Here is a 126,003-nt window from a genome sequence, read left to right as displayed (position 1 = left end):
TACTTTATACCCTGATCGTGACTGCAAGCAAAGCTTGCCTGACACAAAGCTGGGGAGTCTATTCTGCTTGGAAAACCACAAGTTGCTCCTCAAGGCTTCAGGAAGGCACTGTTCTGTGACCACCTCATCTGCTGGTCCCAGACCTGTTTCCATCAGGGCCATCAGCCACCAGCACCAAGCACTACTTGATGCACACAGACACTGGTAAGGGTGTGCTTGAGCAGGGCTGACAGCAGCAATGTGCAGACATTCCACAGTGTATTTTGCTGGACTGCCTGTAATCCTCACCTTGGCATTCTGATTTCTTTTTCTTCCGCCCTCCCCCTGCTGCCCCCCCCAACCATAAGGAAAGAATGCATTTCTTGGTTTATTTTCTTCAGTCTCTGAATAGTTTTGTCTGTTAATGCCAGCTTTTTCTTATCACTAGAGGCAAGATCCCCTCTGCTCCCACCTCCTCCCCAGACCAATGCTATGCTTCACTCCCTTGCCTTTAAAAAAGCCTAGCGCCAATTGGTGCTAAGAAGCCCTCAATTTTCTGCTCACTTAATCACATTTTTCAAAACACAACCTGCTCAAGTAGTCACTTCTCATTTTTTAGTGTGCAACAAATCTATTTGTTTGAGCCTTAGTATTCAGACCAGCACGTGCACTAATCACGTGCATTCCACTTCTCTCATAATCCCAGGCATTTGAGACCCTGCCAACTTCTTTCTTTGGGAACCTGCCTTCTCCACACCCCCTTTCTAAACTTTGCATTTGTTTTGCTTTATAGCGATCACTGAAGTTCTCACTCCAGCTGGGAGGACAGTCAGGCACCTTCAAGAACAAGGGAATGATTGACAATATTAGGCGGAAAATTTTCTACCAGATGCTGCTTGAAAGGAGAGGTGGCAACCTTCTGACCCCCTTTTCAATGAGCACAATCATCGCTTCTGTGACATCCCTCTGCCCCAATCATCAATTGAGTGGGGAGCACAAGGTCACTTCTGTGTCTGGCTGTTGTGCAGTAAAATTCCACCCTGCAGACAGGGCTATGCTTTTTGCTTGAAGGAGGTTCCAATGCCAGCCATGCATTGGAATGAAGCAGCAAAATCCATCAGCTATTAAGCATCGCTCCTCTCGGTTACTGCTCTGAAACATTTATGAGTTCTGAATAAATCTTACCGGTCTGGAAAGGAATTCTGGATGTTCCATCCTTGGACTGTGAGGGAATGAATATTGATGAGAAAGGTATGGCTTCTTTAAACCCCCTCACCAATGTTTTTGTAATTAACTATTCCAACAAGTAATTTCACAAAACTTACACTTTTATATCTCTCAAAAGGCTTTGTTTCCCAGAAAACAAACAAACAAACAAACAAACAAACAAAAACAAAAAAAACAGGGCAGCCACCAAGCTGAAAAAAAATTATAAGACTAATGTTTTCCTTCTTAACTAGTCCAGAGAGACCATCAAAGGAAAGGGAAAAAAAAAAAAAAAAAAAAAAGAAAACACTTTCTTAACAAAATCAGCACAGGACAAAAGCAATAAAAAAAAACCTATCCACAATGAGAATAGAAACATGGAAAATATAGGCCTTGCATGCAAATGTCTGTGACATACAAGAAAGAAATGTCTCTATCTGGATATGCATTTTACACAAAAATCTTTTGGGGGAGTTTAAAGTGGTCTGTGCTCACCCAAGCACAACAGCAACGTGTGAATGATGATTCCTAAAACTGCACCAGAATATAAAGGATGCATATAGAAAAGGAATGATGGTAGTATTCAAATGTTATTTTAATTAAGTGTTGTCATTGTCGTAATCTAGTTGGAACTTCACAGGTAGGTTAAATTAAACATGTTAAAAATTGCAAGATTGGGACGTCAACTTCCTCCTTCTCAGTGAAGTGTCAAAGAAGTTAGCTTGATCCTCAGTCAACGCTGAATTTGCAGAGGTAGCAATCACAAAGAAAATAACTAGCTGCTCCTTTCAGAATGAACAAATGAGATTGAGCACTCATGAAAATATGACTAGAATCATAGAATTGCTCAGGTTGGAAAAGACCTTCAAGATTATCAAGTCCATCCACAACCTAACCATACTACCCTAACTCTAACAACTCTCTGCTAAATCATGTCCCTGAGCACCATCCAAATGGTTTTTAAACACATCCAGGGATGGTGACTCAACCACCTCCCTGGAGAGCCTATTCCAGTGCTCAACAACCCCTTCTGTAAAGAAGTTTTCCCTGATATCCAACCTAAAATATTACAGGACGGCACAAAGCAGTACTTACAGACTCACTTTTTACATGGAAACTCCACAGTGAATCTGGTGGAACCAAGGAAAGTATGTCATTATATAGCTGTCACTTGATGTCACCAATGACAATACTCCACCCCACACATTAAGCAACAGACACATTTTAATTTTGATTGCATTGCTTACTATATTAAGATAGTATCGTTTTATTCACATCAATGTTTAATTTTGAAGATGGACCCTTTTCTTTGATAGCGGCACTCCAGATTTTTGGCTTTGGATTTCCCTGCCCCTCTCCTCCATTCAGAACCCACCCACCCCCCCTCACGGGGCTGCGAGGCGCGGACGCAGCCGCCTCGCTCGGCCATCAGCCCGCAGCCTCCCGCCACCGCACGCTCCGCGTCGAGGCGCAGCCTTTCCCACGCGTGTCACCTCCCCGCCGCCCGTACCGCTGTCCCTGGCCGCCCGACGGCCCGGCGAGCCCCCGCAGCCCTCGATCCATGCTCCCGCCCGCGATCCTGTTCGGCTTTTGCCTCAGATTCCTCCTCCCGCCGGCAGAGCGCGGCCCGTCAACTTGTGCGGCCCTGTCAGCGCGCTCCGCCATTCCCGCCCGCCGCGCGCGCTGTGTGGGACGCGCTGAGGGCAGGCGGCGGCGCCGCGGGATGGCGGCGGCTGCCGGGCAGACCCCTGCCGCGGGCAGAGACGGCTGCCGGGCATCCGGAGCGGGTGTGCCCGCCTTGGAGCCGGGCCCTGGGCTCCCTCAGAGGCGGCTGTGCCCGCCCTACCCCCCTCCCTCGGTGCAGGCCCCCGCGACGTATCTGCGCATTTCCTACGCTATGGCGGCGGTGAGGGCCGAGATGCGCCCTGGCCCCAACGCACCGCGCCTCGGCAAACCGCTGCTCAGTTGTTGGCCGGAGTCGGTTTTATAATTGGTTATAAATAAACATCTGAAAGCCCCAGTTAATGGAGCCAGGGTTGTGTAAGACTTTCAGCTTCCTTCAGTAAACCACCCAAATAGAACCTTTGTAACCCTTCTCTGCGAGGAAAAAAAAAAAAAAAAGAAAAGTTTGGGAAGTCGATATAAACAAACAGTTCAGCAGTCAGCAAATACAAACAATGACCAAGGCTCGGCTCGCGCACATCTTGTGATTTTCAAGCTAAAAATGGGAAGCTCAGCTTACGATCTCATTTAGATTGGGGCATTTTGTAGCCTCGTAGTGAGGTGCTTTATGGACATAACACGCATGTAAACACATGACATGGAACATGCTGTGGGTTTGGGGGAGATAGACTTCCTGAGAGCACGGCATGGCCACAGCTGTGGCAAGTTCAGCTCCCACAGTGCTGCAGTCCAACACAGCCGTGCTGCGTCTCACTGATTTCCCTGGCTGCTGGGGGCTTTGGCTTAGTCCTGGGAGGGTCAATCTCATACAATGAAAACATTGAATTCTGAAGCATTTGTGTAGAGTTTTTCTGATTACATTTTCAAGTGCAACATTCTGTTTAGAAGCATCAGAAGGATCCTGCTTTGCTGGCTTCCTCTGTTAGTGGTGTGTTGCATTGTAATGAGTGATTTGTGTGGGCAAGAAGGAAACCTTGCGGGTACGGAAAGTGTTATAGATACAAAGAGTTCTTTTTCAGTGTTTACAGTACAAACTTATTTGTGTATAAACTTTTTTTTTTTTTTTTTTTTTTTTGTTAGAATTTGAATGAGCTGCTGCTGCAGGCTCTGCTGTGGGAGGCACAGAGGGAGGTTGGGCTGGAGGAAAGGCTGTGCCCAGCAGCCCCGCAGGCCACCTGCCTCTGGTGGGTCAGAAAGTGGAAACAAGTCTGATGTAGATGGAGAGATAATGAGTCTTTCTTGAGCTACAACTTAATGAAGCATCTACTGCTTTGACTGAGTTAATCATTTGGAACACGTTACTTAGATAAACAATCTCAAAGCAGAAAAAAAGAATAAAATACAATGTAGAGATGGAGGACACAGAAAGGAAAGATGTCTGTCTATAGTCACAGAGGAAGGACAGCAAAAGAGGAAGCCTCAAAGGAGGCTAAGAGGGGTCAAGCAGTTGGAAAGAGAGGAGCTGTAAGGCACTTAGGGAAAGCAGAGCTGATGAAACAAAAAATTTCATTTCTAATGTTTATTTTCTGCTATATTTTTCCCTTGAACACAACTCTTTGGTAGAGTTTACTGGGACAGAGGAGAAGTAGGTAACCAAATGGGCATCATACCCCTCAATGGGAGGCCGCAAGTTACTCATGACATAGCTAAATATCCTGAAGATGTCTGGATACAGCTTCTGATAAAATATTTGGATCCTTTTTATTCTGTACTTCTATGTCTGTGGTCACACCGCCCTTCTGCTCGGAAATTTGGTTGGCTGCAAACCCAGACTTTAATGTTTGGGATCTAGATTACCTCTTTTTTTACAGTATCAGAAAGTTCACCTTGCAGAAAAAGATATTTTGCTTTTGGCAGAGAATTAACCTCTTCTACCACAGAGCATTAGGTGCCATATGAATTATTATTTGAGTATTTTAAGTTTAATGACAAAAGCGCTGCACAGTTGTTTAAAAAAGATTAGTTAACCAACACCATCTATCCCTACTAGTTTTCTGCAACTAGATTACAGAGAATGATACTGCATTTGCCACATGCATTTTGCAAACTTACTCCTCTGTTGTATTCTTTATTTTGCAAATTGCAGGCATTGAGATGAAAGGTCTATAATTTCCTAGCTTGCCTTTCTCTTGGAACACTGGTCTTGCACTGGCACGCATCCACTTTGCTGTAACTTCATTTGAATACAGCAAATTCTTTATTATGATTAACAAAGGGTTGCTCTCTGGTTTGCTTTGAATCTCAGTCTGTTCATGGAGATTAGTAGGTTTTGAGCAGTGCCAACTCACTAAATATCTTCGCTTCACTGATCTCAAAGACATTTGTGACAATGGATTTAGTAGTCATTTTCATGCACGTTCTTGCCTTTGAATGGGTAATACCTTGGTAGTTCTGCTTTCCATTGCTGCCTGATTCTCCATCCCTTTCAAAAATATTTTAATTCAAAAGTCTTCCTTCATATGTTGCTTCTTTGAGATACACAAACACATTTGTTCATGTGTTTAATCCTTGAATGCAGCTTTCCTTTACCTCTTTGATTTTCTTTTAGGCAAATACATTGCAAATATCTGTATGTTACCTCCCTCTTCTGGGTAGAAGCAAATTGAGCTTTCTTTCTCGAGGAATGACTGACAGAAGTTGTTCTTTGATTGAACAGGAAGAGGCAAGTGGTATTAAAGGAGGGAGATCCCAGTTATGTGCCCTGTTGTAGCCATATCTCCCATTTGGTTTCAGTGCTTAAGATGTATCAGATCAGCCACACCATTTATTTTTTCAAACCAATTTTTCAATTAACCTCTTCAGCTTCTGGCAGGCAACACTCACAGACCTCACCGAGCTGTTAAGTCTGACTGACGTATGTGTGACAAGAACACTTTCTCAACTTGGATCATTTCTCTTCAAATCATTTTTTCAGTATTGTTTTATGTAAAGGTTTCTCTCAATTCTGCTGTAACATAAAAAAAAGTGCGTTTCTGCTTACCCCTGACATGTAGCTCAACATTTTCTGAGCTACTCAGAGGGATAACTGAAGGAGATAACCAAAGGAGATGGGAATTTATTTGTGATGATGTAATCACAAAGAACATTCAGTGAAATCTATAAACAGAGCAGCCATCATCATAATTTCTAATTTTCCAGTTACAGTCATGGGTATGAACAACAGCAGATGCTGCCACTTCCAGCAACTTTTGTTTATACCTCTCGTCTCTGATGTTCTCCAGAAGCTCTTGACCATTGGAACATTTGGGTTTTAAAGCCCTCCTTGTCCCCAGTTCTAGAATGTCTTTCTTTTTTTGAAATGAAGATACTTTAAAGTGCTGGTCTGTAGTTAGAGCTCAATGGTTCTGGATGGCTTGCATTTGAAAATAAAGCAGTGACAGGTAAACTCATCCCAACTTTAAACTGTTTGTTGCAAAACACTCATACACATAAGGTTTTCTAATGGGTAGCAATGGTGCAGGTCAGTGCATTTTGCATTTGTGCATTTCCCTTTCTCCAGCTGGAGCAGGGCACCACTCTTACCATCTACTTTAGGAGGACAGTTTTCTTTGTGGAAAGGCTTTATGTTGCTCATTTATTTCCATTGGAGAGATCTAGAAAATTTAGAAGAAAATTTAGAGATGTAGAACCAGGAATAATGCTTTTTCAAAGAGGGAATATTTGCAATTTCAGGTTTATTTTCGTTTCTGCTAGTAAGAAATACCATGTGGCTTCACAATATCTTGTATTTAGGTTTATCACGAGTTCTGTCAATCATTGAACACAAATCTCTGTAATAAAACAGGATTCTGGCAAGAAAAATTTAAATTTTCTCTACGAAAGGTGATCAGCATCTTTCTCCTTTCCAAAATTCCCTAAGACAAGGTGTATCATTTTATCTCAAAGTTCTAGAGAGAAAATTGTAAACCTCTCAAAAACACTCAGATCTCTGTAAACAGGCAGACCTCTAAAGCCTTGTGTTCCTGCCAGGTGGAACTGTTGGCTTCTCTTTTGATTGCTCCAGGAGAACAGCAGTCTGTGGATTCAGAAAATGAATAAGCACAGTGAATCCTATATTAAAGTAACAAAGTGAACTAAAATAACTTGCTCAGAAACTAAAAGCAGAAGTGTTCAGAGCTCTTAGTTCACAGAAAACCTAGATCCACCGAAACAAATATAAGAGAAGTTATTAAGTCATGCTGAGGAAAAAAATAAGTGTTCATAGTTTTCTAGAGGGAAATTGTTCGGGATTTGGCTGCTTTACTCCCAATCAATACAGGGCAAAGGATATAATTTATTCATGGCATTTCAGACCCTTCTTTGAGGCAAATCTTTGTAGATCTACTCACTATCTTTACCTGCATTCCCAAGGCCAGCTGGGCAGCCTGGTCTAGTATTAGATATGGAGCCATTCTATGATTCTAGACATGCACCAAAGGGCTGGTCTTGTTGAAATTATTCTGTTGATTTAATTCCATACAGAACTACAATCAGGGATGAGGCACAAAACATTTTACTGATAATGCCACATTGAAAAACCTGTCGGTGCAACTTGATAGCACTAGATGAAGGCAGAAGGATTGTTACAGAGTCTGCCTGAAATTCTCACTGTTGAGGGAGAGTAAGATGATTGAGTAAAAGGTTTTCCAGTTTGCCTGTCAGCAATTAGAAGGAAAAGGAGATAATGAGGAAGAAACTAATGGCATTATTTTGGGGAAGGCGGAAAAAAAAAAAGAAAAAAAAAAAGCACTTGGTTCATCACAGGGCTAATACTGTATAATAATTGATGATTCTGTAATCAGAGCCCACATGGAGAGATACAAGCTGTAAACTAAATGATGGAATATTTCATAAATGGCTCAGAATTGTAATGCGATGATCAAGAATTTACAGAGAAGGACTTTTCTGCCCCTTTCTTAACAAGCTGCAGCGTTTCTAACAGAAATAATTAGGGTTCTGACAACATATTCATTTAAATGAAGGATTGAGTTTGACAGTAAAAAATAGCCTATAATCTGCACGTCACATGCAGCTTTCTACTGACACCCAACCTCATGGTCTAGTGCACCAGCATTCACAGCAAATTAGTCTCGGTTCTACTGTATTCTTCGACCACCCCAAGTGTTAAGTACCTGGAGAAATAAAGTTCTTTTGCTATGTCACTGCTAGTTAAGCAGCTCTTACAGCTGAAAACACTGGAAAATGATTCAGTGACAGACCTTTAAAATCAACGTCTCACCGTGGTTAGAAATTTCTCTTTTTTAGACTTAGTAGTAAAGAAGAAAGAAGGGGAGGAATCTATTTCTCTTTCCCATTTGATATTGTCAGGTTGGCAAGCCAGTCGCTTCCTCGAGCAATTTACTGCAGTTCCCTCTTGGAAAGTTTCATCCTCTCTCAAAGCAAAGCATTTTCTTTAGCTTTGCATGGAAGTGGAAAATGTACGTGGAAAGTTAATCACAGCACAAATAGAAAGGGATATTCCCTTCTGTGACCACTTTCCTGATCACAGTTTACCAAAATGCCATTTGAGTTACTCCACCATTTTTAGGGCCAGCCAAAACATTTCAGATACAGACGGGAGGCCATTCTGGCAGCAGTGGCTTCCAAGCATTCAGCAACTGCTCTGGAAGAAGCCTGTGTGTCGATCCGAGGGGCAGCTCTTACCTTAAAGACAACGGTGTCCATCCCAGTAGGAAACTTGCAAGCCACATGAAAACCTTCATCCTATAGAGCTGTAGTCATGGAACAGGTAGAAAACAGAAGCTTAAGATGTGTGTATCTACACGATATGCCCTGTTCAGTCCCTGGAGACCACCTGTGGGATACACAGGAGTTCCATCACCACAAGCAACTGGTTTACTGATGCCTGTGCTGGTAGCCCTGGCAGATTCTTATCTTCTGCACCTGCATTGTTCTCTTTTGTGGAACTGGGAAACCTTGTAGAAATGCACTTTCTTTTTTTCCTTCAGATAATGGTTCTTAAATCTTGTTTTTCTTGCAGAAGTGCTGTCAGATGAGGAGACCGCTGGGCCAGTGGGAGTGCCTGAGGTGTGTGATGGATTACACTGCTGAGGAGAGGCTCTGGTGCTGTGCTGTCTGCACCTACTGAGCCTTCACTGAGGATGACATAGGGCACTCCCCGTTACTTAACTTTTCCCTTGTTTCTCTGGTGGACCCCTGTCACCATGAGACAATGTGCCGTTTAATAATCTCCCACTAAAGTTCAACAAAAAAACGTCAGCAAGTTCCAGGTGTACATCAAATGAGCCAGACAGACCATTTGTAGGGCACGTGAAAATACAATGGAACAAAGCACTTCCATCCACTCTTAGTTCACAGATTTGACCAGAAAATCAATGTTTTTTGCTATTGCAACCAGTCTCCTTCGGCCCTACAGGCAGCACTCTTAGTCATCTCAGTGGCAGCAGCAGCTGTGACCACAGTGAGCTCAGCAGAGCCAGAGTGAGATCTGGCCAACCACCAGATCCTACCCAGCAACACTGAAATGAGATAAATCTTTTCAATTCCAGATTTTCTCAAATAACACAATAAATCTTTAAACATCGAATGCCAGTAGATACTGAAGTTTTTGAATCCAACCTGAAGTTTGTTATGTTTCCTGTTCTCGTGATGGCGTTAGAGCTAGAGATGAGATCTGAGGGGTACTGAGCCAACACTTTGCACACATGTTTCTTTTATTTATGTTGTGGCTTGTTTCTTTAAATTTGGCTGTAAAATTGTGCTTCATGGAAGAAAAGCCTGGCAATGCAAGGAAAATTGTTGTAAACAACCAGAGTGTGCTCTTCAGCCTGCATACAATAGATGTGCTAGAACTCAAAATAGCACCACAGAAGACAAAAAAACCCACCACCACCAAAAAAAAAACAACCCTCAAACTTCAACAAACAATCAGAACAGTGTTTATTTTTAACAGACACCAAGTGTTCTCACTTTCTAGATTAAGACCATCTCCAAAAAGCCTTTGTTATTGCCCAAACCAAATTCAAGTTGGGAAATATGGTGAATACTTACTTCAATTATAAGTATACCACCAAAAACCTAGGGATGGGAACGCAAGAAGTTGTTCAAGGTTAAGTGCCTCATCTCCCTTTCGTTTGTCTCTGCTTTTCCAGGTGTAGGAATAGCAGCTTTAATAAACAGCAATAGAAACAAAGTTTCAAAGAGAAATTGAGTGTGAAACTTAAAGCTTTTGGCGGCAGTTCTTTCCCCGCTTTTTGAGTTCCTTAACCTTATGCCAAAGTCTTCCTCTTAACACTTGCCAAGGCTATTGAATACTGAAGTCAGTGTTCTGCACTTCATACCCAAACACCCAGAGCTCGGAGATGTGAAGAGCGCCCTGCCTATCTGCCAGAACACAGCAAGACTGAAGTTTTAATCATGGATTCAGCTCTAGAATCTTAGAAATAAGAATGAATCATGCCCATGTTCTGTTATCCTTCCTTTCTCCTCCCCTCCTAGCTTTTCATCCTATCAGGCACAAACAATAATGTCTTATATCCTGCAGCACCCACCTTCTTCCCCTTTGGGTCAGGAGACACGGCAGTCTCCCTGCATGACCATGCTGGTCCAGAATGATCTCTGGGACCTGTGCTATCTCTTATGCTTGGTGGACTGAGGGGTACATCCCTGCAGCATAAATACTGCTCACAATAATATGGGTAGGACCATAAGTTGTTCACTAGCTCTGTTACTAAATGAAAAGGTGCACAGGTGCATGTGGTGTAAACATAAAGTACACTAAAGCCACCTAAACTCATGGCAGTTAATGAGTTAGCCATCTAAGCTACCTATCCAACATATGAGGAAAGCTACCTGGAGACCCTGAAACCAACATGACAAGGAAAATTCCACCTTCAGGGTGCACTTGGGAAGAGCATCTGAAGATCTGGACCCTGTGGAGGGCTTTTTAGAGCTACCCAGGAGCTGCTAAGGAGCAGTAGATCTGGATTACACTTCCAAATTCTGTGTGATTTTCTGATATGCTGATAGTCCTTACTTTGCTTTAGCCTCCAGCCTGACATGCCCCAGATCTACCAAACTGGATCTCTCAAGCAGGAGCAGTCAAGTTAGCAGCCCCACCCAGTATATGTGCGCTTAAGAAAACATAAATGAATACATACACAAAAATCAAGCAGATGTAGGGAAATTCTGGCTGAAGAAAATTCCTGTTGCTCACTCACCTGCCCCAAACTGTGATGAATCAGTGTAGCAGTAGCAAGAACCCCTGTGTGGTATGATAGCATCCTCATTCCTTTTCCTTTTTTGACAAGGTTTTTTACAGAGGAACAGGTGAATTAACTGCACTTCAGATGGCATTATTTGTCTTGCCTGGCTTTCAGTGCTATTCAAAGTGAAAGGTACATAAGGAGAGCTTTGAAAAGGAATGCTACATGATATCAAATGTGTGATTCTCTGGACTCTCCCCATTGACACGCACACAAACACACACTTACATAAACAAATAAAACCACATAATTATCTCCTTTGTGTGTGGTAATTACCTAATTTGTGGCCTAACCACAGTGCTGGTCCAGAAACACACTAACTCCTTCTGCACAGGCTTGCTTGGCTCCAAGGATGTTTCCTGAGTGGGGCTTGGTGCTGGCCAAGGCCAGGGCAGCTCAGAGCACATTACGCTGTGTCAGTGTCAACGTGTGGGAAAGGCAGGCTGAGCTAGGAGGCTCTGACACCAAATCCATTGGAAAGCCCTGTACATGAACCCAAGAAGACCTAGCTGAGATTTGGAAACTGTGCAAACAAACCCTGGGCATTGTCCCATGAGAGACTTTTTCCACTCAATTGCCCAAAGAATATTTTAGTTGCAGATTACTAAGGATAGGATCCTTGTCTTCCCCCTTTTCCATTTAGTGCTCCTTGCACTGTCCCCTAAAGACATGTCACAGACATGAAGCAATTACCATCTTCTAGTCATGTAGCAAACCTTTAAGTGGTATCTAGGCTGCAAAATTTGGAGGGAAAGACATCTCAGATTTACAGCTACCTTCACCTACTTCATACCATTTCTTGCTATTTTTATGCTCAAAACTCACTGAATCTGTTTTTATGGAAAAAAAAAAAAACAAACCAAAAACAAAGACAACCTAAAACTAAAACAAAAAATACCCCAATGAAACAAACAAACAAACAAACAAACTCAACAAACCTGATCATGCAATTAAGGACGCTGGCAGGAAAATCACAGTACCGCTTTTCCACAGGAATCCCCTTATTTGGTGAGGTGGCTGAACGGGATCTGCTTGATAGATGCCATGGGATAAGGGCCTGCAGGGAAGATGGGTCTGAGAAAGCTGATTAGTGTTCTAGAATCACCTGCTCCAAGCTGTGCTTCTCAAGCACAAGAAATTAGGCACAACTGCCAGGAGGCCTGCCTAGTGAACAAGGTGCTCCTGGCCAAACTCAAACACAAGAAGGAACCCTGCAGAAAGCGGAAGCAGAGACAGGTAGCCTGGTAGGGACAGTGAGACATTGTGCATGCAAAGACAAAGCTCAACTGGAATTTAATCTAAATGACTCTAATGGAATCAATGGCAACAGGAACAGCTTCTGTCAGTTTAATTAGGGAAAAGATGGGCCTGCTGCTAAAGGTGACATGGCAAAAGCTGAGGTACTGGATGCCACCTTGGCTCAATCTTTGCCAATAAGACTGTCCTTCAGAAACCACAGGACCTGGAGGCAGCTCCTTTCTATTTTGTCCTTTGCTGCTAGAAATAAGCTGCAGGCGAGAGAGGAAAAAGAGCTCTGAATGCTAGCTGGAGTGCTTGCCTTGGAGTGTGTGCTAGAGAAATCTTGGTGCTCTGCTGCTTGACTTGGGATACAAGGTAGACACTTCATGTCTCATCATTTCCCAGTATGGGAAATATGGCTTTTGCAGTTCAGACAAACCCTTACAGAATTTGTATGACAAGTGAAAAATACAATGCTAGCCTGAGGGCTTTGTCCTTGCCAGATTTCAAAGATTAGCTACATAAATGTGGAGCTTGTATATGCGGCTCAAAGCAAATCACACAAACTTGTACATGATAGAAATTGTCAAGCACTCTATACACACTGCTGCTAGATCTTTAATTTTTCTTCCTCTCATGGCATTCCTTTGATAATAACGCTCCTTACCATTGCTATGATCTTATTTTATCCTAATAATCCTGAATTATGGGCCATGAAGATGGTGAAGGGCCTGGAGCATCTCCCCTATGAGGAAAGGCTGAGTGAACTGGGTCTGTTCAGCCTTGAGAAAAGGAGACTGAGAGGGGACCTGATCCAGGTCTATAAATATCTAAGGTGTGGGGGGCAGAATGGCGAGGCCGGACTCTTTTCAGTGGTGAGTGGAGACAGGACAAGGGGAAATGGCCAGAAACTGCAGCATAGGAAGTTCTGCACAAACGTGCGCAAGAACTTCTTTACAGTGAGGTGACGGAGCACTGGAACAGGCTGCCCAGGGAGGTGGTGGAGTCTCCTTCTCTGGAGACGTTCAAGACCTGCCTGGATGCCTACCTGTGCGACCTACTGTAGGGAACCTGCTTTAGCAGGGGGGTTGGACTCGATGATCTCTGGAGGTCCCTTCCAACCCCTACAATTCTGTGATTCTGTGATTCTGTGATTCTGTGAATTACCTTAACTGTTGATGTGATTTGCATTCCACATCAGTCGCATCTGTAAATGCACAGGTCTCCACTACTTTGGTCAGTGAGCTCTTTGGCAGGACTACTTCAGAAGCATCTGTCGTGGCTCTGATACCCTTTCTGGCATTGCAACAGATGCGGAGTTCCCGGTTTCAGTCTGAACTGGCAGTTCTCTGTTCTTGTCTATCAGCCCTTCCACAAAGGCTGCATGGAAATTCCAGTTGTGTGAGTTATAGTAAGGGTCAGCCCCTTTTGTGAAATAATCAGCTGAGAAGGAGTGATAAAGTACGTCGTCAGCTGAAGTGCTAGGAAGAACAGCCATTCAAGAAAGATCATGCTCCTGCAATTTTTGGCTTTTGAAACAAATCTGTCAGATGCTTTTTATATGAAGTAATGTCAAGTCACTCTTCAGCTCCAACATTTTCTAGTTCAATACAGGAACACGGGGTGAACTATGAGTGTTTGAGTGTATCCAATTAAAAGCAAATTGACTGTCACACTTCACAGGGAATAATTCTATTTTAAACACCAGGTGTCACTGCAGTATACTCCTGCTTGGTTTCAGCAATGTCAAAGATGAGTGGAGAACAAAGACGGCTCCTACTTTCCTTTCCCAAATGTTTGCATAGCTACACGGTTAGCTGGAATTGCTCAGCATTTAAACCAGACACATTTAAAGTTTTACACAGTTGTCTTCAAACCTGAAGCTAGCCATTGTAATGTAGCTATTTTATAGCTGAGAGCAATTGGAATTTATATATATACACGTGTGTGTATACATATATGCACTCATACAGATATATATTATATATACATGTTAATTCTTGTCAAGAGAAATACATGTATGTAATACAGTTCTCTTTACAGAATCATGTATGCATTCTTTAGGTATCAGGTGTTCAGCAAGTTATTTCATCAAAGGATTGCATCAGATTATGTATTCTGCAGCTTCTTGGTTCATGAAAAAAACGTTCACTAAAAAGCAGCTTATTAAACTCTCAGATACTGAATTTTTCACATTTTCCTGATTTTCACAAGTCTTCTATTTAACCTACAAGCTCTATCTTTCAATATTAAGATATATCAACACAGGTTAAAGAACCATTATCTTGACAGTGATCAGACACTTTTCCTGTGTGAGTGCAATTTTTCAGCCTCCCATCTCAGTATGACTAACCATTGGCTGCACGGTGAATCTTCCTGGAGCTCACTCATCAGTATTGGGTGGCATTAATTGGGTAAAGCTGCTCTTCTCTCATCTGTAATTGAAGATACTGAGGGTAAGGGCCCAACCTGTAGGGGACATTGAGTCCCAGCAGGCTGTGCACCACTTGAACCTCATTCTGGAGTGTATGAAGAAGCCTCGCTCCAGTGAAATACTTCAACAAAGATACTTCCTTGTGTTGTTTAGGTGCAGAACACAGACTTGTGTTATGTATCCAGCTGCAGACTTGGTTCAGCTGTCTCTGAAATGGTTCAGGATGCTCTGCAAGTATTTCTGCACAAAGGAGAGTATTGCTATTGACGGAGCAGCACTGCTAATGGCTGGAATGTTACCTGGAGAGCCAAGAAAAAGGAACTGAAGGCCATAGCTAGTTCAGAAAATAACCCATTAAGCTGGTAATTGCTGCTCTTTGAAAATGCTGAGAGCTATGTAACTTTCACAGGCTCAAGACCAATGTTTTAACCTTCATTAAAGAGCACAGTACCACCTTATTTGAAGGAGCTTCTGCTTCATTCTAAAGGCAATTTAAAATTTGCACAGTGCCTGCTTGAATCTTGACAGGATTGTGGCTTTGGGGGCAGGATGGTGCTGCATAATACAAAGAACACTTAAAAGTTCTCCTGAGATAATGAAATGAGAACAAGCGACAGTCTATCAAATAATGCAGACTTTGGGAGGCAGAAAAGCAAGTGTCTGCAAGGACTAAATAAAGCATTTGTTAAGAATACAGACAAACGAACAACAGCAAAAAAAGAGGCACAGAATAATAATAATAAAAAAAGACAAATCTTATTTATTGTGTTTTATTCCATCTGGTGACTGGATTTTTATATAGATTTCAGTCCAATCTGTTTTCCCAGGATTTTTTAATTCAACTGATTTCACTGCAATGTAGCATTTCTCATTCAACATAATCGACACGGATTTCCAATCCATTCAAAAGGCATTTGTAAATACATTAACCGGAGAAAATAGCAGAGCCAATTTGAAATGCTTTCAGAGTACACAGGCCAGAATCTTAAATTTCTTTTTCCCCCCATGTAAAGAAGCAAATATTAGGATACTGCTGTACATAAATGAAAGCTGCATTTTATATCATTGACCTATGTTCTGACTTTTAGATAACGGCCTCATACGTTTCAGTAACATATTTTTTTCTCCTGACATATTTACATAAAACTCATCTACGTTTACTGTAAATAACCATAATAACCTACTGTGCTTTCGGCAGCCAAAAGCTGGGTTGGCTAGAAGTATCAGATGAAGATTCTTTGAATAAGGGTATGACTAAATTACATCAACTTGTGTGTACTCCTACAAAACATCGAAGGGAACGTCATGGCATTTATCACTTTACAGAATGCAACTTAGTGCTGCCTCTGAGCTGCTCTGACAGTAGCATAAGCCCTGCAATTACGGTCAAGCTGCAATTTATGGAGCACACATTCTGCAATACTACAGCATTTTGGTGTCTGCAGTGCAGTTAATAAAACCATATTGATTTCAAAAAGGTAGCAAGCCAAATAACCAATCGTGTAGCAAACAAGGCTCAGCAGTGCCAGCTTGGAAGTCTGCATGCACTGACTCCAGGTTTATATATTACAGTCATTTCATTGAACTGCTCTTGCTACCTTCAGAGCTGAACTGCACAGCTTATTTAACCGTATCCGCTCTGTGAGAGCCAGAGCCAGATCTAATCCTCTCTGTTCAGAAGGTCATGCTGGTTAGAGGATGTCTGAAGTTCTTCTCCAGTGACCAGAAAATCAAATAGCTGTCCTGAAAGCACAATCTGCTGCTAGAACTTTCCTTGAGAGAATATTGCTAGAAAACCACTCTGCTAATAAATACTTTTTCCATTATAAAACAATGGTTAAAATAAACAAGTGCCTGTAATTGAAAATACTTATCCACTATCTTCTAAGTAGGCAATGTTCCATACATTGTGTGCTGAAGCTCCTATAGCATCCAATTTGAAGTGAATTCTACTGAGGCGGGCTTTTAGTAACAGCTATTGGAGATAAATACCTGCAGACCAAAACTCTGTGTTTTCTGTTGTTCCTATGGAGGTCGTGTCAGTCCACAAAGAAAATTCATTTCACTGAAAATACAAAGAAAAGTACCTAGCACCAAACCAAACATCTCCTAAACTTTTAGGTTCTAATCCTGCACCCTCATTTCATATAAATTATTTTTCAGTGAAATCATTCAGTTTTCACTTTTTTTTTTTTTTTTTTTTGGCTGAGAAAGCATCTGTGGAAGTCCAAATCTGCACATGGTTGATGGTACTTAGATGAGTGCCACCTACATTTGCCCACTGGGGATTATCATGGGACAAAAGCACATGCATATACAGTTTATTTTCATTTCGTTTATGCTGCCTGGAGGCTTGCTAAAAGATCCTCTGTGCTCCTGACACTGCCTCTGAGTTGGGGAAATAGTGAGAGAGCAATTCCACCCATCCCTTATGTGACTCTTGGCAACTTCACTGCAATCTCTTCTACTTTTATGAATAGGTTGTCTGCAAGATGGATGCAGCACAAATGATGCTCAGCTATTTTTCCTTTGACCTCTTCCATGCTGCTACAGTAGGAAATACCTGCCCTGCCCTGCCACTAAATGCTCTTCCCTGGGTTTGCAGGCTCACTCTGAGCACACGTTCAGCTCCAAGGCTCCAAGGCTCAGGCCTGTCAAGCCAAGGACCATTCCTCCTTGTCATCACCACAGAGTTGTCATCACTCTTCAGGTGTCATCACCACAGGCCTACTGGAAAGCATGAAGGTGGTACATGGGGAGCCACAGGTGATCCAAATGCTCATTCACAGTCAGCAATAGCTGCATGGAACTGCCTGCTGGTAGGATATCCAGAGGAGCTTTGTTCTGTGGCCATTCTCCAGTAGAGTCAGAGGTAAAGACCAAGTTATGTTGTCCTCACACAGGTGAGAAAGGAGGTTATTGTGCTCTTAGGTGTTTTTTACTAATGCATTTAAATGCTGCAGTAATTCACCTCTTACTGTACATCTTTACCCATCAGATGAGTGCTTGCAAGCTGCACAACTTCGGCTGAACTTGAAAGAAAGTGAAGACCTCCACAGAAGTCTGCAAAACAGGATGTGGTTGCCCCAAAATGCATGACTTCAGAGCGCGAGTCCGGGCTTCTACATCCCAGCAGCACATCAGGAAGATCCCACGCAGCACTGCGAAGCAACGCAGCCTCTGTGCCCACTGGACAGTGGCCAGGTACCATATTTTGTCAAGGACAAAAGAGAAAACTGACAGAGACAGCTAAGCAAGGCAGGGAGGAGCAGTTATGTAAATAAAATGCAAACTACGCTCAAAGTTAAATTCAGAGCGCCTCTTCATAACATTCAGAAGGCTGAACACCAGTGCTTTTTTTCCTTTTTAAAGTAACAAGATTTGTAAGCTTTTAAAACACTTCTCCAGTGTTACGAGGTTAAAATTACAAAGTTGGTAACATTATCATGAAGTGAAAGGGAGGCATTCTGAAATCCAAAACAAAGCATTTTAAAGTCACATCTTACTTATGTACTTTGTAAATACATTAAGCATGTTGATTCATTGTCATAAACTATAAGAAATTACACAGCTGCCTTTTAGACCGAACAAAGATCTCATTTTATATTCTGTATAACAAATATTCTAGTTAAAATTAGATGATGAAAATCTATCAGACTGTTTTTATAACAATGAACAAACATCACAAATGAAAGCTGATATTTAGAAATGCGTGCAGCAAAGGAGTAGCACATATAGTTGACAAGCTGCTATGCAGTTAACAGTGAGCATGTTTACCTTTACACAAACATCTTTATTTTTCAGCACTTTGCTATCACAGAATGACAGAATGTTTGGTTTGGAAGGGCCCTTAAAGACCACCTCATTCCAAGCCCCTGCTGTGGGCAGAGACACCATCCATGAGAATAGGTTGCCCAAAGCCCCATTGTGTCACTGTCCTTCTGGCCAGTTTGAAACTGAAGACTTCCAGAAACCAAACCTCACAGCTTGGCAAATCAGAATGGTAAGATTTATGTCGTCCAAACATCAGGCAAGCTAATGGATACATAATATAGTGATAACTCATACTTGTGCTAAGCAAACTGCAGCGCTCAAGCTAGATATGTGAGCAGGTCAAAGCAAGTGTAGACCCTGAAGATGTTGTAGTGATTCTGCCTACAACTAATCATATAGAGTTAGGTGAAATGTATCTATGTTGTGAAGGCTCTCTCTTGCTGATCTATGGCTTACACATAAAGTAAGTTTAATCAAGTCAACTATAAGAACTTTGCATCAGAAAAAAGCTTTCATCCTTCTGTTGTCCCTATGGAAGAGCAGTGTAGGGTACATGATATCCTAATGCAACTGATGGGAAGTAGGCAACTGATTTGTTTAATGCTTTTTGTTGAGGGTATAAGAATGCTGAGCATGGGATCTTTCATATTCACTCAACAAAATGGGGTTCTCTCTCCTTGAAGAAAAGGAACTCACTGCTTTCATCTCTGTGATGCTCCATCCACAGCACTTGTTCTCAGCATAATCCTCAACAAGTTGGTATCTGGCTGAGTAGCAAGGGATAGAAAAATACTCTTCTGTTGTTTGTTTATTTGATGTAATTTTTGAGGCTGAGATAATTTCTGGCATTGTCTTCAGCCTGGATCATCTCAGAAGATACGCTGCAAATCAACTTCAGCACAAGCGCATTAAGACATATTAATAGCAATTGTGCACCCTGCTCCCGGGAAGAGATTTGCTTTTGGAAGTCTTCAGCATGTCACCCCAGAAGCAGCCATCAGATTGAATACCTTTCAGCATTCTAATTCTCCATAGGCTACACACTCACCAAGTTACTTGTGAAGCATACAGCAGCCTTATTAAGGCATGTCCCAACCTAAATAAATAACACTGTTCTGAAATACCTGCTATTAAGTACCAAAGAGCAGAAATCCCTGTTTGGCATTTGGTCCAAATTAAATTGATTGTTGCTGAAATAGAATTCTTATAGTTATTGTGCAAACACATTTATATACATGCTGAGAGAATAAAGCCCTTCAGCTGGGATCCATGCTGTTTCCAGCTTCACACTGCACACTGCCACATATCTAACTGCTCTCAGGCCAAGGTGCTCCACCTGAGTGGCTGCTTTTGAACTCTACCACCCAACCTGGGCTTGCTATGCATGACAGTTCTGCGCAAGGTGAGCGAGAAACAGGGAAGCACTGACAGCCATTTGCAAAGCAACACAGCTAACACTAAGTTCTGTGAAGTAGAAAATGCTAGAGAGAACACTCTGTGTCACAGCTTTACATGTCAGCTTTCAGAAAGCACATTGAACCTATTTATCCAGCATTGTATAAAAGCACCATTGAAAGGTTGAACAGAGAGCACCGTGTATACAGAATTTTGATCAAGACAAGCGAGAGGAGCTGTTCAGGGAGCCATGGAGAAGGACAGAGCCCAGAGGAATCCTGGCAAGATGGGTTCCCTGGAGGCACAGTACACGAGGGCCTATGGAACAAGGCGGCTGACCCTCAGCCAGCTGCTTTGTGGGATGGCCCAGCTTTGTGTGACTGATGGACCCGAGCCCCAGCACCCGTTCCTCTCTGCAGTTCCCCCACCCTGCAAGGCCTGCTGCATACCAGCAAGCCTGTAATTGATGCCAGTACAAAGACTGAAGCTGCCAATTGTTCACAGTTGATATGGACACAGACCACATCTCCCTGAATACTTACTGTTGAACAACATCGCTTCTTCAAAAGAAGACTGATCATTCTTATTGCAAAGTTAATTATCGTAGCTACATTGCTGGGCTTTCTAGAGGAAGTTTGTGAGAGGCTATTGCTAAACTGAGGCTAATTGAGGTCCAGTGCATTTGATGTGACTGTAAAGCTGTTTCCAACTGTTTCCAAAGCTGTTTCCCCCACAAAAAAATGGAGGAAACACTCTTTTTGGTTTTGTGTCAGACACAGTGTGGAAAAAGAGTATGGAAGTACTCGGTAAAAAAGGCACTATAGCTGATCTAACTGCTGCAATTATGTTCGTGCCCGTGCACAGGTATCCTTAAACAAATGTTTCACTGTGACTGAGAAAGCAATTCTGAACTCGTTGTTGTAGAGAGGGACTGCTGGCTTCAGCATGTGGCTGGAAGTCCCACAGGAGACAGGTTCAGGGAAGTTCATCCAAACTGCACGTCTTATTTCTACCTGTCCCCAGAAGGGAATCAGAAGTGATCTTTTCAGTAGTGTAAGTACACTGACATTGCGGCTTTACTTGGCTTTACTACAGAAAAGTTGAGTTTCTTGAACAGTTATGCTAACAAATGGAGGTAAAGAAATCACCTGTGAAGCTGTCCCAGAAAAGATCATCACGTAACAAATACTTCATTCGGCATGTTGACTTTATTTGGGAATATGACGAAAGTGAAACAAATGGCAATGAAGAGATAAGTAGAAGAAACTCCCCTTTCTTTCCAGTAAAATTCACGTATTTGAAGACTGCTGCTAGGAAAATCTTTCCATGCACTATACTAGTGAAAAAGAAATATGGCAACAGCAGCCAAAGAGCAGATCTTACTTCTGGCGAGAGGAAACGAAAACAAGGGTTTTTTTTGTCAAGTGATGTAACTATTCATTTCAGAACCTTGAACTAAATTCTAAAATAATTTTTCTTTAGCATTAGACTACATAATGGAGATTGCAGGGATGTAAGTCCTTACTTGCCCTTGTTCAGGAGGTGAACAACCCTTCATGGCTCATTGGGTCTGGGGGTGAGGGCAGCCATGCATGCAGCAGCCCAGAGCCCGAGCCTGAGCGGGCTGAGGGTCTGCGGGGCTGTAAGCAAGTCCTCCTGTGGGGAGTTCAGAGGAAACTGACCTGGCCAGAGCCTGAAACCTGATCACGAACAGATCAGGGATGGCAGCTGGGACTGAATGCTGTAAGGAACAGTGGTTGTATTATCATGTCACCTGCTTGAAGTTGGAGGCTGAGTGGGGAAGCAGACAAAGCATTTCCCAACAGGGGAAAGAAAGGAAAGAACAGGCTGAGCCTCACTGCCCTTCTTCCCATCCAGCAGTCCTGGTTCTGCTTGGAAAGAGAATGAATATGAGCAGGCAGGCCCTTTTTCCTTGGACTCACTGATATTGGTGAGGCTTACTTTAAGGGTGATGCTTTATTCTCTCTTTTGCAGCTTAAAATTTTGCAAGCAAGACCTCCAAGTTTTTCTTTGCTACTGTTAATTGCTATTATTTTTTTATCTTTGAACTGCTGATGAAATTGCATCTGTGAACCTGACAAACCTCACGTTGCTACTATTTCTTCAAAAGCAGTAATCCATATAACAAGTACGATAGTCCTTAAAGGATAACTGCATCCTGAGATGCGTGTGGAAACCACAGAGTGGGGTATGGCTCCCACTATGCTGTAGGTGTCAGACTGAGGACAACATACAGAGAGCATGGAGCAAAGAGCAAACACGGAGCCAAGTCTCCAAAGAGTCTCCAAACTTGGCACAGATCTTCTGAAATGCGAGGCATTTTCTCTTTAGCCTGAAACAATGTGAAGCAGAAGGACAGAACAGTCAAAGGTGAACTTCACAAATTCACATTCAAGGGAACATTGACAGGAAAGGAAGACCAAAGTCAGCTTTAAAAAGCACTGCAGTGAGGTGAAAGCAAAGGCTGCAGCTGTGGAAGCACAGCAGCACAACCAAGAACAAGTCAGATGCAGACTGGACTGCATGGCCTCACTCTAAAGAAAAGCCTGGCCCAGGTGTGTCACCTCACTGTGTGTGAGGATGGGCTCCATGATGTCCGTGTTTTTCTGTGGGCATCCAACTGCACTGCTCCTCAAAGCCATGCTCAGTACAGTCAGTGTTCATAAACCACTGCACCTCATCCAGCTGTAAGCTTACTTCTAGGAAGCGTGTGTACCTAGAGCTGTGTTTGCCCTTTATAGTACCAAGCACTGTGCACTGGCCAGTGGTCTGAGAAGGACTCAATCTCATGCATCAAACCTCAGTACCAACTGAACCCATGCTAAACACATGCTAGGCTGATACAGAATGAGACAATCCCTGTTTAAATACTGTTTATCTGGCATTAAAATAAACTACCCTTCAAGCACATGCCAATAGTACCTATGTGAACGTTATGTGAAGGCTACCCAGTCTGGACCACAGTTTATGCCTGTTTACAAAGCACCTGTGTATGTGAGCATACACAGGGACACACAAAAATGTACACATAACTGTGTACAGATGCATATAATATAATGTACATTCTCTACTGTTGGGCTATTCTTGTACTACTGTACCGTTCATTGTACTATTCTTGAAGAAAACAAGAGTATCAGTCCAGTACCTGCTTATTTCATCTCAGCACCGTACTTTGTTTTCAGCAGTTACAGAGAAACTTCATATCTCTGGAAAGACTGTGGCTTTCCAACTGCTTGTCAGAACCCCAAGAAGTTCTTGGTCCCACCAGTTCTGACTCTCCTGCTCCTCCTAGTGAGGAACAAGGATGACCAGTGGCTAACCCACACAAAATACACTCTCCTGCCTTCTTTTTGGCCTTCTGTCAGTGTTCTTTTATACAGACTCCATTATTTTGAGCTTAAAAATAGCAAGGCGTGCTCCACAACCCTGCTTAAGAAGATGTAAAAAAAAAATAAAATAGGATTTGTTCTTTTAAGTACTTCTAAAATAGGAAAAAGATATAAAGCAAAAACAAATAAAACCCAAAGAAAGAACAGGATTCCTCTCATTATATAAAGCAGTAAGTTAACCTACAAAAGCTTTGAAGATGAAAATGTGCTGTAAAAATGAAGAACATCATCCACTCAACACTGTACAGAAATTTTCCTATATAATGCACTAGTCAAACATACTAAAATACTTTAAGTCTTTAAAAAAAGGGCAAAATTCTTCAAAAGATGAGTCAACACTATTAAGGCGAGACTAAACATTATGGTAATATTCATTTGTACAACCTTCTGCAACATGACCAATGCCCTGCATGTGTATGTGCAGGTACATGTTTGCATGTTGGGGGGATAGAGCGAGAATGCTAAGGGTGCTGCTTGCCATTTTAAAACAGTATTTCACAAATAATTAAACAGGAAATCCTAAAAATACCAGTACACATCTCAAATACTGCAAGTACACATTCTACAGCCCCTGATGTGAAAAAAGGAAGGAAGGAAGGAAAGAAGGGAGGAAGGAAGGAAGTGAGGAAGGGAGGAAGGGAAGAAGGAAGGAAGGGAGGAAGGCAGGGAGGGGGAAAAAGTCTATGGAATTAATTCAAGTCCATTTGCATTATGTCCCTTGTGGCTTGGAGTTACTACTGTTACACTTTAGTTGCAATGACAATGGAATGGGAATTCTGACCCCACCTCAACCCTCACGGTCCTACCAGGCTGAATTAGAGCTCCCCAAGAGATGCTGACACACCTTTCCCAGCCCTCAGAGTCCACCTGACTGAGGCATGGCGGTCTGCAAGTTGCTCAGTGGATTCCCGAACGTGGATGAAAAACGATTCTTGAAGAACACATTGAAGCAACTGACACAAAATAAAATGAAAAGCTAGCTTTGCGTAAAGGCAGTCTTTTTGGTATGTAACCCTATCAGGATGACAAACACAGCGCCCCTTCCTGAATTCTGGCCGTCTAGGAACTAACAATAAAAAGCCAACAATAAAAATTAACCTTCCTGTAAGCTTCTGTCCACCGCCCAGAATCACCCACAGATATCACTCGCTGGCTTGAAACGTACACGGCTTCTTCACACCTTCTGTTCTGCACTTAGCTTTGCTCCTCAAAATGAGAAGCCCTTCCCTCTCCTTGTTTCGCATGCTCCTTTGAAACACCAGCAGACAACACAAAGGCTGAAACCCAGATGCCGGAGTAGTTAAAGTCTGGTGACATCCCTGTGGTGCTGCAAGTCCCCTATGCTCTCATAGTCATTCTCTCCCGACAGAGCAATGTGGTTTGTGTGAGGCACAGACAAGGTCCTGTCTTCGTCTTGGCTCACTGCCTGGATAGCTTCGTAGTCGGGCTCCAGCTCCCCGTTGGGCCTGCCCGCCGACTGAGGCACACTGGTAGTACTGAGGGTGTTCTCAAAGTCCTTCACGCTCGCATAGAGGCCGCTGCAAACAGACGGGGACCTCTGAGATGTGATTTCTTGAATACAGGTGTAAGGAGAATCCATTGCCCTGATGGCCTGTCCTGGCTTGCTCACTGAAGAGTACATGGCTGAGATCTGGGAAAAGGAGATGCCCGCTGAGTACTTACACGTTGTAAAACCTGTGTGTCAGTCTGACCCCTCCCACCACCAGCATGTTGACTATTTACTAGACCTGCCAATAGAAACATATCCTTTCTTACAAAACTGCTCATCTTGCATGCGTTTATGCAGCGATTTTTTCCTTCCAGAAATGAAGGCAAATCAGATCCAAGACAAAAAGGACCGGCTTTGTCAGCTCCTGAAAGCCCTCCTATGGTCCTGGAACCAACTTTGGCTAAATGAGGAGACAGCATCAGATGGCTGATCAGCGTTAGCTGCTGGAACGCAGAAGGATGCTCTCAGATCTTGCCTCTTGTATTTTAATAGTAGCAGCTAGCTAACCAAACTCAAAACAGTACTTTTCTGCCCATTTGTATTTCATCCCCTTTTCAGCACTGAATGGCATGAAGCCAGAAGGAGCAGTGTGCTCATCCCTGTGTGGGAGTGCCTCCCCAGCAACAAGCACCAGATCGCCCAGCTCACCGCCGGGGCCGTGTTTGCTTTATGTCCAGAGAACACACTTGTAAACTGTAAGGGAGCACTGGACATGATTACATATTACGCAATTTTTGTTTCATTTTTTCATCTTTGTTTCAATCTCTTCAATTAATTTGACCAATAAACACTTAAAATAATATATGTGCTTCAGAGCCCTGAACACTCTGCAGGAGAAAGGTGGGGCACATGTCAAACTCGGAATCCAAACCAAATTGCTGCCCTAACCATCAGCGAGTTGGGACTCCTATTATTTTCTGATTCTTTTTATCAACCTATTGGCCTGATAAAACCACAGGCTACAATGCTTCTGATTTCAGGAATGTGGCAGTGTGAATTCTATACAGAAAAACTTAGGCTTCCATTTTCCCTTTAGACAATTTTCACCACAGATTCTGCTTAATCATGCAGAGCTTATGCTAATTTTTGCCTGAAAAAAGGTCTGTAGCTCATTATTGAATTTTATCCAAGAAACCTACTTCGTCTTCTGTAAGAGATGGATCTTCCTCTCGAGACTTATAAGACATCGAACTAAGCCTCTGTAAAAAAAAAGGAGAAAGAAAAAAAGGCTCATTACCAGTCAACAGTGTGATACCTACAATAAAACCCTCACACTACAATCAATACATTGTATTTTATGGTCATTTGCTCACTAGTTCCATTTCACGGAGCTAATTTCCAGCGTACATCTCTGGAGATAACAGCCCTGAGGTTAGTAGAGCTTTTTAATGTATCTGCTCTTACGCTGACCTGAAAAGAGCAAATATAATGTAATGCTTAAAACAAACTCTGCTGCGCTGTGTCCCTGCCTTCAGACTTCCAATGAAGCAAGAAAGAGTCTGCAAAGGTTTCTGTGCAATTAAAAGTGAGCTACGGTACATCTTCAGGTACGTTCCCAGAATACAAAAGGACTACATGAACTGGTGCCTTCCTTGTGGTAAGTGCCCTTCCTTCAGTAGCTCTGGAAGCACCGCAAGGCAGTCGAATCCCTCCACCATGCAGCTGCTGCTCAGAGGTGCCCTCGGCCTCAGAGCCACACATGTGGACACAACCTGCTTCAACTCGGTTTGAAAGGGGAAGCTACATTCTCTGAGGTCTGCCTGGTCCAGCTCATGTGCCAAAGTGACCTAAGAACAGAGGCTTTGTGTAACTTCAAGAATCCAAAGTGGAATGCACAGGGAAAAAAAAGGAAGAAAGAAACAAAGAAACATGAAACACTGGAAAAACCATCTGACTATTACAAAACATGTCTGAGGTCCTCTACCCTGGCCACCTTCCAGCAGATCTGGGATTCCTCCCCACCACAGCACACCTGGTGGACCTCCTGCTCATGGTGGCTGGGAGGGAGCCTTCAGCACTATTTGCAACAGGCCATGTTTTGGAGTTTTATGCACATTCTCCACCTTGAACATCAGATGCCTTCCAGTGCAGACCAAGATTGAGAAATAGAGTTCCACCATTTTAGCATGGTCGCAGAAACATTGTTTCCAGAAACGTATACGAGTTACACAAAACTTTTTCCCTACAGGTTCTTGACAGCAAATTCCTTCCTACTTCCACCTTTCTTGGTGCTTTTACTTTTAATCAATTCCAAGCTTCAAGCCCCAGAGATGGGTCTGATGAAGACTTTGAAGTCAACCCTGGGGCTCGTGGCTGCTGACCTGCTGGCTGGTGGACCTGCTCCTCAACCTGGGCTTTGTTTACTCACTGATAAAACAAAAAATAAAAGGAGAAGTTTGAATTCATTTTAGCATAGCCCCTTACTGGATCTGCTACACTACAGCAACTTGGCTTATTCTTTCTTATTTGTAGGATGTTTTCTGTCCAGAGGAGTAGCTGAATATTACCACTGTTATCCACTAAAACAAATGTGTGCGAGCAAAATTCTGCAGTGAAGTCATTTTTTTATTAGAGCATCTGTGGGCACTTCTGCAATTTCCCATCCAGTCCTGAGAAATACCCCCACGTGCTGACAGCCCTTGTTTTCATACTGAGTAGCATTCTTTCCTCTAAGCACAGAACCCATGACACTGGTCTTGAAGGATATCACCATGTTGGAAACTGAAAAAAATACCCGCTCCTGAACAGTTTGTACCTAGCAATATTATAAATCACATTTGAAACCTCAATGCAAACACAAGACATCCTTGTTCTCCATCCCTTTTCCTTTAGTTCCTCGACAGCACTGGATTTTGTGTTTGTTGGCTTGGCTATGTTCCTGACTGAGGCACCAGAACAAGGACACCATTCTCCCGTGGGGCATTAGCACGAGATGCTTTGCCCATCCTCATGCTGTGCTGGTCTGAAATCAGACGGGCAGCAGCCAAACGCACACACAGAGCATTTCTACCACTCTTCCTGTATTTGCTCACTCTGGAGAGACTTGGGAGAAAAGAGAGATCTGTGCTGCTTTTTCTGATTAAAAAGAACTTTAGAAAAAGTATTCTGTCCCTCCAGTTTTAATAGAAGAACCACACCCAAGTTTTTCTAGTTTGCAAAGTCCTGTGAGAGGCACTGTGCTACTACATTTGCCTTTCTTCTCCAAAACCTTCCAATGGTATTGTCTGTACCACAGCCAACAACCAACTCACAGAATGAATTGTCATTTGTTCCTCACCCAGCCCTGGCACTGATCTGTCATCCTGCAACCAACCACTGCCTGCCAGTCCCACACAGGAGAGCCCTGAGCAAGCACGGAGCTCCTTTGGGCCCCGGCAGGGCTGGATCATTTAGCACTATCAGGAGCACACCTCCTGGAAAAGGAAAAAGCACCATGGACTGCCATTTGCATGGGGCTCCTCTTCATGCAGATCATGAACATTATGCTGGAGTGGTCTCTGGTTTGGCACACTGAGTTCTCTTCCAAAGCAAGAAGCAAGAATCATCAAATCATGAAATCATTAAGGTTGGAAAAAACCACTAAGATCATCTAGGCCAGGCATGCCCCAGGATGGTGCAAAAATAAAGCCTCCTATGCAAAAATAATGGCCCACAATGTCAGAGGCGGATGCTGGTGGTGTGGCAGTAGATGATGAACCTTCCCACCAATATTCCATTACATGCTGTTGCCACGCAACTGATGGCAGCAGAGGGGCAGTCTGACACAATGGCATCTGCATGGAAGCATGAATTAAACAGAAGTGTGGCAATGAATACCTCCACGTGGAAAAAATCGCACTCACTGACATTCACTGATGCTTGCTGAATGTTTGTACAGACCAAACTGCGGATGTGAGCACAGTGAGGAAGTGAGTGGTTTCAGTAGTGGTGACAGTGGGTCACCTCTGCTGATTTTCACAAGCACAGCATGCAGGCTCTTGTTCATCACTGGTGAAAATGGATAGCTAATGGTGGTGACTATGTGGAAAAAATAGTTTTGTAGATAAGAATCTGCTCTATCAAACACTGTTATTGTGCTCTTTGTAGCTGTTGTAGTTTCCATGGAAATAAACAGGAGGCATTACTTTTGGAGCAATGTTTGTATTACGTGGCCCAGTGCAATTCCTCTTCACTCGATGCAGACCAGGCAAACCAAAAGGTTGGATGCCTATGCTGTAGTCCAGTCATAAAGAAGACACAGCTGTGAAGTCCACCTAACTAAAGTAATTACAAACATAAAGCTTATTTCCATGAACATCTTGTTCCTGGTTGCCACATCAGAAAACACAGGCATCGCAGTGCATCGCTTGAAGAAGCAGAAGAGAGGGAAAAATTATCACCACGACAGCAAAACACTCCTGCACCCACCTCCACATACAATGCCAACAATAATGACATTTATATATTCAATCAATTACCATTTCCAACTCTGCTGCAGCTGTAGCTCTCAAGGACAGGACAGGCACACGCCTCAATGCATAATGCATGCACCTAGCAGAGGGCTCACCAATGAGCTGATGCTGCCAAGGCTTAACTCAGGATGACATTAGCTCTGAATAAATTTTAATTAGACAAACACCTTTTTTCTGGCACTTAGGGAACTGTATGTGCCATCTCTTGATTAATCCTTCAAAACCTGAACCATTTTAATCAATTCCCAGTCATTGCAGACACTGACATTGTATACACAGTGTGCTGGGAGCTCCCGAGCAGCAAACATGCCTCCTTTGTATCACTGATGGGGAAATACAATGATTTTCTGGAAACTTTTCACACCTAGAAAGGAAAATGTCACTGGTTCTGAGAGCTGTTTCTCTAAAAAATTAATTAGAAATTGCATACGACCTGAATTGGGCAGAGGGGAGTGTTGGTGGATTATGAGCAACACACTGTATTAATTTACTACTTAACGAGCTTGTTATTTGTAAGAATGTGCGCTGAAGAGCCTGAATGAACAATGTTCAGATCTTAAGTCTTCTCTGTATTCACACTGGCTCTCTGGGGTTCTATACACTGTACGGTTAAACACAGAATCAAAGAATGGTTTGGGTTGGAAAGGACCTTTAAGACCACGTAGTTCCAACCCCCTGCTATAGGCAGGGACACCTCCCTCTGCACCAGGCTGCTCAAAGCCTCATTGAGCCTCACCTTGAATGCTTCCAGGGAGGGGGCATTCTAACATGTATTAAACACGTATTTTTCTGCCCTCTGCCTGCATTACTGAAGTATGTCAACCACAAGGACAACGAGAAGCAAGTGATAACACCTCAGCTCTCCTATCATTTTTCAGGTAAATGTTTACGTTTAAATATCACATCAAATCTCAAGGATTTTTGGAAAGGTTCATCAATATCTGAATCCAGAACTATATTAACCTGCTAAAATAACTTTTTTTTTTTTTTTTAACAGTTACAAATTTTCTAAACCAGTCCTGAGAAATGCAAACTCAACAATTTGTGACAACTCTGTGATTATTTGAAAGGATTCTTAGCAGTGATTCTGGTGAAAAAGGAAAATGGGTACGATCACTGAAAACATCATCGCTGTTTTTCAAGGGGTCTGCCATTAAGGCTGGGAGCAAGAATGAGCTCTAAGAGAACATAATGTTTGGCTGAGGTAAGAGTTATTATGTGTGACAAACAGAACTTGACAAGTACAAAATCTATGGGTTTAGAGAGTTTCTGCAGCCTTTATGGTTGGCTTAATGGGATATTTAATTTAGCACTTCTCTCCTGTGATCCTTTGTACATAGGAATTGCTGAATAGCAGCTACAAGACCGAAAGCAGATTTTACATTTTACAAGTCTACTACTGCACTCTCTTCGTCTCTTTTGCTGTCCCTATCATTTTATACAGAGGGAGAGCAGATGAGTGGCACTGAGTGGCACAGCAGTCACACAGCGAGGCTGATGTGGCCCGACACAAGAGGCACATCTAAAGCTACAGCATCTACCAAAAATGTCTCAATCCCTCAATCCCCTTTTTGCAGATTTAGCTTCTACTAGAAAAAAAACAACAAAAAATCAACACAAAACAAGGCTGAGAGTCTGAACAACATACAGCCGTTAACAAAGGCACCAGATACCTACTGTAATAGTACCCACAAATATAATACCATTAAATAATGAAGCAGAGGCTTTCTACGTAATTTCTAGATAATATTTGGGAAAAGCTTTATGAAAAGCATACTGCAAGAGTCCTGCTTATAGGTTCCTATAAAATAAACACATGCCTTTAATACAGAAGCTGTGCTGTGCATTTCCCCATTTTCCTATTTTAGTCTTGCCTCATGTTAAGTGTTTTTTTATTTCTTGGCATTTTTTGCTATTTAAAAAAAAATTCCTCAGCCCTGTAAGCTCTCTAGCTATTGTCTAGCAGTTGGACATGGTCAAGTAGTACTTACCTTCTCTGGTTTACTTGCTCCTTCTGTCCCTTCTCCTTCATCCACTTCGTTCTCTTGCACATTCTCATTTTCATCAAGAAGTTTCATGGGCACTGGAGGAGGAAGCTCATCCTCTACATCTGGTGTGCTGTCCAGAGGGCTTTCTGAATTAGCACTCTGGCGACTTTTTTTATTTCGGTCAACAGATGCATATTCTGCTGATTCAATTCTGCACTCAGGAATCTGATCCTGACCTTCAGTAACCATCACTGAAGCCGCTGACTTTCTGTTGCAGCTTCTTTCCATGTTGGCTGCTGCTCCAACATCTTTGATTTCCTTCACGGTTTCATACAAACAGTCTTCAACTATGTTCTCTTGAGAGGAGCTGTCTTTCAAGACTTCATAAGGCCCTTCCATTCCAAGACCTTGATCATTTTCGGCATTTCTAGCTGAGATGATGGTCTCCATGGTATTGTTAGGGGGAATACTGGGTAGTTCCCGGCTCTGGTGACATTTTAAGGATTTCCCAAGACTATCCTGTTCTAGCAGATCAGAAATAGATGTTTGTACTTCTTCGTAAGGCTGGATACAGGCAGTTGTACTGTCCTCTGAGAGCACTGCAGAAAATGATTAAAGAAGTATTTAAAACAACTGCATGACTAAGAAAGGCAAATGTGGTTTGGTACTCTCTACATTACTTCAGTTTTATCTCTCATTAAAAAGGATAAATGATAGTAATGCCTGAAAAAGTCATCGTGTTTTTAGTTCACCACAAGTTTTAGTTTATGGAGATTTCTGCACTCCACTGTTAAAACATTATTCTGACAACACCTTAAATGCTCTGTGCACCCTTTCATCACTTTACATAGCAGCATTCACAGTAAGAAGGGGTGGGCTGGCACAGGTATGTTCAGCTGGCTCGTACTTGGTTCTATTGAATGCTTAGACTGCTGAGTCATCTCCAAAGGGGAACACTGGCAGGAGGCCTCAAACCAATTGCATTTAAAATATCTTGAAGAGATTTTCCTCTTTCCACTTCCTTATTTTGCAGTCAACAAATACTTTTTTGCTGCCCTCTCCCTACCCAGCCTCACCTTGTTGACATGCTGGCCAAATTCTCATCTGACCCACACCTCACTCAACCTTGCTGAAGTCAGCCTCATGGCTCACAACATTGAGAGCAAGTTATTGGAAGGCTGTGCCAAACTTCTTCTAGTCTTGCAGCACAGAATGTAGGCTGACAACCTACTAATGAGCCAGCCATATGCACAAGAGAAGATCAGACTTCACAGAGTAGTGTTGGTAGAATGTGTTTAAGTCACAGAATGGGCCACATGTCTCTGTCACAAATAGGGCACTGAGGACTGAAATTTAGGGACTTCTCATCTTACAGTGCTCACATAAGACATTTGCCTGTGTTCACAGATGTATACATACACACGCACATACGAGCACATTCCAGATAGTACAGGGAATGCTACTTTACACTGTTTCTTTCAAAGATCACTTCTGAATAGCTTTACAGTACAGTTCCTATGTCATCCTCTTGGAAAAATCAACCCAGTCTTCTATTTCCTTTAGAGTGTTTGACATTATGACACCAAATGTTACTGAAGCAATCAGTGCCATTGATTTGGTGGTTGATGAGTATGCTTCTTTATTTTGTGCTCTGGGCATGCAGACTCACACAGCCAACTCCCCTGGGAGCCATAATCTGACAACAGAACCCGGGAAAAAACTTAAGGTGTGAGTAATTGCTACATGAATGGGAAATGTGAGACGAAAAGGAAAACATCCTTCTTCATTCACCTGCCTCCTGTGCAGACCTGGGGAGGAGTAAGACACATGCAAGGTGTCCAGTTCACTCCCCATGCTCCCTGCAAGCTTCCTGAGGAACAGCAGAAACCAGCCTGGAGAAAGTGCAGCTATTTTTCCCATCTGGCCCTTGGGGATACCTGTGCTCTGTAGAAGGGTTGGTAGATAAGGGTAGATAAGCATCACCAACACAGTGCTGGCAGGTTGGGCAAAAGAAATAACGTGTTTGATGGTGCTCCTTCTCCTTCTCAAAAGGCACAAACAGCAAAAGAAAGAAATATTAACAGAAATGATACATAAAGCATAAATAATAAAATAAAGTAAATCGGTTCCTGTTATGTGAAAGGGTTGCTATACACATCATAAGCTGAATGTTACCTAACAGTCTAGAATGTGCCTGACAGCTGACAGCACAACTCTTAGCGGTAGATTCCCACAGCTGAATGTGTGGTGATTGCTGGTAGGCAGGAATGCTTCCCTGCACAGGGCTCTGCTCTGCACAAAGATTCACTGAGAGATGTAAACAAAGCAACAAGCCAGTGTATGGGAACTGCAGTGAAATGCAATGGCAATGTTTAGAAACTCCTTTGGTTATTTGTCTCGTGGGGTTAAAGATTTAATAGCTTACTCTCCAGCTTCACAGTGAGCTGCAAGTAAGGGACACAGCCCAGGTGCCACAGCAAGCCATTGGCTCTCACCAGTGATGAACCAAGAGCACATTTATTTTTAGGCACAGCTGAGCAAAGTATTTTCCAGTGATATGTGACTTCCAATGAGTGTGAATTTTTTTGAGTGTTCAGCAAAACAAAGAGTAAGACAAAAAAGAAACTGTACTTGTTTCCTAAAATACAAAACACAAGTGGCAGCCTGCTACAGCACGGGTCTATGACCCAAACCTGTAGGAGGACCTGAAATATTTCCACAGACATTAGGAGCACTTCTAAAGCACCAAGGTCCAGCCACACCTCTGGTCACATCCCAGCTCCACAGCTGGCTGAGATGGGAACCCAGCAGGCTGTGTCTGGTGACCAGGTCTATCTGCAGCTGTAGCTTCGCGGCAGCCACGTTCGTGCCAGATCCCCCAGGGAGCCAAGGGGAAACAACGGGTATTCAGGCAAACAACAGGACTACACCCAAGGAAAGCAGGTGGCTGGAAACCTAAGACATGATTACAAATTGCAAAAGTTCTGGAGCGCGGCTGAGGCTGGAGCTCACAGTGTGGCAGCGCACTTTGCGGCCATCCCGCCCAACACAGCAGTGCTGCTCACCGTCGCCGTTGCTGAGCGCGCCGTTCTGCTCACTGCTGGGTGGTGGCTCCGTGGCGGAGCTGGTGATGGAGTGGCTGAACACCTCCTTCTCAGAAGGCTGCAACACAAAGCAGGTAGGTTGCATTGATGTGCAGGAACACTCGTTTCCAAGAACAGATACATAATGAATTTCGTTCTCATCTCAGGAGTGCTGACTTGCATGTTTGATTGCCAGGAAGGTCGAATCATGCACACTGTTCTCCAAGAGTTATTTATATGTTTACAGATGTTAAAACAAACCGATGCAAGTACGCCCAAGGTGATCTCCCCTCCAAACTCTGCATGAACAGAAATCACCACCACTTAAACAGTTAGAAGACAGTGGCTGACAAATGGGTAAACCACACTTGCACTGCAACCTGAGCAAAAGAAAAGCAGATCTGGAATAACAACAAAAAATTGAGATTGACTGAAGTTGTCCTCCTTTTATTGTTCCAAAACTTCTAAATTTCCCTTACTCAACAGCCTCCAAACTCCTGATCTGTTTTCCAACCTGCAGTATTTTGCAAGGAGCCTGATGCAAACCAACCCCAAGGAAGACATACGCTGCCAGAAACAAACACTTACCACATTCATCAGATTTTCATGATCTCCATTCTGATGTTTGGACTTCTTTTCCCTTAGCGAAGAAATACAACACGTTACTACAGATTACACTGATCTTCAAAAGTCAATCATTAATAGCTTTTACACAGCTGCAGGGAGCTGAACACAGCTGCTGCTGATTCACAACATTGTTACAAATTAAATAACTAAAGATGATTACAGGGACAGGTATGGCTTCAACATTAGGTCATCAGCAAGACAGGGTGGTGGCAAACATATTCTGAGGAGATACAGTGAACACACAAACTTTTTTCTTGTTTAATGTAAGATCACACTGAAGAGTTGCTGATGGTAATCACAATATTATTATCATCAATTGAATTATATCTGAAACATTCAGAGATACATGATACATGTCTTTTGATAACAGATGACCTGTGAGGTTCCCTAAACTGCATGAGTAAAACATGCCTGTCTTCTAAAGAAGTAAAAGAAACCCACAAAATTCATCCTACTTCTCCTCAGGATGTCAGCTACAATTAATAAGCACGAGAGCACGAGCAGTTCAAGCAGCCTACAAATTGCATAGTAGCAGAGGCCTTGAACTTCACTTTTAGATGAATTCTGCTTCTACAGGAACTCTGCAGTACTCAAGGTCTGGATTGAGTCTCCAGTTTCTGTAACTTTGGAAACAGAACCGTAGAATTCTTGGAGTTCGAAAGGTCCTTTAAAGGTCTTCTGGTTCAACTTCCCTGCAATGAACAGGGACACCTACAGCCAGATGAAGTGCTCAGAGCCCTGCCAGCCTGACCTTGAATCCAGGGATGGGGCAGCCACCTGTTCCAGTGCCTCACCATCCTCACTCTAAAAATCCTCTTCCCTACGTCCAATCTAAATTTTCCCTGTTTTCATTTGAAACCATTTCCCCTTGTTCTATCACAACAGACCCTGATAAAGAGTCCGTCCCTTTCTTTCTTATAGGTTCTTATTTTGAAATACTGTAAATAAATGATAAGCTTGATATAATAATGCTCCCTCCCCTAGGTGAAAAGGCAAGTAAAAAGGGGAGAAAATACTGATGAAATTAAATCCATGATACTTTTAAGTCTACAATGTACCATACTTCCCACATTAGCAACAGTTAAAATTCTACCTGATTGTGCAATGAGAAAACAGAGCAAGGAAGTCTGCAGCCATGCCCAAATCATACAGACTATTGTTAAAGTGTTTTTAAAGTTCTTTGGAAGTTTTCTGACTCCGACATTTTCGAATGAGAAGATTTTGTTTAGTTTTCCATGTCCTCCACCATTTTTAAAAAGTAAGCTAGGAAGAAATTTTACATAATTGCATTTATGCATAAACAACCTGCCCTACACAATGACCTGCAATAAAAGATACTGCCTGTAGACCTGCAACACAATCATTTATTAAAGAGCTTCTCCAGACAGTTTCTGACAATGAATCTGGGTAACTGCAAGGACACACTCAGTCACTCGACTTGGTTCTAAAAACATCTTTCTAGCAATGATTCAAGGTTTGGAGTGAAATCACACCTTCCAACTCTGACTTTTTAGGGTGTCAAGCAGCTGTCGGTGATGACCACAACTGATTTTGCAGTGTGAGCATTAGAGAACTTCTCCTGTAAAGCAGCTTTTTCTACGGTTGTACAGCTTCCTGAAGCTACATTCAGCCTCCAGGCAGGCGCCTTCTAAGATAGGACAGACCCTTCCAGGTCCAGGATCCAACCCTTCAGAGAGGCTGGACTCAGCACTGAACCCACCAGTCTCCAGGAACGGCCAAAGCAAAGCAGAAATACATAGAAATGACCTTCCTTTCCTCTTCACTTACACTTTTTCTGTTCAGTTCACCTCATTTTTTCAGCTGGTAACGGGTTGTGGAAACTTTTACTTCCAGATCTCTCTGCGAAACCGCCTGTTTTCTCAAAAAACCTGGCAAGTCCAAAAGTCCAAATGATGAGTCAGGAAGAGGGAGCTGTATGCTTGTGTGTTGGAGAGAGGAGACATCTCTGAGAAGAGGGCATTGCCCAGCAGGACAGAGGGACTGATGGTGGCTGCTGACTTTTCCTCAGCAGGGACTAGTGCCAACATACTGCTCCTGTCCTGCAAAACCCAGAGGACTGCTGGATCTGAGCAGAAAACAACTTCTGCTGTCTGGCTTATCCTCCCAGGTCACACTGAGAAATGCAGCCTGTTTCCCTTTCACCTTCCCACATCAGCTCTGCCTCCTGGTTTATAAAACGTCTTGACGCATTTGCACTATTTCAGCATAAAAAGCAAAACCTTTCTGCTTCTATTTCACCAGGAGATATCTTGCACTTCTCCAGCTAGGTATAAAGAAACGTTTAATACTACTGTTGGTGTAAAGAAACAGTGTAGGATAGATGGAAGTATCACAGAATCATAAAGGTTGGAAAAAACCTCTATGGTCATCAAGTCTAACAGTTAACCCATCCCTCCCATGCCAGCTAACCATGTATCTCAGTGCCACATTCACGCATCTTTTGGATGCCTCCAGGGATGATGACTCCATCACCTCCCTGGTTCCCCTGTTTTACCACTTCCTCTGAGAAGAAATTTTTCCTAACATCCCACCTGAACCTCCTGTGGTAAAATGTGAGGCCATTATCTCTCAGCCTATCAAGGTTTTGACTTAAGCATTAACTTAAAAAATATTTTTAGATAGATCTTTCTGTGCGTTGTGTGAGCTGATATCCAGAAGAATGCAGAAAGCCAAGATATGTCAAGGGAATCTGTAAGCGAGGCACAGGATAGATGGTACTTAGAGAAGGGCTAGTACTACCACTGCTCCCCTTCCCAGCACATCATTACAGTCAGTCTCCCCAGGGTATGAGAAAGCACCTAGCAAGCACTACAGCATTACTCCTTCACAATGAAAATACATTTTTAGATTGCTCCTCTGCAGCAGAAAACAGTAAGAACTGCTCAAATTCAGATTTGCTCTGAAAACAAATATACTGTCAAGCATGAGCTCCCAGATAAATCACCCTGAGGGTAAAACACTACGGGAAGCCAACCCACAGACATACCTGTGGGCACATCATGGAAAAGGCAGGGTAGTGTGAATTAACTTAGCTCTCCAAAAATGCAAGTGACTACTTTGCATTAACTTACTACAATGTGATAATTAGGTACTTCTGCACTTCTGTTCTCACTGTTTCTCACTAATTAGTTACCAGTGCAGCTATTTCAGTCCATGCAATTACTTGAGAAATGTTATTGCTTCCTGTATGGGAACTGCTGAGTCACGGCCTGAACCTCTGATTGATCACCTGAGGTGAGCCATGAGTCAGCCAGAGGAGCACAGGTGAAGGCAATTCACCTGTGCTACCGGAAGGGGTGGAGCCTGGCTCCACCCCTCCTGGACCTATTTAAGAGCTGGCTACCAGAGGGGAAGGATCTCTTCTGGAGATCCTCCTCTTTGATATCTTCTAGTGAGCTCAACCCAAGGGTAAGCTCTTCTACTTATTCTCTTTTGTGATCCTTGTTTGCTTTGCCTCACTCTTTTGATTATATTGCAATTATAACATCTTGGTTATACAGCTTTGCCTTACTCTTTTGATTATATTGCAATTATAACATCTTGGTTATACACTTCCTAAGCTCCTGAGTCATACCTGTTGCAGCTAGAGCAGAGGAAGATGAGGAAGGTGAGGAATAAGAGTGTTGTTACAGCTGCCAAGCTTCCCCACAGGATGACGTGGACCCGTCCGCTGCTGAGGAAGCTGCTGTCTGGTCCCATGGTAGCAGCAGGAGCTGGTGTCACTGGGGATGAAGAGGCCACCTCTTGGAGAAGGCCGGCATCTGTGCCGAACACAGCTTCTGTCTCTGCAGAAAGAGAAACGATTCTGAAAGTTAACACAGATTTTGAGGATAATGAATCTGACAACTCCAAATCTGGCAGGAGAGATTTTCAGATGGAGATCTTAGAAAAAAAAAAGTTCAGAGTGCAAGACAGCCAGACAAAGATTATCTTCAGCTACAGTTCTGATGGTGACATAGGACAAACCTTGTAAATATTAATGCAGCCTTTTACATATCTACAATCTCAGCATGAATAAAATGTAGCACAATATCTCTGTACTGTCTCTGTTCTTGTTCTTGAGGAAGAAAGCTTACAAATCCACTTCAAGGCACAGAGCAGTCTATTTTGCAATGGTATTTGTTAATTTCATGGAAAAGTGAGCTTTCAAAAAACTACTGCAAAGTTAACATGATAGAGTTGCAGCAGGACTTTACCTCCTGTTCCTGTCTGCAAAGGTTTCAGTGTTTAAAGTACAATGAAAAGTAAGTTACATAAGGCTTTAAAAAGAATACCACAGAAATCTTTCTCACAGCAGATCAGCTCTAATCTGCTAACCTATTTCTACATGAAATACTTGTTTTCTTAACCACTGGTCTGAAAAGTAATAACACTGAATTCTTTTTTTGCTTTTTCCCCACCTAAGTGCAAATCTAAGATAACAAGTAAAAAGAAAAACAGACACTGGTTTTTAAGAACTTGGATGAACAGAACTTTTGCTACAGCATAGAAGCCCCTGGGTTAACAGCATTATGATACGTAATTTTTATTATTCACTGTGTTATAAACATTTGTACATATTCTTAATGTAACACATTGTTGGTTTATGGCCATGTTGAAAATAAAAAGGACAGGGAGCAGCAGGCATTTCACATATTGTGAAAGTGCAGAACACATTTTACTCGGAGAACTCGGAGAACCCATCAGCCACTGCAGCAGACCTCAGTGAAGATGGACTGCTTTGGACCAGCTCCTATGGTGGATTTTGCTGCCATGCTGAGCAATCTCTTTCTGCAGTTATTTTGTTAGAGAATGAAAAAATGAACCTTTGAAAGCAAGGAATACCACTCTAGAAATGACGCATATTGCAGATGTAGTTCTGATACAGCCCTGCCTTATCTCTCTTCTAAAGCAAAACCAAGGTTACACACACAATGCGTCACTGTCACATCACTGGCTACAAAGGTATAAGAGCTTCAGAGATGAGGAATCAGATTTAGTCAGAGACTGGTCGACAACCTGATGTAATCCCATTTACTGTAACGCTTTGAGCCCAACCCATCAGCCAGCTGTTCACCCACTGCTTTATGTTTTTGTCTAGCTGTATGCTGGGCATTTTGTTCAGAAGGAAGCTGTAAGAATCAGAATTCAGAATTTTCTGAAACCCAACAAGATTACATCAACTGGCTTCTCTTGGTCAACCAGATGGGTGACTTTGTCATAAAAGGAGATTAAGTTCATCAAACAGGACTTTCTCCTCATGAACCCCCACTGGCTGTGACCAATGACTGCACTGTCTTTCAGATGTGTTTCAGTAACTCCCAGAATAATTTTCTCCACAGTTTTGCCAGGCATCAAAGTGAGACTGACAGGCTGTAATTACTGGTGTCTTCTTTCTCGCCCTTCTTGAAAACTGGGACAGCGTGTTCCAGCTTCCAGTTGTCTGAGTCCCTCCAGATTCCCAAGACCATTGAAAAACAATTGAGAGAGGTTTCCCAGTGAAGTCAGCCAGTTCTTCTGAGTACCCTGGAATGAATTTCATCGGGCTTCATAGACTTCTATGCATCCAGGTGGAACAGCAAATCCTGCACAAGTTTGAGGCTGGCTAAGAAATGTAAGACACAAGCCAGAAATGAGAAACTCCACCAGGCAGAAACCAAATGGAGAAAGTAAATGACCAAGGACAGAAACTGTACTTTGTTCTGCAGTGAAAGCCCAAGAATGCAGATACCAAAGCTTCAACTGTAAATTGAGAGAAAGTAGTCAGAAATAGTCAAGTGCTGTGGCATTTGAACCAGGAAAGGTAACTGCTGGAGACAGCAGCCACTTGTGCAAGCAGAACAGCTCAGTAAGCTGGAAGAGCTTGACAAAGAAGGAAGCCCTAAGCAACAGAAGCGCGGCAGGCAAGGCGCACCCCAGTGACTTCTGGCTCCTGCAGGAGCCTGGCATCAGTGCAAGAGCACCTACAAGCTGTGCAACAGTTGTGCTTTAAATGCAGAGCAGCAAGGTTGATGCATGGCTAATGTAACTGATTTTGAGCAGCCTCAAAGGCTAGCTTTAAAGAGAAATGTACGTGCAACCATGGCCACAGAACAACAAACAGCTAACATCAAAGACCTCAGACACCTGAAATGGTTAACTACTGCTTATACAATAAAAAGCTATCCCGTGCTGCCCTCTGGTGAAGCTTTCTGTTAGGGGAAAGGTATGTGTGTGTTCTGTCCTCACGGCAGTGCTCTCGTGTTGGTGCTGCAGAGGTGAACGCAAAACCCTGCTGCCAGGGATGGAGCCTACACAGTGTGTAATCACCTGGCTCGACAAGATGTCCTGCTGCCACCTCTGAGAGACTGCCAGACTGGAATGGCTTAACCTCGTGGAATAATCACTGGAACAGAGTAAGGAGCAGCTGTGCTTATTTGTTTTTTTCAGTATGTGAAGACCTTTGAAGATGAATTCTTTAGTTGCACTCTTTCCAGAGGAAGGCAAGGGGACCTTGGTTCATAAATCTCCACAAGTTACCAGTGACACAAAACTCTAAAAGCGAGTAATAAAGTCAGACCTGGGATACCTGGATGAGGAGACTTGTTTCATCCACAGCAAAATGGCAGCACTGGTGGGATACATTCACCTTTCAAAACCACTGCCAGTTCAGAAAACTAATTCTTACACTACACTGAACAGAATTTCTCCTTCTTGTTGGAACTTTCTGTTGCCTTTTAGATATCAATATTTGCAATTAGTGGAACCTGGATGACAAATAACACCCATACCCACTTCCTCAAAATTGCACTTAACTGCACAGTTCTTTATGTGGGTTCAGAAAGACAGGCATTTCACTAGAAGACCTGTCCCTGAATAAGGTGTTATTTTTCCTTACAGGAGCTGCAAGGATAAGGCACAGCTCAGGCATTTCAATGTGATTTGGTGGGGACAGAAGGGTATAATGCAAAAGCATTTATTTGTTGATAAACTGAGAATAGAAGATGCACCCAGGGTGAAGAGTTTTTAAATGAGACATACAAAAGAGTGTGAGGAAGCTGCAATTTTGGGGGGTGCAGGGAGTGAGGATTTTGGATAGGCATGCTGCAAAATGCCCTCAGACCAATGCCTGAATTTCTTACAAGACTGGGAATGAATGGCCTGGAAAGGTTCAGTGCACACAGGACCCAGTGACCCAGGAGGTTCCACTCTTTTGGTTTTAATAATGAATTGTAGATACAGACCAGGCAAAGGAAGAAATTGTTCCAACAACCAAACAACTTCAGATCTGAGAACCCAAATGCAAAAGAACAAGATGAACACTGGGAACACAGCTCTCTCTTGTAAACTTTCAGAACAAGAGCTGTTCCTTCTCAGACCATAAGGTCTCCTACCAGCCCACTACTTCCATTTCCAATACCTCCAGTGGGAGATGTGCTCAAGGTTAGGACCACAGCAGTAATTTTAACACAACTGGGATAACTGTCTTGTATTGGAGCCAATTGGCATGGCACAGTCCAGGTTAAACATCTCCATAAAATGGCGTTTGCATCCCAATTGTCCACCAGGAGTGGCCTCTGGTCTGAGATACAGCTCATGAGCTGTGCTTGGGAAAGAGCCATTTGACTGCAGCCAAAAGTATGGCTCTGGCTGCCCTCATGCATTAAAAGCAGATTGCTTTTATTTCAGACCAAGAATCTGGTGAAAGTGGGTCCTCTTGACCTCAATTCCTCATGCTAGAACTCCTTCTCTCCTTTTGGTACTCCCTCACCACAGGATGTGCCCAGCTTTCCACGCAGCCCGTTCATCAGCTTCCAGCTCCCATTCCTCTCCTCAAGTTCTCACTTCTGTATGCTGCCAGAGGCAATCCCCTCCATTATATGTAACAAAAGCAATGGTAATACAGCAATAAACTCACAAAATCATTGTTCTTGTTTTAAGTTGGTGCTGGGTACCTAAGAGTAATTGGCACATCATTAAATGCTGCAGGAGACAATATGTAACAGGACCGCTGTCTGCACTGAGGTCCTGCTGGCAGAAACTCTCTTTACAGTGCTGTGACACCAGGATGAAGGCTGTGAGCCTTCTCCAAACACGCTGTAGGAAACCTGTAAGACTGGATGGTGTTAATTTTTTTGCCTGTGTCTTGGTGTGTTCCAGCTTCTAGCTGATTATATGTAGAGCCAGCACTGAACTACGCAAACACAAAGACCAAGATCACCTTTACCCATGTTTGTCTACTGCATTTCACTTTGGAGCTGGTGTGCACAAAATCAGGACAAATTCTTTCCCTTGACTGATTAATGTTGTTCTAGTACAGCTGCATTTTGAGCCTAGTTGGCTCAGCAGCACCCATGTAATGGGAACAGTTGAAGACAAAAAGACACGTCTTATTACAGGCAGTCAAGAACTGCTACAGCAGACCAGCTGTGCACATAATTACTGGCTGGTCCTGAAAGCCCAATGCTGGAAGGAATTACTGACATGGAGTTTGTTGCTGTAGGCTGTCAGACAAGCCTTGCTGAGGGTGTGTGCACCATAAACCTTCAAACAGCTCACATTTCTGCTCTGCAAAACAGCAGATTGATGAAGTCCTGATCTAATCCCCCCTGCCCGTATCTACTTCTACAGAAATCAAAGGATCTGTGCGTGTTCTATACTGAAAAAACAGATCTAACACAAATCTGAGCAGTCCCAAACTACTGGTCACTTTTAACTCCTTTTAAATCTTAAGACTCTCTGTAAAGAAGCCAAGTCTCTCTAAAACCATCTACCTGTGCTATAAAGGTATTTAGGCACTGGAACAGATTGCCCAGAGAGGTGGTGGATGTCCCATCCTTGGAGACATCCAAGGCCAGGCTGAACGGGGCTCTGAGCAACCTTACCGAGCTGTAGGTGTCCCTTTTCATTGCAGAGGAGTTGGACTAGATGACCTCTAAGAGTCCCTTCCAACTCAAAGGATTCTATGCTTCAGAAAAAATAGAGAAGGCCTTTGCCTTTGTAAATGCTGATGCATACTCAACTTGTACTCCTGCTCCATGCAACTCAACCTTGCCATGTCAGATCTTGTCACCGCAAGGTCCACATTTTCCATGTTGAACTGACTTCTGCTTCTATGGTTTATTCTCTACTCCTAATAGAATTTAAGCAATTTGCAAACTTAGAGCCATCTTTGGGTACATAATCTTTCTGTATACCTTCCTTCCAATTCCACAGCATCCAAGCATAGACCAACATAAGATCACACTTCTGCCACTTGCACTTCTGCTGTACTACAGAGCATCCCAAACAACATCATGCTTTGCCTCCTTGATTCCCTCTGCTGGCTTTCCTTGTACTCACTCTGTCATAGCACTCCTCTCCTCTGCAGCTCCCATTTCTTGACCCTCCCCATGCTCCAGAGTTCCTAATTGCACATAACCCCACATGTAGGCATACTCAGAAAGACGTTTTGGAAAGTGGGAAAGACCAAGAAGGTCATATGAACAATGAAGTCTGTGAATTCAAGAGTTTCCTTCAGGGATGCAGAATCTTTTCTACTAAAACAGTGGGGGATTTTAGAAAATAAGTGATGCCCCAGGAAGGTTTTCCAGCAGACTGTAAAACTGGATTTCCAAAGCAGAATTGCATGTGAACACAACTATGTCCCAGCAAAGCACAGCCCACATTCAGGGCTTAATAAATGTGCATAATTACACACCCAACCTGTCCCACAGCCAGCACGTTTACCTTGCCACATCCCCAAGGTCCTCCTGTGTACAAGCCAGGCACTCACACATCTCTGCTGAAGGCACCTTGCACTAGAAATCATGACCTAAGCAAACCCATTTTAAAACCCAGCAGCTCAGAGCTCACAGATTGATGCCAGGGTGAGAGACCACGTCACCCCACGTCGCTGATGCAAGAACCCCAGCACAGGCATGGCTGGGGCAGCGCTGAGGACAGAGCTTTCCAGCACAGAGCATCAGTGGGGCCTGGGCAGCTGCCAGAGGATAAACTGATAATGAAGCCTCTGTGAAACAGCTCGCAGGAACTCCACCACATATTTTCCCCAGGCTTCGGCAGCCAAGTAATGACTGTCTGAAATGCTACAGCTGAAAAGCTTTATCTGATGAGTGACCATGCCAAAGATTACAGCTTAATTGTGGCCTATTATTCTCTTTCCCACACCCCCACAATATGCCATATTGCTTTCTGGCTGCAGTGAGGTAATTAGACCACGATTACTGCATACTTTACAGCATACAGAAATGAAAGCTGTCTTTGTGAAGTGTTTTTCAGCTCTGACACTAATATTCCTGATAGCTGTGCTTTTCCTGGAACTAGATGCCATTTCATACTAAACACAGCCTGTTTATAACTATTCCTTGCTGGTTATAATTCTACCATGCCAAGTCCCCTTTTAGCTTTTGCAGTGCAATAACATTCTATATAAAGTGGTTTGGTCAAACTCAGGTAATAATCATGGAAATAGAGAAATTCCCCCTAACCCAGAAAGCAGCCATACACACATAGACTGCCTCTGCCATCTGACCTAAAAAACCTCCACAATCCAAGGCAATCCCACTCATTTTCAAACTGATGACTGAATCAGGCCCACAGAACACAGTGGATAGACAGTACTTTTCCATAGGCTACCTCTGACTTCCAAAAGACCCTGAACTTTCAAGGATTCAGAAGCTTGCAAAATATGCAGCAGCAAAACATAATGTTCTGATTGTCCGCGATGAAATGGTGCAAGAGAAGACTATAGAAGAACTTCTGTATGTTTAGATCTCTAAAAATAGGTTGCTGCTCACACAGACACTATCCAAAGGATCCCAGCTGAGAGGTCTCACCTTTGTGCTCATCACAGGAGAACACCAGGTGACTTCCACTGACTAGATACTTAACTTCCACAATGGCAGCACTGAAGTACATATGCTGACATTACCTTAGCTGAGAATTTTAAAATGCCATCTATCAGTGTGTCTATATTAGAGCCTTTAATGCATCTTAACTGAGGTACCTCTAAAATGCAGCACATCAAAATTGTTCCAGTTCTGAAAAAGCAAAGCAAATTCTGAAAGAATTTTAAAAATAATAAACCCAGATTACTGAGTGACAACACTGGCATGTAGTTTATAAATACAGAAGCTGAAACGAAGGAAGACAAGGGAGGGTCCTTGGAGGTAAAGGACAAATTACATCATATCTGTTATATCTGAGATTAAATAATCTCAAAGAAGGAGGATTTAGTGAGAATGGAGCCCTGCAATATCCTGCAACAAGAGGAGCAACAGTCAGTGATCTGGCTAATTAAAAAAAGCATTCACACTGTCATGCATTTTATAAAGCTGAGATTTCCTTTAGGCTCAAATTTCTTGTTATTCACTCCATTCAGTAAAGCCATTTTTCCACTTTGCATTTGTGTTTCATTAAAAATGCCATCTTAAAAAAATTTCACATATGCACATATGCAAGGTCTTCTGCATCACTACAGATCCTCAAGCACTTATGTTCTATACAGATAAGGACAATGCAGCACGTTAGAGAATGTCCATATAAACAATTTCTCATGAAAGAAGTCCAAGACAGAGAAGGCTTCAGTAGCTACTGAAGAGACGTTTGGGAGAGAAGAGAACTGAGAGGAGCTCCTTCAAGTTGGAAACACAACTTGGTGGTCCTTGAAGGGAGTTATTGCCTTACTTAGCTTCATTCATTAGAAACTAGTCTAAACTGGTTGCCTGTATAGTCTGTGCAGTTGGTAGAAACTAACTTCTGCTTGCAGAGACGATACCTTTAGTCCTGATCAGACTCAGTGTCCTGTTACAGACCAGACCACAAGCTCTTTGACAGTTAGAATTAGGACGTATCTATAAGGAGGAGAAGGAGAGACTGATGTTTTGTGACGTACCACAGATACCAGTTTGAATTCCTGTCTTCAGACACATTCATTTGAGTTTACTTTCTTGGCCGACATGTCCAAATGGACACAGTGACTGAGTATTTGCATGCTGCGAGCTGCACTCATAGATCTGATCTTCCATGGCCTTTTGCTGCTCTTCCATTTAATTGCAACTTCTCTCCAAGAAGAGCACCATGATATCACTCTGCTGCTCCAACTGGAAGTGGTGACCTGGGAAAGAGACGGGGCAATGCAAAAGACAAATTCCCGCACATCCTACAGCATCACCTCCACATGGAAGAGGTAATAAGACATTGCCAATCAAACCCCTTCCTGTCCCCACAATGGCTTCCTGGCATTTTACCTGCTGCTTTCCTGCTGTGAAGAGGGAAACATAAAGCTCCAGCTCGATCCCAATGGACCGAGGCAGTAAAAGCTAATCTGTGGTCCTGTGGGAATGATCTATGAGCAGGGCTCCCTGCATGCACACCCAAACCCCCTCACTCCCTCCTCCACAACAAATATGATTATAACATCTAATGAGCTGCAACTAATGCAATTCTGAACGTCTTCACAGCTAATGAAAAACAGGTCTTCTCCTTTGAGGTTTAATTGAGATGTTTGCTTCGTGCACTGTAGAAAAGAAACTCTCCACAGAGCTGTGTATGAATATTGCATGTATATATCCAGCAAAGCCAGTTGCCTGACACATTCCTGGGCACTTTCTCCTGACTTCTGCATATTAGATGGAGATATCTAAGCTGAAGAGCGCTGGCAGGAAAACACCTGTGAAGGGAAATGGGCTTCATGAATGAAGTATCTTCTTGTATCACTGCAATGAAGATCCCTAGTCTTAATATCCTGTACCACCACTTTGTAACCTGAGCTTGGAATAAACGGAGCGTTTCCTCGACAAGAATAATCATAATGCCTAATAAAAAAAAACACCTCTTTGCTTCTAAGCAAAAATGGGAAGACAGAATTGGGCCTTTAGCTGTAAACTTGAACTTACTCATCCACAATCAACTGATGAAATAAAAAAATTCTCTTTTTTTTCCCTTTGCTCTAGTTTGCTCATTTTGCTGCCTGTTAGCATCAATTTTTCTGCAGTGTAAGTATTGATGCTGTGAGACCTCCCCTGCCTCCCTGCTTTGCCCTGCTGCTATCGTTAGCACAACTTTAGCAGGGAGACCCACGATATGTGCTCCACTGCAGAGATAAATACAACACCCCTGCTGCAGAAAGTTTTACTACTGCTCTGAGAGAAGAACTGCCAAAGCATTCTGACAGACAGCAATTGCTGTTAGGTGAGACATGCGGAGCATCACGTCGCTTCCCACAATCGATAACCGGTCTGCCTTTTCTTCCTTCATTTTTTGGTTTTGTGCTGACCCAGTCATTACTCTGTTTTCCCCACAGAAATCCATCTTGTTAAGTCTTTGAAGGCAAAGAATAAGATGGGAATTTGATGAAAAATGAGATCAGATGCAGGATAACCGTTCTCCAGAGAGAGGAAAGCAAGTGAAAACAGAGCTGGTAAGAAGAGTAGTTTTACACTGGTGATATACGAGTGATATACGAGGGGAAAAGCAAGCAGCAAGCTTGAAAGCTGTGCACAGCCAGTCAGCTGTAAACACCTCCTACTTACAGAGCCTGTTGGTTGTGCAGATGTGACCACCCCACGGACACAGACCACGTAACAGCCACTGATTCCTCTCTGAAATGATGAGGAAGGCCCCACCTCTGTCATTTTGCCTCCCTCAGGTAAATTCACCTGCCCAGCCCTCCTGTCCTCACAGTGCCTCACTTCTCTTCACACCTGCAGGCCTGGCTCTGCTGCCGCAGCTCCATCCATATTCAGCAGTGCTCCATGAGCCCCCACCCACCCTCCACCCGCCCACAGGGCTCAGTGCTTACATCCAGCAGGGCACAGTTACCCCAAAGCTAGCTGAGTATTTCTCACCATGTTTGTTTTCACACCCCAAATATTTTTCTCTATTAATGTATCGAACATACTGGCATGAAGACCTTAGAGAATTACCAGTACTGATACCAATCACTGATCACTTTGCTTGTGGCTCGTTCACATTCGGATACTTGAGTGGTGGAAAAAGGCAGGGCATATCAGAAACAAAAAGGGCAGACAACAAGAAATACATGAAGACACTCTCAGAAAGAGATGACTGAGATGAAATAATAGGCCAGCTTGCCTAAAATGTGACAAATAGCATCAAGTAACTCACAAGACACAAACATACATGTGATAATGAGAAATCAGCTCCAGACCATACATTGCTAGAAAAAACTCCCCAGTTTCAGCAGCTAGTTATGTTTTACAGTTCACCATTACATCACTTTCACAATACTCTGGTCATGTCTGAATTTCCTTCACCAAGCAGTGTTTCACCTGCTTTATCTTTATGCTCTGAATCATTTGCCAGGCTCAGGCCTAATGTAACGCCCTCCTGAAAATGGCTCATTTTAAGAGAGAACCCAACACTAACGATGAACAAACTTCTTCTCATTCTCTTCCACTGCTCAGGGAGACAGTTTTCTTGTAAAGTAATCAGATTCTGCAGGTGGAAAACAGTTTAATGGGACAGTTTTCTAAAGAAAGCATTCACAAATCAAGAGGGTGACTGTTAGTTTCTGAAAACTGAAATGCTTACAGGTTAATTTGATGGCAGCAGCAGCAAGTTGATTTTTGCTTCTGTTGAAAGACTTTCTTGACTATGCCAGCTGGGTAACTGCCTGCAGAGCAGAGGTCATCCTGCTCTGAATTTCCTTAGATGCAGCATCTACTTGATGTGCTACCTTCAGAAAAGCAGTCATGTTATCCTTTCAGACAATTATTTCTGAGTTTCAGAAAGACCAGAGACCTGAGTTTGGAGCAGCTGATGAACTCCATGCCTTTTTGTTTCAACAAGAGAAACGCAAGCCTAAGTTTGGTTGAAAGAAAGCAAAAACAAGAGAAAGACTCATCACACGCTTTATCCCAGTTTCACAAGCCCAAAAATAGCAGAAGGGAGGTAATAGACTTTGTGTGGGCAAGAATGAGAACCCAGACCAGTGAGCGAGTCATTATTCTTAGCAAAATCCCCCGTTTTGGAATTGTTTCACAAAGGCACGCACTGACCCAAATAAATCATGGCTCCTATCCTTCCCCAGTGCATTCAAACAGATAAAATGCTGATGAGCACCAAAAATGATTTGGAAAAAAAGCAAGCATGAAAAAAGCAAGAGGCCACGCAGAAAAATCTGCATGGAAACTGCCAAAAAAAAAAAAAAAAAAAAAAAGAAAGAAAAAGCACAGCAGCTGGTACACAAATGCTAACAGGCAAAGACAGCACTGCTGGCAAAAGCCAGTGAAGCGAAGGCAAGGAGGAAAAGGCAAAACGATACCTGAAAATTCAAAGGTCTGCCCAATGGGAGGAGGAAGCAAGCCAGTTACCATGGAGTGTCCACTGCTGTCTGGGAAAGAGCCTTGTGACCCACTTCAGGACGCCGATTTATCTCAGTGCACTGGTGCTACCCAGCAATGGAGCCACAGGGACACAGTAGGGATGCACAACTGAATGCAGGAATGGCAGGAGATCTGTGCCCTGCTGGCACAGCAACTGGAGGCTGGCGGACACAACTAATGACACCGAAAAGGGCTCCCAGCACCCTGTCTTTGGTCTTAGGCAGATGAAACCTTCCTCCAGAGATTCACCCTGGGGTGACCTCAAATGCCCCACAGACTCTGCTGCCTGCACTGACCTGTGGCATGCACAGAGTATTAGGTGTGACTGTGACTTTCTCAGGACATCCACAGCACCCGGAGCTGGCTGGCAGACAGGGTACTGGACCTACAGGCTCACGCTTCCCAAAAAGCAATTTGAGACCAGTTGATGGAGGCCTTCATCTCCAATGACCGCAATGGGGCTGGAGGATGCCTGCAACCAAGACTCTTAATGTGCAGTTGAATCCCATATTAGTAATGGCATGCATAAGTGCTACACAGATCCTTCTCTAAAATCATTTCCTATTCAAGGGCTGAATGCTGTTACCACCAAACCCTTATTAGAAAGCCTTAAGGATTTATTTAGGGATGAAACATTTTGGTCCAGTATCAAAAAACCTATTTTCTGCAAGCAGAACAATGCCAGAACATCACACTCCTTTCCAGTTGGCATCACAGAAAGTGGATGACCAGATTTTCTGAAAGACTCAGTACCACAGAGCCTATAATGCTTAATTATCTGATGGTGCTTAGGAATATGGGTAGAAAAGAGAAGAAGCAGACAAATCCGGCCATCGTATGAATATTTAACACCCTTCTGCAGAGCATCAGTGTGTGTGCTCATACCAACATCGTGATCAACATCCCCATGCAGCTACAGAAGGCATGCATAAGCATAAAATTAACAAACTGTCTAAAGACTTTGATTCAAAAACATGTTCTTCTCCCTTTACGAGCCTTTTAAAACAAAATATTCACTTCCCTGTACATTTCCCCCATTAAAATTTTATCTTACTGTAAAGAGATAGGTATGTAGGGAACTTCTGGCCCCATTCTGTTCTCTATTGCTGTCATACTGAAAGCAGAATGTGGTCCCCTCTGTGGAATTACCTGCAACTCTAGGTTTCTTTTTAGTTAATGCACTATTAACATACACGTTTCTACATGCTACAATGTGAAAACTGCAATAGAAGAAATTATTTGCCCTATTAAGTTACATCTAAGTAAAGTAAATAATAAAGCCTCTTATTGTCCAGTTAGTGAGACCAGAAAAAAATAATAATGTAGGTACACGAAAATACTGAGACCTTAGAGTAAAATACAAAAATATTCTTGCTGCAACAGAATTACAAAAATTTAAAGTCACGCCATGTATTTCTTTGTTTAGGCTGATCTCCTTTTGCCTTTATTACTGGTGTGCCACTATGAAAATATATCCAGGTACCCTGTGGTTAGTGCTAAGCATTAGTTAGTATCTTGTGAAAGTCAACTGACACTTAAATGTCAGCCTTCAGCATAAGTCTGCTGAGATTTACTATCTTTTCAGAGTAAATCTATTATACTTTAGTAAATAGATAGGATATAAATAAAGTAGTAGCTCTGCAGAGTTTAAAATAGGAAATGCTACTATATTAACAGGCTTATGGCAATGTTACTTACAAGTGTTTGTTTTAAAGTCTCAGCAGGCTCGTCCTGATGCCTATGGTGTAAAACCATCTGCTGAACAGACAGAATCGATCTCTGAGTGCGTCCTGCTCGGTTTGTAAATTTACCTACTGTGACTAAGTACATAACTCATTATTAAAAACAGTCAGACCTGATCTTTCCTGAGGGTAAACTAATGCTTCTCATCATCCTTTAAAAAAAAGCAAGCAAGAGATAAGGAATAGGTAAGGCATTTAAATAAGAAACATTATTTGAAAGGTTTACTCCCATGGCCTGACTCAACATGCCAATGTGGACTCTCAATCATCTTTGCAAGATAATTATAATTCATAATTGGCACTTCTAAAGCATTTTCATAGAGCTGTGTAAATATTGACAAATAAGCCATAGAAAAAGCCTGTGGGATACACTAACTTTTTTTTGTATCTCAGCAATTTACTGGGGGAAAAAAAGAGCCTTTCCTGCAGAAGGAGCTGAGCACGAGGAGTAGGTTTCCAGCACGATGCCCCCTGCCAGTCCACGCTGCTCTGACCTCTGATGTGTCAGCTGCTCCTCTGCTCTGAGAACTGGATCAAATCTGGAAACTGACCAAACCTCACCTAAATGTCCAAAGTTACTAGTTACTCAAATGTCCAAATAGAACCTGAGGATTTGATCTAAGTATATTCAGTACTTAATGGGGATGGTCACCTGTTCTGCTTGAGGAATGCTCAAACAATGATGTAGTGCACAATGAGGGCTTATTCTCAGAAAAAAAAGCATGATGTGGATAGTTTAAACTAAATACTAGAAAAAGAGCTCTCCAAGGGTGGAAAAAGGCACTCCTTTATTTAAAATTCAGTGAATTCTTACTGAAGTTCAAAAAGCCCAAGTGCAAGGTCTTGCACCTAACGCGAGGCAATCCTACACACAGATATAGGCTGGGAGGAGAATGGATTGAGAGAAGCTCAGAGGAGAAAGACTTTGGGGTCCTGGTGGACAAAAAGCTGGCCATGAGCTAGCAGTGCACATCTGCAGCCCAGAAGGCCAACTGTATCCTGGGCTGCCTCAACAGAAGGTGGCCAAGGGAGGTGATTGTCCCCCTTGTGAAGCCCCATCTGGAGTCCTGCATTCAACTCTCAGATTCCCAGCACAAGAAGGACATGGAGCTGTCAAAGCGAGTCCACAGGAGGCCTCAAGAATAATCAGAGGGCTGGAGCACCTCTCCTATGAAGAAAGGCTGAGGGAGTTGGGTTTGTTCAGCCTGGAGAAGAGAAAGAGGCCCACAGGAAAGATGGAGAAGGACTCTTTATGCATAGTGACAGGACAAGAAGTAACAATTTTAAACTAAAAGAGGCTAGGTTTGAGTTAGATATTAGGAAGAAATTATTTAACTTGAGGATGCCGAAGCACTGGAACAGGTTGCCCAGAGAAGCTATGGCTGCCCCATTCCTGGAGGCATTCAAGGCCACGCTGGATGGGCAGCCTAATCCAGTGGGTGCCAACCCTGCCCTTGGATTACACAATATTCAAGATATTTCCAACCCAAACTATCCTCTGATTCTATGATTTTTTTCTACTGCTTACCCACAATGAAGGGTAAAGAAAGCATGGAAGTCCTGCTGGAGCCTCCAAGAGGCCCTACTTTCATCGTGTAGTAAAACACTGAAGGTAAAGTTGACATCAGTAGCCTAGAGAAAAAGGCCAGAAGTGGCGCAAAGGTCCATGGGGGCCTACAAAGTCAAATATGTCACCAAAGACTCAAATCCAGCTCTCCATTATAGCTGCCCTTATGAAAGGAATAATTAATTAGTAGCATCTAAGGTTTTCCGGTTTAAAGCAATGAAGACTAATGATGACTTTATTCCAGAGCTTGGTTAATAAGCACCATGTTGAGGGGTGATAAACAGGTCTTTTCCAAATAATAGCATTATTACAAGCATATAATGTATACAATTATACACAATATAAATCACTTTTGTTTGGTGTAATCCTACTTTGCCTATTGAAGCCATCATTGTGGTTATATGTTGTGTCTAATTTCAGCTACAATCTCTTTAGGGCAAGGATTGTGTCCCTGTGGTTTTGTAAAGCCTCATTCATAGTTAAAATGGCATACAGATTCACTAAATTAGGAGAAATCATAAACTGCAGGAATTTATTCTGGTTTATCAGGAATTCACAAATGAGGATAAAAACATTTTAAAATGGATTTTATTATGATACCATCTTCCAGTGATCTGGTTATCTTTTGTTGTTTAGGTGTTGTGAGATGCCTTTTAGCTTATCTGTGGCAACTATCTGAATAAAAATAAGAACAGCAAATTAATGTGGAGTCCAGTTGAGTACGAAATCCAGCGCTATCCACCCTGAAGTTCATCCTTAATGTAGAACTACTGGTAAAGAGCACGAACTTGATGGTATTTTAACTATGGTGTTAGTTATCTATCTGTGCAAGGCCAGACAAAACAAATGGTACGAACAGAGCAGGACTGGGAGCCCTACTGAGCAGAATTCATCAAGAAACTCCCAAACCATAGAAGAAAAGATAAAGACTCAGGCTGCATTATAGTAAAAGGGCAAAAAGGGTTTCTGTACCCAGTGGGTTTATGTTGGTAGAAAGAATGGAGAAGCAGTGAAATAAAAATTAACATTTTCTATGAAATTTAACTCCTTTCCTTTTAAAACCTGAATAACTAAATGATTGTGTCACTGAATGAAGGCACTCCAAGCCACTTGTCCCTGCTGTTCACCATCCCTTGGTTCGTGCCACCTCAGGGGCATGTGAGATGACTCACTGTGTGCCAAAGCTAGCCCCTGAAGGCCATGTCTTTGAAACAGAAAAGGTTCCTGAGCTAAGTTGCTCTATGGTTACTCTACAGTCAGGGCCACTGCAAGGCTGGAAAAGGGGCAGGAGGAGCATGGCTAGAGCCCATCAGTGGTAATGTGGGTAGGGAGGTAAGTCAGGACACATTTCTGGAAGCTCCACATGGCATGCTCTTTTGTGCCATTTTTCACCTCTGGAGGACTTAGAATTAAAAAAAAAAAAAGCAATTTTTATCTGTATATAGAAATAAGCATGTGAAAGTAGGCATTCAGCCTGCTCTGAGGCTCAAAGGACCTCAGGTTACAGCTGAATATTCACACTGCAGCTGGCAAGTCAATGAAAAGACAGGGCTACTTTGGTTTTTAAAAATAAAAGATGAAGACTAGGCTAAGTGCCTCTTTTCAGGTACACCAGTGTTCATCTGCAATACATAAAATCAACAATAGTGGTAAAACGAGCTGATAAACTGTCCTGAGCAGCATTATGTCCTGACAGACAACTCCACACACCTGTAAGGTTTGAGGTCTGTTTCCTATGGCTGAAGCATTTAATTATGGATTCCCACCAAGGCCAAGAAGACACTTCAGACTCACTGGCTTTCCCACTGATGTTTTTCTTTTTGCTTAACAGTACTAAAACCTGTAAAGAAAACAGCAAGTGACATCAGCCCTGTGCAATAGGTTGGAAAATGCACCCATCTGCACAGAGTTAATAACACATCCTAAAACAGGCATTCACCCTCGAAAAGCATTAGCATTTAATAGCAGCTGCTCATCCTTTGAGTGCAGAAAAGTGTTGGAAAGAGGTGCTGAGAGGCTCTGTCTAGGATGACATGTCAGCGCTTTAAACATGATGTGAGAAAATTATTTTAATTGCCTGTACCAGCCTGGGACTGAAATGGTCTTACTTGCTAGCTTGGTACAAATGGTCCAAACTTCTTTTTTAAGTCAGGGAGTTGTCAGAGAATATGTATGTACTTGAATGCCTGGAAAGCCTTACCATGAAGTAAAATGAAGTAAAACAGACCCAGTAAGGTAGCTTTGCAAAACACTAGCTAGTAATGATAAGTGTTTAACCATAAGACTTGTATATGAAGATCTGATTTCTTACAAGTATTAGCACTGAAAGTGCACAAACTTATTTCTGAGATAAATGTTCCAGTTCAAATGTCACAGACCACAACAAAGGCATTCACAGTCAGTTCTGGGATTTAAAGTAGAAAAAAAAACAACTCAGACTTAAACTGCATAGGAGTTGGTGGTGATCACAGTGCTAATGACCACAAGAAACATGGATTTCTTTTTAAGCATCATTTTCTAGTGGCCTTGAGTGCTAATCAAAACAAGGACTATAATAATGCCTGCTTTAATGGAGTTCATCTCAGTAATGCTCCTAAATGGGATAAACTGCATTAAACCCAGACAAGCCATGAAAAGAGATAAATGACAAAACAATACACTGAAAACCTAAAGATTCTTTTAATGTACTATTAACTGAGTTACCATCCACGGCATTCACGTTAAATGTGGTTTTGAAATCCATTTGTTGAACTGAACAACTAGAACAGAAATGTTGCTGTTTTCCTGTTTAAAACAATGAATTAAATAAGGCCCAAATTAACCTCCAGAACTGCTGGTTTGGCAAATACTGTGACAGGACAGGTTGTGCATCTGCCTTTTGACTTCTTTAACAACAAGGAAAGCAGCTCCCCGGGAGCTTTTTCTGAAAGTCAATGGAGGAAAAGTGCTCTCACCGAGGGAGTCCTGCACACAAGCTGAGCATTGGCACATCCCAGGAAGGATGCTCCAGCAGAATAAGGACCTTCGCACTCCCTCAGAGGCCTCCGCCAGTCCCCACAGCTCTAGTGCCACAAAAACAGACACACACCAATCTCAGCAAGCTTTGGATTACCCTCTGAACATTTATGGCAAGGGACACTGAATGCAAGGAACATTGCTGTTATCATCATCTTTATCCTCCTTCTTGTTCTCTGGCCTCACTCATCTGTCCTCTGCACATGCTGGCCCAACACATAGCCATGCTCGCTTTCTTGACCTCAGTACCCTGAAAGATGAGTTACACGTGAACCACTCAGCTGGGACTGAATGGGCTTTCTAGCATATCAACTTTCTATACCTTTCACAGTGAGATGAGAGGATCCTCAATAGCTGAGAAGGAGTACAGACTATAGCATTTTTGGCAGATGTATTCTTACAGCAAAAGGTGACAATTTACAGATAAAATTAAAGTCAAGGTACTGGTACTGATACTTCTGTGTTCATTTAGAGGCAAGACTGAATTGTTTCCAAGGGCCTAGTCTTGGGAAGATGGATTAGCTGTTTGTTCATGCTGTACACAAAATGTAGGGTCATGTTCCTTATCTTGATGAGAATCAGAGAATCGCAGAACAGTTTCAGTTGGAAGGGACCTTTAAGATCATCTAGTTCCAACCCCCTGCTATAGGCAGGGACACCTCCCTCCAGACCAGGTTGCTCAAAGCCCCATCCAAACTGGATTTGAATGCTTCCACGGAGGGGGCATCCACAAGATCACTGGGCAACCTGTTCCAGGGTCTCACCACCTTCCTGATAAACAATGAGGATCTTCAAAAACTGGAGCTGTAGCTTACAGAACATATAATTTATTCTATAATTAATGTGTCACTTCAGAATTACAGAGAAAAAAAATTCAGATGGTTTGCATTGCTGTTGTAAAATGGTTGCTCTTCTGCACTCAAGGGACTGCAAAAGGTCAGTGATGTTGAAAATACATGATTTATAAAGTACTGTGAGATGAGATGTGCTGTGTAAATGTAAAATATTATTAGAGCATATTCTACTTAATTGACATACTCTGAAATGGAATTGGCTGCACCACAAGAACAGAGCTAAGAAACTAATTTAGCCTGAGGACAGTGGCTTGTCTATGGCTACTGACAGCCTATGGCAACATATGTATAAATCTGTCTCACAGTTACCTAGCACTGAAAGTTATTGCTGTTCACCTGGAATAGGTCACATGCAGATTTGAAGATCCTGTGATCCACAGAAATGGCAAAGCAGGCAAAGGCTGGAGACTGCTCAGCACCACAGTCAAAAAGCAGCTTCTGAAGCAGCTGCAGGTACAGGAGCTGCCGCACAGCCCAGCCACCTGCTGCAGAAATGCTGTCATGCCCAAGGCAGCTCCAGGTGTGTGCCAGGGATGCCTGGGATGCCACGGTCATTATGTGCCTGGGAGCTAGCCTCAAGTGGCACCTCCAGACTCAAAATATGCTCCTTACTCAACCCTGGTTTTCATGGGGGCATCCAAGCTCCCCTTGCAGGCCCGAACCTTGCAATTTACATCTGTGTCCAGAAAGGCTTCCTGAAAAAATCTCATGTCTGAGTGAGTGAGCTGAACTGGATGAGTGCAGTGCTCTTCTCACTCACAGAGTTTCTGGTTTGGAAGGGGGACATAAATTACACTTCCATGCACTTTTTGGGACTGATTCCAGCTCCTCTTTTTCTTTTGACCTGACGGTCTTCTATACTTTAACATTGCAATAAATAATTTGTTTGAAGCAGATTTTAAAATGTTTGAACAGCCAGTAACAGTCCAGTTTACCATAAATGGAGAAAGGTCCATTCCCCCTTCCCAAACAAAGACACAGAATGCAGATCATATTCTGAATTCTTCTTAAACTCAGGCCAAAAGATCTCACCAGCACAATCTGTTCCCCTTCGCATTACTATTTCCATTCTCACAGATTCTTTTATCTAATTCCCTTTCTCCCTGAAGTTTACAGTGCCATTCCAAAGATTTTTCAGCTGCACTTTTGCTCCCTCCTCTTGAATTCTCTCTTCAATGATCTAAAGTCCTTCTTCAAATAGTGCTACTTTCTTCCAGAAGTGCAATGCCATGAATTCTCTACAACAAACTAATGCGCTCCTACCTTTTCTCATGTGCTAAAATGAGCACGTTTTTCTTATTTCTGTTTTATTTTTCTAACAAAAATGTATGATTTTATGAGCTTTCCATTCCCAACAGGGAAAAAAGGAGTGCTTTCTTCTGAATGTATTCACACTTTCCCATGAAAATTAATACATTTGTCTGGGAGGTAAAGAACATTTGGATGATCTGCATTCGAGAGAACAGTCGTAAGAGGTTATTGCATAAAATGACTGATTTACCAGCAACAGAAATTTCATTCAAAGGTAATGTCAAAATTATTCTCATCTACACAAAACAATTTGCATCCACTCAAAAAAATGGTCTATGCTGAAAATAATACTATTGTATTCTCTTCACTGATGGCTCAAGGTGTTTGGCTTCTACTTTGTTTAGATAGATAACTTTTAACAGATTTGCTGCTTTGGCTACAGCTGGCCTGCAGTAGCAATGGCAGGCGATGACTCTTTGGCTACGCAGTGCATGATTAATCTGTGCTGCAACTGCAAGCATTTACCATGGGGGACAACTCTTCCCTTTTGTTTTTTCCTACTATTTCCATCTCTCCTTCCCTAACAAGGGGATCAACAAAAATCAATACTGTTTTTTTACCTAGGGAATGACATTTTTAGGCCTATGTGCAAACATAAGTTTCCAGCTGTTAGAGGAAAGCAGCAGCAAACACAAGGCAGGTGAATACATCTTTTTTTTTTTTTTTTCAACATAAGCAAAAATAAAAATATCCCTCAGCTACAAAAACAAAAACAAAGCTAACAAAAGTTTACTCGCTTGCTTGGACCCATGGATACATGGACCTGTGCCTATAGGAATAGTATCTAATTAATTTTGCATGAGTGATGAAGTCTACTCAAATCCTTTCTGTCATTTCATCCTTTTCTGGCATTCACAATCCACTCGCTAGAACACAGAGCTAAATTAATCACCTCCAGACAGTTCTTCTGCTTAGGAGTTTGAGGAACATTTTTACTTTGTAGGGTCTCTACTTCTCAACATTTACTGCATTATAAAGCTGAGTGGTATCTGGAGGATTCTGTAATCTCTGCAATAGCAGTATTTTTCTGGACCTTACTCAGCACTGGAAGTAAACCCCACATCTGCTTTCTATCAAATATCAGTTAACCACCTTGTCAATGAGAAAGATAGAAGGCCACAGGACTGCTTATTTTATGCACTACAGCCTTCACATTCAGGCGATAGTACTAAGCATTTGTAGGTCCTTTTCCTGCTGTCCTTCAGTTTCTCCATGGCATGATCTTCAATGATGCTGGCATCTCACAAATGCTTACAACCACCTCTGTGATATGAACAGAACAGCTATCCTTAAAGCCCTATCCTCAAGAGCTAAGAACCCAGTGTAGGCAGAACAAATGAGCAATTCCTCTGCTTTCCTTTGAATCCACCCACACAACAGACGTGTGAATGAAATAAGGCACTTCTTACTGTGTCTACTATCTTTGCTGCTCCTACCATCTTTCAAACCTGTGGAAACTTCTGAATTTACAGTACTGGCACAGTAAAAAACAGCAGATCCAGAGACAAGGAGATCGGCAGCCCATACTTGTTTAGGCTCTCCTTCAGTCTTCAGCCTCCCTGTAACACACATCAGCTCTCCCGTGACCTCAGATCCCCATGAATCACAAAGTCATTCCCTCTCAAGTTAAAGCAGCAGCAACTTCCAATCATCTCGTGTCAGGCACATTTGTGTTTGTAATTCATTTCACACTAAGCAATTCATTAAGAACTATTTTGATTACCATAATGTGCAAAGGCAATTTTCTATCTTCTCCATACAGGGTCACTTTTATGCCAGCTCATTTTTTACTGCATCGGTCCTTTCCCATACTGAAACAGAATCAGTGTTTACATTTGGTTAGTTAAAATATTTACATTGCACATTCAAATGATGCGCTTTCCCAGTGACAGGGCTGTCTGTGGTATTTCCTCCTGTACCTACTCTGAAGCAGAAACAGATGATTCTACACAAGCAGATTAGGGCAAGAAGCTGCACAGCTATTCCATGCCATCATCACCAGATTCTGTAATATCCATGCAGGCTGTGTCATCTGACTAGCATTGCATGAAAGCATGCCTTATAAGACCCCAAATCAGCACAGCTACACATTCTCTAGTCACTTTACTTCAAAGAGATCCTCTATTACTCACTCAGTGCATGACGTGGGCTGAATCATGATGCGTGTGTAGGTGCTGGGACAGGAGGCAAGAAGGCTGCCTGGCCACCAGTTTGTGGGCAGAGAGCACCCAGAGCATGGGCTGCCACCAAGCAAGCGTGCAATGTCCTGCTGCTTTTGTGTGTGGTGGCATGAAAGGCAGATGAATTCTCTTTGAACGGAGCAGAAAAAAGTCAGGGGACAGCACTTCTGGAGAGAGAAGGAAACTTGGAGCAGAAGTGAATACAGAGTTGAGAAGAAAAGGTGATGTTGCAGCTGGTCAGGGAAGGGCACAACGTTGTCAGAAGACAAAGCTGACTCCCTTCTGTCAAGCTGAACAAAGTACTGCAGTTGCTGCTGTTCAGAGATTGATGTACAAAAGGTGTACCAACAACCCTGAAGGGGCTGCCTGAAGCTAACAGGGTGAAAAAGGTGTGCACAGCAGTGAACTTCAGTATCATATAGAGTGCATTATCATCTACACAACAAACAGTTAATTTTCCTTCTGAAAGCAAAACAGATGCAGCATGAAGTAATTCCTCACATGGGAACTCAGTAGCAATGCAAAATGAGAAAGAAAAGCTTCAAATTCCCAAGCCACAGCAGGCACACTGCTTACCTCCCAGCAGGTCTGTGTGCCTGCTGCCTGGCAAGGAGAAATGGCTCCTGGGCTGCCAAAAAGTGGAGACACTCAGGATGAGGAGTTACTGCATAGCTGTGCCTCTGCTCACACTCACCACAAACTGCTGCATCTTCTTGTTTACAGGAACATATACAGTAGATGAAAGTTGACTATGCAAGGAAGAGCTGCCTATTTTAAATGGACTCTGCCTTAGTGCTGCGTACTTGGGAGGAAATGGGCTGGAACAGTCGCTGTTTAACTGAGGCATGCAGCCTCAGCAAATAAACTTTAGACAGGACAGTGCTCTGTGTGGGAGACATAGTTGCTCCACTTTTCCCAACTATCAGCAAAAGCGATGATGTAGCTGTTTGCTAATGAAGGCACAGCAGTGAAAGTAAAGCTCTATACCTGCCTAAGCCAGTGTACTCATGCTAATAAGCAACCAATGCTGATTACACTTAGAACTGTAATTCTCCAAGTGCATATTCATTTCCAGATACAAGAGCCTGTAGTAAAGCACCCTTTGGAGTATGGGTCTGAACTGCAACCAAACACCTCTAGGAGATGTAATAATGGTCTTTCAAGTGTCTAAAGGGGAGCTATAAGAAAGAAGGGGACGGACTTTTCAGAAGGGTCTGCTGTGATAGGACAAAGGAAAATGGTTTCAAACTAAAAGGAGGGTGACTTAGATTGGATATAAGGGAAGTATTTTACAATAAAAGTAGTGAAGCACTGAAACAGGTTGCCCAGAGAGGTGGTGGATACCCCATCCCTGGACACGTTCAAGGCCAGGCTGGACCGGACTCTGAGCAGCTCATCTAACTGTAGGCATCCATGTTCATTGAAGGGGAGGTGGACTAGATGACCTTTAAAGGTCCCCTCCACCTGAAATGATTCTATGATTCAATTATTCTGGTTCTACTTTTTGCAAAGAGCAAAGCCCTATGGCACACCAACAGCACTCTCCCTCTCTGTTCCCCTTAAAAAAATATACCAAAAAAACACACAATCTCTCAAATGCTGTCTGAAAGTGCTGCAAGTGCAGAGCTGTGTTAGGGACATGCAGGGCTCGTGTCCCTTCCTGCAGGCACATCCACCTGGGCAGCAGCTGCTGGTGGTCACAGCCATGGCCATGCTCACTTTTGGAATGGGCTGCCCAGAGTCACTGTCCCTGGGGGTATTTGTGAAATGTGTATATGTAGCACTGAAGGACATGGTTTGTGAGTATGGCAGGGATGGGTGGACAGCTAGACTGGATGATCATATGGTCTTTTCCAACCTTAATGATTCTATGATACACAGCTATACAAATTCCCAGAAACACAGTTAACAACTGCAAGAGACAAATAGCAGCAAAAAAGACCTGGGGAGTTGCTCATACAAAAAGCATCTTCACTTTAAAAACAGAAAAATAACACTAATTAAAAATTCCCAGATCACTAAAAACATCATTGAAGCGGTAAGGACACAGGGGAAATAGCAGCACAGCAGCATAAAATCTGTTTAGCACAGTCTTCATGTTCTCAGTAATTCCAAAGCGACTGCAAAACCCCCCACGTGTCTCTTTCTGCTGAGGTGCGCAGAACAAACATTCATGTTTTCCCATGGCACAGCACAGCCCGTGCACCCACAGTACCTGCAGCGGTGAGGAGCTGTCTGTGGTAACAGGATGAAATATCTACCTTGCCCAGTGGCTGTATGGTAATGTATTTCTATTAGCAAAACCCATTTAATATTGCATATGCATAGTTGCTTTTGGCTTAGAAAGTAAGAAAGAAAGTGTGAGACTGTGATTGGAATGCAGTCTGATTTTCTCACCGATGGTGGTGATCACAAAACACCCCCAGCTGCAGCACACTGCTTGTGCTAATGCTGCTCTCCTGCAGAGCCAAGCAGACTGCAAACTTCTCCCCCCACCACACTGCACATGCTGCAACTCACACCCAAACAGCAGCAGGCACGCTGTGCTCCTGTAGGGACAAAGCCTTACCTTCCTCCTCCCGCCAGATGAGATGTCAGCAGCCCAGCTCTCCCAGCCCAGCAGCCCCCTCCTCGTGCCCTTGCAACTCTGCACACAAGGCACAGACCTCACCTTGGCACTGCCAGTGCACTGCAGCCCTGCAAAAAACAGTCTGTGCTTGGCTGCTGACGCGGCCACAAAGACGTTCTAATGCACAGCCGTGCACTTTCCCCCCTTATTCTTTCCTTTATTTTTCTTCTTGCTTGGTACGATGAGAAGCGAAGGGGGAAAAACGCGATGTGCTCCGGACCAGCAGTGTAAAGAGGAGTGCAACGCTGTCAGCGCATGCCGGCGGTGGGAGGGGAGGTGGAGGCTTCCTGCCTCGCCTCGCACATTTTTGTTTGGACCGTGGGTGGCTGCGTGAGCAAAGCATCCCAAGCTTTGCTTTCCGAGAGGAGGAGTTACCCCGGGACTCCAAGCCTTGGCTGCTACTTGGAGCCCAGAAGTGAGCCCAGAAGTGAGGTGGCAGGATGGCAACCCGGCAGCACAGTGATCCAGCAGTGCTCCAACAGGGCTGCAACCCAGTGGCTGGCAGCCCAAAGTCCAGCCCTGTCCAACATCCATTTGTAGCCATGTGGTGCTGTGTCCCTGCAGGGCTCTGTTACCTGCAGCTCTAGGCCAGGCTGGCCAGTTACCCTCTGCATGCAAGGCTGCTGTGCTCACTATGGAAAAGGCAAATCCTCACCTCACCAAGCGACTGCACTGAGAAAAGGGGTCCCACAGATGTTTGCAGCTGTCGGTGTGAAAGAAAGGTGGCAGCACTTTGAAAAAGCAAACCTTTTAAACTGATATGCCCATATCTATTTCCTCTTAAAAGACAGACTGCTGTGTGTGCATTTCATACATTTCATACATTTCACACAACTAAGTTTGTCGTTCCTCCTATCAGAAAATGAAAAGTTATCTTGCCCTGCTGGTGATGATCCCTGCTGTAACCAACTGGAATTTTGCAGTTTAACTCAAAGTTTCCCATGCTGAGCTAGAGGGTACATGATGGCTGTTGCACATTTCTTTACGTTAATTATAATTCAGGTCCCAAAATAGTGCCACTGATCACAGCAGTACACGAGTTTTCTTCTAGTAACAAACAGCAAGAGACACACAGTCCTCCGGGTTCAGCACAACCACCAACTCATTCCAGCTCCTGGATGAACCATTGCAGCATTACAATGATTTCCCATGCAATTAGTGCTAATTGATGCCTTGCTGGCAATCCCTCACAGCTCCCCTCACCCTTTTAGCAGGCCCCATCAGGTCATCCTGAGAGCCATCAGCTTGCAGCACTGCAGGACCAGCTTCCATGGGCTCCCTGCTGTTACATTTAGGGGGAACTGGCCAGGGCTGGTCACAGGTATGCCAGCTACTTCCAAGTCACTGCATGTGAATTTGCACCATGAGACATTTCTAGGTGGACGTTTTGGAACATTTCCTAAAAGCAACTTGATTGTTTGAAAGCATTTTGCCGACAAAACTCCAGCATCTTTGTTCAGGATAGCTGAGCGGTGGTGCCAGTAGATACTAACAGCCCCAGTGCACCTTGTAATCAAAATTCAGCTGAGAAAAGAAAGTTGTAAATGAGCAACCACCTCTTCTAATTTTATTATTTAATAATACTTCTTAAGAAAAGCCTTTTCCTTTGATCTGTTAATAAGATTAAGTATTTGCCTTAGCATCTTGCCAAATGGACTCAAGGAAGATCAAGATTGCTTTGTACCAGCAGAGCCAGATGACTATGGCAATGAACAAAGTGAGATGCTCTTTGACAGAACATCATAAATATCTAGTATGTATTTCACAGTAGCACACACACTTAAATTCCAGATGAGTATCCCAGCTGATGGATCTCAGATGAGATCTCTCTCCACACTGCAGAACTATGTAATTCCAAAAAACCCATACAGTTTTATCTTTTACAATGAAGTGCTGAGGCAGTTGCTTAGAGTCAAAAAGATGCCCCAAAGCAAAGAACTGCCAGCCTACAGACACAATTCAATAAATATTAAAGGATGCGATGCCTAATGCTAAAGCACATTAGGAAATGCTTGTTGCTAATGGCAAGCTAAATTACTTCAACTAAAATAATCAAGAGCAATATCTTGTAAGTCAGCTTTATCTCCCCTCCATTTTCTGTTTCTCCTAAGTTTCTAGTCTACACAAATCAGCAGTCCTTGGCATTACTTTCACAGCATTTTCCTCCTTTACTGTGCAACATTTGGGAACCACAACAGAACGTCAACAGGCTGCCTGTCACCAAGTCTGTACGATGCGGTGTGCTTTGGCATAGAGGCAGCTGAGAACATTCGTGACAGTTACTTCTCTTGGAAAGCTGAGTCTGGAGCAGAAGAGAGTGCTACAGACTGCCTGTGCCACCTCATTCCACCTCTACCAATTCAGCTGTGTGCAGATCTAGTTTGCGAAGGGCTCACGTTGTTTTTAGTGTAGATAAGTCTAGTTATTTAAATAGAAATGCCTAGCATTTATGTTGGTAAGATAACATACCAACATTTATCATTTACATACATGTAAATTTACATACGTGACAGTTTATCAATTTTTACTTTTTAGATTCTGCTCTCTGGATCTTTGTGATCCTTTTTGGCTATAATTTTTTAAAGGCTTTATGGTCTTCTTTCACCATATCTATGGCATGTGAAGACCCAGCCATTATATAAAATTAATACTTTCCAACTAATCTCACAGTTATTTTCAACTGCAGGAAACCTCATTTTCATTGATATAAATCCCTCATTTTCTTGTATTTTTGGATGTACACCATCCACTGGAGATCAGAATCCTTCTCATCTTTATCTCACACACACTTAGCTTTCAAAATATGAAGCTATTCAATAAAAACACAAAGATAACAGCACAAAGATATTGCTGAAGGCACTCTAGGCAACGAGAGTTTAGTCATTCAGTGGAGGAATTTATTAAGGAACTCTAGAAAGTTTCATAGAGGAACTTCTCTGTGAAAACATGCATGCTTTTGCTGGGACAATAAGGGGCATTAAAATCTGATTTGATCACAGTCTTTTACAGCACACGCACACACACACACTTGAAATCTGCAACTAAGAGACAGAGGGCTACAACATACAGTTTTCAGAAAGCACAAAGCAGGAGTTCCCCTCTCCGATAACGTATGCCAAAATCCAGGTATAAACATTCTAATACTATGGTATCAAATTCATTCTTTACAAATATAGTGCAAACATCCTTAAGAAAATTATGAACATCTCTGCCCAAAGAGGTAAAAGTTACAATTGTAAGTTACTTCTCTAAATTGGTGTTACACCATATTTTCCTACAAAGATGTGCCTAGCTTGCAACAAGTGCTAACAGAACCTGAGCTCTAGAGATAATAGAATCACAGAATGGTTTGGGTTGAAAGGGACCTTAAAGATGATCTAGTTCCAACTCCCCTACAATGGGCAAGGTTGCTACCCACTAGATTAGGAATCTTAGCTAAATTTGGAGTTTGCTGTTGATGAAAACCATGAGGATGAAGACACACATGCCCTGGACTGTGCTCTTGCTGAAGAGGGATGGAAGAGATGGATGGACACTGAACTAATCTCATTGAGTTGTGATATGTGACACACACCATTTGGGTCTATGGTCAGATACTCCACCGAAGGCTCACAACTAAGTCAGGTGAAGATATCACTTACACAAACTGCATAAAGACTTATGGCTGTGTGGATTTTAATTTGGGACTATGTCACAAGCCTCTTCTTCCAGAAGTCAAGTCAAGGCACTACAAAGATTTAAGTAATTCAGCCTGCTATGGTATAGATGGTTTCCCAGTGCTATTCATTAGGACACGGATGGCTACAAATGAGCCTCCTTCAGCTTGCCTTTTATTTTTCCTTGCAGCTTGTTCATTTTTATTAAAAATGAAGAAAAATTTTGCATCACTGATACTTCATTTTCCACTCCTCTTAATCTTCAAATGTACCCCATTTATAAGGCCTAACTCTACAGGGGCACTCTAAACCACTTTATTTAGCAGTAGCGATGACCAGCAATTTTTTTTTTTTTTTCCTTTCTTATTCTTCTTTTTTTGTTGTTGTTGTTAATCCTCTTCTGCGTCCTCTCACTTTTCCTATTTTCCACTCTCTAATTTCATTTCCTGACAAAGCTCTTTCAGACTCTTGACATTCAGATCTTTATAGATTGGGTTAAAAACAAGCGCAAATCCATTATCTAATATTGTCATAGCTAACCAGGAGAAATGCTCCTAAATTATTTGAATATATGGACAAGATCTGAATATCTAAATGAAATTGTTAAGGCATAAATGCACAAGGGAATCATATATTTATTTTTAAATGTCAAATCTGATTAAAGTGCACCAAATAACTGGCTAGACTACAGAGGACTATAGCAGACAGAGGTTTTGGAAATGGAAGTGATACCATGGTAACTGGCAAAACAGCCACCAGAAAATATAAATCTAGGTATCAATCAAGGATTTGAGATTCTAAATGCTAAAAAGAGATAAAGGATGATATCTTTCTGTCATATGTTGACAAGTTGTGATAGAGAAAGAATACCTGTGTCATAACCTCATCACCAGCAGGTACCTGTCTCCCAGCGGTAACTTGTATTCCTGAGTCCTGATCCTGTCAGAATTATCCCAATGTTGTTGCCAGAGGTAATGGCATCATACTCAGCAAAAGCATAACTGATAAAAATGTTTCCATTCAACAAATTTATTATTTATTAAAAAATACGAAAATTAAAATCTCTGTATAGAAAGTATTAACAGAAAGTATACAAGTCCCTCACCAGATCTACTGCTCTGCAAGAACTACTGGGAGCTTATTTAAGTACTGAATCAGTACTAAAGGTCTCTGTGGAATTTGTTTGTTCATAAAAGAGGGCATCAACCAGATACAAAGACAGAGGGAAATGGAGAGTGAGGAAGGGAAGGCAAGGCAAAGCAGAGAATCCATCTGTATAAACTTTGATTTAACCACAGTGAATTGAGATAACGTTTAATTTTGGAAGACTCATTTCAGGAAAAATGGAATAGAATATCACCAGCTCATAGCTTTTAGTCTCTTTGATTATTGTTCAAAAGAGAAAACTGTTTTAAAAAGCAGGAAAAAACAAGATGAACAACCTTAATCCACACCAAAGACACGTAAAAGGTTGGCTAATTATTCTTAACACTTCTTTATGCAACCAAGGCTGTCTACAGCATATTCCAAAGCATCCAGAGGACAAAGCAGAGCAAGCTGCCTTCCTGTGCGCTGCCTCATGTGGCAGTGACATGAAATAGTAGCAATACTGCAAGAGTTTGACCTGTGTTATGGTCATTAAAAAAATAGCCCAAAAAAGTGCAAAAACTAAAATAAAACAAACAACAGCGCCAATTTCTCCCTTCTTATATCTGTTCATAAATGTTCTGTCCTGCTTTCCTCCCAGGACTCCTGTGCATGGGAGCTGGCAGACAGTGCAGATGGACAGACAGACAGACAGCACACAGCATCACTGCTCTGACCAGCACCTGCACAAGAAGAACAGCCTAAGATGTCTGTACATCTGTTTTTAGAAAATAACCCTTTAAACCATTCCATCAGCAAACTGAGCAAGACACTTAAGAAACTCTGCAAGGCCAAGTGGACTGCATGAATTTTCCGATCCTTAAATGCGGTTTCTGTCAGTTTTACAGAGAATCATAGAATATCCTGAGCTGGAAGGGACATGTAAGGATCACTGGGTCCAGCTCCTAGCTTCACACAGAACCGCCTATAAATCAGACCCTATATCTAACAGAACTGTACAAATGCTCCTTGAACTCCAGCTCAGTGCCATGACCACTACCCTGGGGTGTCTGATCCATGCCCACCACTTTCTCCTAACCCTCCTCTGACACAGCCCTGTGCTGTTGCCTCAGGCCCTGTTGCTGCCCCTCTGCTCCCTATGAGGAGCTGCAGCCGCCATAAGGCTTCCCCTCACCTCTTCTGCTCTGCACTGAGCAAAGCATGAGACCTCAGCCACCCCTCGTATGCCTTGCCCTCTAGAACCTTCACCATCTTTGTAGCCTTCCTTTGGACAGTTTCTAACAGTTTTATGTCCTTTTTGTACTGTGGTACCCAAAACAGCACACAGTACTCAAGGTGAGGCCACTAAGTTGCTAATGCACCACAGGGTTAGCTGAAGTCTGCTCCCCACTTCCAGACCCTGCACTGCACAAAATACACTGGACAAAACAGCAAACAATGATGAAATTTGTTTAAAGAAGCAAGCTTTCCCAGAACATGTAACTGCACATCACAGAGGATCACATTAGCCTGCCTATAAAACCCCCACACCTAACCAAATCCTGAAAATCCTGTTCAGTATTTGCATTAAACTCATGGGAACTATACGGGTGTCACCAGGCCATCTCTCCCACACCAAAGTAGGTTGATAGGACAGACGGATAGGAGTCACGAAGCCTGGGTGGGGATGCAGATGTTACAAAGCCCTACATGCCTACACCTCTGCTCAGCCTGGCTGCACAGCTCCTGCCTTCCACCACAGATGGGCACAGGGACAGAGGTGACCCTCTGACAGCTCTGGAGCTGTCAGCTATCGTGGCACCAAAGGTGGTTTTGTGTAAATAGTTCAATGATACTCAAATTCATCTTGCTGAGTTCACTGCCCTCCTCATGGTTTCTAATGGATTTCATCACAGTTTTTCTCCTTTTTCATTGCCTGGGGAGCGAAAAGACAAAATAAGAATTCTCCTTTACTATCACTTTTAAAGGCAGATGCTTAGTGTCTCTGTCAGCATCCTCTCTATATGAGACACCAGAAGTCACAGTGAGCCAAAGCCAAAATCTCTGCTCACATAAGTCTGCTTAAGAACAGCAGCTTGGCAGGCTTCCCTTGGCCCACCAATCCCTGTTTCTTCAATGGGAAACATCACTGCTCACAGTCCCATTCATATAGAATTCTGTTCCATGATAAATGGCTAATCAAGTTCAGAAAATTAATCTTTCTCTCCTATTTTCTTTCCAAACTTCAGAGGACAGCAAGAAAATAAACTCAGTGAAGGGCAGTTATCTCACAAGTGTAGAGCCCTGATACCTAAGATGCAGACAAGTAGCTAAAGTTACATTTCCAGATGAAGTAGCCATCTATCATCCAGTGTAACAGTTGTTTTGTGCTTTCAGTTAACAGACCAGTAGGGATAAGTCTTTCTGTTAGTTGTGTCTCACCACCTCAGACTCCTTCTCCGTGTTCTCATTCCTTTCTTTAGCTCCCACCTTGCTGCAGTTGCATCCTTGTTCTTCCCCTCTCCAGCAGCTCTAGCTCCCTTCTGCCCAAACCCAAAGCACCACTAGCACTGATCTTCCATTCATCTCTGGATCTGTGCAACATGAACATACATTCATGCTTCATCCACACTGCACAAGCATTACTTGGAACAAGCAGAAAACTGTTTCAGGTGACCCCAGCCTTGCTCTCTCTGCCCTGCTAGCTAGAAAGTGGTTAAAATGAATGGGGAAAGCACTGCAGATAACTTGAAATCACAAACCTTATTGTGTTTCGCACTTCAAATTCTATTCAGTGGTGCAACCCCAGGGTTCTGTGGACAAGTGGTGGCACTGGCACTGTCCCCAGGATGGGGACAGAGCAAGCCAGGACAGGCAGTGAACTGAAGGCAGAAGGTCTCTTCTGAACTCGCTTCCACAGGAAGGGCGTCAGCTTTTGACCCAAATCTTTTCTCTTTGATTTTTCAACCCCTGCCCCAAGCATCAGTACATTAAAACCTTCCAGCCTGAGCAGAACTGCACTGCATCAGTATTCATCTAGAAGATCCTGGAGAAAGTTCATTTATTCTTTTTCCAGCATTATCGCAGTTAATTGGAAACATCTGTTACAAATATCTGTATGCCAGAAGCATCCCAATCTACCCGGCAGTCTCTGCAGGAATACCCACTCTGTCCTTTCTGAATAGGTTTCGCCAACGGCATCTTCATTATCAAAGAAAAGACCCCATAAGAATAATCAGCCAAAAGCAGAGTTTAAATCATCTCCACTCGTATTCACACAAAGTAGTAACATATGTTGTGTTGTCACAGCTGTGAAAGGTATTTTCACATCCTTGTTTGGCTTGTAACTGCTTTTTTTGCAATGAAGCAGGTCAAGGAGTTTCCGGAACACTCTGATGCCCCTATAGCATCCTTAGCCTGCTGTAAGACTGTAGTGAGAATATTCAAGTACATTAAATTAACATTTTACATTTGAATTTATATTAGTGTCAATATATTACATTAACCTAAGCACATTATTTAATGTAATGTGAATTCTGAATATCTGCGTAACTATTAATGTAAATAAAGGATAATTATTTGAATGTGTGTTGGAGAAAAAATTCCTGTGGGGATAGAATACAGCTGAAGTATGAAGTTTTTGTAAATCCCAATGAACACATTCACTGAGACATACTGAAAATCCAGGTTTGAACTTGCAAACACAGGATTTCTAAACAAGTTGTCAAAGGTGATGAAAAAATGTGGAGCAGACTGGACCTTCCTAAATATTATTAGCCCCCTGACTGTTGTAAATAAATTTCTTTTTAATAGGCTGAGATATGAGATGTGCCAATTTTTAATAGAAGGAATATTCAAAATTTCTTTCTAATGAAAGGAAATCACAATGTCAGACAGTTATTTTTAGGGAAAAAGATGAACAAAGATATTCATATTAGGGAGTGAAGTGGGATTTTATCTAATCTTAATGAAGTCAGCCCAAACCAGAATGATGTCTTCAGTGCAGAGCTTGTTCACAGCAGCTGGAAACTTCAGTGGCTCTAAGAGGCAGCACAATGGAAAAGCTTGTTTAAAAAGGTAAAGTGTCATAACTTGCAGCTTCCAAATACATCTTTGCAGCAGATGCTCTTCCTTGAGATGCCAGACTAGGAAATTTTATTCAAGGAAAAAAAAAAAAAAAGAAAGAAAAAAAAGAAAAAAAAAAAAAGCTGAGACTTTAAGCCAGATTTCTTCTTAAATAAATTACTATGGGTAAAATTTTCATGCAGATGGTCATTATGAATTCTTATCTCAAATGAGATTAGAAACAGATTTCACTTTACATGAAGATCAGAAGTCAATTTTATGTAACGTAATCTTCTTAGATCCTTCCCCCACCACATGGATAAGAATGGCTGCAGATTTATATTTTAACTATGTGGGAATGAACATTTCTTTGTTGATACCATTAAGAAGTTCCACATTATGGCAAAGCAACTTTCATCAGTCAGACAGAGAGAAGTGTTAAAAGCAGAGGACCAAGTAGTAGTATCTAGATATCGAACAGAATCATAATGCTGACTGTAATCATATCAAAATAATAAAATAGACTGATATGATTGTAAAAATATGTATTTCCTTGCTCCTGAAACAAAAAGAATAGTTTCCATGCTACATTATAATTACAGTAACATGAGAATTTGGGGACAGATCTTCTTCATCTCATGTAATAGGTTTTGGAGGGCCATCATCACTTCCATCTCTCACATTTGAGCACACTAAACTGAATCTCTTCCTGCTTTTCTTAAGAACAGGTAGTTATTTTATTCCCTGAGAAGAACACTTTCATTTTATCCCTGTGATTATCATTTGTACTAATATCAAGAGATATTAAGTGAATAAATCCATGAACCTCAGTGTACAAGTTGGAGTTCAATACTGGTTAAGTAGTGTTCTTGAACTCTCACCATGCTGCCATATAAAAATTAATACAATTGCTCTACAATTTTAAGGCATCATTAACCAGAAAATTATACAGTGAAGTGCATAGTTACAGCACACATTCATAGGTCTTTGTACCACGAAAAATAAAACTGCAGATACCTGCCTGTGAGCCTAACTCCTGCTCAGCTGAGCTGTAAAGCAGATTTATTTCAGGGAAGTGATGATTTGGTTGACAGTGCCATGGTTTCCTCTGTCCCTTAAGGGAAAGCCCTGATTAAGCTTTTCCTATGTACTGTAGAAATGTGGAAGCTGTACTCATGCACAGGTGGAAGATGTGCCATTTCTGTTGGTATAAAACAGAACTAGATGAAGGAATGAAACAAGAAAATTGCACATTCTTGTTTGTGGCGTTGAGTCATTCTTGATTCTCACATTTGTTGGCTTGCCATGCTGCATGTCTGACACAAAAGACATCATTTCACTCTCAAAGCAGAGTACATCAGCGTGTAAAATTTTTTGAAAAGCAACAGTGAAATACATCCAATGCCTTCCTAAAAATACATATTACACCTGCTTCAGCCATGAAATCTTAATTAATGTGTTTAATATATTTGGAATAAATAGTCATGTTGGGGTAAACATTGTAAGCAGGGAAACTGGGTGAGAATAATCTTAAAAGGGAAAAAAAAGAACCAGATGCTTTTGCTGCTCATGGATAGGATACAACCCAAGTAATGATAACCATTGTTATGGTTGATCCAAAAAGAAAGCTTTGCATGCTTGAAGTGGAATAAATTGTCATCCCTATTCTTCCCTTGCTTGCCAGTTAAAGAAACATGAGCATTAACATATGAATGAACAAAACAAATTGCTGGATTTCCTTTTGAATCTTAAGTTCTGTATTTTTTTTTTTCCTCAAGGTTAAGGAGAACAGAAATCATGACACATGCTTTCTTCTAAAATCCACAGATCAGCACAAACCTCAAAGGACTACACACAGTAACAAGATGAACAGTGGCTGATATGGAGGGAAAATGGGCATCAGCCCTGATCTGAGTGCTTCAAGCATGGCCCTGGTCTGCTGGTAGGACTGCAGAACAACCCTGAGGCCACATAAGCAACCCACCACATCCTCCTTTCATACCCATGCTCTCAATTTCATATATCTGAGATCCTCCCCAGCATCAGTATGAAAACAGCACCAAGCCATTCTTTGGTCAGAGCACTGACAACACAACTAAATATGCAGCTCTGTTAGCACAGTACTCACCTCCAGTATGACTGATGACCAAAGTTAACTTGTCCAGAGAATTAAGCCTGCCTTTTGGAAGGAACCATGTCAGCATGGCACATGGTATCTGCACTGCAAAACCAAGACTTGGCTCTCTATCATCTCCTGCATCTTCTGAGTTGCTCATCCTCACTCCAACTCCAAGCTTTCCTGTAGGTGCCAGATGCCATCCCATCTAATGTTCACCTGCGTGACTTCAAACCATTGCCACAGGAAGTTCCACAGTTGGTGGAATTTTTCTTCTTGTTGACTCTAACAAGCAGCCTAGCTATGGCCTAGGCAATCTGCTCTGGGTGTCCTCGCTTGGGCAGAAGTTTGTCTGGATGGCTCCAAATGTCCCTTCCTACCTCAGCCTTCTGGTGAGGCTATGAAACTGCTGAAATTTCCCTTGCAGCACAGACAGTCTCCCAAGAAGTAAAACTGCGTACTCTAGGAAGGGAGGTTTTCTATTTCTCTGCAGGCAGATCAATATTTAGGCTGTGCTGCTGTGACTAGAAAATGCGAAAGAGACTCAGCACATTGCTACAAAAGCTTGGAAAAACAGATGTGGCTGGTAACTGCTCCTTTAGGAAATGCAGAAGCTGTGGTCTCTCGCATGCTTCCCTTTTCTGCTGTGTGGCTGCCCTGTGCCCAAGAACACATCATCTTTTACACCGCCTACAGCATGCAGACACATTATACCATTGAGGAAAGCTCCAAACATGCAGAAGCAACCAGTAATTTAATTAAAACATTCACACATGCACTCCGTGCACATGGACATCCCATTCCTCAAGAGAAGCAACGTAACTAAGTACAGGAGAACAGAAAATTCCCAAATCCCTTCTATAAACTGGAGAAACACCATCATAGAGATTATCTTTATTTTCATCTCCACTGCACCAGGGAAACGCTGATCACAAACCTTGGGGATTGCCAGTGACTGCCTTCTATTTCATGGCCCCACTTCACTCCTTGTTCATTTGCTTCCTCATATGTCGTCAATGTAATTTAACCTAAATAGCTCTTTTCCTGGCGTTTGCTGTACTGCTATACTTTGAGTCTCTTGGAGACAACAGCATCTCAGCCCTCATTTTTTTAGCTGAACAAACCAAGCTTTCACAGTGCCTTTTGGTACAATACATGATCCATCATTTCCCCAGTCGTCCTGAGAGCCCTTCTGCAAACCATCTTCAGTTAGAACTCACCATCTGTCTTTAATGTGCATGATACAAATTATTCTTTTCTCACAGTGCTTTGTCAACACTTTAAAATATGTTGTTAATACTTTCCTATCTCTGCCAGAAATACCTCTATGTTTAATAGGATAAAAGTACTGCTCCAGCTATCTTTTTAACAGCAGCAGCATACTTGATCTTAGACAGAATCCTAGGCTTAAGATGCAGGACCTTGGTCTTGGATGACCTAATATAGCTGCATTTACTTTTGCATGGTTTTCAACTGATGAGGTTTTAGTTCTCAGGCTAAATTAAGATGGTTATTCCCCAAAGAACGCGTGTATACACAATGACCTTGCACTTTACAGCATTACATTTCATCCCAAGTCTATTACACCGTCTGGGCAGAAAAACTTCCCTCTTTTATGCTGTTATGACCCTCTTTTGAAATACTACTTACTCTTATCTTTGAGTCATCTGCTAATCCGTAAGTGCACTGCTTCTTATCTGTGCCAATGAAGGGAAGATACTCAATGTGGTTCATCTCCTTTGAGAAACAGCATTAGTAGCCTCCCCTTGGCAGCCTCTGGTACCGCTGCTGAGGTGTCTATTTGGCACCAGCACAGCTGGCTTAAGCTGAAGGGGACTGGGCCTGACTGGGATGGAGCTCACTTTCCCCACAACAGCCCATACAGTGCTGTGCATTGCACCTGGAGCGTTGATGCTGCACCAATGCTTTGATGATTGCTGAGCAGTGCTCGCAGTGGTTGGACTTGATGATCTTAAAGGTTTTTTCCAATCTGAATGACTCCAAGATTCAACAGAAACATTGCCACCTTTTCTCTATTCAATTTCCTACCTATCGAAAATTTATTTCATGGATCTCTTACCACTCTGATAATTCTCCATTGGGGTGTCGTATTCAAGTTTTGTATCAACGTTGAAATGGATTACACCTGTTGCCTTTCCTCAGCAACAGAACTGAAGAAGATGAAACAGCTACTCTTGGTGCAATACACTTGTTAACTACTTCTTAATCTCATTTTCCTTTTGTTCCATGACTTTGTCACCTTGTTCAAAATTTGCTTTAAAATAATACATACTGTATGATTTTCTAAATCCCCTTTTCCTTGCTCTATCTCATAATTTGAAAAATAAGTTTAATATTTCTCATTTTCACTGCCCATCATTCAGTGTATTTATTAGAAATTCTGCAATCTTGTATATCAACAAATGTCCTTTCATGAAGGAGTAGAAATGCCTGTAAAGGTAAAATTTGATAACTTCTCCTGAAATACTCCTAATCTTTGGAGAAGAGGTGCTGCATATAAGAATTGTTGATTACTCTGTTTTTCCAACGTTTACCTGAAACTGCATCACTCTTCTTAATGTTACACTGCACTATTTTTTTTTACAGTTAAAATTGCAAATGGGGTTTTCTCCCCATACCTTAATCAGAAAGGTTAGAAAGACCAGATTCTCTTCACTCTCTAAGAAGTTGTCCAGTTCCCTCAATAAGAAATCTAATTTCTCTCATCTGGAGCTAATGCGTATAATCCTACTGCACTTTGGAATTAAACCCACTTCCACTTTTTGCAGCTGCTGTTTTAAACATCAGCAGAGTTTGGAAATGAAGGAGTCTTGTCTCACTAACATATCCTTGCATAAACATTAACTTCAACAAATGAGTTTAAGCATTTTCTTAATTCAGCAGTCTCTCCCACTACACTCCAGCTCACAACCTAATTAGCAGCACTAGCAGCAATGTTCTAGGTATCTACTGCTGTAATGCCCATAGATGTAATTAGAAGAGTGAGTGTGTACACAGATAAGAAGAAAAGAGAGAACAAACGTACAGCTCCAACTGGTACCTTTATTAACTCATTCTCAGTAGCAGTATCATATACAGGGTTAGTGTAAGGTTAATGTGTACCCCACACTGTGACCTTTCTTACTGGATTTAATTGCATCCTTACCAAGGATATAAAAAAAAATGAAAAGGCACAGACTGATTGATTCTCTTGCTTGCAGACCACAAGAGCTCATTTCAACAAAACCTTGCCATTAAATTTACAACACTACTGAAAAAGCATTTCAGATGATGTACACCCTAATCTAATTTTTGAAGCAATTATACCAAAGACTCTCCACTGTAAGCCGCAAAATCTCCACTTTGCCTCTTCTGTAAACCCTCTCCACTGTGCATAGCATTATGTTTCAATTGTTATCGTGCTAAAAAAATGTCTTACACCATCAGAGCATTGCTGCACGCATTAAACAGCTCTTTAAGCATTTTGCCCCTGGAATCTTCAGGGACTTCAGAAACTACAAGTCAAGGAAAAAAGTAAAAAGAAAAGACAGGACGTCATGAATCTACATGGGACATAAGTTCACGGTAGACACTTCCACTACACATGTGCAACACATGTATTAACTACGATACGTTTTGTCATAATGGGGTTTATTCTAAGCTTTGTTCATTTTCTTTTAGGCTAAATTAGATCTCTTTGCTCACTTTCATTATAGTATATTACAAATAGTAATCTATTTAAAAACAATTTTTGAATTTTTGTAATTTTTTCATATACTGAGTAGCGACACTGTACTCTGCATTAAAAATACCCATGGAAATCCCTGAGATATGCATTTGTTTAAAGCAGATTCCACTTGGAATGTATGAAAGTAACAGCTATCCACACCAAAATTTCAGGTTGTTTTAAAGGAGGTGATAGCAGACACGTTTTGTTATTAACGTATTGGGTTTTTAGCTGTTGCACTCATTGTGGCCAGAATGACTCATTTCCATTAACACACTGAGCAGCACTGTGCACAGCTGAACAATCAGCTGGATCAGTTGTGTTTAGAGGAATGGAAATTTGGATGAGTCCCAAATTACGGCAGCCCCAAGGTCCCATTTGCCAGCAAATCATTTGTAACAGAAATGACTTTAAATGACAACACTAAAATTAAATTTGGCCCATGTTTAACATGCCCATTAAAAATAAGTCCTTAAATGCCAATCAGTGAGGCTCAGATGTGGATAGCCAAGATGACCATGTGGTTGGTCACAGCCCACCTCAGCAATATCCCAGACTTGGACAAGCTACAATGGCTGTGCAGTTAAGGCTGAACCCACCCACCCCAGAAAAGAGAAAATCACCATTATAGCTACTCAATTCCCACACAACTCTGCTACAAAGGTACTGGGAGTGCCATCAGGAGGCTCAGAAAACCAAATGAGGACAGAAGAAACAGCAGACTGGGATGGACCTGGGGCTAGAGGGGTTTCACAGATCTTTGAGCAAGAAGTCAGCTTTGAGAAAGCAGTTAAGAGACCACTGTAAATCTGAATTCATAATTTCTCATTTAATTAATCAAAATGCATGCTCACCGCACAACTCCATTAACGCAAAGTCAGAATTAGCCTCATCACACATGCAACAGCATATGTCTTTCAATATGCACTGCAAAACAGATACGGAATGGAAAACAGATGACTTTTAGCTTCCTATTCTGTCTACTGGTAAAGAAAACATTCAGAAAACCTTGCATATCTTCATGTAAATATCTTCATTGTAAATTACTCGGTGCAAAGATAAATATCAAAGTTACGCATGATGCTAGATAAGTAGCCAAAAATATATTAAAAGAATAGAGAGAAAATAAAAACACCTAGAAAATCTACAAAGAGAAAAAATACACAACAGTTCATCTGTGTTCCCAGGAAAGCCTAAAGCCAAACTTCAGCATTTTCTTTTGGAAGCAACTTTCTGTGCACTGAGAACAAACTTACATAAACTGCTGGCTTTTCTTCTTAGAATATTCAGGCAGTCTGCACATTTTTTTCTTCTTTAAGAAAATAAACATGAAAGCCAATGCAGGAAGAACTCCACAAAGAAGATGTACAGAAGAAATTCAAATAATTTGTTAAAATAATAAATGAGATCTTGGCCAAGCAGAAAGGCACACAAACTGCTGTCAGGTGGGAGTGTTTGCTAGCCATCCCCTCAGGAGTGCCAGGCACAGAAATTTACCCTTGCCATCTCCTCGGTGACCTCTCCACCCCTCATTAATTTTGTTTCACTCTTCGCTTTTGTTTTCAAACTTCTTTCTCAGTGCTTTTGTCCTACTCCCTGCCAGATCCCACAGCTTATCTTCTGCATCCCTTTAACTTCAGATGAGGGTTTGCTGGTATGTAACATAAGATATTCTGGGGATCCAGGTTGCTTTCAGATGAAGTAACTCTTCCTAGCTAGTAAAGTCTAGAGGGAAAGTACTGTTCTTTTCTTTCTAGATAGTAAACATTGCTCTTTCACTGGGCACACAAATTATCTTCTGCTGTTTGTGAAGACAGTCAACTAATTGTTTATTTCCATGAATGTCTTTATGTTATCCCTCGACTAGCTCAGGGGATTGCGCTGAAGTTGCTGCAGCTAACATATGGCAAACAGGACAGAAAGCCTGAACACTGGAGAGCAGCACACAGCCCTTTTACTTGAGAAACACAGAAACCATCACTCTGAAGTTTGATCTTCATCTACGAAAGCAGCAGCAAAATGGGTATCAAACAATAATTATCTTTGGTGAGCATCACTCACCAACTGAGAGGAAACATGGTTTTCTGCCTCCAGGGAGGGGTGCAACATGTGCTCATTAACAGCTGTTTATACAGATCAACACTACTGCTGTATTAATTTTTTTCCCCCTTAAATGAAGTATTTCATGATCAAAGTATTGAAATCAACACTGCCAAAGCAGCATTATTTGAGCAGTCAAGTGAAGTACACGCACATTTGAAAGATCAGATCTTAATGAGGTTTTTCAGTTGTTTTTTTGGCACGAATACAACAAACACTTCAACACAAATGTAGCTCTGCCCATGCAAAGTGAAGGGCTCTGCTCATATAATTAGCATTTACAAGCATGAGTATTTGTTTATAAGAAACGAACAAATCATTAAAAAAAAATATTAGACCATTTCATAAATAGGCTAATTAGTCTGAAATTGCTGCTTTCTTAAACCAACGTGTAATGTGTTGCCCTTCATTTCTCAGTTTTCATTGCAACGAATCCTGTGAATCTGACACAACCTCATTAAAACCAACAGATCGTTGGTCAGACCTTCGCACGTGGTGAATGGAATGCAGCGTATCCAAATGAAAAGCAGTGTACTGCCATTCCAGACAATAAGGCCTTAGACCAATCTGTATCTTTAATTTCCTCATGGCAACCTCAACTGACATCATAACCTCAGTGGGCATCAACATATATCTTAAAGAGCAAGACAGACTGCTAGCTCATAGCGTGCCTCTGAAAATGAGAACACATCCAGTGCTCACCTACATTAGTTTACATTACCAAAGCTGCCTCTAAATTTACCATGTTTGTTTGAAAATAGTGAAAATCTGTGTGTTTTTCAGTAGTATGTCACCTTCAGAAAAAGCTGGTATTAAAAATATTTCCTGCTGTAGCTTAAGATTTGTGGGTGCAATTCAGGGTGCGTCAAACATGACTGGAAATTGGGTTCTTGGTGCCAAGAGGGAAGTGCCTGGACAAAATACACTTGGCTGCTCTGGGTTAATTTTTCTACTTTTTTTCAAAAGGTCCAATTTTGCTTTTGTGTGATAGAAAAGCAAGTTTCAAATTCAGTGTTTTGCAGCAAAACAATTTTTGCTGATTTTTGTTGGTTTGTTTGTTTTGCACCAGTCATAGACAAAAACAAGCAAGTTTCCATGAGTCCTCTGAACTATAAATGCACAACAGAAAACCTAATATAAATTCTTAATAGCATCTATATAAAAGCTTGCCTAATTATTACTTCAAATCCCTATCAGTATCTCCTTTATGTCTTGGATTACTTCCTATTTTTTCTGTGCATTTTTTATGTTCAGAACCATTTAAACTTACTTGTGGCATCAATAAGCTATACGAGAAACGAGGAAACTTACGTGGCAAAACCAAGATGAGTATGAAAGATCTCAAATATATACTGTAATATTGTCAGAATTGGGTAGAGGCCACGGAAGCATGATGGTAGTAATAAAGGCAATAAAATGAAGCTATATAAACCTCTATTTTTATTTTCAGGACACTTCCTGAAATTATGAAACCACTCTGGCTTTGTTTTTCACTCATCCTGTCAGAAGGCAGCGCAAAAACACCAGAATCAATATTCTCCTGCTAGCAAAGACTAATAGAGCTAACCTAATTGCAACCATCTACATAGAATTACTCCTTAGTATTCTACCATAGGATTTTACTAAAGATAAATTCTGAACACACAGATAAAGTAAAACTACATGATTTCTTTCAAAGAGAACTTACCTCAGAGCAGACTTTTGGCATGAAATGGAAAGGATTTGATTCTGCTGTCATGCAGCAGCTCCTTATCAAAACAAGTGACCTCAGCTGGACTGAGAACAGGGATCACTCAGCTCTAAAAAGGCCTCTCAGGTCAGACATGCTTTTTCATCCCCTACTTTGAGGCCAGACTGCAAGCACCAAACCTCTGCAGCTCCAGCTAAGGGATAGGAGCTGTCAAAGGGTTCTTGCTCAGCTGATGGCAGGATACTGTAATATCTTCTCCCACCGAAAACCCACTGATGTGGATGGGGTGATAGTGAACTTCATCTTGGTTCCACAAGGGATGACCGACATGAAATAACAGAAAATTAGCACAACGATCTCAGCTGAGCTGAAACTCTAAGCAGAGAGCTTTAGCCAATGTATGTTCTTTTTGTTTCATTTGCAGTTTCTTTCAACAGCAACCCAGCTAGCATCAAGTTATGAATGGCTTGCTTGTCCTGTCTAAGTGCTTAGCTTAGATCATGGGACAGAGCATAACAAGAAAAACCATTGAAAATGTGGCACCTATTGACATGTTTCAGTACGCACTAACCTTTACAATGCCATTATATTTGGCTTTGAAGTACAATTACATTGTTTCAGCTCTACATATCAACAAGACCTTCATTATCTGAATTCCATCAAAATCTTCACATTTTTAAAGAATGCAGAGAAAACAATGTCACTGAAAAAGGACTGAATATTCAGTTCCACACAGACTTACACACTGCTGGTGCGGTTAACTGTTCAAATCACAGTGCAGTAGCTTCGCCTGTTAAGTACAGCACAGAGACCAACAACTGACTTGGAGATGATTCCTGTTGGCAGCGACAGCAATATGTAGTAAAAGTGCAACAAATGCAGTATTCAAGGACAGAGCACAGAGAATGAGTCTTAAAATGGCAAGCACACATGCAAACCAGAAATCATTTTCTGGTACGTGGATGTGCATGAAGAGTCTAAGTTAATTTGTTGCACAGAGTGCAAGACCCCATATTCTCCTTTGTGTAAGTCACAGGAATCATAGAATCGCAGGGGTTGGAAGGGACCTCAAGAGATAATTGATTCCAACCCCCTGCTAAAGCAGGTACCCTACAGTAGGTCACACTGGTAGGCATCCAGACAGGTCTTGAATATCTCCATAGGAGATCATGCAACCTCTCTGGGCAACCAGTTCCAGTGCTCCATCACCTTTACCGTAAAGAAATTCTTCCGTATGTTTGTACGGAACTTCCTGTGTTCAAGTTTTAGTCCTTTACTCCTTGTCTTATTGCTACACACCACTGAGAAGAGCCCTGCCTCACCCATTTGCCTCCCTATAGCTATTCATAAACATTTATCAGATCCCCTCTCACTCTCCTTTTTCCCAGGCTGAACAGACCCAGGTTACTCAGCCTTTCCTCAAACAGGAGAAGCTCCAGACCCTTGATGATCTTTGTGGTCCTCCTCTGGACTCCTTCTAGGATATCCCTGTCTTTTTTGAACTAGAGAGCCTAGAACTGGACACAGTAGTCTACATGTGAGGCCTCACCAGGGCAGAGTAGAGGGGAAGGATCACCTTCCTCAACCTGCTGGCCACTCTCTTTTTAATGCACCCCAGGATGCCATTGGCCTTCTTGGCCACAAGGGCACACTGCTGGCTCATGGACAACCTGTTGTCCACCAGGACACCCAGGTCCTTCTGCACAGAATTCCTCTCCAGCAGGTCATCCCTGTACTGATGCATGCAATTCACAAAGGTTATATATATGAGGTTATAATGATTCATTTCATTTCTTTCAAACCTACAGATTTGCTTTCTTCCAGTTCCCCTCCTCCATTCACATTTGGTTAATATGCAAAGTTAATGCATTTTATTGAAGAAATGAGGAAGGTCTGCATTAAGTCACATCTGCTTCAGAACTCAGTTGACTCCCCACCAGCTGGAATCTATTACTTGATTAAAAATGCTGTTGAGCCAGCTGCCACGCAGCACGTTTCACTACCCTGATTCCTGGTGGATTTAAATCCATATTAAAAATGTAGTCTAGCATGAATCAGCCTGTTGTCAATGTTAATGCATACCTGGAAAACAAAAAAAAGCAACTCAGCCTTCCTAGAACTGGCCACCTCAGCCTGTAGTGCAGAAAGAGCTTAGTGGGTGAGAACTTCAAATTTCAGATATCAGAAGGCAGTAGTTTCATAAGGCAGTGTCATAATTATACCCACAAGTTTGCTTTTCCTCTTATCATAAAACCAAACCAAACTCCCCTTCCAACACAACCATACCTGAAATAAAAGTTTTAAGTTTTCTGAGTTTTAAGAATTGGAAAAAAAACCTCTCGTTATCTCACTGATGTAGTGAAGTATTTATTAGTGGAAGGTAACTATTAGGGAAGCTGCCCAGAGTAAAAAATAATTTATAGTTCAAGTCTATTATTGCTAATTTATTTAGAATGAAAGACAACGTCAGGCAAAAAAAACATTTAGTTTGAGGGGGATTTCTGCCTCACACGGATTGCAGGAATATTAGCCAAGAGTATATGCCATGAATAAGCGCTGAAAATGTAGCTCAGCAGTGCAAGAATATTAAAAGCTTTAAGGCAATAATTTGCAAAGGTATGCTTAATGGGCCTCAAAATAACAAATATAGTGATGATATATTGATAAGGACTGATTCTTCCCATCATCTTTTCCAGCTACCTCAAAGCAAGCTCCAGACTACAGCTTCACAAGCTCTAAAAAGTATCCATCAGTAGGTCTGAAGAAAGTTGATATAATGCTATGTTTGCAGCTTGCTTTGTTCAATGGATGGCCACAAAGTAAGTTAAAAAGTTTTGATGGCTTCAGAAAAGACAGAATCTCTTAATATACAGATAAAAGAAAATGCAGAGCTAAGGCTGAAAGCCCAAGCCCACACCAACTTCTGGTGGTGTCAAGGGTAGACAGTGCTAAACATTTTCCTTAGAAAAACTAGAGAAGAAACATATGGTTATTAAACTGATCAAACTCATCAACCATTAATCAATCTAAAATCCCAAGTAATAGCTATGTAATGTATTAGACATAGGAAATTTTAGTCATAGAACTGAACATAACTAGGAGGTCAAGTCACTACAGAAAGGGTCGGTACAATAAGGGTCTGAGCCTGGCTGGGACCCACACCATTGTAATGGGCAGCTGTGCTGACAGCATCTGCAGAGAGGCAAATCCTCCAAGGTGGTGGGTGAGGATCCTCAAGGTGGAGTACTGCTGGCACTGAACTTCTCTTCAGCTCTATATATATGTCCCAGATTCAGCCAGGGTGTTTCTTATGAAGGAAATATCACTTCATAGTGTCTAGTATGATGCTATGTTTAGGCTGTAGGAGAAAAACAATTCTGATAACACACTGATGTTTTAGTTGCTACTGAGCAGTGCTGTAAAGAGCCAAGGACACACTAATTTTTCAGATTCTTGTACTGTCCTGCCAGCAGAGGGTCTAGGGGGTACAAGGAGTTGGGGGAGGGGATAGAGCCAGGACAGCTGACCTACACTGGCCAAAGGGATATTTCATACCACATGTCTGCATGTGAAAAAATCTTTAAAAACTGTGGGGAGCTGGCCAGGCACGCAGCTGCTCCTTGGGGACTGGCTGGGCATTGCTCGGTGGGTGGTGAGCAATTGCTTGTGTATCACTTGTTTTATATACATAAATACAAAAACAAACATGTATACATTTATTTTTGTAACTATGATGATGCACTTTCTCTTCCTTTTCTGTCTTATTAGACAGTTTTTATCCCCATCCGTGAGTTCTACTTCGTTTTTTTCCCCCAATTCTCTCCCCCACCCCACTGAGAAGGGAGGTGAGCAAATGACTGTGTGGTGCTTAGACATCTGCCGTGTTAAACCACAAGAACATGAACGTCCAGTACAGATTCTCAAGAAGAAAAAGAATAAACTCTCTTTACTATGTCTTAGGACCTTCTTTGAAGTTTATTTGAATTCAGTTTGGAAAAGCCTGAACTATGACTTCTAATTTCATGGTTCTAAATGATTTATATTTCTAGATCCATTGCATGACTTCCTCAACAAGCAAGAAATATATTACGTCATATATATTTTAGAGATAGAGCTTTCTATATCTTGAATTTTCACCCTTCAACCTCTTTCACTCCAGTAATGCGTTCTCACCTTTCAGGAGTAGCCCCATATTTGTTTGCTCAAATGCCAATTAAAATTCATTACACACATACCTGCAGACAAAGCAGACATCCTGCACATTCAGAAGACACGCAATGTGACAAACAGTGGACACATGGGAAGTAATGCTTATGTATTTCTCCTACTTACTAAGTTTCCTGGCAGCATATGCAAGCAACATGAATCCACTATCACCCAGTGACTCAGCCTGTCACATTCCTGTTTTCTATCCTGAAAAGATGAGACATTCTAGATATCAAAAATTCAAAGTACCCAGAGCTAGAAGAGTACTTTCTTTACAGAGAGAAAGCAACAACTTGTCTGAAGACATCAGGAAGTGTGAACACTGCTGAAAAGGAACCTATCTCTTTGGGATAGCCTGCTCGTCTCAAAGTGTCACACAGTGACATTTAAGATGATGATGTTCAAGCACACAAAAAAATCCATACTTTTAGATTTAGCATGATTTCAAAAAAGGAAAAAAGAACACCACAAGATTCTGTATAACAAGAGGTCAACACAGATCTACCAACAAAAATAGGTTAAATGGTAACTACAATATTCCTACACTAAATGGTAACTAAAATGTGATCCCCCACCCTGCACTGGTATGTACTGTGTGTGGGATCTACATTTCAGTAAAGGAAACAAATGCTTTTAACAGCATAGTAGAGACTTCTATAGGATATGCAAACTACAGGAAGGCTATTGTCCCTCAATAAACATTTGCTGACTAAATGTGCTATAACATTTATATAACATTTATTGAAATGAAAAAAAAAAAAAGATATAGAAGTTAGATTTAAGTACTAAGGAGTAGCAGTAAGGTATTTTACATAATTTTGTTCTTTAATATTTTTGAATTATTGTTATTTGCCACCTCTCTATGTCTGGTGCACCCCAGTGCCCCCACCTGCTAGGCAAACCTATCTATACTCAGCCCTCCTACTTCCCAAGCCCCTGATCTGCAGCAGCACTGAACACACATCTGCAAATGGAAGCAGTGTAGGATCTGACTTGTGAGATCTGATATTGAATACAGAAAAAAGCCGTAAGTCCTCCAGAAACAAACAAACAAACAAAAAAACAACCAAAAACTGCACTTCAGCTCAGACATACAAGATTTATAGAAATATTTTAGGAACATTCTTTATTAAAGACCCCCGTCTTCATTTGTCACATTTGCTGTATGATAATAGCATTCATTTTCCTCACATGGTGCTGTAAAGAAGCTCATGGAAGTTGTGAAGCACTGAGCCATCACAATTATTTTCTCTTCTTTAGGTTATAGTAGCCTCTAGGAGTCATGGGCCAGTACACAGGCACACAGGAAGCTGTGCTTACAAAGAAGAAAAAGATGGTTCTTGTCTCTGAGGGTCACATTCAAACATAAAGTGAAGGATAATAAATGGATATGGATGGTTGACAAAGAGACAGTGGTTATAACACAGCACTAACCAATTGTTTTTTTCTTTCCTCCAGGGATTATGGCAGAGGAGATATTAAGAAGGGAATTAAAAGGGAAGGGAAATAAAAAGAAAATGAAGCTAAGTGCACTGATGTTTGCCCAGAGCTTATTCTTAACTTACTAACAACAAAGAGTAAAACATGGATGCTGGTTTGAATACTTGGTCAGTGCTGAAGCTAGTATGACAGGTGAACTGGAGGGATGCATGGATGGATGAGCCAGCTGAGCTCTGGATATTAAAACAGGCTGCCTCTTACTATCACTACTGTAAGAGAGAGTGATAAATATTACAGAAATGCTCACAAAAAAAATTAATTGTATTTTAAATCAGGTTTGAATAAGGTAAGAGCTACACAGGCTTTATGTGGACCATGCTTGGCAGTGGAGTGAGGCATCATCTAATGACCACGGGCATCCCCATGGCTGACTCAAACATCTCAGCCCACCAGCATCTCTGGAGGAAGAAACATGCCTCAGTACCTTTCACAGTTGATTTTTTAAGCCTGGGATACCCTCAGCTATGTTGTTCATTTTTGTGAGTTTTCATCTTTTAATAACTCCTATAAGACCTGTTTGTAACAGCCAGAAACTGCTGTGCTCTAGGACTATTTTGGCCTTTGATAAATTTATTTACATTTATACTACCTGCTATTTAATTCTGTTTGAAAATATTCCAGATGGAATTTTTTCTGTTGTCTCCTTAGCTCAGCCATCATGCAAGTTAATAGAGCACTGGAATCTGAGATCAGTCTGAGCTGAATAATAAAACTGAGTCTTAAAACATTTTCGTCTTTCTTGACGTGACAATCTCAGTGCTGCCTTTTATGCAATTGACCTTTGAGATGGATGACCTCTGATGTGCTCTTGCTAAACCTCCCGAAACATCTGTTGGTTTGCTTGAAGCAATGTGTTTCAATAAAAACGTGTAGAGGTTCCATAAATTACTGTTCAGGAAAAAAGAAAAGATATAAATAGAAAAATGAAGAAGAAATCTTATTTCCATTTGGAAACTACTGTTAAAAAATTCATAAACCAAGCACTTCTCATCTGAAGTTCCAACAAAGCATCAGATGAAAGCCATCTTAGGAACACATCGTAAAACCAAGTGAACTCTTTTCACTGTACTGTAATCAGATAAACTTTACCAACAAAGTGTGTTTAACATATGGATTACCTTTAATTTTTTTTGCTTAGCACTCTTCTAAAATTTAGTAAGCATCAACACTGGAAGGAAAGTTGGTAGGTAACATTCTAGTTTGCTAGCATACCATTATACTACATTTCTGAATGCTGGAAGAGCACACTGAGAACCATCACGACGATACCAAGAAAATCGTGCCTGGTCGGTCACCCATGCTGGCAACAGCAAATAGCTCAGGGAGAGAGAGGCATTGCTTTACAACTACACCAACTCAAAGTAGGGACGCTGTGTTTCCACGAGGACCTGCCTGCTCATAAATAACTGAACATGCCTGCCTCAGCCTGGCACTGAATTCCATCCCATAACTGGGTACCCAAGCTCCCCTTGGACTGCAGCACCTTGGAAGGTTCCTGTAGGATGCATCTTATTGTACAGTAAAATAAGCTTCCTAAATAGGTTAAATGAAGCATGTCCTAAATGCCACTACTTCCTTTCACTGACAAGGGGGAGAGCTGGAGTGACCAGGCCTGGTGCAGACATCCTCCAGCTGAATGTCCTGAAGAGCACTCCAGGCTGGTGAAGCAGAAAATGTGTGCATTCATGTTGCAGTGCTTTATCTGGGGCTGTGCATTCTTCTGCTGTCAAAAGCAAAGAATTATGTTCCTGACAGCAGTAATGACAGAACTAAATTAAGAAAATAGAGTTCAGAGAGGCAGAGAGATGCACTGAGCATCAGATGAACAAACCTTATTAACTGACCGCCTCCCATATATCAAAATAGATTAAAAGAATTATTATTACATCTCCAGCTTAACAGTTTGGAAAACTGACATTTAAAGTTGCTACTTAACATTCAGATATTCGTAATGCTGTGCAGTAAATTTGTTATTTGAAGTCTGCTTGTAAATACACAGTCAGTCTTGCAAGTTAACAGCAGCATTCAGAGGTACTGGCAAGAGTAAATCAAACGACTGTGTTTTCATCAGATAGCAACCATAAAAACTGTGTCCACTGCAGCATGCACAAGAGCCCACATAAATGTCATTTTCATCATACTTTCTTCAGATCAAACCAAATGAAACAAGATTTTCAAATCCACAAAAGGATCACATGAAAACACTTCAGTGTTTTCCTGGTATTGTCTTCACAGCTACGAAAGTTCAGCCATTTGACTTCCTAGAAGATACCTCAATGGTATTCTATTCTCATTCTTTCTTAAGGCCACATCACTTCCTGGAGAAAAACAAATAAGTGTGCACGCTTCAGGTACTTCCACATGCCCTGAGTGGACAGAGATTACGCTGTCCCAGTTGAATGATTTAAAATTGCATTTATTGTGATGCTTCGGGATTGAAGAGGTCAAAGCCTCCCCTAACACTATAAGGTGGTCTGCAAATCGATTTAAGGAACACATGTTAATTTCTTAGCTTCAGAATTTTAACTTGGTTTCAGTTTAAATAACACCACTTTTTTTTTAATTAACCGAGACAGGAACTTTCATGCCCACTGAACGGAAAGGAGGGGCTTTTGTTGTTTTGTTGCCTCCAAATACACAAAGCAAATTTCAAAACTCCTAAATACATCGAGCTACATTCAGGTTCAAGGCCAAGCACCGGAAAGTCAAAGAACGTCAGAACAAATGAAATAGTTAAGCTCTCTTGTGCTTACATGTGATGATGAAATATTTCATTATATGATAACATGTTACTTTTTCTACTGAATTGTTTATGGTTTAAGTAAAAACAAGCAGATTCTAAAATGTCCTGATTTGACAAGATATTCAGACACCTATCTCATTTTACATATACTACTTAAGAACCTCCTGAGCTTGATTTATTAGGTAGACAAAACATTTTTGAAAATACATTTTCTACCACCAAATACTACTCGTGCTGTGATCTAACTCTGAATGAACAAAATCAGAACAAATCTCCTTTTCCCTATTTTTTTCCAACAGGTCGATCCCAATGATCAGCTTAACCAAAATGTTTCAGCTGACATTACAAATAGACCAGTTATTCATTATTTTAATCTGCCGTATAGACATCAATTTAATATTCAATTAGAATAAGTGCTTATGAATCACACACGTTTTGGAAGTTCTGACTCTCCAAACAATGCTTGAGTTTAAAATCTGTATTGGTAACAGGATTCTACATACAAACATGCAAACTGGGAGAGCAGCAAGCCTGCTTTATGGCTTAGAGGTGTCTGGGCTTGGCTATCTGCCTTCTCCTTCCACCTTGGCTCGGGTAACTGGAATAAAGATGAATGAAAATTTAGGCCTGCAGTTTTAATAGTAACTATTTGTTATTCAAATTTCCTTTCCCGCACTGAAAGATTGTGAGAATGTGTGCTCAGAATTAAAAGGCTGCTTCTTCAGCATCAGCACATTGATTTCTTGGGGTCCTTGCAAAGCTTTGCACATTGTTTCTGGGCTAGAGATATACACCCTTCTAACTGCCTGTCAGACATCATTTCTGCTTTATGAATAAATAATACCATGCCCAGGGGAAACGTTGGTCTAAGACAAAAAAATCAATATGTGTCTAGCATGTGTTAGGCAGTTGTTGAGCTGAAATCTGTCTCAAATATGTAGAGTAATTTTAATAACAAAACAAAACAAATCCTCTGTAAACTGAGCTTAGAGAAGTGTCATTAAGAAACACTATTTCTGATGCTATTTCACCATGCATCCTATTTGAAGAAGAAGAATATTGCCCTCTTAAAATGCAGATAGATTCTCTGATTGCCAACTGTTTGGTTATTACTTATCTACAAATTTCTAATACTCATGTGGCAGAGATACAGCAGCAACTAATCTTTTACTCTGTTCCACTTGGAGCAGTTCTGGTATACATCTGTGTAATAAAGCTGTCTGCTACTATCGCTGCCTTAGTTTTATTTTTAAAATATCTTCTTCCACAAACACCTCATATTTTTGCAGCAGACCTGGGATCAAATGTGAAACTCATGCGGCTCTGTAATTGCACTGGCCATTCCTGCAATGCAAGCCTGTTTCCACACCCAGCTCAACTTGTGGCTCTGGCATCCACCACCATAGCCCCAGTGATTCAAATCCCTTACAGGACATCTGGACCACTGTGCCTTTTCAATGCAGATCAAAAAAAGACAACCTTACGTACCTACTGTCACAAGGCAGGGTCTTTAACTCCTTTACATACTCCACAGCTCAAAACAGCTCCAGAGGAAGAGAAGGAAGAGGTAAAGGCAAGACTCATGACCGACTTTTGAGACACTGACTCCAAGCCACTGATGTCCAGCCCAGGGACATATCCTTCAAAAGGCATTTCTCCCCTGCCGATATGCAGAACCATTAAATGCAGATCCTCCCCCTGGGAGCATGCTGACAGAGTGGCTCCTCCTGCTACATACACATAATGAAAAGCACAAACTTTACATATTGATGACCCTTTTAGGCCGAGGAGCTGCAGCTGGCCTGGGACAGTTACTCATGCAGGAGAGCTGACCATCTGGAAATGCCATCTAAAGAAAGCAGAAGGAAGCCTGATTATCTTGGGGAAAGAAATGTACAGACATGCAGAAGCTGCAGCTGAGGTGTTCCGAGGCTCACACTGCACGCTAGCATGGGGGGAGCCCATCAGCATCAACACAGACACAGGTCACCTGTTTTAACAAATCAGAAGAAATGAAATGCTAAAGACATGGAGAGGAAGCTCTGATACGTGATTATATGTAAAATACAGCATGACATAAATTGTCCAAAAATGCTTTTATGGCATATTGAATGAATAGTGATGCTTACTACAACTGATACCGTAATGTCAGTGGGAGATTACTGCCTGTAATCTCCCCAGCTTGGTGTGCCAGACACACAACCACCCAGGGGAAGAACACCAGCGAAATACCCAGACTGTTCCGCCCAGGCACTGAGGCACCTTGAGGCGTGCTTTCACACTGTGAGAGCTCCTCTGCAGAGTAAAGATTTGAAAGAAGTCCCCCGCTCACCCACCTCCTTTATCATTTGACTTCCTCACCTCCTGAACACCCTTCAGCCACTCTCCAAACCACAGCTGCTATGTGACTGGAGTTGGTTGGTTGGTTTTTACATAGTCAAAAATCCCCCGTGACCAGGGCGCAGTTTGCTGCTATTCCTCCAGCAGCAGCTTGCTGAAAGGATCCTGTCTTCACCGCTCAGCCTCACTCAAGGCCAAACAGCTGTTTCTGGGTGGTGTGAGACCCTTAATCTCACCAACATCAATCCTTCCTTTCAGCTCCGACATCCCCAACTTTTTTGCACTGAGGAAAAAGGAAAAAATATCACTGGACCTACAGCTCTGCTCTGATTATGCTGTCTGGCTTTCTAATACTGATAGAGTATTACAGCGCATGATAAGTTGCTCACAATTCCCAATTTCCTGTGCAAGCTCAGCATATCCAGGTCCTTTAGAAACATCAACCCACTCTTATTGCAAACAGAAATTTCCAAAATGATGAGTGATTCAATAGGAAACAGAAAGAAAACCACCTCAACCTTGCAGAGGTGTTTCATTTCCAGGTTTGAGTATTGTTGAGAATAGAAATTCAGAACTACAAGGCTTCATCTTTGGGAGATTAAAGACAACTATCACAAACCTTTGGCTTCCAAAGGCACCAGAAGCATGTGTGATACTAAACTCATTTCATATGAATTTTATCTTTAAAAAAGATGCCTGGTGAAGTTTGTTGATTTCTATATTCTTTTTAAAGAAAGTTACTACCAAAAAGCAATGCCTCCATCAATTATATAACAATTATATTTATGTACTTCATGTGTGCACAAGATCTGGACTGAAGCATCTCTGCACTATGTGTGGATAGTAAAAAAAAAAAAGCGAGTATATTCAGACGAACTCATTCACTGTAGCTTTGGAGGTATCTAGTCAGACAAGCTGTGGTAACTGAGTGTGCTCTCAGCTTCTGCTTTCCAAAATCAGTAGAGCCATTAATTTTTCTGAACAAATCACAGAATCATAGGAGTTGGATGGGACCTCTGGAGATCACCAAGTCTAAATCCCTTCCTAAAGCAAGTTGCCTATAGTAGGTTGCACAGGGCAGTGTCCAGGCAGATCTTGATTGTCTCCAGAGAAGGAGACTTCACAACCTCTCTGGGCAGCCTGTTCAACTGCTCTGTCACCCCACAGTAAATTAGTTCTTCCTCACGTTCATATGGAACTTCCTGTATTCCAGTTTGTTTATTGCCCCTTATCCTGTTGCTGCACACCTCTGAAAAGAGCCTGGCCTCATCCATTTTCCTGGAGAAGATGGCAGCCCATAGCTTGGACAAGTACACTGTTTGCTGAGTAAACAAGTGGCTGGAGAGCCAGGCCCAGAGTGTGTTGGTGAATGGAGTTAAATCCAGCTGAAGACCAGTGGTTGGTCCTCAGGGGTTGGTATTGGGGTCCAGTCTGTTTAATATCTTTATTGAGGATTTGCATGCAGGAATTGAGAGCACCCTAACTAAGTTTGCAGATTATATCAAGCTGGGGGGTGGTGTCAATGTGAGGGTAGGAAGGCCCTACACAGAGACCTGGGCAGATTGGATCAATGGGCTGAGGCTGACTGCATGAGGCCAAGTGTTAGGTACTGCGCTTTGAGAGAGGCTTTTTTCCAGCCACTCTGTGCCTACAGGCTTGAGGCAGAGTGGCTGGAAACTGTATGGAAGGGGTTCGACAACGCCTGGCTGAACGCAAGCCTAGCAGCATGCCCAGGTGGCCAAAAAAGCCAGCAGCATCCTGGCTTGCATCAGAAATACCATAGTCAGTAGGAGCAGGGAGGAGTTTCTCCCCAGCTCTGGCAAGGCTGCGCCTTGAGTACTGTGTTCAGTATTGGGCTCCTTGCTATAGTAAAGACACTGAGGCCCTGGAGCATCTCCAGAGAAGGGCAATGAAGCTGTGAGGGGTCTGGAGCACAAGTCTAATGAAGAGTGGCTGAAGGTGCTGGGGTTGCTTAGTCTGGAGAAGAGGCTCAGGGGAGACCTTATGACTCTCTACAACTGAAAGGAGGCAGTGGCAAGGTAGGGTTCAGCCTCTTCTTTCAGGCAACAGAGACAGGACAAGAGAAAATGGCCTCAAGCTGCATCAGGGCAAGTTCAGGTTGGACATTAGGGGAAATTTCTTTTCAGAAGGAGTGGTCGGCATTGGAACACGCTGCCTGAGGAGGTGGTAGAGTCACCATCCCTAGAGGTGTTTAAGAGAAGGGTAAATGTAGTACTTAAGGACACTGGTAATACTGATGGTAGGTGGACAGTTGGACTAGATGATTTTAGAGGTCTTTTCCAACGTTAATGATTCTATGATTTGATTCCTGCAGTTCAGATGTTTATAACCATTGTGGTAACACCTCTCAGTCTTCTCTTCTCCAGACTGAACTTTCTTTTAGGAAAAGCTAGGAACACACACACAGTCAGCCAGCACAATATGATTACTTCTAAAGTTTTTCGCTTGCGGTCTCATCAACATGCTGTAAGTGAGGAACACCTGCTTGCTATGCCTTAGAATAGAACTGATTCCCTCGAAAGTTTCAAGGTTACCATTGTGCTAAGAAAAGGACTTGCAGTGTACAAAGCAGTTCTGAACTGAGCCACAGAGTGCATTACATACAGCTAAAGAAACTGCACAAGTCAACAATTCATATACAGAAAGAACTGAATGCCCTTTCATTACTGGTCTTCTCTAATACAACTGCTTGAGAAAAATCCCTCAAACTGCAAATACGAGGGATCAGTCAGCTGACTGGCTGATAAAGTCAAAATAGCTAATGTCAGGATTTACAATCACTATCTACACAAAATCACAATCTACAATTACTATCACAATTCTATGCAAAGAAGATAATTCACAGACAAATGATGAGTGCACAAGGCACTAAGCAGCTGTCTGTCCTCTGCCCAAAATAAAATGCTTTTGTTTGCGCTGAATTCAGTTCAGCTCAAAAAAATAATAAGTAAAGAAATAAATAAATAACTGGGAAAGAGCAAATGATTGCCAAGGTGAGGAAAACAGCTACTACTCTGAAGATCTATTTGTGACCTTGCCATTATAAAGAACGAGAAGCAGAAGTTTAGCCCTACTGCCACTGGATGTATCTTTAGTCTAGTACCATAACAACTTCCTAGAAACAGCCACACAACAAGGTCTGAGATACTGAGAATAAAAAACAACTGTAGTTTTTGAAAAATTCAAATCTGCTAATTGTTGGGAGTCCTTTATTATTTAAACTGCAATCCAGTATAAATGTGATTTTGCTCACGTCTCATCAGACCTTCAGTAAATTAATGTAAAGCAGCACCAGCCTACATACTGAAGACCTGAACTCACTGCTCCGCATGCAAAGGTGCAAGATATGATCTGCAGATTGCATTCCCAGGGCAACTTCATAACCATAGCACTCTTCTTCATATCCTCTGTAGTGGGATAGCTTTGCAAATTCAACAGAAAATACGACTCCCAGCTGTCTATTTTGTTATTTATTTTCTGTCCGTATCATGGAGACCTCATTAGCTATGCTTTCAGAAAGGCTTTGAAACAAGCAAACACGATGTACAGATCTGCAGCATCTACAGTACTCACAGCAGCAGAAGCAGCTTTTAAGAACTTGGTAAAGTAAGCAAAGATGACAGACTCTGATAAGCAGCCATTGGTTTGCTCTTGCAAAAGAGACCTACCAACCAAATCACCCAGCACCAGGGAAGGAGATGAGAGATAAGGAAAGGCTTTTTAAATAAGCATATCAAAAATATATCCAGTTGATTTCAAGTCTTTTGGCTGAAAATGGTAATACTGCTTCTTAAGACGTAGAAACAACTGTATTTTCAGAATGTATCATGTCTTTATTTTATACACAAACACTCAGCAAATCATGGCTCATGAAACTATAAGCAAAGGCTTCTGTAAAATCTACGTGTAATATTGCTGCTACCCAATGTCAATCCTTAACATCACATTGTTCATAAATCAAGGGCGCCGTCATAAAGCCGAACTAAAGCCAAGCTGACCACCACAGGGAACAAAAAGGAATCAGATAAATAATTACCTTAAGAGTCTCTGTAGAGCTTGATGTTCCAGTGATGGACAGTATCAACAAATGCTTCCTCCTAGGTAAAAAAAAAAAAAGAAGAAATTTTCACAACTCTGAACATAGCTCAATTATGCCATGCTATGAGAATGTATCAGAGAATATACATTATCTCCTGTTACTTTGAATTTAAAATCAATTTCAAAGAAAAATACTTTTAGAAAACATTTTTCCTTCTTTATTTGAAATACCCCAGACTAACTAATGTCGTTTTTAAACTCATTCTCATTATTTTTATTAAAATCTCTGACTTTCAAAGTTCTTCCAAAGATGTTAGACTTAATTTTGAAATCCTTATTATCTTGTCTATATAATGTCCACAGTAACACAGATTTCATAGACTAAACTAGTAATCAGTAGTTTATACCCATGCAGTGACAGTATCCTGCAGTGCTTTCTGCATTTTATTGTGCCCAGAAACTCACTGTTACTTAGTGACTGTACTGGTCTGGTATCTAGAAAGAAAGAATCGAAGGCAGCGATGAGAGATCTGCTAAGCATAAAGAAAGGAGTGGAGGTTGCAGGTTTCCATCAGCACCAGCCTTTCAGTGCATACTTCTAGATATGGGATAATGTGGTGGCCAAGTGGCTGCCAAATTTAACTAATCCAAATTTAACTAATTTGGATTGTAAATTGACTTAGGTAGAAGTAAATACCTTTCTTTTCCTGGATGCTTATTCCAGATGTAAAAAGTCTTCCACCTTTAACTCTGTAGGGAACTGTCTTGCAGTAGTATTGGAAGACTAGTTCAAAATGAAGTTAGAGCACACCTTCAGTGGTTGGTTGCAATAACTTACTTGAATGGCTTTCAAAACTAAATTAGTTAAAACTGCAGTCCAGTTTTCCAAGCAGAGGCTAGTTAAAACCAGTAGGATTGGGAAGTCTAATTACTGCCAAAGTAAACTGAAATGGATATAAAATAGGCTAGTTCTGAAGGAATATACCATCTCTTCTACAGCACTAGTTTTTAGAACAGACTTAACGTTTCTAAAGCAGCTTAAGAAATGAGGGATACTGCAAGGCTAACTGCCTGCTCAGAAGGATATACTGATTCAATTACTTTCTTTTGACGTAAGACCAAATTACAATCATCATAAGCACGTATTACAACTCAAACCCCCTGCACAAAGAAATAATTTCCTTTTTTGTAAGCATTAACCAGCTGTTTTGCTGATTCAGGCCTCCCCATTACTGGCACGCTCTATAAAAAATCACGCAGTGCAAGTGACTACAGAACTGTTGCTTGGTTACATTCTCAATTATCACAATGCTGGCCTTACTCATTCAGTGTCAAGGTCAATGCAATTGTTTCTTTTCTTTAATGATGAAGTATCCTGTTTATAAAATTTGTATCTGCTTCCTACTTGGTAAAATATTGCCCATTTCAGTCAATCATTGCTGGTTACTCCCACAGAGAGACAAAGCGTGAGAAAATGACCCGCAGTGCTCATTTTTGCCCTTAACACACAGCTTTTTTCTCAACTCCACCCATAATGCCAGCTGCTTCACAGCGACACACAGACACCAGTTTTACCACAACGCTTCCTTCCTTCTTTGTCATAGCCTGTTAAATATGGTAGAAATACATTCGCTGTGTATTTATTCTTATTCTCTACCCATCTAATCACAAGTGCAAGAAAAGTGGCAACTTTTAATTAGCATGCATCTCCAGCCAGTGGTGCAGGGAAAGCAAAGGCAAAGCAGGATTTTTTACATCAGTTTTAAATCTGCAAAGGTTTTGGTTCCTCCCTGCCTTTGAGGGCAGGTGTCTGGTTGTGAGGACTGTGATGCACTTGAAGTACTCCACACTGCTGAATATTTCATAGCCCTTGAGAAGCATAGCTGTAATCAACGTGCAAATAATGAAATGGGCAGCGATAACGCAGCAGAGGTAAAGTGTGCCATTAGAAGGCATCATTGCTTTGGCTTCTAGGCAGGATAGCTGTAACAATTTATCATGCTATTTGATAAAATAATAATGCTATCGGATACAAAATCAAAATGAATGTTATGCCAAGAAAAAAATCAGAGAGCATCAAGGGGGACAACATGAACAGCAACGAAAAAATCAGGGATAAAGAGGCAAAGCCATCCATTAAGAGTCACAGAATTATAGAATGGCATAGATTGGAGAGGACCTTAAAGATCATCTAATTCCAACGCCTGTGCCATGGGCAGGGTTGCCAACCACTAGGTCATTGTCTGGGAATCAAGCCTGGCCTTGAATGCATCCAGGGATGGGTATCCACAGCTTCTCTGGGCAGCCTGTTACAGAGCCTCATCACCCTCTGAGTGAAGAATTTCTTCCTAACATCTAACCTAAAACTCCCCTCTTTCAGTTTAAATCCACTACCCCTTGTCTTATCAATATTTACCTGAGTAAAAAGTTGGTTTCCCTCCTGCTTGTAACCTCCTTTCAAGTATCAGAAGATTGCAATAAGGTCTCCCCAGAGCCTTCTCTTCTCCAAGCTAAACAAGCCGAACACCCTCAAACTTTCGTCACAGGAGAGGTGCTCCACCCCTCTGATCATCTTTGTGGCCCTCCTCTGGACTCTGCTCCACGTCCTTCTCATATGAGTCATATGGGCAGACATTTCTCATAAGTATTTCCATCACCAAAGATGATCTATATACATCTTTATTAACTTGGCTGGAGGTGTAGCTCAGACCACTCACTCTCGACTCCAAACTGCAGTGGTTTGGTATGGGTAAGCTGGGAAAGACATAATTTGTGTGTAGGAAGGAACTACCTCAAACAACTTCTCCTAACCTCCACGAGAGCAAGGAGAGTGATGACAGAGGCCAATACAGGCATAAAAGGGTAGAGGCTGTCTTCCCCAGCATATATCTTCTCAGACACCAGAGGAAATTCTGCTGAAGCACGGCTCCCATGGCTGCTTACTCTTTTCTATCTCCAAGCAAGCACAGACACTCACAGACACCTTCTGACACTGAAGTGGTATGCAATTAACAGAAGGCTCCATTAATTATCTTTGGATACTCATAAGAATAAGCTGAATGTTATTCTTAAAAACTACAGAATCAGAGAATTAAATTAGCTGGAAGAGACCTCGGAGATCATGTAGTTCAATCACCGTGCTAAAGCAGGTTCCCTACAGCAGGCTACAGAGGAAAGCATCCAGGAGGGTTTTAATTATCTCCAGAGAACAAAACTCCTCAAACTTTGTACCTTATTCCAGTGTTATGTCACTCTCAAATAAGTTTTTCTTCATGTTCATAAGGAAGTTCTTATGTTTCAGTTTGTGCCCCTTGTTCTGTTGCTGGGGACCATTGCAAAAAGCCTGGTCCCCTCCACTTGACTTCCACCCAGTACATATTTACAGGCGTTGATAAGATCCCCTCTGAGTCTTCTCATCCCCAGAATGAGCAGTCCCAGGTCTCTCCTCCTTTCCCTACAAGGCCCTTATCATCTTTGAGGCCCTCCACTGGACTCTCTCTAGAAGTTTTGCTTCTTTTTTGAACTGGGGAGCCCAGAACTGGACACAGTACTCCAGATGTGGCCTCACCAGGGCAGAGTAGATGGGGAAAGTAGACCTTCCTCAGGTCTGGAAATCTCTGAATGCAAGACTGCAGTAGGTTCATTCATCAGCACTGCACGTTGCAAAGTGAAATTTGACGGACGTGTGAGAATACTTAGTGGGATGTTGCAGACATGTGCAAGTAGAAAGCCAAAAGCAGTGAGGAAAAAAAACAGCTACGTTCTTGGAGCGAGAACCTCTATGTTCAAAGAAAGACTTCAGTTAATGTCAGTCTAATCATCCTTTATGTATTTCAAAAAGTAGTTCACTGAAACTCCAAGAAACTAGGCACTTTTGTAAAAAAAAAAAACACATATTGTTCTATATTAATGAAGGGGATAAATACATCCTCTTTGTACTCACTATGCTGTCTACACAGATACCTTGTATTTTCATTGCTTTTCTCACCAGCAAGAGACAAGCAAGGTGGATAGGTTTAATATTGCCAAAGAAAATCTGGCATACACATGTTCAGTGCAGCAGGGGGAAATCAGCTCTAACATCTCAGAAACATCGCTTGTCACTCTGAAAGAAAGAGATGTCTCAGGGTGATACTGCACTGGAGCCATTCCCATGCTTTGATAATCAAAGGACTCTTCCTAGTGTTACCTTCCATCTGCCGGAGAAGAGATCACATAGATAGACCTTCTAGCCAGATGGAGTCACCAGAAATTCTCTTCATCAGAAAGCTCAGACACAATTGAGATCTCATTTCTTCCTCTCATTCATATTCTCCTGCTCTGCCTCCTGCAAATACCCAAAGATAAATTACGCAGACAAACTCAGACTTAGACTTTAAATGTCACAGACAAATCTTATGCAGCTCATTTTCTCTTCCATTTTTTTCCCAGCATGAAAGAATTATTTTTATTAACTCACTGGGGGTCATGACAGACCATAGACAATATAAGGTTGGTGGAACTGCTCTCTGAGTTTCCTCATTAAGCATCCCAAAAACTATTTCAACAGTTGCAAACGTTATGCAGCACTGCCAGCTGTCTTCTGGATATCAGCATTCCAATCTGACACCTCTGTAAAAGTGAAAGGCTAGGGTGATAAAGGCTCCTGTAATTTATGAGATGTCTTTATTTATACAGAACTAGTTTTGGAGCAAGGATTGTTTGTATGTGTATGCACATGCATACGTGCAGTCCTAACATCGAGGGACTCCCAGATAATGCCTACTTCCATAGTAAGGCTCTCATTCCCAAACATCCTCTTCCAAGATGCCAAGGCAGTTCCCTACTCATCCAATTCCTTCTCCTTGTACAACTGTGCCTTAATGAGAGCCTTGCAAAATTTGCAGTATCAATATGATATCAATATGATCTTCCAAGAGTATGTATTTGCCAACATGCTGAGAAAAAGCACTTGGAAGACAGTAATGGTATTTCCTGATGATGAGTAACAGGTGAGGCTGGCAGCAGCAATGCTTACTAAAGCTGTCTGGCACTTTGCTTTCTCAGAGCCATTTTCAACTGTTTAAATATGCAGCCTTGTGCTAAATTTCAATTTCAGTACCTCCATTAATGCACTGCATATATTTCTGAAAATAAAGCCAAAGAAAAATGCCTATCCCTGCCCAAGTGAAAAGGTCTTGGCATCCTTTTTCTTTGAAAAGTTTTAGTACCTCTAATCTTTGAAACAGCCTTGACATGAAACAGGAAAGAGCTTTTTGTCAGAGATGCTTTTACTGAACCCCAAAATGGGAAAGGTGAATACTGTGAAAACAGGGAAGGAAAAAAAAATAAAAGAGAATAATGAAAAGGGGAAAATTGGGACTGAGACACGTGCAGGGAAGATGATGGATGAATGGCAAGGAAATTTGGCTGCCAAGGCAGAGAGAAAAGCAGGGTGGTGGAGGGCAAAAAACTAGTGAGGAACAAGGGTGGGAGTCAGCCAATCTAGGCAAAAGCTAGGAAGAAAAAATGGGTAAAAAAGAAGACTGGGAACCACATGGATGCCAAAGGACACAGAGCAAAGGCAGCAGCAGCTGAGACCAGAGAGGGTCTGGCAACAAGAGAGAGTCAAGTGAGTGACAGGAAGGCAACATAAGTCCATCTGGGGTAAAAGAGGAAATGCACAGATCACTAAAAGAGGAAGAGTGGCTACAGAGGGAAGTACAAACAGCTGTTCTGGAGACAATTGGTCTGGAACGTATTTTCTACTTTAACACATTTCTCAGCATAGCTGCCACCAAGAGCACAAAACAATAGAAAATATAATAGACTTGTTGTAATGTAGTAACATAATCTAATGGAGCTGTAGTATGGTTCTTCCAAATGATGACAAGCTAATGCACTGTTCCTTTTAACAATTCTATATCAATTTATATTAGCTACATATCTTGTTCAAACCCTCTTATTTAGGCATGCCAGTGGCTTGAGGGTCCCCTGAGCCCTTTCTCCCCAAGAGACATCAGTCAGGCCTTGTCCCTATATGCTGTCCCTGCAGAAACCTCACTACACTGGGAGGAAAGGCAGGAGGAAAGGGGGAAACGTGCCCCAGACTCATCCTGATGGGTCATGCATACAGCATGCCCAGATCTGAGTGCTCCTGGGTCTACTGGTACAAGTGTGCCCTTAATTATTGCCATGGCAACCAAGTAAGTACACAACCACCCCTCCTCATGCTGTATTCTCTTTGTGAATTTTAATTCATGGAACTGGCACACAGAGCCCAGGAAAAATGACTGAGATTTATTTCCTTATTGAAGAAGCGGAGGTAGCGGCGCTGCTGATGACTGCTGCTAGAGTTATAGATGCATCACAGTAAAATACTGCACTGGAAACCTTTCTCATGACCCAGCACAGAAGTAGTTTTTAAAGCAACTCAGCAATACAGTTAGATGTCAACAGCAGCCTCTTCAGCTTCTGGAGAAATGAAGAGGGGGGAGATCTCACCGCTCTGTGATGCAGTCATTCCAGTAAAGTCTAATTTCACATAATAAAACCTAATTTCATATAATTGGCCAGAGTCAATTCAAGAGGAGATCCTAGAGGGTGGGGGAAATTAGGGGAACGACAGGAAAGACAAGAAAAAAAGCAAAAGTATTCCAATTAGTCAAAAATATAAGAGCCGATTTCCTTGTGTCCCAGCGCAATAGCAATGAAGATAAGAGACCAGAGCTCTCTGTGTCCCTCTACATAAATCTCCCACTGCATTTTAAAAGAAAATGTATACTGAAAAGAACCTCCATCGCAGGGGAGTTTTTGGGCTTCAAATTATTTTTCTATAGGTGAGATACAGTGAGGTGTAACAAACGAAATGGCCAGTGGCATCATACTCAGTGTGCTCTCCTGCCCATTATTTCAGACTCAATTGCAAGACATCAAGAGTATGTGGTACATTTAAGGATACCCATCACCCTTCTCTTTACCTTCCTCCCAATGGCACAGCCCAGCCCAGAGCTGAGTTGTCTGTGGAATACAGAGCACAGCAGATGATCATCGCGTGCTAAGATCTCAGCAGACTTGCCTTTAATCAAGCAACACAATTCAGAGCCAGTTCAAAAAAGGCATCTCAGTAAGAAAACACCTTGCACCTCTGCCACCGGGAAGCTCTCCTTCAGGAAATGTGCAGACAGAGCTGAAAAATGTAGCAATTTAAGAGGAGCAAAATTGGACAGCAAGAACATTTACCTTTTATCTGAAAATGATTCATGAGACACCCCTATAAAGTGTCAGACAACAGCAAAGCAGTTCATCTGCTATTGATAACACAGCATTCCTAAGCCATCAATAACCATTTGAGTACTCTTGAAGTAGGTTCAGCTTCATCTACATTATTTTCTGTATTGACAGACTAGGGATATGCTAATAGAGGTTTATGAAAGTGCAAGAAAGCAAAGTATTGCACGCTTTATCACACTATCAAAGCAGAATCATGTTCAGATACAGTTAGTGTATAATTTCCGTCCCTCTTAAAAGCTGGAAGGCAATGATCAGCATGTTGGATCTGGCAAGCTCATATTATCTATCTGATAATTACTGAAAGATGGAGAAGCCTTGAAAAAAAATTACTTGCAAATTTCTGCGTTTTCTACATACCTGACCAAAATGCTATCACCATTACTTAAATGAGCACATCTTTCCCATAAACTTCTACTCAGAACACATTAACATCAATATAAAATACATCATAAATTATTAGAAGCTGTACAAAAATCAGAACTGTACAATCAGAGACTGGATGCAGGGAAACACTTGACAGTGATGACTAGCTAAGGTTTCATGGTAATGTGCTGGGCAGTACTAGCCCACATGAACACCGCAATGCAGATCCAGCTTTACAAAATATGTATACCATTAGTCAATTCTATTCATACTGGAGCAGAGTCAACATGCTAGATACAGACCAAAAGATAATCCCATCCTCCAGAGACTGCCATATAAAAAGACAGAAAGATGAGAGATGAGAGAGATACAAGAACATACATATGCATTCATATACAGAGTAATTGGGATGACTGGCCTGTGTCTCATTATCTCATTTATTCATGCTTCAGGTGAAGGAGAGACAAGGATGTAAGAGCAAGATCGCAGAAGCTGGGGAGGGACAGCTATACAAGGAACTAGAAGAACAGAAAGAAAACAAACTGAACATGGAAGGAGAAACCATGGATTAAGAGCTTCTGCCAAAACCAGTGATTGACATAAAAACAAACAAACAATAAATACAAAATAAAAAACCAACAATGCTCCATGCTATACAAAGGCAGGGCTAAAACCAGCAGGACCAGGGTAATACTGTCCAGTTTCTGGATTGCCCAGACTCAAAGGTGGTTACAGCAGGACAGCACAATACAAATATAGGTCCTGCTCTTGCAAGACCATCTTTAGACCAGAGGCTTCAGGCAGAGCCATCTGCATTACTGTGGGAATAATGACACATGAATCACGATCCAACCACCTTGGTATCAGGTCCAGCTCAGTTCCTTGGCTGAAAGCAGGCTGCATGAGCACCTCCAGAGACAGATAAAACAGGCAAAGCTGAATTCAAACTGACCCTGTGCCAAACTACCAGGGTTTTGTTGTGCTGAGTTCCTCAGACAACCGTCAGCTCCCTTCTGATCAACCTCTTCTCCTCTGTCTGAACAGCAGAGAATCACAATCCTGCAATTTGGAACAGTGGAGAGTCAGTGAGGTTGTGCTCAAGGTTAGGAAGAAGCTTTTATCTCAAACCGGGAAAAAGAAAAGGGACTCAATCCCCACTGAAGGGCACTTCCACATAGTCACTCATGGCAGTTCCCAAGGCTGCCTGAGCAAGATCTGGCCAATCCATTCCACCATGACTTTCGTCATCACTGTACCTGCTCAGGACTTCTACCACCAGCTTTGCATTTAAAGATAGTTACTCCCAAAACATATGGCCACAGAATTCAGCTCAGAGTCAACATATTATTCAATGCTTCCTTATCTCCTAGAGATTAAATGCAGCTTCCAGTGCTCTTCTTCTGCTGAAGGGCCCAATGTAACCGCTTAGATGACATGGACCCTTATCTCTCCGGCTTACACACACCTTTTTAATTGGACTGGGGCCAGCTGCCTGGTCAGGGCCAGTGGAGATAAGGCGAGGGGCAGCCCTCGAAGCCATTTGAGCAGGAGCCGGGGGCAGCTTCAGTGAGGATCCCTTCCTGCCCCTGTCTTGTGTTTCACTTAAATGAAGTCTTAGGATGAGACAAAAATGAAAAGACTGCTGCAAAAACACCAGAGAGCACACATCCTGCTCGGTGCTAATTCTGAAAACTACAGCAACTAACAAATAGATTCAATTACTGAGGTAGATGCTAACCCAATTCAAGGGAATTGGTACATATGTTATAACAAGACGCTGGAGCCTCGGCCTGATCACATTTACATGAAGAAATCATTTTATGCAAATCTCCTATCCACAAGTGAAGGCCACGCAGGAGAAAAGAAAGTGGTGTGCAAAGATTTGTGATGCATGTCGGATGGGCAATTTAAGGTAAATCATAATATTCGGTTATACAAGACATATAATCTGGAGAGAAAAAGAGTGTAGCTTCAAAGTCATAAATTATTTATAAATAATACAGTTATCTCATGAAACACCCCAAAGGCTAACCACTGATTTTTTCCATTATTTTTTTTCCACTTTTGCAAATCCAGGAGAAGCTAAAGATGAACATTTATCAAGAAAGAGCTAATTTTTGGGAGGGTGGACTGACACAGTAAAATTAGTTACGGGCTTGTGAACAGCACTGCAGGATGGCTGTGCTCATCCCGCAAGAGGAAAGAAGGCAAAAGAAGTGAGCTGAGTGTGCTAAGGAGAGAAACTGCTCCCTGGGGAGCTCTCACCCTTTCAGGACCATCGCTGCTATTCAAAATCACTGCTTGCTTTCTGCCAGATTCCATCTTCTTTTAAGTGAAATCCCCAAAAGGCAGCATGGAGATTCACAAGTCCCAGCAGCAGCACTATGGCATGCAGCACGCTCTCTGCCAGCAATGTCACCTCCTCAGAGCACGAGCTACACTCTGAGATGCACAGTACAATGCACAGTACATCTCTGTACTCAGTTGTCTCAGCAGATGACACCTCCTCATCTTCATCACTCAGTGAAGCATCTGTCCATATTCTCCTAAAATACATAACTTTTTCTTTTTTTTTAAACGTACTTTCGGCTGCCCTACACGTCAATCAGTGCTACCCACTTTCTGATATGCTTGCAGTTTATCATTTAGTTTTACATTGCACTCTCTGCTCTTCAAAGTCCTTTTAAGATCTTGGTATTCAGTTTGTGTATGACCCAACACAGTTCAGTTGTTTTCTGTTGGATTCATTAGAGGCAGATATCCTTATGCTTTGTAGTCTGAATAACTCTTCTGTGCTTTTAGCAGATCACTCTTTCAGCCTGCTTATGTTCTGATGCAGATGCCTCACATGACTTACACAATGTGCTCAAGCAGCCTCCCATGTCAAGCCTGAGGATATTAATTTTCTCCCTCCCGACATTATTCCGTTTTCAACTAGTTTCTTTTTATTTGTGTGTGGAAAGGTATTTCAGTTTCTAAAAAGCCCTTAAAGCTCAAAGATGGATATGCAAGCACTGTATCTCAGACCTTTTCTGAGACTCTTTGAAGTGTTGGTGTGTATTTCCATTGTAGAACAAAAAGCAATTTTTCCTAAGGGTAACACAAGTGTAATTCTTGAGTTTGCTTCTCATATCATATGTGCAGTAACGAGGCAAATAAAACATAACAAAAAAAAATCCGATTTATTTTCTTACTATCTTCAGATATCAGCATCACTTAACAATTTACAGCAATAGAGGGAAACATCATTAAACTTCTCAACTTTAGGAGTGTACCTTTTTTAAAATCACTGAAACTAAAACCAAACCTCATTCTTGTATAATAAAAAAGCAAATGTAGCACCAAATGTCATTTCACACAATCAGCCACCACTGCACACTGAGTTTATACGCATAATCCCTTTGAAGCCACAGCAGAGCATCAAAATGCAAATCCCAAAGTGTTAAGAAATCCACATTTTAGTTATCATGGAAATAAATATCCTCAACAGCTATTGCTCACGTATACTTTGGCTCGTCAACCTTTGCAGCTTTAAAAACAAACAAACAAAAAAACCCAACCAATAAGATTACTTTCTTAACCATTCTAAACATGTTACAGTGACTTCAAATGCCATATAAGCTCCAATCCTGCTGAACGTTACTTCTTCCTGCACCTCAGGCTGTAGGCACCAAAACCAAAGAACTATACCTATTTTCTTTAGGAAGAAAAGTCTGTCCCTCTGTTGGTTAAACTTGTTCCAACTCAAGTCCACATCCACTCTGCAGTTCAGATCTTGATGAGAAAGGAAATGTCTCCCATTTTGTCACTCATGAAGGTCTAAGCCACCAGGTTACAATATGCAGTTGTTACTCTTTCAAAGTCTCTGATATTACAAGTACATCCAGAACTGAAATAATTCTTGTGCAAGCATTTAATTTGAAGAGAACTCAGTAAAGGCTTAAATTTCATCCTTTTCTAAAATGGCAACTCTCCTTCTCCTTCAGGAAAATCAAACACCTCATGTTAAGACTGCACCTCTTCTACCTCAAACAACTTTATCCCTGACAAAGCCTTCCACAGTCACCAAGGATCACGCTTGAACAATCCTATTTACACTGAGAAGACAGCACTGATATATCCAAGATCAGACTCTTTGCAAACTTTGACAATTCCAATTTAGGAAATAAATTAATATGAAAAAAAATATGCTTCAGTCTTCATTCTGCAGGAAGACAGTCAGAGGATTAAAACAAATTGGAAATCAATAGTTGAAGAGAAACTCCACTGCTGCTGCCCTACTGACAAAGATTAAAGCTATGCCTGAAATTAATATAAAATTAGCTTGCAAAACAAGATGAGAAAGCTAAGGTCACCGATAATGGTTCTATTGCTTCCACTTGCATAAAAAGCTGTGCATTTCGAGTGTTTTGTTTCCAGGCTGCCGTTAGCTCTGTCAGAACGAAGAAACAAACTCAGTGGCACACCTTTGTGTTTTACAACAAAAACACTCTCCGTAGGCCTGTATTGATAAAAGCCTCCTGCCTTATATCTTGGCTATGATACTGCTTACGGGCTATCAGCATGACAGCCAAGCTCACCACCTAGTTTGTCATTCCATGGAAACAAATGTGACATGATGCTGGCTGCACAAATACAGCTACTATGAACTGGGCTTTAAAGAAAAAAGAAATCCGTAGAAAAAGCCATACAAGTGAATTGCACAATAAACATTATTTGTCTAACATTCAGAGACTCGAGTCACTGCTAAGAATGAGATTTCTGCTTATTTTTTCACATCTGTGGCCATAGCAGAATGAAAAAATTCTTTTGTATACATCCTGCAGGAACAGGAGAAAATGACAAACAGCTCTCCTGCTGAACAAACCAGTGTACATAAGCAAGAGTTTCTGTTTTAAAAATGGAGGCTGAAAAAGCAGAACTGAACTGAGAAGCAGACATGAGGTACCCAGAACGTACTGATAACCTTCTCTGAGCAAGTGGAGAACTATCTTCAAGTTCTTTAAAGGACAAAACAGGGAACTGTTATTTAAGATTAGGCTCTCTTTAAAAACGTTCTGTCTGCATGGAAGATGGCATGGAGGTGGTCTTGCCACTCATCCAGCACAGCTGCTTTCAAGTGCAGTTGGTCTGGTCATACAATCACAGGATGGGTGAAGGTGGCAGGGGCCTCTGGGGCCTTCTGGCCCAACCCCTGCTCAAGCAGGGACACCCAGCCTAGGGGGCCCATGGCCATGTCCACACAGCTAATAAAGACCTCCAAGGAGACTCCACAGTCTCTCTGTACCAGTCTCCCATACAGTAAAGAAGTGCTTCAGGGTGGTCAGAGAGAGCCTCCTGTGTTCCAGTTTGTGCCCACTGCCTCTTGTCCTGGCACTGGGTACCACTGAACAGAGCCTGTCTGCATCCTCTTGGCACCCTCCCTTCAGGAGCGTCTTTTTAGGACTCTGATGAGATCCCTGATGAGCCTTCTCCAAGATGAACAGGTCTGGTTCAGTCAGCCTCCCCTCACAGGAGAGGTGCTCCCCAGACCCTTAATCATCTTCACAGCCTTTCACTAGACTCTTTCTCCCCAGCATATTCAGATCTCTCTTGTACTGGGGAGCTCAGAACTGGACACAATACTCCAGAGTGTGGCCTCATGAGAGCTGAGCAGAAGGGAAGCCTTGACCTGTTCACAACACTTGGCAGAATGCAGCCAGGATACCAATTCTTAGTCTCTAGGACACACTGCAGGCTCATGTTCAGCACAGTGTTCACCAGAACTCCCAGATCCTCTTCTGCAAAACTGCTTTCCAGCTGGTGCCTGGGGCTGTTCCTCCCCAGATACAGAACTCTGCACCTTCCCTTGTTGCCAAGTCATTCCCACTTGTTTAAATGTTGGATGTGTGACAACACCTGGCTACTCTCCATAACACAGCCAAAGCTGATGTCCTGTGGACACAGTGATGACCAGCTGGGGCCAGCCGCAGACTCACCAGAAGCCAGGCTTCTCTCTCCCAGTATAAACTACTGTATAACCAAGATGTTATAATCACAATATAATTGTGTATAATCAATAGATATCAAGATGTTATAATCGCAATATAATCAAGAGAGTAAGGCAAAGCAAACAAGGATCACAAAAAGAGAATAAGTGGAAGAGCTTACCCTTGGGTAGAGCTCACCAGAAGATACCAAAAGAGAGGATCTCCAGAAGAGATCCTTCCCCTCTGGTAGCCAGCTCTTAAATAGGTCCAGGAGGGGTGGAGCCAGGCTCCACCCTTTCCGGCAGCACTGGTGAATTGCCTTCACCTGTGCTCCTCTGGCTGACTCAAGGCTCACCTCAGGTGATTAATCAGAGGTTCAGGCCGTGACTCAGCAGTTCCCATACAACTACCCATAGCCCTAAATCCCATGTTAACTACATCCACCTGCAAGATCAACTTGCAACATCAACATCCCCTAATTCAAAGTTCGGTACACACCAAATCACTGGGCTATGCTTTTGGAGGCTAACCTATTCCTTCATCAGATCCCCTCTGCTGCCAGGGTTAAGTGAAAAAAATCCATAAGAGGTGATTTGAAAGAGTGAGGAAAAGGCAAGTTTAAATATGCAGTGCACATCTTCAGCATCTCTCTGCATTCAGACTGAAACACCAGTTGCAAGGAGCAAAAGCAAAACTGCACTTCTCTCTTCCATGGTAGTCCCACCCTTAGTATACAATTGACTTATGGGTTCCTACCCATATAAAATCAGGATGATGCAGACACACATGAGGGTGCAGGAGCAAGGTGTTTAAGAAGTATGAATCTCTTACTTCTCATCATTTATCTACACCAATCTTCACATTTATTTTTCTGAAGTCAATCTTTGTAAGCTACTGACAAACTGCAGGGTGCATTATTTTTATTCAGTGAACATTTCAGAGTTAGACCTCAGAAAACTGATTACTCTACTGACAGATAGCTTAAGCACAGACACTAATGAGTGTTTGGTTTTTGTCTCTACTACTCTAGATTTCAGTGAAAGGAAGCCTTTTCTGTTTGAAGCCGATACTTTTTTTGGAGCATTAGTGTAATTAAATACACAAGCTAATATACAATACAGAAAATACTACTGCTCAGTGGAACAAGAGCATGCCTCTTGCAGTGTGGAACACAGAAACTGCAAAGCCTTGGAAGTTCTCACTCTGTGGAATCACAGCGCTTCCAAATTTTAATTTCTGTCCTGTTCTGAAAAGAAGTTTTCAAAAAATGTTTGTAACTGTCTACCCTGAATAAAATATTCTTGATTGTTGATCAAAACTGATAACTGCTGCTAATTTTACCGCTGTCCAGTTTCAGTAACTCCCGCAACTGGGAGAAGCAAAGAGGTGACAAAAGCCAACCCAGCAATTCCAGGCTCCCAGACAACCTAGCACGAGGCCCATGACCCCAAGGCTCACTAGTCCAGGCAATTCCAACCAGCTCCTCACGCTGTGACAGCTCTGGTACTTCCAGGCCCTGCACTCCATGGCTGGCAACACAACTCCCAGGTCACTTCCCTCCAGAAATAAAAGCAGAGAGGATCGAGTTGCTGCAGCTCTACCTTGCCAACATCTCTGGAGTTGCTGGAAGCCAGGCAGTTCTGGCAAGGCTACCCTTGTCTGCTGGTTGTCCAAACAAGAGCTTGAAGGCCCATCATGTGTTTCACAGGTTGGGGGATGACCTGCTGGAGGGGAGCTCTGCGGAAAGGGACCTGGGTGTCCTGGTGGACGACAGGTTGGCCATGAGCCAGCCGTGTGCCCTTGTGGCCAAAAAGGCCAATGGCATCCTGGGGTGCATTAAAAAGAGCGTGGCCAGCAGGTCAAAGGAGGTAATCCTCCCCCTCTACTCTGCCCTGGTAAGACCTCATCTGGAGTACTGCGTCCAGTTCTGGGCTCCCCAGTACAAAAAAGACAGGGATCTCTTGGAAAGAGTCCAGCGGAGGGCCACGAAGATGGTGAAGGGCCTGGAGCATCTCTGCTATGAGGAGAGGCTGAGTGAACTGGGTCTGTTCAGCCTTGAGAAAAGAAGACTGAGAGGGGACCTGATCCAGGTCTATAAATATCTAAGGTGTGGGGGGCAGAATGGCGAGGCCAGACTGTTTTCAGTGGTGAGTGGAGACAGGACAAGGGGAAACGGCTGGAAACTGCAGCATAGGAGGTTCTGCACAAACATGCTCAAGAACTTCTTTACAGTGAGGTGACGGAGCACTGGAACAGGCTGCCCAGGGAGGTGGTGGAGTCTCCTTCTCTGGAGATGTTCAAGACCTGCCTGGATGCCTACCTGTGCTACCTGCTGTAGGGAACCTGCTTTGGCAGGGGGGTTGGACTCGATGATCTCTGGAGGTCCCTTCCAACCCCTACAATTCTGTGATTCTGTGATTTCTCCTGCCAGCTCACCCCAGCTGTTTCTGGAAACTGTCAACTGAAACTGCTGATGCTAGTGTGTCCACGAATGAAATGCACCACATAGTGCATGTACCATGTCTGAATGCTGACGAAACACTGAGTTGTTGGCTATCTGCCTGCTGTAAACAATTTAGCTAATTTACTCACAATAACTACTTCTCATTTTGAAGGGAAAAATCAATCTTCTGCTTGTAGGCTGGTTTGCTTTCTCCAGCACTTCTCTAGGACTGTGTCGCCAGACTTGCTCAGGAAGATGCCACCAGTCATCTGGAAACCAACATCCAACATCCATCAGCTCATACTAACTGATTAGAGCTCACACTAACACACTCTCATGACCAAATACAGACATCCCTTTTTCCAATACAAGTTATCTGTTAATACAAATCAGCTCCTCAGGTACAGGCTGCTCAGAAATGAGACAGACTTGTTAAACAAATTAAAGGTGGACTCTCAAGTGAGGAAGGGCTTCAGGGTTAACTCAAATCAAAATATACAACTAATACTGAAATATAAATCAAGTGTATTAAGTGAAATCTTAATGTTGAGAATGGAAAGAAAAATTAATTCGTGCTTTCACTTCAGTCAATAAAATTGACTGGAACAGCCATTTAAAAGATTGGACAGACTGTCCACTAAGATACTCTTGAAGACTGATTTGCCATACTGCTGTGCCATACCTCCACATAATTAGTGCAAAACCCTTTCCCAGTATACTGGCAAATTCCATATCCTTAATTGCTAGTTGTATCTTGTTCCAAACCAGCTACATGGGCAACACTAAAAGATGTTGATAGGTATGCATGCCATTTGAATACCACAGACACAGCAGAGAGAAAAAACAAATAGGAATGAAAATCACATGAAAAAAAAATAATACATTGCATTAATAGATAACATTTAAGTACAGATTCATTACAGGTGGTCTATACTGTTTACCTAAGCTCCCATGCATGATGTTACATGCCACTACTCCCCAGTGCAATTAATTAATCACCACAGGAAAGCTCTGTGACAAGCACATCACTAGAGTCACGAAATGGAGGTCACTGTACCAGCCAATAAATGACATATTAAAAAAGAAAAAAAAGGCAGAAAATATTCTTTATATTTTCCACTTAAATATGAACATGAGGGATTTACTTTACTAATCTGTGGCTGGCAGTGATGGGGCTATGTGGAGCCGCAGAGACAAATGTTTAATTTCCATCCCCCCCCTCCAGCCACATCAAGGTAGGAAAGAAGAGAGCTTCTGTCACTTCTGAGCTGATTACTGCAACACAGCCATTATTTTCCTGCCATAACTAGGACAGCCAATTAAGATGGCCAAGATGGTACAAACCGTATCTTTTTACAGCATTCTCATCTGTATTTTATATTTTGCCTGCCCTTTTACAATTCTACATTTCTATCCCAGCAGTGCGTTGAGGAGGGCAAAGGAACTGCCCAAGCAACTTTGTCTGTCCAAATCTCAGCCTACCCAGACTGACTAAGCACTAAGTCACAATTAGATATTCTGGGGCAAGTGCTCTTTCTTACAAAAATGTACTAAAAATGAGGCAATAGTTTGACAGTATCTCAAAGTGCGAAACAGAATACACAGATCCAGTTTGGCCTTTATCTGTATTCCTCTCCTTTTTCCTCAGGCAAGCAAATCTATAAAGCTTCTCATCTAATGCGTTAGATTAATAAATGATGAAGCTACAAACAGCAGAGTCCCAACCTCCTATGATGTGAGCTCAATTATTTTGCATTTAATAAGAATAAAGGAAAATGAAATTAATTTAATCTCTGTAATTGCCATGCTAAATGACACAATCTTGCCTATTATAACAGATAAAAACAATATATTTACATTGACCAAAGATCATCATAAGAAATCTAATTTAACTCTGAACAATATTCTGTGATGTATTAGGTACCATCCTTGGGAACGTACGTGCCAAATGCTGCAGCAGAAGACAGGGCAAGCCATGCTTTCATCCAATACTTGGCTTTGGATCAGAGCTACTTTTTAACTACGCACAGTGTTCAAAAGGAAAGCAAAATTATAATTAGAAACGTGCTTCACGGACATTCTTAATTAAAGTAGTGTGGAGCTATGTGTTTTCTTAGAGTTCCAATAGTAATAGCATTGGTCCGTGCACTCAAACAGAAGGAAAAGCAGCAATTGTTTATTAAAGGAAGAATCTTTTCCAGGCTGTGTAATTTGCTAGGACACCGGCAGTGTGCCACTCCCTCGGGCTCACCTCTCAAACCAATGTCCCCAGGTGGCAGTAAGGTGCAGGCACCACTGCTTCCACACAGCCCTCAATTCCAGATCTGTTTTTCTCCCTACTGCTTTAACCAAATCCTGCACATCAGACCTCCTCAAACCATGGCCCTTATTTCACATTAATTCTCCCCCACAACGGCACAATCTGCAGGACTTTAGGTCACCTTCTCTTTCATTTGGAAATAATTTTTCTTAAAGGTGAGTAAGAAAGACAGTCAGCAGTATCCCAAACAGGATTTCTCCACAGCCCTGCCCCATGTCCTTTCGTGCAACTCTTGAAAAAGCTTGCCTGAAGCAACCTAGGACTTTGCTTTGCCATTCCTGGTGGCTGCAACGCAGCGGTGACTCACAGCCATGTGACAACAAGCATATCCAGCTCTTTCTCTCCTTCAGTCACTTCCAAACGATGAGCCCCTAATCCCTTTGGCTTCAGCTGTAAAATTCCCATTGATCGATAATTGATTTTCCACTGATGTAGAATCAGGCAACTTTTACTACATCACTATGAATTAACAGAAGAGAGCTCTGCTAATCCTTTATAAGCAAGCTTAATCTTTCGGTTTATAGAAGGAGCAAAGGCCGCCTTTTCTCCAATATCAGGAAGAATTTTTTTCTTATTTTATTTGACCAAAACCAGTACTTTTCAGAAGTCACCAGTCTGGATAGCACCACAGATGCACATTTCTGCCAGGTGAAAATGGAAGAACCTGAGCTATGAATTCTGAAGTCAAAAGCTGGTATCAACTCTCTGGGACTTTAGTCTAGTCCATAAAACGTGTTCTCATTCAGAAACAGCAGGACTGACAAAGCCTTTACAGCATTCAACTTTCAATTAAACACGAGTAATATCTGAAAGCTCACATTAAAATAGCTGTAAGATTTGTTAGGGTTCTCTTACTTACATTATTTGAACATTTCTTGTACATTAGCTATAGTTAGGGCTATTGAACTGCAAGCAAATAGCTCCTACCAAGACTGCTACAGAACTTGGCTAGTATCTCTAAAGCAATAAAGTCATCAAAAAGATGAATTCATCTTACAATAGGATACCTTTTTCATTAAAATGAGATTTTCTTAGATAGTAATCAAATGTGCTTTTTCAAGTCTATGGGTAGCAGAAAGGCTTTCCTTTTTATCACAGAAAAGTGAACTCATCATTATGCTTCAATGCCTGGTAAACAAGAGCTCAATCAAGTAAACCCCTATTCCACTGAGAGGCCACCACTCACAAAGACTTGTTCCACTGCAGTCTGTGCAAGGACACTCAAAAACACTAAAATCTTGGCATATCAAGCCCAAATATAACAGTTGTAATTGGTACTGCACATCAAATAGCCCTTAATTTGACACCCTGCAGGGCACTAGATGCAAACATTTCACTGATTCAGTGATTCATCATAAGCACTGCTCCTACAATGGGATGAAAACAAGTCTTAAATAGAACAGCTAAGTGGTTCCTCTAAAACACTGAAATGCCACCTTCCTCCATAGGACAATAAAATGTTTCTCTGCTGTCATGTATTTCATTCCCCTGCTCAGGTGGATGACCTTTTGAAAGAAGCATTGGAAGCTGACACACACCTTCATTAAAGCCTGCCTCTGTCTTCCCCTGTGTCTACAAGAACAATGAGCAAGTGAGGGATGAAGTGAGAAATCCGAGGAGTAATTAAGAGATTTTGTTTCAGGGAGTTATCAATTATTTATGAGTAAATTCCCAGATGAACACATCCAAAGATGAACAGTTTTTAATACATTTCACTTCTGTACACATGGCACAACGCAATCAGACATGAGCTAAATTGAATGTCTGTTCGCGGTGTCAAATGGTGAGCAAATCTGGGCATCAGTATATACTGTTATGTATTTAAAGTACAAGAGTCTGCTAAATGTAAAGATCTTTCACAACATTCCTCCAACTCACAAATAAATCATTCTTTATATTATCTCTTATTCATCAAGATTGCAACAGAGAAAAAGCTTATACTGAAAATTTTCTGTACTTATGCCAACATAGTTCTCTAAATAGCCTAATTTTCAAAATCTTATGAACATATCAGCCAGCTTTGAATGGAATTTTACTCCACAACGGAATGAAATGAACCTGAACTGTTATCATTAAGAAAATACCAAGCTATGGTCTTTTTCTCCAAAACAGGGTTTAATCCTTTTCAAAACAAAACATTTCACTTTTCTGTTTGTCAACTGTCCTTTTTAAACAGAAGATCCAAAGACTCTTTGTGATACGGGAAATACAAATGTATATATAAAATACCTCTCCCTGTGGTAGGAGGATTGGAACTTGATGATCCTTGGGATCCCTTCCAACCCAAGACATTTTATGATTCTGTGATACATGGTGGTCTTCCTCATGAAGCAAGTAGAATGGAACCAAATCATTGCATGCTCTAAAAATGCTTTCCACAGCAAGTTGATGATCTATTTAAACGTGTGCTGTTACTGCAAACAGTCATCCTGGAAGTCTAGAAATGAAAAACGAACTTGCTGTCGCACCCTCAGGTTTGCAGAACTGTTCTTTCAACTGTTCTTTCAACTCCTCCTTCGCGGACATTCCAACCAACACAATGCTGACAGTGTCACCAAGGCTGCTGCAGTCATCATTCAGTGCACACAGCAGATGTCAAGATGGCTTCAGGGCCACCTTTCGCACAGAGTTCAAGTCCTTCATGAAACAAGGCTTCAGGCACAGCCAGACGTGCCCTGCAGAACGAGCCTCCCCAGCATCACGCCACTGCATGCCACATGTAGCTGCCTCACAGGCAGCAGCCCTGCAGACACTGAGTGGAGAGACCTCATGCAAGTCACACCAAGTGGGGACAGGGATCTTGTGGTGCAACCTGGTTTCAGGCTCTGAGCTGTGTGGCCACTGAGGGGGAGGCATGCAGGAACACTGCAGGTTGTTCAACCCAAGAGTCATCTGCAAGCTGCCTTCCAAGGGGATGACTGTGGGAACAAGCTCATCAAAAACACACTCTAGAGCAAGTATTTTCTTCCTCTTTCACAGAACTGCAGAAGAGATAGGTCTACCATGTGCTCTCCACCTCTCCTGTTTACATCAGCACTTCAACAATTCCAGGAGTAACGTCCACTGGTCCTACCCTAGCTAGACTAAACTTGTCCAGTACCAAGAAGAAAACCACTTAGAAATTTGTTTTAGGTTTGTTTGCAGTAGATTAGAGTGTTTGTTATGTATTTGGATGAAAGGAGCACATTAAGTACATCTATATTTACTTCAATACAGTGTAGCTCTTGAAGTTAGATGAAAAGATTTATACTGGCCAAGCTAGTTTATTTATCAACATAAGCTATGTTCTCAAAGATTCATCTTCATCATGTTTACATGAAAGTAGACAGAATTTTTCAAGGGTTGTATCACATTCTGAGAACTGGAGAGGGACAAAAGAAACTTCTGTGAGAACTGTAACATCAATGAGCAGTGGAAGAACAGTTCCTACCATTTCCAGTTATTTATGGTGGGTGAGAAAAATCTTTCCCACATGGAGCAATTCCTCCCCACTCTGCAGACTTATCAACAGCCAGAAGATTCAGTGGATGATCAACCACTATGCACCTAAGCTTAGATAATGGTGACTTTCATTCTTACACCGTAACACCAAAAACTAAAAGTTAATCACACCTGAAACACAAGAGTTTATGCAAATATAGTTTCCCAAGTATCTAAAAAACAAAATTAAAAACCCCTTTTCTTAAATAAGAACAATTAAGGGCTTTCCATACTGAAGAAGAGCTCTTGGTTACTGTTAGAATCATAGAATCACAGAATCACAAGGTTGGAAACAACCTATAAGATCATCTAGTCCAACTGTCTTCTCATTACCATTGCTACCACAACCTACTAAACCATATCTCACAGCTCCTCATCCAAACAAGCGAAGCATTCGGAAACACAGAAGAAATCGGTGCACTAACCACAACCAAACCCAGCTGTCTAAGTCCCGGTTATTGCCAACAGGACCCCAAACATGACTGTGTATTTTAATACAGAAATTTTATCCCTGAGTTATGTAAATATTTAAATGACATTTATGGACAGTATCATTCCTCACGAGTTTATACTTTCCCACGGAAGACTTCGATCGCAATTAACAATGCTGATCTTTATCCTCCACACTGACTGTTCATTCATCCTTTCTAAAACGAACGCTGCTTACATACGACCCAAGAGGGCTGTAACAAGGCAGTATTTATCTGCCCTAGCAATCTACCATCACTGTTTTAATTAAACCTTGGTTACACCACACTCACAAAATGAAGAAATGCATCCTCCCCCTCATTTTCACCTGGCTACTCGGTAGCCTGATGCAGGAGCTGCTATGAGGACTGCATGTACCCAGCTGCCCCTAAGCTGTGCCACTTTATTGGGCCATAGGAAACTGTGTTCCTTTCCAAAGAGGGGTACGCTCCTTGTCAAATTTGACTGATGCTCTTGGCTCGGGCACCACAGTTTGCTCAAGTAACTGTGGAGACGGTGTTGTAAAAAAAAAATGTTTTCCCACTAAAGAAAAGCACAGTCAAACTGTGTGGGGGTTTGCAGCTTATGCTCTCAAGTATGGCACTGAGCACCTGGAAGTTCCTGCTGATCGGAGTCCATGAGCAGCTTGTACAATGCAGTGCTGCCTGCCCAGCACACAGGGTTCTGGGAGCTGGGAGGCCCAGGGATGTGTCACATGTGCTCAGGAGAGACCTGCACAGAGTCAGTGAGAGACAGTACTAGGATGGAGATGGACAACAGTAACTGAAGATATCTGCAGTAACTGCACCGGACTCTTCAGGCTGCAGCTGCTGTATCCATGCACCTCTACAGGGCTTCCACAAGTCCTCATGAGCACAGAGTGGTTTCCAAGCCTAGAACTCACTGCTGGTTGCATTACACAAATGAGCATGCAGTGCTCCCCATTCCACATGTTGGCCAGCGTAAGCAATAGCTGATCGTGGTGCTCACTGAATGTACCAGACCATTCAACTCCTCGCAGCCTCACCTTGAGCACTGGGTGCAGGTTTGGGTGCCACAACATAAGACATAAAACTATTAAGAGACTGTCCAAAGGAGGGCTACAAAGATGGTGATGAGTCAAAAGGGAAAGGCGTATGGGGAGCAGCTGAGGTCCCTGTGTGTGCTCAGCGCAGAGCAGAGGAGCTGAGGGGAGGCCTGATGGCGGCTGCAGCTCCTCACAGGGAGCGGAGGGGCAGCGCTGAGCTCTGCACTGTGTTACAGCGACAGGGCTGAGGGAACGGCATGGAGCTGCGTCAGGGGAGGGAGGGTGGTGGTCAGGGTCTGCACCGGGGGGCGGTGGGCATGGAACGGGCTGCACAGGGCAGTGGGCACGGCCTGAGTGCTGGAGTTTAGGGAGTGTTTGGACACTGCTCTCAGACACAGGGTTGGGATTTTGAGTGGTGCAGTGTGGAGTTGGGAATTGGACTCAGTGACCCTTGAGCTCAAGAGTCTACAACTCTATGATATAAACATTTAGAAACCTGTGGTCTTGCCAGAAGAAGAAGCTGCCCTGAACTTCCTCCCTGACCACAGCAGTCGTTTGTAGCACTACCATACACATAAAGACTGCAGCAGAAGGCACTAAGACAGCCCCTGCGTGCTCAGGACATGAGGACGAGTATCAAGCAGCCACAGCCTTGTGACCAATCTCATTTAGCAGGGCCACAGCCATTCATCCCACAAACATTTCCACATGAGGGGAGCCACAGGTTGGTGACCCACAGATCAGTGATGGCTCCTGACCACAGTGGGGCTCAGGGGCACTGAGGATGAGCTGCCGGCCCCTCAGCACTGCACATCCCAGTAATGAAATCTGCAGGGTTCTCAACACCTGGAAGCAGAAGCATCACTGCAGGAGCCTGGATAATGCTATTTGAGTGATTTATGGTTTCAATTAAATGTTAAACAATGTCTTTGAGCCTAGTTGGTCTATTAATCTTATTCTTCCATTGCATTTTGCTGTTACAAATGATAGTGTTGGAACTACTTTGAAAAAGCCCTTCCATTTTCCATTCTCCTTCTGTACTGGAAAGAGGAGGGCTGTGTCCTGTTTCACCCACTGAGCTCTCCAGCACTTTACCAGCTCCATCAACGAGCTTATAAACAGATTTAACTCCATTGTGTGCCAGTGAAGTCAGCCTGGGGAAAGAGCCTTCATTAACGAAATGCCACTGCACAGCCAGCAAAGAAAACTCAATGCGTTTCCTGTGGATTCCTCGGCATAGTGCTTCTTAAAATGCAAATTAGGTTGAGGCTATTGAGCGTTCCTTATTTCGGACTTGAAATCCAGTTGCCACTTTCTGATCAATATAACTTTAATAGTAAGGTAAATTTAGAGAGTAGTTCTGGAGTAGCAGTCATTTGCATAGAATGCATGACCTAAAGGCAAGTTCAAGAGCCTGGCAATGAGGGTTTTGAGGAGCAGCGCCTTAAAATCTGTTCCTCACTATGTGACATTTCACACAAGGAACTTAGTAAGAGATAGGTGTGCTTGTGGAGGGCCACATCCCACAACCGTTACTCACTGTGCTGCCTTCAGACCAGTTTCTCTTTCAGAAGTTGCAGATCCTCACTGCTGACCTGAATATTGATTTTATGTTAATAAAATGCTGTGTTGAAATACTGGTTAAAGCCGCTTCTGTATTTTTGGCCTGCAAAAAGCTGCACATACTGTGCTCACTATTGTTCTTCAACAGGAGCAAAAGACTCTCCCCTTACACAAGATGCTCTACAGGCTGCGGAATGTGGCCCTTGTTAAAGAAGCTCACAGCTGAATGAATCCCTTTCCCAGTGAAAGGAGGCACTTTTGCTACAACTTAGCTGCACATCTAACATACAGGGATACTCATCAGGATACAATTTTAAAGATGCAGAGTAAGAAACCCAGCAATTTGATATTTCTGCTTCTGCACTGTCTATGGGAAACAGACACAACAACTAAGTACTTCCAAATACATGCCTGATACCTTCAGCAGTGCTTCTGCACAGTCCCTGAATGAACGCAGCTCCAATCATGACTTATCTACAGCAGAGGCAGATTTCAAGAGGACTTGCTGCCGGTTTAACACAGCAAATTTTTTTTTCTTCTTCTTTTTAGCTTAATATAATAAAATAAGAACTCCAGATAAAAGTTAATCGAGCCTGTCTGCTAGGAGGAGGAAAAAAATCTTTCCTGCCTGAATGTTATCTCTGCTCTTTCTCTCACACACTTTTTCTGCATTTGTTGCTTAATGGCTCGGTATTATTTCAAAGCCCATTCCTTTTACAAATGTAATCAACTCAAGTACTCGGCACCACAGATGATGTATCACTCTGCTTAAAACCAAATCTCTGAGGGACAGATTAGAAAGAAAGGTTAAAGAGCTCTATCGTTCAGAGCACTACAGCTCAGACACCTATAAATCACTGGATTTGTTTATTTAGATAATCGGGTCCATCAGCGCGCGTAACGCTGCACAACTTTCCGCCACGACCGCGCGCCGGGCTCTTCTGTGTCAGAAGCACTGAGGGAAAGAGATGCTCCAAGCGGCAGCCAGGGCGATCCGCTCGGACCCGCTGCCGCTGGCAGCACTCTCCCACGCTCTGAACGGCAGCCCCTGCCGTTCTCATCCTCTCCAAGAGTTCCCAAGACGAGAAGCAGATGCCACCGCGCAACAAACTACACTGTCACCACGTAACGGGATGTGAATGGAAACGCAGCTCGGGGCCGGCTGGCAGCAGCCCCAGCCCGCCGAGCCGCAGCGCAGCCCGCACCGCGCTCCTCCCGCAGCCCGCACCGCGCTGCACCTGCGGCCGCCGCTGGACCGACCCCAGCACCAAATGGCCGCCGGGTGAGGGCAGGTGGGGGAGCGCGGCCGGACCGGGACAGTCGGCGGTACGTCCCGAGCCCCGCAGCCACCAGCCGAGCCCAGCGGCCACCAGCCGAGCCCCGCGGCCGCGAAGCCCCGCGCAGCGCCCCGCGTACACACATACACACACGTAAACACACGTACATGCACATACACACACATTCACACAGGCAGACGCAGCAACTTCGCGCACCGCCCCCAACTCACCGGCAGGCGCCGGCCCCGCGGCGGTGCGCGCCCCGGCTGCCGCCTCCCGCCGAGCGCTGCCCGCCGAGCGCAGCCCGCAGGGGCCGGGCAGCGGCGAGGGAGGAGCAGCAGCAAGTTGCGGCGCGCGGCTCTCTCCTCCCTCCTCCTTCTCTCCTCCTCCTTCGCCCGGGGGAGGCGGAGGAGAAGCGCCGAGCGATGTCCGCGGAGAGTGCGCATGTCCCCGGGCCCCTGCGCGCCGCGCACCGCAGCGCTGCTCTGCGGAGGCTGCGCGGGGCACGGCCCCCTGCGGGGCCGGGGGCGCGGGCACGGCAGCTCCGGGCTGTCAGAGCTGCCTCCGGACTGCCCCGCTGCTCCGCGGTGTGGCTGAGGGGGCTCCGGGGGCCGGTTTGGAAAAGGAGGGCAAGGAGGAATGCACGCTGCCTGTCCTCCTTCATTTCCTTTTCTTCTTTTTTTAATTCCAGCATGACTGTAAGGACAGGTGCTATGATAAAAGGGACATCCGGATCGTTACGGGTGGCTTTTTGATGTAACAAGATCTTTAGGTGAAAGGGATAACCAGCTTCTCCATCACGCAGGGAAGCACGAGGGCCTTGAGTCAAAGGTACAGTAACAGCAAAGGCAGGAAAAGCTGCAAAGGCAAATGCCTAACTTAGATCTCTGGAGAATTTTTAGAGAAATTGCACAATTGCTGTATGTTACCACCCACATGGGAGGACTGGGCTGACACTCAGTGAGGTTCTTACTTCCTGAGAACACACTCAAACCCCATACTCTGTTTTGCAGTAACGCATACGTATGTCACGTCTGTGGTCTGCTCCAGGTCTGACATTTGATGCTTACCTATGCAGGAAGGTGGTTTCTGGGTGGTCGCTTTTGGTTTGCTTTTTAAAAAATAATTAAAACAATACCAGTACAGCAGCACCATCAGCATTTTCATCATGATTTTTGACAAGGATTAAAGAGTTAATATAAGTTTTTCTTTAAAACAAAAATCAGAGAAATTGAGATTTGTTCGTTAACTAACCATTATTTGCAGCCCTATTCAGCACATCAGCTGGACAAAAGGACAGGAGAGATGCAGAGAATGAAGAAGTGGTCCAATGGTCTCTTGGCACATGGGAAAGACCAGCAGTCACAGCAGTATGCACATATGTGTGTAAAGGCAATGCAGGGAAAGGACCCACACAGGCAAGAGGAAGTGATGGAGTCCTTCAAAGAGGCTAGCAAAAATAAAGCACTCTGAAACATGATTAATTCTGCACTCCACAAGAGTGAAACTATTCCCTCTCGTCATTTCTGTGACAGGTGCTCCCAAAGGCCCCAGTCACTGTTAGAGCTCCATTATGTGAGGCATTGCACTGGTGCATAAGTGATGTGGTCCCTGCCACAAGGGCCTTATAGTTTAGCGTGAACCAGAATGCAACAAAAGAATGTAAAATATAGCATAAGGGAGCATAAAAAATATAGCATAAGGGAGAGGAAGGGCAGCTGAAAGCCTTCACTGTAACCTGTATTATACAACTTCACACGTGTGAATAACATATCAATAATGTACATACATCTCAGCCACTTCTGTTTGGTTTTTGTTTTTGGTTTTTTTTCCCCATTGAAGAATCAGGAAAAATAGAGTGCCCAATTTAACCTTCAGCCCAAAGGCTGTTGTTGGTAGCAATTAGTCATGCTGGGCTAACCCAAAAAGCAAAGGTGTAAGAACTGATGAAAGTCCTAGCCTTTGTCTGGTCTCATTTTGGATAGCAGCAGCAACGTGCAGCTGGACAGGTGCCACCTTCACCTCATACCCTGGAGAAGCCCATTTGATGCCTTGTTTAGCCCTCTACTGTCCCACATTGTTCCTATGTGACTCTTTTTAAGTGAGCTGGAGGAAGAGGTTATTTTTCATCTGGATTCGTTCCCGGTCCAGCTCAAGGTGAAAGCATGCCAACACTGTGCTGATGGGGATGGCAGAGAAGCAGCAGGTCTTGTGAGGCAGCTGTGTCACTTTCTATCTAGGTGCATGGCCTCAGCTGCACTGGAGGAAAGCAAGTGCTTTTACTGAACTGCTTTTTGGATGCTTACAGTGGATTGAGGGGCTCAGACACCATAAGTTTCAGATGAGATGGTGTGCACTAAGCCATCAGTTCACCTCCACCAGGACAAGGAAGCACTGTTCCCAGCCAGCAGTCATATCATTTCCACTGTTTCAGCTCTGATGTCTGTGGATCAGAGAATTCCTTCTCTTAATGCTGGTTACTAACCAAGCAGAAACGTGACCGAGGAAGAAAGAGGTGCCAAGATTTCTGCTGGATCAGTGAGTTGAACCTGCCCATGGACAAGTTCCAGAGCCACCACAAGCAAGGAGGTAGGGCCCGTGGCTGGAGGAAGGTCTGAGTTACAGGAGAAGGTAAAGGAAGAGAAGGAACAAAATTTCCCCCTTATGAAAAAATGGCAAGCCTTTGGATGCATTTATGTGCTCCCTGATACAGCACTAAGGACCAATTTATATGTTAACCCAACTCTGCACAAGCTCTGCTAGTGCAGGCAGCTCTCCAGGTGGCTGCAGTCACTCATTTATTTCCTATTTTATGTAATATAAAGTGTGGTCCTAATTCCACATATTTTATTCATGCAGAAATACTCGTTAAAGAAGTTTTAATAAGTAATTGGGGAAAACT

At 42.4% G+C, this 126,003-nt stretch overlaps 1 protein-coding gene across 12 annotated transcripts; it reads right to left on the bottom strand.

Moving 5' to 3' along the window:
- Positions 1 to 15,500: 15,500 nt before the first annotated feature.
- On the bottom strand, positions 15,501 to 123,404 carry PAG1 (phosphoprotein membrane anchor with glycosphingolipid microdomains 1). 12 transcript variants are annotated; one of them, XM_048938599.1, is made up of 10 exons: positions 123,332 to 123,404; positions 96,918 to 96,978; positions 60,546 to 60,633; positions 55,353 to 55,482; positions 38,600 to 38,810; positions 34,966 to 35,017; positions 34,360 to 34,456; positions 31,298 to 31,893; positions 25,995 to 26,054; positions 15,501 to 24,996 (listed from the first exon to the last, which is right to left on the bottom strand). In XM_048938599.1, the coding sequence occupies exons 3-10, from the start codon at positions 60,546 to 60,548 to the stop codon at positions 24,646 to 24,648; spliced, it is 1,500 nt and encodes a 499-aa protein (XP_048794556.1). In that variant the 5' UTR covers positions 60,549 to 60,633; positions 96,918 to 96,978; positions 123,332 to 123,404; the 3' UTR covers positions 15,501 to 24,645. The 12 variants fall into 12 exon arrangements, with proteins under 12 accessions (XP_048794556.1, XP_048794563.1, XP_048794561.1 ...); XM_048938606.1 differs by lacking the exon at positions 55,353 to 55,482; XM_048938604.1 differs by lacking the exons at positions 55,353 to 55,482; positions 60,546 to 60,633 and adding an exon at positions 46,880 to 47,101.
- Between the last annotated feature and the right edge of the window lie 2,599 nt (positions 123,405 to 126,003).

Source organism: Lagopus muta, chromosome 3, assembly GCF_023343835.1.
Source record: "Lagopus muta isolate bLagMut1 chromosome 3, bLagMut1 primary, whole genome shotgun sequence".
NCBI lineage: Eukaryota > Metazoa > Chordata > Aves > Galliformes > Phasianidae > Lagopus > Lagopus muta.
This window is presented reverse-complemented; position numbering and strand designations above follow the sequence as displayed.

Bases quoted from the DNA above. Each gene is read 5' to 3' on its own strand.
- PAG1 (XM_048938599.1), bottom strand. The intron at 35,018-38,599 runs GTATGACTCAGG...TTCTTCGCTAAG, and splicing joins CTCTGCTCTAGCTGCAACAG to GGAAAAGAAGTCCAAACATC. The intron at 31,894-34,359 runs GTGAGCAGCACT...CATTTTCTGCAG, and splicing joins CGCGCTCAGCAACGGCGACG to TGCTCTCAGAGGACAGTACA.